This window comes from Schistocerca gregaria, chromosome 8 (genome assembly GCF_023897955.1).
Source record: "Schistocerca gregaria isolate iqSchGreg1 chromosome 8, iqSchGreg1.2, whole genome shotgun sequence".
In the NCBI taxonomy this organism is placed as follows: Eukaryota; Metazoa; Arthropoda; class Insecta; order Orthoptera; family Acrididae; genus Schistocerca; species Schistocerca gregaria.
The window spans coordinates 208,246,327-208,390,505 of NC_064927.1; the positions used below are offsets into that span (position 1 = coordinate 208,246,327).

General features: G+C 42.1%; 1 protein-coding gene across 4 annotated transcripts; it reads right to left on the bottom strand.

Annotated features, from left to right (window-relative positions):
* Positions 1-7,377: 7,377 nt before the first annotated feature.
* Positions 7,378-101,133, bottom strand: LOC126284892 (uncharacterized). 4 transcript variants are annotated; one of them, XM_049984150.1, is made up of 3 exons: positions 101,086-101,133; positions 19,707-19,819; positions 7,378-8,781 (listed from the first exon to the last, which is right to left on the bottom strand). In XM_049984150.1, exons 1-3 carry the CDS (start codon positions 101,116-101,118, stop codon positions 8,457-8,459), a joined length of 471 nt encoding a protein of 156 aa, XP_049840107.1. In that variant the 5' UTR covers positions 101,119-101,133; the 3' UTR covers positions 7,378-8,456. The 4 variants fall into 4 exon arrangements, with proteins under 4 accessions (XP_049840107.1, XP_049840105.1, XP_049840106.1 ...); XM_049984148.1 differs by lacking the exon at positions 101,086-101,133 and adding an exon at positions 76,799-76,872; XM_049984149.1 differs by lacking the exon at positions 101,086-101,133 and adding an exon at positions 35,539-35,630.
* Positions 101,134-144,179: the final 43,046 nt, after the last annotated feature.

The window sequence follows — 144,179 nt, forward strand, 5'->3', positions numbered from 1 at the left end:
ATATTTTGTGATAAACACAATCATGCCTTAGTTAAATCAAAAAATTTCCCTAGTGTTTAAAACCTTTTGTTTAGTCCATCCAGTACCTCACTGAAAAGAGAATATAGCATTTTCAGTTGTTAAACGACTTCTAAAGCTGAATTCTACATTTGATAGCAAATCGTGTGATATGAAATGATCACTTATCCTTACATACACAGCCTTTTCAATAACTTTTGCAAACACCGATGGCATAGGAATAGGTCTAAAGTTACCTACGATATCCCTTTCTTCCTTTTTATAAAGCGGTTTTACTACTGAGTACTTTAATCACTCACGAAATGACTATTCCTAACGGAAAAAATTACAAATATGGCTAAATACAGGGCTAACATGTACAGCACAGCACTTCAATATTCTGCTAGACACACCATCATAACCATGAGAGTCCTTAGTCTTTAGTGATTTAATTATTGACTCAATCTCCCTCTTGTCTGTATCACAGAGGAGTATTTCAGGCATCAATCTTAGAATGACATTTGCCAAGAAAGTTATATGATTTCCTGTAGAAACTTAATTTTTATGTAATTCACCAGAAATACTCAGAAAATGATTGTTAACTACTGTGGACCACGTATTCTTTGCCTTACTAATAACATTTTAAGCACCTTACAATACTGTTTGTAATGGGCTACTGTAGCTTGGTTGTGACTATTTCTAACATTTTGATATAATTCCCACTTTGTTCTACATGATATCCTTACCCCACCTGTCAGCCACCCGTGATGCCTGTTACTGCTAGTACCCCATTTAGAACCTTCTAATGGAAAGCAACTCTGAAAGAACATGAGAAATGTGTTAGGGAAAGCATTGTATTTATCATCTATGTTATCGGCACTATAAACATCCTACCACTCTTGTTCCTTGACAAGGTATAAAAAACTCTTGTGCCATTCAGTCTTTTACGAACAAAATGCCCATCTAGTAATGAAGAATGAATAAAAATATTTTCTATGGCTGTGGACTGTTCCCCTGCACCCTAGTTGGAAAAAATACTGTCTGCATCAGATCATTTGAATTTAGAAGATCTACCTACGTCCTTTTTCTTGCGCCATCATATACAAAATTAATATTGAAGCCACCACATATAACTAATTTCTGGCACTTCCTACAAAGTGAATCAAGAACCCTCTCTAGCTTGAACAGATACGCTCTAAAGTTAGAGTTGGGGGACCTATAAACAACAACAATTAGAAGTTTAGTTTCACTAAATTCAACTGACCTTGCACAACATTCAAATATCTGTTCAGTGCAGTGTCTTGATTTACCTATGGACTCAAATGGAATACTGTTTTTATTTTACATACACAGGCACTTCCCCAACCCACAAGGAACTCCTTCAGAAACAGCCAGCTAATTTGTATATGGTAAAGGTAGCCTCTGAATTGTCAAATTATTTAAGTGCTGCTCTGATATACCAATAATTTCAGAGTCAACATCTATAAGCAGTTCACTAACTTTATCTCTAAAACCTCTTATATTTTCATGAAATATGCTAATTCCTTCTCTACTTGGAAACATTACATCCTCTGAAGGTGAGCCCCTAGTTAGAGGGACTTCCTTCAAGCAGCTATACCTATCAGCTGACAGCCTGACACTATTCTGGCAATACTTTCAGAGAAAGGAAAGATTGATGTGATGTGATCAGGCATTTTCCTGTTCCTCAAACAAAAAGACAAGTAAAAGCATTCCCTGGATTAATACCAGTTTTTTAGTAATTTGTTCTGGACCAGCTTTTAAATACTGATGTCTTGCTGCATTTTTTGAGTAAGAATTCCACCTGGTTTTGCTCAAGTTAATGCCAAAAGATTTTGAGGCAATCAAGGGAGCCTTAGTCAGTGCAAACCTTTTGTACCATCCAGATGTGAATAAAGATTTTTGTCTAGCTGCAGATGTGTGTTAACAGAATAGGGACATTTCTACTTTAAATTTGAGATGTTGACAGAAAGCCTGCTGCTTGTGCAATAAGTTTTGCAAGCATAGTTCTCACAGCGTGTGAATGATCGTACACAGTGACAAGAGTTAGAAGCTGCTTGGGCTTTCAGGAAATTTAAATATTGCCTCTGGCGTAAATATGCCAAAGTTTTCTGTGGCCACCAAGCATTGTCATTCCTTTTAAGCATACTGGTCCCTCTCTCTTCACAAGTTTGACTTTGAAACTGCATACATAGAAGGAGAATAGAACATTGTTGCGCATACTCTTGCGCATCTTCCACTAGGTCTTAATGCATTTATAGAGATCACTGAGCAAATACCCAACTGAATCCACACAGCTCACTGAGCAAACATCTGACTTTCTCATTTTACTCATACATCAAGGCTCTTTCTATTCTGATTATTTACAGATGAATCCTCTGCAAGATGTGGGTCACTAATGGCAAATTGTAAAACCAAAACTCCCACAAAATACCCATGATAAACAAGTAAATACTACATTACAGAATTTCCAGGCATACAAACAAAATAGTAGCCTATTGTTATTTACCTATTGTGTCATCGAGTTTTGAAATTGTATATTGTTTGCTAGAAAGCAAACCCTTCAAACCAATTCTGTCTGACTGAACTACATCCTATCATTCTGACAAAGCCCTTGGAGTTAGTGTCCTTGAATACTGTGGGACCCCTACCCTAGACAAGGGTAGGTGCATAGTATGTTATTGCTTTACAGGATGTCTTCACAAAATATCTTTAGTTATACACTGCCAAGAATAAACATCAGCCACCATTAAAAGGATCTCAGAACACTACTTGCCTTGAGTTAGCAAAAGCCACTGCTCTTTCAACAGGGCAACATTTTGGATTTTACAGGTGGAAAACTTTTTTGAGGGACAAAGAAATAATGCAAATTTTAGTTCCGATTTAGATTTGAAAGCAGATTCCCTGGAAAAGATTTTTATGGAATTCAATAGGTTTATCAGGATATGCATTCCTACAAAACAGACTAAATGTGTAAAATACTTAGCTCCTTTTGAACAAAGTATGCGCATTCTTTCAAAGGTTTTACCATAACAGAACTGATGTCGTGCAAGTCTGAAGTGGATGCCTGGATTACACCCCTAGTTCGGATATCACCTGATGAAGTTCCCCAAGAGGAAAAGGTTCATCTGGAAAAAAACTCTTTGACAAAAGGCTACAACATACTTGTGAATATCAAATTTGGTAAGTTGTTCTTAGAACACAACCAAAATCAACTAAAGAAATTCAACTGTGATGTGGCAATTACTATACTCAGATCTGTAAGTGATCACCATTATTCCACATCCTGGATCTTATTTGTTTGTCAATTAAAATCCAGGATAGATGCGAGCTTCATTTCTGCACAAAGACTTAAAGAAATTTGTGCACTGATCACCGCCGGAATGAACCTGTTATTTTAAAAGCATTATATATAATCAATAATACACAAAATGCAGATCTTGTTATTTACACATTAGCCACAAGTAGAAAACCTAGGAAACTGAAAACAAAGATGCAAGGAAGGAAAGTAAACAAAATGAATGAAAAAAATTTTACTGCACCACACTGCCTACTCTATGAACCACTTACAAGATAAAGTGCCAAGAGAATTTTCATGAAGGTAAGTTTTCACCAGTAACAAATGCACCTGACATTAGAGGCGAAATGTTATTAGATTAAGAAAATAAAGCAAAAAAACGAGTCTGACTCGGGACATCTTTAATTTTCATAAGTGCATACTGTGTAGATCATTAAGACAACATAGAGTATGCATTGGAGAATGGCTAACCTATTAGGGGCCAAGCACTTTAGTTTATTTATGTGTTAGTAATACAGCATTGGGAATGATGCAAGGGCAGGTCCTCCAATGATATGGAGAATTAATTATTGAACACAGTTGTAGGAGCTGAAGTAGAACCCTATTGTTCCAATGTTTAAGTATGTGTGCGAATGTATTGAAGAGAGAAGTCAGGTGGAGTAAGGAGGCACATGTGGGTACTAACTATGAAGACTATGACAAGTAACTATGAAGACTATGACAAGTAACATTGCTCTGTTCTCTCTATTGAGTCAAATGAGATTACACACAAAGCTATATTGGTGTATCAGATGAATCAAAGGAGTATGACCTAGACATTGAGTGATGAACTACTTATTAGATTGTGTTTAACTGACTAGTAAAGAATTGAAGTGCTCAAGGAGATTAATTCTCTCACTTACACCTGGAGATACGACTACTTGCATAAAAGCATTAACGACATAGAATTTTAACATATTATACATTCTGTTACATGGAACTCAGTCTTGCATACTGAATGATAACTAGAGCATACAATGCAGAATACAATTCAAGTAGAAATTTATACAATAACTCAACAAGGAATATGAAATTAGTGACATGAAATTTAAAGAAAATAAATTATGTATATTATTGAGAAAAGGTGAAACACAAACTAAAAGAATTAGTTCAAGGCTGATGTGGCACCACCTTTAAGTAGGCACGATTTCTGAACAACTGGATAAAACTTTGTATGTAAAGATGTACATATTCTTAATATTGAATGAGGCAAGTGATAAGTAATTTTGAATGATCACATTTGTTACAGGTTGTATATGGGGACAAGGAAAAAAATTCCCGGATTTCTCCCGGATACCCGTTTAAAAAATATGCTTTTTCCCGGGCGAAAATACACTTTTTCTGTGCTAAGTGACAGTAGGTTTTCCATAGATTTTCCCTTGGAACTGTAAAACTTATCAATTCTTTGAACAGTTAACATTTTATACATTCGCGTAGAACTTCCCGGAAAAAAAAAGAAAGATGGGGCAGAGAAGTTTTGGAGAGACTTAATAAAGAAAAGGAGAGAAGTTTTGGAAAGACCTTTGAACATATACGCTGCATATTTTCGTATTACGAAAGTATAAATTCGAATTGCACCAAACACAGCGCGTTAGCTTCCGGAGTGTTGAAACCGAGGTTGCGATGTCCTTTTGTAAGCGAGTCATATCTCAAGCCACGAGATCTCGCCAGCTGACGACAGCAGCTGTTCAGAGCATAGGACATGTGTTACAGTCACCCAATAGCAAGATCACTGGTTACATAGCGTGAACACGCAAGAGGAAAAGTTAACGGTTTACATTAATGTACACAGTACCATATATCTACAAGGAAAGCTAAGCTTTCACATATAATATTAGTCTCTAAGATTAACACACGACGACAGAAGCTAAGCTTTTACATGTACTATTGATCTTTTTTTGCTTGTGTTCTTTCAGATACATTACACAAACGTGCCAGTAAATTTAAAATTATGACATAAATGTCTTGGTTCGAAATTCTTGTAAGTGGCTGGTCCTCAAACTGTTCAGTTTCGAACGCTCTGCGATTTAGATATCCATCCCACTTTCTCGCACGTAACATAATTCATCTTTTACATAGAAAGTAATGCTTTTCTAGCCACCGTTCGCAATACTATCCGGAGACTGTCAGAAATACGTTCGATTTACCAGTTGCAAGAGAGCTCCAGAAAACAGGTATTATTGTGCGTGTGCAACTGCAGTGGTGTAGGAAGCCTGTATGTTCGTGTGTATAAAGCACTAAGAGAGTTTACATTACACCATAAAAGAAACAGGGCATAAGAGGATACTCTAAAGAGCATCGGAATTTCGTAAACCATACTAAAATGCATAATTCGGCTTGAAGTGCAAATTGGCTTTTTCCAGATTCACAATGAAGTAGGTCCCATTTGATATTAGGCTTTTCAGTGTGGTTTTTTGGGATGTAAATTTTCTTGGAGCACCAGTACTCTACGATCTTATTTTTGGTTCCTTATTATGACATAATGCCATATATGGCAGAAGATGATAATGTGCACTTGAAATTCAGCGAACAGTTGGAACTAGCCAATACTGTAGAATCAAACACTTCGTTTCAAATAAAATTATTGCCTCAGCGGAAAGATTAATAAAGTCAAATTTCTTTAGCGAACTTGCAAAAATAACTTTACTGTTCTGCAAGGCGATTAATGCTTGACTGCTACTAACTTGGAAATAAAATAAAATCAGAAAACTGAAATTAGTAATAAATTTTTGCCCTCCGTAATTATGTGAATGCATTTTAATTCACTTGATAGCTCCCGGCCACAGAAATCCGTTTTGTTTCGTTTTGTTTTCATTTGACGTGGGAGCTGTACAGGAAAAGAAGCAGCGAAATCACTTAACGTAAACACGGGTCACGTGGAGGTTAACCCTCTCCCCACATTAATTCAGACAACTCTGTGTGATCTGGCAGCTAGGGCGTGGGACAAAAATTTTTCTCGTTTGCATCTGGCTGCTTGCTGCTACTACCGATACAGCTAACAGCCAAACTTCAGGTAGTGAGAGAAGGTACTGCTTATACGCAAGTTAAATGCGTATGCGCAACAGACCTGGCAATTGGTCAAATGAACCTAATGTGAACAGTTGTGACGTCATGCTCATAGCAAGCAGTTTATTGTTACGAAGAATTACAGTCTGCACCCTACGGCCTTTGACATATGTTTGCTATTTGCAGAAGCTTGTGCGTGCATGGTGTTTTGTTGCTGTAAATTGCGAATTTCCTTTGCCACTAAACTTTTATTTTTTCCTCTCATTTATATTTTATTGCTGCAGTAACATTCTCCAGTAGCAGGATATACTAACATTCTTTGTTAGAGAATCAATTCTGCTGTCAAAATTACAAAAATTTAACTGAATGCTAAAACAATGAAAAAATCCTGGGTTTATCCCAGTTTTCTCCCGGATGAAAAAATTCCCGGATTTTCCCCGGTTGTCCCGGGTCGTATACACCCTGTGTTAACAAATTCTGAGTAAAAATAAGGACACACATGTTGGAAACAATTCAATGTGAAGATATGATGAGGAGCTACATTCTTTGCTGTAGACTCAATGTGTATTTGACTTAAAATATCTCCTTGCTGTGGCGTTACCTGGAACAATAGAATACAATTGAAAGGCAATTTTTGTCTGATAATATTTATTTACAGTCTGGAATAGACATTAATATTGCTGATATTATCATTAATTAAAATTATCATTAATTAAAATTATACACAAAATAAAACAAGAAATATGAGAAAGTTGTGCGTTTCTGTGGGTGTGTTTAGAAACATCGAGAGAATGACAGTAATCTGATACCTCATTGTCGACGGGACGCTAAACACTAATCTCCTCCTCCTCCAGTAATCTGGTAGTAAAATCACACACACATTCCTAAGTCTACTCACATTGAAAAAGAATAACGCAATAGTGTCCTCAGAAAATTCACTGTAATAATATAGTTAGTTAATGTGAAAATAAATTGTTGCTGTTCAGAGCCATAGTTTTGTAAAAAATAGGAAGGAGACGTCAGTATCACAGATTTATTTTGTTCTTTAAGAGAGTACGAAAACAAGCTTATTTCAAATTATGGGTAAAACGGTTCTCATTAACCGATACATTTTATGTAGTGAAGGATTACTTCAGTAACACAGGGTAGAGGTTAGATAACTAGTAATACAAAGTAGTTAATAATAATTCAACTCTCATATCAGTTCAACACACACTTTTATACTACAATGCTTTTTTTATTTTCTAGAAAACTTTACACCAAAACTCTATGAGCTCGACATCTCACTCATTACAGCGGGATGCTGATTCTGCAATCAGCAGCTCTCACTAATATTAATGTATATACAATAAAGATTTAAACACATTGAGATTAAACTCCTGAACCATTCCTCAGTAGTGTATGAGCTCGCAAAAAACCACATTATTAACAGTTGGTGCACCAGAGATAAAGAGTAGTGTAAGTTGACAGGTGGAAAACAGGTAAGAGGATAGCAACAAACTCTTGAAAAGACTATAATACATATAATAATATAATTTGGAACATATGTTACATAACAGTTATTGAACAAGAAAGAGCAGCACAAGAAAAAAATAAAATAAGGTACTGTACAACAGATGAATGGGAAGTGACAATTCATACCCTAACTTATGGGAGTTGCAGTTTATTTCTGTAAGAGTGACATATCACAACCCAGCAAATGATAAATGAAAGGAATAGCAGCAGGCAGTTACATTATGGCTATGAAGCTGAAAATGTTACAACACTTTAGATTAAAAATAAACGCATATAGTGAGTGCCCAGTACACTACCAAACAACCAGCAAGTAGCATCTTTATAAACTGTGAAATTTACACCTGTAGTCATCCAAGTAACAACTTTAAAAAAAACCACATATACATTTATTACTACATACTCCCTCATTTTGCTTCATAGGTTTACTCTGCCGAGTGACAGTTGTGAAGAGTTTACCCACATTTAGTGAGGGCACTGCGCATGCACGTACACTCATACACTCACTCTCTCTCTCTCTCTCTCTCTCTCTCTCTCTCTCTCTCTCTCTCTCTCTCGCCCCCCCCCTCCCCCTCCATATAAATCTTTATGGTATGAAAATAGGATGGATATCACTCAATTTCAAGCGCCGACAGCAAGATGGACATTCCTTTGAACTCTTCAGAACACTTGTAATACAGTTCTGACAAAACAGATGGCCACAAAGTGTTGACATTACTTGACGACCTTGAGATGGTGAAAAGAATTCCAAATTCTCCAGGCAGATCGGGCATGCACTATTGGCCAAGCTATTCTTCTCTTCACCCTGCTTTGTTTTGTCAGTCTGGAACTCACTGTGGTGGAGACAGCACTTTTTCACATCAGTCACATTTTCTTCGGATGAAGCATTATTCCGAAACGTCGTAGGGAAACTGTAACAACAACTCCAAAATTTGAAGCAAAATTTTGATGCAAACACGTAGGATGAAATGATCATAAATTTTACAAAATTTATTACACAGATTTCAAGTAGCATTAGCGAACACAAAGAGAATGTCATGTTAACAAAAAATTCAAATTTGATAATAATTATCTTCTGCACTCAGGTGAATACACAAACTCTTATTTGATCGAGTAACTTCATTTCATCTTTCATTTGTCAAAATCTATTAACAGAGCCTATTATTTCAGTGTGGGTTCACAACTATGTTATACCCCATTGGCTGTGGCAGCAATTATGAGAAAACTTTATTTTGTGTTTAGAGCGTTTCACAGTATTGTTAGAAGCCCAAGTTTCTGTACAAAGCGATACTACGGTAACCTCTTAATATTTTACTAAAGCCACAACTTTTTCCACTGCTCCATCAAAAGGTTCAAATGATGCAGGACTTCATGGCTAAAATAAACCTATAGCTTATAAGTAAACTCTAGTATGACATGTAGCCACAAATATTTAATTATCTCAAAGAATAAAGTTAAGTAAATATATTTTTATCTCTTTGAGCGTATATGTCGACAATCCAGGTACAAGTTGAAATTCCCACACCACAGTGTCATAGCGCAGCAATAGAGCAGCCAAAACAAAATGACACAGCCCCTTTCCACTCAATGGTCTGCTCCTCTAGCAGCATGCTACGAAACTGTGGCATGTGTGTTTAAAATATGTACCAGGATGGCAGGTATGTACCTGCAAATAGAATAAAAAATTAACTATGTAATTTTCCATTACAGGTGGTGAATGGGAGTCATGCCCAGAGCCGGAGATTATTCCACAACTATCCCTTATCACTGCCCTTTATGTATTACCTATCTTCTGCCAAGAAGGTTGACTACATCTTAGACTCTATATGGATTGATTGATTATTAAAGTTAATAGGGACTAGATGGAGCGGTCATCAGCCCCTTCTTAGTTTACAAATCAAAGCCTCTAATGGATTAAGTTAGGAGATACAGGTGAACAGGCAATTTTATTACTATCATCTGAGGCACCAAACTAGGTAGAAGTATATGCAAGGAAAGACAACCGTAAGCAGCAATAAAACATAAAATGTTGTAAGGGAGGGTGACAGAAAACAAGTTGAAACCCCAGGGATAGTCCTATGGTGGGAGGTCAAGTTTTACACCCACCTGACCACCAATCCCTCAGTCACTGTAAAATCAGAGTGCTGTCTTCGCTGAATAGTAAAAATGTACAATAAGAAACAAATTATGGAAACAATGATCTGTATAAAAGCATACAGAGGTTGAAATAAGTACATGTCATGCAGGTCTACAATTCAGGGGCAGATACACAGTCAATTCAATCTTTAATCATTTCATCTTTGGTGTAAAACACAGCGAGAAGAAGAATCAAGTTAAAATATCAATAAAAAGTAATAAACTACAGTGAGGTGATGGAGATGTGTGGGTCGAAAAGGCAGGGCTCCCCTCAGGACGTAGCTTGTGGGAAGAAATTGGTTTCTGCAACCAACCTGATATGGGAAAATGACTTGAGAATTGGGAAAAGAATACTCTTGGAGAGAGTTCTCTATGTGTTCTCCATTAGAATTGATGGCGGGGGAGGGGGGGGGGGGGCTAAAGGAGCAAATATTGATAGCTGAATGCGTTCCACATGCCACTGCAAAGGGGGGGGGGGCTGTATAATAAACATTGGTCAAGTTCTGTGATCCCTTGTTCTATTAGTTTGCCTAGGTCAGATATTTTAACACCATCCCACAAAGGATTCTGGGCTTTGAAATCATCCAGCAGGAGGAAAAGCAGGGGTAGCTGATAGATCAAGTTAACTATATCTTCACATGCCAACTCCCTGTCTGGAGGGATATAGACATTTCAAAGAGCAAAATCCATATGCATACAACCACAGCTATATGGAGTGAGTGGTAGTTTATTATTAAAAATGCCTGCGAAATAGGGGTGCATGCTTCACAGAACAGAGTTTTTCTGAAAAGCAACACTTAGTACATAAAATTACAGAAGGTATCTGATACAGTAGATAATATGATAATCATCTCGCTTCAAACTGGTGGTGAAACTAACAATTACTACTCCACTGAATGCAGGGCTAATAATCCTGAATTAATTTTACACAAACTTTGATACTGCATGTGCAGACACTTATAGCAAATAGCTACTCTGCAGAGTTTGAATATCTTTGGTTGACATGGTAACAGAATCAATTGTAGTCATTGATCAACACATATTACATGATTGAACTAAATACATTTCTCTTCTAAAGATATGAATTTGCAGCCACAATTGCTAAAGTGGAACAATCCTGCATTAATTTATGTATTCAATTCTTTGGAGGTCAGCTAGGTATAATTCTTGGAACTAAGTAGCAAAATTCGATCTGAAAAACTACACTACTGTCCCAAAATGAAGGCTGCACCACAAGGTAGTTGTATAATTCCATTTGCCTTTGGATTTTTCTGATCTTCTTCCTTCTATTTATTCTCCTTATGGGTTTTATCTCTGGTTGGGAGTTTCAAGATGTACATCTGGAAGGGACACTGAACTAAATGCAATGGTGCCCATAGCCTGTTCTATTATTTACTGGCCGACATCGAACTCTGCAAGGCAGTGCTCATCTGTTGAGTAGGACAACATAGAGGTTACCTTGCATGATGGGGACGGGAGGGTTATGAGTGTGAGGACGCCATTGCAGCAGAGGATGGGGAACGGAAGTCCTTAATGCAGATATAGCGGAACAGGAGGAAGGGGATCATTTGCCCCCACAACCAGATGACTATCACGGCTTGCACTGGAGGAGATGTGAGTGGCTTTACCCTTGCATATTTGCAAAGTTTGTTGTCATTTGAATTTGATGATATTTTTTCCTGTGGTTCTAAACACAAAAGACAGTAAAAAGCTTTGCACTCCTAGGTCTTTGTCTCCTCCTTTAAAATGAGAAACTTCAAATACCAAAGGATTGCCCTCCATGGCTGGTACATATTGGCACCTGGTCTCATTCTACAGCCATCTGCTGTCTCCACAAATGGGTAATTTGTGAGTATGGAGATATGTGCCCGAAATGAAAACAATTAAAGCATCAGCTGGGCTTTTACCTCAAATTGGCATACCATTACTTTTAACTATCTGTTGGTCTTTGTTAGGTGTTGTAAATAAACTGAACACCTTGTTGTTCAAGGTTTGTACACAATTCTTTGTGTGTCAGCAATGTGAAATCATGATACAAATTAACACCCTGGAGCATGTTGATGATCTTGCTGAGATGTCATAGTGACAGGTATGTCACTGAGCTTCTTATAAGGGGGTGGGGGTGGGGGTGGGGGAGACATTGTATGGAACAACTTCATCTTTTACTAATTGATGCTAAACATTTTCATTTTCAGAAAGAACTCACCATGAGTACGGGTACAAACAAGGTAATGAGGGAAGTTTAGCACTGCCAAGGGAGGGGAAAATCTTGAACTCTTACCTTTCTGTGTTGAAACAATATATTCTCTCTGGTGAAACTGCTGGATTTCCGTGGTCATCAGTGTGAGATTCTCCCCATGGGTGCCACCTCGCTGCAGCAACAGCAACCCAGCATGGTAATCATTGTCCAAAATACCCGTGCCCCCAACTCTAAAGGTATATAATCCTTGGCATGCATAAATAGTGTCCTGGCACCAACACAGTGTTGTCAAAGGCTGTGACTACGCGGGTACCTGACAACCAAACCCCCCCCAGTCCCCACCTTCATAGAACAGATTGACACGTGTGTTGGACTGTGAGTGTCAAATGTGTTCTAATCACAAGAGATGCTTATGATATTATTGCACAATAAAATGTACAGAGTCAGAGAAAAGGTATACTCATTGAAATAGTACAGTCAGGGAGTACAATTACAGCTCAGGAAAAAAAAGGAGTATTGCAATAGCTCAGTGCCCCAGGCTCACCACACGCATACTATTAGGGTTATGAGCTCTCTAGGGGATGTTTCATATTCTTTACACTTATTTCTTCATCAGTGTGGACACAAGCCAGTGGATACATACCCAGAGCTAGAGAATTGTAACATCCAGATACACTTGTGTCTTTATTGCTGCTGTTGAGTAAAGATATCAGCTTTTGAGAATCATCATTCTTTTGCTTAACTACAACAAAATTCATTAATCACAAAATATACTATTATTATACGCCAATGAGCCAGAAGACTATGACCATTTGCTTAATAGCTTTTCCATCTTTGATCACTGATTCTCGGGTCTCAGGGATCCCACAGTTGGTTGGTAGGTTTGTGAAGATATGTGGCATTAATAACTATGCACAGGTCATGTATTTTGTGTAAATAACGGACCGCTGATTTGTGTAAGCAGCAATGGCGTCCAATAGCAACCAAGGTGTGTTCCATAGGATTTACATCAAACAAATTTGATAGCCAAGACATCAACATGAATTCAATAGAATGCTCCTCATACTGCTGTAACATAGTTCTGGTTCTGAGATATGGACAACAGGCTATTTTCCCATGTTAAAAACATGGTTTGGATGTTGTTATTTTGATTCATTATAACATTTAAATAGCAGTTAAGATCAATATTCTCACAAAATATCTGTGATTTTTATGTAAATAAAGCAAAAATATCATTAAATATCAAGATATGGTCAGATGATTGAAAATGCTCCGTTACTGACTAATGCTCTGTGCTGTCACAGACTAGGAATAAGACAAAGCTGTATGGGTGTTATACATGCCTTAAATGAAGTTACGAGGTTTTTATGTACTTTTTCTGCAAACAGTTTATTTATTTAGTGATGGAAAAAATAATAATAGCTTTTAAGTAACAGTAGAAAGGAATTGTGTGAATGCTGATAGTGGAAGTCTTGCAAAAGTTAATGCATTTATACTTCACCCATTTAGAGCCATTAAACTCACTCAAAACTAAGGAACTATAGAATTTTTGCAAATGTGTCTGTATATTATAACTAGATTGTCAACTGTCAGTTATGAGCTATATCCCAAAGCGCAATAAATTATTCTTGGCAAAACTTAGTGCAGATTTCCTGTGTTTAACACACATAGGAGAGATACTGTCTCTAGCAGACGATTGGTGGTGCAATGGGTAGTGCATGAGACTGTGGATAAACAGGACTCTTGTTTTTAAAAGTTTTGCATGAAATACAAAAATAGTGTTAGCAAGAGTTGTTTCAATTGTGGGATGTATTATATATAGCTTCACATTAGTCGTAGTCTGAGAAATGGACAACAGAGGATAAATGCATTTCCTCTGCAAACAAGCGATTCACTTTTTTGGAAGCGATCTATGGACATCATATTATAAAATTTGACTGTCTACTGGTCTAACAACTGAGCTACTCAATAATTGAGGTGTAGTTGGGTAAAACAACAATTTTCACAAAGAGTTTAATATTATTGAATGATTCTATTCTTTGTCGTAATAGTGGGAGAGCACATTTCAGAGGTAAGTTAATGTTAACTGCACAGTGAAACAAATTTTTAATTAAGTTGGTGAACTTGTGCATCAATGGGGTGGCAATTTGCCAGTACAGTGCAACCGCATTTTATGCAACTTCTCATTCTATAGAACACTCAAAAACATCTTTCCAGAAGCTTTCATAGATGTATTTGAACAGTATGGTACTACACATCATTTGTAACACATTTTCTGAAATGTAAATTCCAAACCAAGACAGCACTGTGAATTAACATTACGAAAGTAGGAGCAGCGAGCTAGTTAGTGATGTCGCAGGCATCACATGACTTGAACGAAGCATTTTAGTGGGCTTTCAAATTGCTTGGATTTCATTTTGACTTTTATAAAATATTACTGATATTCAAGGAGGAAAAAACATGTTAGGAGCATAAAATGAGGTAAATGATCATTTAAGATGATTTCCAGGAAACAGTCCAACAACCTATTATACTCCTGAAAGATGACATCGCTGTTGGGGAAGACATCAAGCGTAAAGTGATGCCGGAGGTTCGTAGCTGTCAGTGTGTCTTCAATTACTATCATAGGTCCCATGCAAGTGCAAGAGAATGTTTCCCCTAGCATAATGCTGATCCCACCAAATTGTATCCGTTGCACCCTGCACATTTTGAGCCACTGTTCAACCTCGATGACAGCGTTTCTGAAGACGATAATAGACCTAGTGTAATAGGTTTGTTTATAAATAATTATTCTGCTACCAGTCACAATTCCCTTTATTTACTTTTCACATTTCGCATTCCAGGAAACGGTACCCATTTTCAAGTGCGTTTTTTCTGTGCATTATGCCATTTCTATGTAATGTTGTCAATGTAAGAGAGTCTGCTTCATTTAGTTGATGTTACTGCAATATAGAAGTAACACGTGAGTTTTTAGTTGGTTATCAATCTTTTTATGAAGTTAATGGCGAAATTTAGAAGAATTTGTACTTCCAGTTTTCTTATGGTCCATTTGTGCACACACTAAACATCACACACATGTTGCTGTACACTTTAAACATTGAAAATATCTTACATAAACAAAACGGTTACAAAGGTGTTCCTACAAGTAGTGCACAGAGATAACATTATAGGTCTTCCACAGAGTATGATGTGCTTTTGTACAGAGGTTATTTATCTTAACAATTTGGATCATAATTCACTTATATCAATTTTACAATTGTGCTTATTTCTATGTGTTACTATTTTTATCTAAGTATACTATCAAAACATCTGAAGAAATTCACTTTAAAGTTTTTTTGTTTAATATTTTATCTTTATATTTTCCGTAATGTGAATATATCTCCAGTTTTTCTAGCAAATCCATTTTATGTCCTTAATTAGGCGGTGGAGTACACTGACATTTTACTCTATTTTTCCAAATGGGTGTGCCTGCATTATATATGTGTGTTGCTATGGCTGATAAATTTGACAGTCTCTGTGTGTGAAAGTTTCTTGTGTTTCATATATTCTTTTGTTTTATTGTTACAGCTTCTTGTGTGGGTATGTTTGAGTAAAGCTTGGTGATGTAAACATACCCATACAAGAAGCTGTAACAGTAATACAAAAGAACCTTATGAAACACAAAAAAAACTTTCACACACAGATATTGTCATATTTATGGAACTCCTTCAGCTAACCCTAAGTTACAACTACTTTACCTTTAATGGCAACATTTGTGAACAACCAGAAGGCTTATCAATCGGATCATATATATCTGGTAGTATTGCTGACATATACATAAACCACCACCTACAACAAAATTATTTAAGAGGCAAGAACCTTGCTTAAATAAAATAGAGTTTTATAGGAGACATGTAGATGACACACTGCTGTTAGTGAAAGAGGATATCAAAAGACATCACACACATTCTAAATTACTTCAATAATCTACATGAGAAAATTAAATTTACAGTGGAACATGAACAAAATAGGAGCATCAACTTTCTGGACCTAAATATTACCAAGACACAACACCACATGCACATTCAAAATTTATAGGAAAACTGCAATGACCGATACCACAATCCCTCCAAACTCATGTCACCCAAATATCCATTAACAGGCAGTATACAAGCCAATGCTACATATAACAACCAGAATACCATTGAACCAAGAAAACATGCAACAAGAAATAAACACAATGAAAAGATTGGAGTTGCCAATGTTACAATGTTTTCTTGGTTGACATAATCCTAGACAAAGTGAAACAAGACGCAAATGCAAACTGCACCACAAAAGAAAAAGAGAAAAACAAATGTATATCTAGTATCACACACATTGGCAATGTATCACAGAAGATTGCAAATATTTTCAAAAATCACAAAGTAAAAATTGGGTTTTCTACATCTAATAAGCTACAACAAAACTAATACATAATATAAAGTGTAATAATGATCCGTATTCAGACTCTGGACTGTACCAGGTAGCATGCCACAAATGCTCTATTGTCTGCCTCGGACAAACAGGCCGAAATTTCAACACCAGGTACACAGAGCACACAACAGATGCACTACATCAGCCATAGCAACACACATTATAACACAGGACACCCATTTGGAAAAATACAGCAAAATGTCAATGTACTCCACTGTCTAATTAAGGACATAAAATGGATTTGCTAGAAGAACTGGAAATATATTCACATTACAGAAAATATGAAGATAAAAATATTAAACAAAAAACTTTAAAGTGAATTTCTTGAGATGTTTTGATAGTATACTTAGATAAAAATAGTAACACACAGAAATAAGCACATTTGTAAAATTGATATAAGTGAATTATGATTCAAACTGTTAAGATAAATAACCTCTATACAAAAGCACACCATACTCTGTGAAAGACCTATAACGTTATCTCTGTGGACTACTTGTAGGAACATCTTTGTAACCATTTTGTTTATGTAAGATATTTTCTATGTTTCAAGTGTACAGCAAGTTGTGTGTGATGTTTAGTGTATGTGAGACTCTGCACAAATGGACCAAAATTCCTCTAAATTTCACTACTAACTTCACAAAAAGATCGATAACCCACTAAAAACTTGCGTGTTTCTTATATGTTGCAGTAAAGTCAACGAAATGAAGCATTGAGAACATCACATAGGAATGGCCTAATACATACAGAAAACACACTTAAAAATGGGCATCATTTCCCGAAACATGTCGCCTGAAAAGTAAATAAAGAAAATCGTGACTTACAGCAGAAGAATTATTTATTAAAAAAAACCTATTGCTTTCACAGTCGCAGGCTTTCAAACCCTTTATAATGGATCAAATCAGATGACCTAGTGTAGGAAATATGTAATTCAATTGAAGAGCCAAAAAATTTGCATTGGTTGGACGTCGAGTCCTGATGGTCCCTTGCCCACAGCAATCTTAACTGACGAAGTCGCTGTGTTAACATGTGAACATGTGGGGTGGTCTGTTGTGGAGCACCATGTTCAACTACACTCCTGGAAATGGAAAAAAGAACACATTGACACCGGTGTGTCAGACCCACCATACTTGCTCCGGACACTGCGAGAGGGCTGTACAAGCTATGATCACACGCACGGCACAGCGGACACACCAGGAACCGCGGTGTTGGCCGTCGAATGGCGCTAGCTGCGCAGCATTTGTGCACCGCCGCCGTCAGTGTCAGCCAGTTTGCCGTGGCATACGGAGCTCCATCGCGCAGTCTTTAACACTGGTAGCTTGCCGCAACAGCGCAGACGTGAACCGTATGTGCAGTTGACGGACTTTGAGCGAGGGCGTATAGTGGCCATGCGGGAGGCCGGGTGGACGTACCGCCGAATTGCTCAACACGTGGGGCGTGAGGTCTCCACAGTACATCGATGTTGTCGCCAGTGGTCGGCGGAAGGTGCACCTGCCCGTCGACTTGGGACCGGACCGCAGCGACGCACGGATGCACGCCAAGACCGTAGGATCCTACGCAGTGCCATAGGGGACCGCACCGCCACTTCCCAGCAAATTAGGGACATTGTTGCTCCTGGGATATCGGCGAGGACCATTCGCAACCGTCTCCATGAAGCTGGGCTACGGTCCCGCACACCGTTAGGCCGTCTTCCGCTCACGCCCCAACATCGTGCAGCCCACCTCCAGTGGTGTCGCGACAGGCGTGAATGGAGGGACGAATGGAGACGTGTCGTCTTCAGCGATGAGAGTCGCTTCTGCCTTGGTGCCAATGATGGTCGTATGCGTGTTTGGCGCCGTGCAGGTGAGCGCCACAAACAGGACTGCATACGACCGAGGCACATAGGGCCAACGCCCGGCATCATGGTGTGGGGAGCGATCTCCTACACTGGCCGTACACCTCTGGTGATCGTCGAGGGGACACTGAATAGTGCACGGTACATCCAAACCGTCATCGAACCCATCGTTCTACCATTCCATTTACGAAATTTCAATCACCAACTTTCTCTTCCGAACGCGAAAATATTTTGTTGAGCCCAAACTATATAGGTAGGAATGATCATCAAAATAAAATAAGAGAAATCAGAGCTCGAACAGAAACCAGTTTCAGGACTGAAGACCACAACAACAACAGCAGTGGTCGGACAAAATGCGCAGACAGCCTGATATCTTTCAGTTTCTATAAGGAGATCATTAATCAACCGATTTACGAACACTAAGTGTAGGGTACACATTTTAACTTGGTGTATTTTAAATGGCAGTGCATAGTATGCTGCTAGGGAGAGGAGTGGTGCAGAGGAAGCATGTCTTGTGTCTTGCAAGCAGTGTGTACCATCAGTGTGAGCAGTTAGCTTTCTTTTCTGAGAAGGAATTGTAGGTAGCGCTTGCAATGCCCCGGGAATTGCTTCACACAAAAACACACACACACACACACACACACACACACACACACACACCAGATGTTTCACATTCTGACTTACGCATGTGTACCATCAGTGTGAGCAGTTAGCTTTCTTTTCTGAGAAGGAATTGTAGGTAGCGCTTGCAATGCCCCGGGAATTGCTTCACACAAAAACACACACACACACACACACACACACACACACACACACACACACACCCACACACACACACACACACGCACACCAGATGTTTCACATTCTGACTTACGCAATCTATTTTATTACAGGTCTTCAGTATTTCATCATTTTTTGTAGAAACTCTATACAAATATCATGCATAGCAGTACAGATTAATAGGTATGCACCCAAGGAGGAGAAAATACTGTATATATTTCTGGAATTATAAAGCTTACAAATGCATGCCTTGCAATAGCAATGAAAGAAAAAAACAAAATGCGGTTACATCTGAAGACTTGTTAAGAATGTGGGTCAAATAGGGTCTCACACCTAACCCCACAGCATAATAAATAAATTCTAAAAGCTATTTCATCCTTTTATACAGGAAGGTTATCTCTGAACATTAAGTACCGTCTATTGTAGTGATTACTTACTTATTGATTTTTGAAGGACTGTCTGTGAGATCAATGAATGCAACTGTCTTTGGTACAGTTCTTGCCACACGTTTTGAGTGTCTGGGTGTCATAATGCCATCAGCTATAACCTTCTGCAAAAGGGAATACAAATGTAGTAAGAGCAAATACATTCTTATGAAAGCATCAGCATGGTACTTGGAAAGTAAATAAAAATGAACTATTTCAGCATTAGCTCACAGTGTAGTGGATAACCCAATTTTCTGCCTCATTCCCACACATTCAACAGCATCATATACAAAAACTAGTATTAAATTAAATTATATTCAAAACTATAGCTAGTTGATTTCACCACCAACATCTATGGCAAAGACTCTCAGACAATTTGTGATTTTTTTTTTATACTTCAAACGTATTTTTCAATTTATCAGAATAAATAGGGGAGAGAATCCAGATTCACAAGAAAGTATTTTACGAAGTCAAAGCAAGGCAATCACTGCCTGGTAACTAGTACTTTAATAACATAGTTTATTAACAAAGTTGGTAATGAGTTTCGAGGCCATGGCAGTTTGAAATCTGCCTTTTTGCATGTAATAAATGTTTGTTTATTGTTTTTTTCTGCAAATCACTGTTCTTACCCAGAGCTGTACTTTATTTTTATAATGGAGAATGAATTTTCTAGCTCCTTTACACTTATCTTCAGCTCTACAATACCTGCACTTTTTAATGCTTTTGAGTGCATTTTCTTTTTCACTGTCAATTTTCTTAATACAACAATATTATGAAAAGGATAGTTGCTGAGTCGCAGATAACTGCCTGAGACTGTAGTCATGTGTGTAAGAAGTTGCATTTGCGTAAGTGTGTGTGTGTGTGTGTGTGTGTGTGTGTGTGTGTGTGTGTGTGTGTGTGTGTGTGTATTTTTGACAATGACCTTGTTGGCTGAAAGCTTATTTTGTAACAGTCTTTTTGTTGTGCCTATCTGTGACTCAGTGTATCCGCTACACGGTGAGTAGCAACTATCGTTTTTATAATATTGTTACATCCTAGATTTTCCATTGTTTAATTTTCTTAATTTTAGGTACATTGTTTCAGAGCGGGGTTGGCCTATCACATGATCACTTCACATCACTTGAAATGTGTTTGTGAAATACATGTTTCTCCAGTTATATTATGTACACTCTCTTGAGTAGTATAAGATGTTTACTTGTGAAAGAAATAGCTGATCATTCATCACCTGTACATCAGACATTGCTGTAAAGTACTGCTCAGTAAATTATTGTACCAGATTATTATGACAAACTAATGAAAATAAACTGTGGTACAGCAATGGGCACACACATGGCACCACTCTATACCCACCTTTTCATGGACCATATAGAGGAATCCTTCCTAACCACACAGAATCCTGAACTCCTCACATGGTACACATTCACTGATGACATCTTCATGATATGGACTAGGGATCAGGACACCCTGTCCACATTTCTCCAGAACATCAACACCTCCCCTATTTGCTTAACTTGGAACTCCTCAACCCAATAAACCACCTCCCTCAATGTTGACCTCCACCTCAAAAATGGCTACGTCATTACTGCTATCCATACAAACTTACCAATCATCAGCAATACCTCCACTTGGACAGCTGCAATCCATTTAATAATAAGAAATCCCTTCCATACAGCCTAGCCGCTCATGGCTGTCACATCTTCAGTGACAAGCAATCTCTCTTGAAATATACCAAGAGACTCACCAAAACCTTCACAGACTGTAACTACCCTCCCAACCTTGTACAGAAACCGGTCTCTTGTGACTTATCTCTCCAGTTAGCCACTGCCTCCCAAAGCCCATCATTCAGTCACAGGATTTAGTACCACCCAGGACTGGAGTAACTGAATCACATTCTCCACTAGAGTTTTGACTACTACTTGTTGTACCCTGAAATGAGGAATGTTCTACCCACTATCCTCACCATCCCCCCACAGTGGTATTCCACCATCCATCGAACTGACACAATATCCTTGTCCATCTCTAGCCCACCTCTGCTCCCAAACGTTTGTCCCATGGCTCATATCCCTGAAACAGATCTAGACGCAAGACCTGTCCCATACATCCTCCCACTATTACCTATTTCAGCACTGTCACAAGCATCTCCTGCCCCCATCAAGGGCAGGACCACCTGCAAAAGCAGTCAAGTGACCTACCAGCTATGTTGCAGCCACTGTGCGACTTTCTACTATGGCATGACAACTAACAAGTTGTCTGTCCACAGGAATGGCCATCACAAAACTGTGGCTATGAGACAGCTGGACCACCCAGTTGCTAAGCACACTGCCCAACACAATATTCTTAATCTTAATGACTTCTCCACAGCCTGTGCTATGTGGTTCACTAACACGAGCTTTTCTGAATTTTGCAGGTGCGAACTCTGCCTGTAATGTATTCTATGTTCCTGTAACCCTCATGGCCTCAATCTTCAGTAATCATTGTTCTTCACCCACATATCGCATCCCCTTCCCTGTTTTCACTCTAGTACGACACAGTCTTCAATTCCAACTGCCCCCAAAGTTTCTAACTTCTCTCCTCCCCACCCCCCACCCTCCTCTGGATCTCCCAACTGCACCCAGCTGACCTACCTCTGTCTACCTTGTTCCCATATGCTCCCACAAGCAGCACTTTATCGTTCCCTGTCCCTACACTGCCATCCCCCCCCCCCCCCCCAAGCTCATCCTTATCCCCACAATCCAGACTGCTTCTCCCATCATGTACAGTTCCTCACAGCCTGGCCTTGGCAGCCATGACAGTGGTCATGGGTATGTGAGCTGTTTTGTGTGAATGTGTGTGTATGTCGTCCATTTCAGAATAAGGCCTTGTTTGTTAATTGTCTTTTTGTTGTGCCTGTCTGGGACTCAACATCTCCTCTATAAGGTGAGAAGCAATCTACCCTTTTCAAATATTGTCATTATTCCAGCCTGGATTTTCAATTTTTTAGTGAAAAAATGAAAATGTTCGAGTTAATCAATACGGACAAACTACAAGAAAACTGCAGGGTAAGTGATACAACACAGATTTGAAACTCATTGTGTTGCATAGAATTACTAAATAACATACTGTGATTCAGTATGTTTATTGGGATTTTCAAGAACTGGCTGTAAACGATTACTCCAGGGATAAACTACAACTCCTACGTACTGCTCACATCGGGATTGTGAAGATATGATTAGAATAATTACTGCAGGCACAGAGGCATTCAAACAATTATTCTTCCTGTGCTCCAAATGTGAATGGAATATGAATCAGTTCAAATTGGTAATTTTGCACCAATGGTGTGTTGGGGCGAAATGCGATTGACATTTCTGCACACGCCTGTGTTTAGCGTGTAAATGCCGGAAGTTCCATTACTGTATGTCTGTTAGTTATTGTTCAGTGTTGTATTGAGTAAAACGTTGTGTTGCACACTTTGTGAATTTCGAGATGACATAGTTAGAAGAGCAACGTGTCTGCATTAAATTTTGTGTGAAATTCAAGAAAACCTTTAGAGACGAATGAAATGATGCAGGAAACCTATGGTGATGAGTGCTTAAGCAATACTCGGTGTTATGAATGGTTCACATTGATTAAAATGGCCAGATGGAAGTTAAAGGTGATCTTCGTTCAGAGTGCCGAGTGCCCTTCAGTTTCTACTCACGTCAGGAACGACAATGACATTGTGCGTGCCAATCTAAGACTGACTATTCAAGAGATAGCAGAAGAATGTAACAGTTCAGTTGGATCATGTCATGAAATCCTAAAACAGCAGCTTAGAATGCATTATGTTGCTGCCAAGTTCGTCTGATGGTTCACGAGTCATGTGCTGCCTCATCCTCCGTCCTCTCCAGAATTTGCCCCTGGGGACGCCTTTCTTTTATTTCCAAAGTTGAAAACCCCATTGGAAGGATAAAGGTTTGCAAAGATAGACAAGACAGAAGAAAATTCACAGACTGTGCTTCACGTGATCCAGTAATAAACGTATCAAAACTACTTCTGGAAGCGGAAATTTAATAACTACTCCGAATTTTTCTTTTGTTTCCTTTACTGCTTGCTCAATATACAGATTGAATAACATTGGGGAGAGGCTACAATCTTGTCTCACTCCCTTCCCAACCACTACTTCCCTTTCATGCCCCTCGACTGTTATAACTGCCATCTGGTTTCTGTACAAATTGTAAATAGCCTTTCGCTCCCTGTATTTTACCCCTGCCACCTTCAGAATTTGAAAGAGTATTCCAGTCAACATTGTCAAAAGCTTTCTCTAAGTCTACACATGATAGCAATGTAAGTTTGCCTTTTCTTAATTTAGCTTCTGAGATAAGCCGTAGGGTCAGTATTGCATCACGTGTTCCAACATTTCTACAGAATCCAAACTTATCTTCTCCGAGGTCGGCTTCTACCAGTTTTTTCCATTTGTCTGTAAAGAATTCGTGTTAGTATTTTGCAGTGACTTATTAAACTGATAGTTTGGTAATTTTCATATCTGTCAACACCTGCTTTCTCTGGGATTGCAATTATTATATTATTCTTGAAGTCTGAGGGTATTTTGGCTGTCTCATACATTTTGCTCACCAGATGGTAAAGTTTTGTCAGGACTGGCTCTCCCAAGGCTGTCAGTAGTTCTAATGGAATGTTGTCTACTGCCAGGTCCTTGTTTCAACTTAGTTCTTTCAGTGCTCTGTCAACCTCTGCACGCAGTATCATATCTCCCATTTTATCTTCATCTACATCGTCTTCCATTTCCATAATATTGCCCTCAAGTACATCACCCTTGTATAGACCCTCTATATACTCCTTCCACCTTTCTGCGTTCCCTTCTTTGCTTAGAACTGGGATTCCATCTGAGCTCTTGATATTCATACAAGTGGTTATCTTTTCTCCAAAGGTCTCTTTAATTTTCCTGTAGGCAGTATCTATCTTACCCCTAGTGAGATAAGACTCTACATCCTTACATTTGTCCTCTCGCCATCCCTGCCTAGCCATTTTGCATGTCCTGTCGATATCATTTTTGATACGTTTGCATTCCTTTTTACCTACTTCATTTAGTGCATTTTTATATTTTCTCCTTTTATCGATTAAATTCAATATTTCTTCTGCTACCCAAGGATTTCTACTAACCCTCATCTTTTTACCTACTTGATCCTCTGCTGCCTTCTCTACTTCATCCCTCAAAGCTACCCATTTTTCTTCTACTGTATTTCTTTCTCCCATTCTTGTCCATTGTACAGAGTTTCAGGGAGAGCATAAGCGAACAACCTCTGGTTCTTTTAGTTTATCCATGTCCCATCTCCTTAAATTCCCACCTTTTTGCAGTTTCTTCAGTTTTAATCTGCAGTTCATAACCAATAGATTGTGGTCAGAGTCCACATCTGCCCCTGGAAATGTCTTACAATTTAAAACCTAGTTCCTAAATCTCTGTCTTATATAATCTATCAGTATCTCCAGGCTTCTTGCATGTATACAACCTCCTTTTATGATTCTTGAACGAAGTGTTAGCTATGATTAAGTTACGCTCTGTGCAAAATTCCACCTGGTGGCTTCCTCTCATTTCTTCCCCCCCAATCCATATTCACCTACTACGTTTCCTTCTCTTCCTTTTCCTACTATCGAATTCCAGTCATCCATGACTATTAAATTTTCATCTACCTTCACTATCTGAATAATTTCTTTTATTTCATCATACATTTCTTCAATTTCTTAGTCATCTGCAGAGCTAGTTGGCATATAAACTTGTACTACTGTAGAAGGCGCAGGCTTCATGTCTATCTTGGCCACAAAATGCGTTCACTATGCTGTTTGTAGTAGCTTACTCGCACTCCTATTTTTTTATTCATTATTAAACCTACTCCTGCATTACCCCTATTTGATTTTGTATTTATAACCCTATATTCCCCTGACCAGAAGTCTTGTTCCTCCTGCCACCGAACTTCGCCAATTCACACTATATCTAACTTTAACCTATCCATTTCCCTTTTTAAATTTTCTAACCTACCTGCCCGATTAAGGGATCTGACATCGCACGCTCCGATCTGTAGAACGCCAGTCCCCCCCCCCCCCCTTCCTGATAACGATGTTCTCTTGAGTAGTCCCCACCCGGTGATTCGGATGGGGGACTATTTTACCTCCGGAATATTTTACCCAAGAGGATGCCATCATCATTTAACCATACAGTAATGCTGCATGCCCTTTAGTGGATAGTGTTACAATGCCAGATCAGTCAATCATCCAGACTGCTGCCCCTGCAACTACTGAAAAGGCTGCTGTCCCTCTTCAGGAAGCGCACGTTTGTCTGGCCTCTCAACAGATACCCCTCTGTTGTGGTTGCACCTATGGTACGGCTATCTGTATCGTTGAGGCACGCAAGCCTCCCCACCAACGGCAAGATCTATGGTATGGGGGGTGGGGGGGGCTGTGCTATTATAGAAACATAAACATAATTGCATCATGTGATTGGCCGTAGTAGGTACATACAGTAACTATGCAATGCACATTTAAACTGTCACCTATCATCTCTGGCTAAATGGAACTATATCGTTAAGCATAGATTTTATTGTCTACCATTTTGAATGAGCTAAAGATATAATGCAAAGCCAAATAAATGAAGCAGACAAATCACACAAAAATACAGATGATCCTATCACTTTGGTACATAAATATATAAAAATAATGGAGAAGTACAAAAACTGATCAAAATATTAAAGCGAATAACACACACATTATTGGTTGAAAGAGTGTGTACGTCCTCAGCTAGATTAAATGATATCAGTTTCTTAAAATAATGAAGTTGTGCAATTAAAATATGATGTATCAAAACTAGTAAACTGCCTCCTTCGAGTTTGGTTTGATAGATATTTCTCTTTGTAAGCAAGTATTTGGCAAAATGTTTTCACCAGGCTTTACAGAATAAAACCATGTGAACAAACCTGCAACATCACCACTCAGTATATAGGGAGTAAATGATAACTTTTTGCAACATACCACAGAGGCGTAGGTATAGGGGAAGTTGAGAGGACACTTGTGGTCTATCAAATCAAGAAACAAACCTAAAATTGATTCACAATGTACTTGTGGGCAATGGTGTAGCATAATGTTCTGCCTTCATGCCATTAATATCCTTACAAAGAGTGAGAGACATGGAATAGTCCAAGCTAAGCTTTCCCATTAGCATCACAAACTGCGAATTAGCCCCTCTCATGGTGAGTGAGTCACTAAAAAGTGTGGCACCAAAATAAGTTATTCACATTCAGTGAATTAGTGGACATGCATTTGTGCTCTGTGTTTAATATTCAAGGATGATTTTAGCAAGAAAAATAAATGAGTTGCAAACAAGTACGATCTACTAAGCCAGTGGCTTAGGACTGTGAGAGGATATTCAAAATCTCAAGCAATGTGCATGCACTGCAGCTTAGGTATTTTTTGTTGGCCAATTTGAGGTTGTTTCCCAGCCTGACAAACTACAAGTGTCCCTTATCAAACCGATTGTCTTGACTTCCTCTATACCACTGTGGTACACTATAAATAGTTATTGATTATACCTTGTAGTACTGTGTCCACGGAAGGAGGACAGGTGGCAACTGGAGAAGGTAAGATCATTTTCCTCTCAGTAAAGCCTCGTGTGTTACAGTGTTCAGAAGTGCATGGACTTAGTGTCCAACACAGAAAATTCATTGGGGAGGGGGGAGATGGATTACCAAACAGGCATGACTGTCACTCTACCTCATAAATCACTGAATGGTTCAACTATGTCGTGTAACACGAATTTTAAAATTGGTTTTGAGTATAAACTCATCAGATTTCCAGGTTTAATTTCAGACAGTAAAAGACAAGTCTATAGAAGAATTCGGATTTGTAACATGTAACAAGAAAATGCAGTATTCTATGACTACAATATCAATGTCACAATTAGTATCCATCAACTAATACAAATATCTGTGTGTAACATTTTGTAGGGATATGAAGGCGAATGATCAAACATGCTCAGTCATGGATACAGCAGGTGGTAGGTAGATTTCCATTTATTGGTAGAATACTGGGGAAAGACAACCAGCTTACAAAGGAGATTGCTTACAAATCACTCATGCAGTCCATCCCAGAATACTCATAAGTGATATTGAACATAGTCAGAGAAGGGCAACATGAATGGTCACAGATCTGTTTCATCCATAGGAGTGTCTCACAGAGACAATGAAGGAACTGAACTGGCAAACTCTTGAACATAACTGTTCTCAGGAAAGCCTACCTACAAAGTTTCGAGAACTGGCTTTAAATGATGGTTCTAGCAATGTTATTAGTATTGTTTCTTACATGAATGGAATGGGAAAAACTCCAATAACTTCTGCCATGCACTTCACAGTAGTTTGGAGAGTATAAATGTCTATATAACATTTCTCTTTTCCTTATATTCCACTTTTACTTTGTTTCCCGCAGAGACTGAGAAAAAGTCACACCACTAGACGCTGTCTATCAACATGAAATAATGGCAACAGATATGGAGGGGGTGGTGATAATGGGGGGAGGAAATAGTCATAATCTATTTTATCTGTGCTTTCTTCTACCTCACTTCATTATTTGTAGGTGAAATAATAATGGGTGTATTGGTGGACACTGCCTATGTCCTCCAGGAGTAACTAAAACTAAATGGTGGAGCTGTATCCGCACAGTGTAGCACAGTGATGAACAGAACAGATAACTTCAAGAAATCAAGAACTTTATCTAGAAAGTTCAAATGAATTGAACACACATTATAAAGTAAATGTTTTCATTTAAGTACAGGCTGGTTGCTGAGTACACCATATGTTTCAACCACACAACCTGCCACATGGGTAAAATAATTTGCTCTCTGACGTGTATTCAACACACCTGTGTGTCCATAATGTGGGATATGAAGTTGTCTATGTCGACTTTATACTCTACAAACTACTATGAAGTGCATAGTACTACAGTTTCTACCCAGTCCATGTGTAGTTTAATAACCCGATAGATGATATCAATAGCAATCTCGACATGGAAAGAACAATTGCTTACATGCTTCTGTGAATGCTGTAATTAGCCTGATCTTGTCCTTCACAGGTCCTATGAGATTTCTGTCTTAGTACTTGTGTCTGAAACTTTTTAAGTGTTTGTCAGATAGCTGGTGTCTATTTTCAAGTGTTCACCTATTCACATTTTTCAGCATCTCCATGATATCTCCAGTGGGTCAAACAACAAGCATATGACCATGTGTGCTGCCCTTCTTTTTATACAGTCGACAATCCTTGGTATATGTCACATACATGTAAGCAATATTTCAGGATGTGTTGAACGAGTGTTCTGTAAGCATTCTTCTTTGTAGACTGTACACACTTTACCAGCAACCCACCACCAAACTGAAGTCTGTCACCTGCTTTACATACTATGAGGCAAAACTGATCATTCCATTTCATATCTCTACAAAATGTTATACCCAGGCATTTGTAGGAGCTGACTGATTCCAATTATGTCTCACTGTAGTCTTAAGGTACAATGTTTTTTTGCATTTTTGAAGTGCATATTTCTGAACATTTAAATCAAGTTGCCAATCTCTACACCACATTAAAATCTTATGAAGAACGGTCTGAATGTTTATGCAGACTTTTTTTTCTAATCATATTTCACTGTAGATAACTGCATAGTTACAAAAAGCCTGAAGTTAGCAATATTAGCATTATCTATCAGGTCATTAATACACAACATGAGCAGCAAGGTACCAACACACTTCTCTGGGAGCACATCTGAAGGTACTTATATATTTGTCATCAACTCACTGTCTAACGGAACATGCCACATTCTAGCTACCAATTGATTTCCAATCCGATCACAGATTTTGTTCGATACCAATTATTACTGCACTTTCATTAGTATGTGCCGATATAGTACTGAACCAAATGCTTTTCGGAAGTCAAGAAAAACTGTGTCTACAGTTATCTGCTGTGTCTCTAAAGAAAATGGTTTTATGTAAATGTATAAAATTTTCCTCAGCCTCTGCAGTTAGTTTTATCTTTATCATGCTGCCTTTCAAATAAGATTTTAATGAAACTATGAAAGGGTGCAGAAATTTTGAGATTAAAAACCCTGGTATATGTGTGAAAGTTATCACCCTCAAATTTCCCCTCCCTCAATGTCGAGTATGAATGAGTAAACTCATCAAGTTATAATATCATTCTTGTACTGATTGCATATGACATTTGTCTTAGTGTGAAATTTTATATCTGCTGCTTGTTGTGTTTGTTGGACTAAGGGCAGCAATTAGGGTGCAGCAGCCAACATTTTGACATCAGAACAAGTGCAGCAGAGAAATCTCATCGCCAACCACAGCTTCTAGGAATACGCCGAATGGAAAATTCTGTGAACCCAAATTAACAATGGAAAGGAAGAGAACATAAATCTTGAATGTATACTCAATCCCTCTCTCATTCAAAGTCTCTTGCTAACCCTCCTATGAGAGTATCTTATGAGAGATCACTTGTGTACCCAAGTTTGGGAATAAGATATTTTTTTAACACTAAATGCAAGTGTTCTGCTTTGAATAGATTTAATAAACAACTATTTTTGTGGTATATTATGCTTCATGAAATGTACGAGAGTACTTCAAGACAAACCCTGGACATAGCTGAACACAGTTTAACTAATGCAAATTCATACGACATCACTGTAGTTACGTGGTGTGGAGGGAAGGGAAGAAAAACCTGATTCTTTCCCTTATTGCTGTATCATTCGCTTTCTGGTAATGCAATTTCTATCTTTTCATTATTAGCATCAGATATAAGGATACTACTCCCCTTACTCTCCGATTAACCTGCTACATACTTTATAGACAGCCCCATTACAATTAAAGTTCATTTAGAGTTATGTTTGATTCCTAATTTACAATTTCGTCGACATTTATTTGCAGAGAAAAGGTTTCCATTTTTTCTTCCGTGACATAGGTTAACGAATTTTGAGAATTTCACTCTAGAATAAGCTGAAACATAAACAATTCCAGTATTTTTATCATAACTTTTAACAGAATATAAAAGCTATTCCTCAAATTTCTGTATCAAGAAGAAGCTGGGAACAAACTGAAATGAACACAAATCCTAGACAAAACAAAGCCTTTAGAAATATAATCAACTGTTCTCAATTGCTACCATTATGAGCCGAACCACAATGAGAAATAGGTCATGTTATGGGACGTTCTATTCAAATTACAAAATCGGTTCCTGAGAACATCATGAACACACTGTAATTAAGAACATAGTTCTTATTTCTTGGATTGTCCAACACTAATGTACCAAGCACTACAACAAGAATTTGTCTAATACATATTTGAATTGGTGATGAGATATGTAGCTCTTAAAGAAATTTTTGAGGAAATTCAGAGAACATTGGTTTTGTGTCAGCAATTATACAATGGTTGCTCTCAAGCTGCTTATCACTTAGGAATTTTATGCTACTCTAGGATAATTCTTTCTTTGAATACTTTCTTCATAAGTGATAATTTCCGTAACAATGACTGTTTAACTAAAAACAATATTGACAACATAAAAACACAATTACAAATTAATAAAGATGATGTTCCTACATCATCAGGGACTAGACAGAATTACTTAAAGGTGCATAGTAAGTGATCTTATGAGTTAGCACCAATATGAAATTGTAGTGACTGGTCTTGTGCCTCACAGGAATTGTGAGGAAACAATTTACAATGATATACAATTTCAACAGCGCAAGATGGCTGAAATCCTTCTAAAGCAAAAGTGCCTGTGTCCAATGCAAATAGTCTAGCTGTTTCTGTTACAATTTCCATTGTTGTTGTTGTTGTCGTCGTCTTCAGTCCCGAGACTGGTTTGATGCATATCTGTCCAGGTGTACTAGAACAAAATTTCTTACAATGTTGAATTCTGTCTTTCACTGTGGCAAGTTCGAGGTTTCTCGATCAACTTAGTACAGTAAAAGTAAACAAGGAGTCTACTATAGCACTCTGCTAGATGACAAAAACTGTGGAGCTTCCGCATGTCCTTAAGGAAAATGACATGCAGAAATGTTTTAAACTGTGGAAAGAACGAACATAAGCTCAGTTATACTAACTGCTCATCCACTGCTACTGAGCTGATTGATTTTAAACTTACAACAGTGTAGGGACACAGTTCAAGGTTAAGAGTGCCTTGCACTAATAAGATATGGCAAACAGTTCCTTAATGTAAACAGTCAAGTTTATTATTTATTTTACATTATATGACAATAGTAGAATATCTTCACTGATCAGTGTGTTGCAGCAACAAGGGCAAGGTAATGTAAGATGAACATTTTATGGAGGCAAATACTGCCACCGAGATCAGCCTATAAATATTCTTAATTATGCAACCCCATGATTACATGGGTATCCCCACTCATGTCGATTACATCAATACCAAGCTTCAGTTTGAAAAACTGTGCAGTCTTCATCTTGCAATAAACGGTAAATCTCTGTAAAGTAAGGAGATCAATTTTCAGTATCATAATGATCTTTCCTGCATGGCAAATTTCACAATGGAACAACCAGGTATGTATATCAATCCAGATCTGACTGTTACTAAGAAGAAAATATATGTATCTAGCTGATTGCCAATAAAAACTGGGTCATCAGCCAGCCTTATTTTTCCACAACATTTGCACCCTGTCACTCATGTGATCACCTGAGTTAATGTAGCTAGCCTACAGGGTCACTGGTCCCCACATGCAGAGGATATCACGCCAATATGGTTCCACCAGAAGGAACAGGATAGTTAGCCAAACAGATCCTTAAATGATTTAAGTAGTCCAATGAAACAGTGACTCAGCTCCAGAGGAATACTATGTACCTCTTGTTAACATGTGGGTTGGAGAGATGACCATGAATAGTCATCATCAAGAAGTTTCTAGTGTAATAGTTAGTTATAGCCTGTAAGCTGTTAATGGGTATCTATAAATTAGTTACCCCTTTAGTGAATCTCACTTTGGCACAGAAAGAAGGGAAGTACACAGGCATAAACTTTTAACAATCTTCTAATAGAAATTAGATGTGCTGTGTCTTTCAAACAAGACACAGCCAGAGCAAAAGCACCACAAGTGCAAAGATGCAAGCTGGTGCCAGTGCCAAAGACACTCGTCACTTGCACAAGGATGAAAATATTAACTTTGCCTCGGCCAGTTACTGGCTGAGTACAATCTGCTAATGACCAGACAACAATGGACAGAAGCCTACTTGGATGATAGAAGAGCAGCTCTCACCGACTTGGTTATAGATCATCTTCCAGGACTGACTTAGACATGGAACGTTGTTTAGTGAACTCTTAGAAGTGAACAGACAGTTGCTGTAAATTGCATTTGTTATGTACTTATCACTTAGCCACATACATACAGTGTTGCAGGCTTCATTACTCGACAAGTCACAAAGATTAGTTCACCTTTTTAACTCATCTGTGTGACTTTGTTACTAATTTGTTGGAGTGTTGTAGAACCTTTGCTCTCGTATCCTGTTACCCAACCTTGGGGCATAGCTGTGTAATAGGGGCAGGTAGAAATTGTGTTAGTGGTGTTCTGCACCAGAAGCCATTTCACGAACTCTCAAACTTGGTGTACCGTAACAACAATGGCAACATTCGGCCTCCACAGTAGTAGTGACGAGGTCTTTACAAATCTGGGGACGAGGGTTTACAAAAATACGTCTGCCACAGAATAGAAGTATTTTCACAAATGCAGATTACAATGATCTCTCCTCGACTACTCCTATACTATAGAGGATTCTTTTTATAAATGTAGAATATGATGACTATTTACAGGTTTTTTTTCTTAATAAGATTTCCTCTGCAGTATGCAAATACTAGATAGGGAGAAACATCTTCATTTACAACCACTTCTGCTGCCGGTTATATATTTTATTTCCATGGGATATGTATAGGGTGGCCACTTAGTCTCACCAATAGTTTTTCCCGATTGATATCCTGAATTTTGCTGAAAAAGTTATGTAATATATATGGGCAAGTTTTACTGTAAGTTTTCATGGGCACATATGATTTCTCTCTCTTCTTTTTCTGGAGTTGCCACATCATTTATTAGTGTCTGTTCAAAGTTTAGGTGGGATAAATATATAAATATTAATATAAATGAATTTACAATAATTCTGTAATACTATGTCACAACTGTTAAAAAGAAAGCCTCTGAAGCAGCCAAACTTTAACATAAATTTCTTCAGTGGCAAAACTCTGAGCCGACAAAGTACGTTGCATAATGTCATCTTCCACGACCTGATCTTGGACTAAAAGTACTACAGAGAACAGTAAATGTTTGTTAAACTGCATTATCGTACGAATAGTTTAGAAAAGCAGGTATGAAATGTATTGAATACAGCAGGGACTATGTCCTTCTGTCAGCCTTGTTGGCGTTGTTTAAAAAGTAATGTACATGAAAGTAGTCTAAACGTTAATTTGTTAGTTAATGTTTCAAAAAGCGATTTAAAATATTATTGTGCTGTAGGTAAAAGTACGTTAGGGTAAAACGATATCTACTTTTTTTAATTAACACATACGAAGATGTCCACTGTGTCCTTTTTTAAGTGCGCCGCCCCAAGGTAAAGTTCTCGCACAGCACGGTCTAGACCTGGACAAGAATATTATGGCATCAACTGCAATTTATTGCGACCCGGCATAGTATGACAGGCGCAGGCGTCACCCGTTGTTCCCTAATCCGAATCGGGGCTTTAGAACGCGGCCGCCTCACAGAATTGTCACAAGACTTTTTCACGCATTAGAAGCACATTTCCAAGTGAGGGATCTGCGCTTATTTTGCACAGATGCTGAAACTTTCCATTTACATCCACATTCTCAAGGCACTTCTGAAAACATTCCGAAGTACTTTCTTTACATAAGTAAGCCAAATTTCGTCGTGAGCACTGAATATTCACACCAAAGCAGACGCAATTTCCTTTTTTCAGAACACAGGTAAAAATAAGACATTTTACGCAAATTTTAAAACTAAACGCATTCAAGAGTAAGCATTTTGAAACACAGAGCAACAAAGGCAAACAGCCGCGCCAGATACGGACGTTAAAAACAATTCTGCTGTAGGATTTTTTCAGCCTTACTGTCAAAACGCGGCATTTCGAAACAGGACTGGAAAACCGATGACAGATTCTTGAGTACCTGAGGCAGTTTGTGTCTAAATAATCATCCAGATACTGAAACATGAATACAAAACAATATTTTAGCCATGATACGTTTCCGTCCTTAAGGTTCCGTGCTGTCTCAGGACGCCTGACAGGTTACTAGAAATGGCCTTGGGGGGTCGAAACCGATGGTAGTCCAAAATAAAAATGCAATTGATGACGTTTCTTTCAAAACCACTACAACAGCTGCGGAATCGTCATCAAGATGTTCTGAATGCTGTACAAAAATTTTACAAAACAATAGTATATTTGCAGTTTTATCAGCAGTTCTGCATGCTAAGCTTATGTCCCCTAGATATCCCATCGTTAGTGTAGGCTGCCGCCATTCCATGCCATGCCATGTCACTATGAGATGAGGTAACAAACTACATGAGAAGTTACAGCAGGAATACCCTTCGAACTGTTGTCACTGAAATGAAACATCAATAGACTTTGATAGCAAATGATGTACCATGTTTCAAATCACATGCTTTTCATACCATGATCACTGCTATCTGTGAGCAATGCTTTGTGAGACAGTAAGCAAAGCACTAAACTGAAGATAAATTAGCAAAAGAATTGAGAATCCTGGATATTTAATGCTCTTGTACAAAACATCCAAGTTCAAATAAGGACCCGTATTTTTATTTAAAAAAATTAAAAGCCTACCTTGCTTTTGTGTGAATGATAGCTACTATACATGACAATTTCTCACACTAACTTTTCACACTCACAATCATACTACGAGAATCGGTCTTGGAGCCGGAGAACTCGACGGGTTAACACGAAGATTCCCGAAGTCGGCGTGCGGACCGAAGTTGACAAGCGAGAAATCTAACAATTCAATATGCTTCTTCACCTTTCCTATGCGACTACAAAACAGACTGTTTACGAAGCATAATCTCAACTGATTTATATTAAAATGATAATACGTTTCCTTCGTCGACGAACAAAGATTCTAAACGCCCCTGTGTCTCCAATTTCGTGGAGTCACCGGAGTCACCTACGAGGGGGCTTCAAAAAGTTAAGTTACGACATGTCGTCCCATGAAGACCATTACCCAAGAGTGGCGTATTGTCGTAAGAGAGTTCATGTTGTAGGTTTCCTGAAGAATCACTTTTGATGCGGTACGGAAAACAGGTGCATCACAACGTGGGAATGAAATGTCGCGAAAACTGGAAATTTACTCCACAGCTGAAATAAGCGGGACAGTACCATTCTTGTGGGCAAAACGTCTAAATTGCACACAGATTCACCGTGAAATTCTGGCGGCGCATGGTCCAAACGTAACGTCACAACCAGCTGCAGTGACATGCCAATAACCTGACCAACGCCACACAGACTTGGGTGATGGTGATCGGTTAGGAAGCCCATCGACGTTTACGACAGACAATATCCAGGCAATCGTGCAACCGATTTACAAATATCGTAGATGCTCGGACGATAAGGGCGTTGACACAGTGGCTCAAGATTGGTCCTGTGACCAAGGAGCTGATTTCTGTTGTCGAGGAACTGAACGATTTACAACATCCCGACAATTGGTGGCTGTGCTGAAAAACAGTGTAGTGTATCTGTTACTGTGAAGTGTAGTACAGAATGCAGCAAGTTACTCAGCTTGCCATAATAATCTGTAACCTATTTTTTGAAGTTCCCTTATAGAATACCCGAAATTTCAGCGACTTTCTCTAGTGAAATCAATTTCCCTGACAGTTCCATGTTTTCTGCACAAATTGCCAGCTACAATAAACGCCTCTGCAATCTTTTGTTCAATTTAATCATTAATTATCGTAAATTTTATGGTGAATATGTTCTAGGGAATTTGGAACTACCCCAGACAAACTCATGTCATTGATTACGGATACGTCAAAGAAAATGAATAATGGCTAGCAATTCTGTTGCGAAAATATGTATCTATGTGGCAGATGTATGTGAAGGCACAACCTACGCGTGCAGAACTGTTGGCCAATCTGTATATATGATTTACGAACAGAGAAAGGAACAATTGTCGGTGAGCACATAATGTATAATATCCATCGGTACAATGCATATATCCAGATTCATTATGTGCAGTGTACACGCCATAAAGTATTTGCGAGAATGGCCAAATGCGAGGACCCGTTGGAGGTAGGTATATGTCAGAACGAGTAGATTATACACAGACTGATGTCAGAATTCTGGATCAGCGTCGCTTCTGTGAGGTTTGTGTCCCCTTACTGGGAAAAGGAAATAGTGTTTCTGAGGTTCCACGTAACAATAAACGTTTAGAGTATACTCAAGTGGTAGTTGGTCGCTTGCGGTCCATAAAAGGACAATCATCATTTGCGTCAGGAGGCTGTCTACAGGGCTCGTCCGAAAGGAACCAGAATAAATATGGTGCCACAGTGGTATGCCGATTCTGAGTCATATGCTGATGAGGGTACCGACACACAGGCCTGGAGTAAGGTATTGAGTTTTAAATGTCACTTCTGCTAAAAGCTGACCTCTGGTGGTAGCCATTTCAGATTGGCTATAAATACTAGTCCTAGAAAATATGCCTCTACTATGCTGCGTAAGGTAGGCAGTACAAATTCAACAGGTAGACCATTCTCGGTTCATACTCTGCCATTTGTAGCGCCCGCTGACGTCACCAGAGATTTAGTGCTGCGAATTACAATTCACCGTTGTCGTTTTTATAGGCGGCAACCATGATGTTTTCTAATTATTTGTCGTCCCGATCATAATCAATTACGGTATACCTTTTAGCTCTGATACATTTTAAAACTAACTACAGTTCTCCTCAGTGGATCTGAAAGTGTTACATTGTAACAATATTAAAAATAGAATGAGACTTCTCAAACTAAAAGAACGTTGCAGTGATGGCCTTCCATCCCACAGAATTGCGTACGTTTAACAATTAAAATAATTATCAGATCAACATAAATACTATTTCCACCACAGTTATGTTTCACATCATATTTGTTAGAGCAATTTGTTTAATCTGTGAATGCCAAAAAAGAGACGCAGTCCAGAGCTGATTTCTTCTTGCAGCATTCTTAACAGCCCTCCATTTCGCCTTTCTATTTAGACGTATAATCCGAAACGAAGTACTATCTTCACATTTTCTTAAATAACTTGTTAATTTTGTCGAATTGTTAACATATGACTTTCCATCACCTTTTTGGAATTTCTCCATGGAAAGTAGAGAAAATGTGCTCGAACTTTATCAATACAGTGCGCCACTGCTTAGGAAATGGATGTGCGACCTCCTTTAGAAATCATTATAATTCAGTCTTGATCTGCAATTTCTTTTGCGACAAGTTGACAACTTACTGTTTGACCTCTCAGTGAACTGACAATGTTCTTGCCTTTGAACGCAAGGCTCAGGTACCGTGTGGCACACATTCAGCGAGAAATTCTGAATGGTTAAAGTCAATATTTAGAGCCAAGTTATCTTTGCTTCTCTCTCTCCTACTATTACGGATTAAATTGGTGCCTAGTTTGATACATACCCGGCTGGAAAGAAAAATTATGTTATCTGAACTGGATTCTTAGCTACTAACATCAAGGACAATTCTCCCCAAGCAGCCAATTATCTGAGGAGACAGAAACACACTTTTCCCTGCCATTCAAAGCCTCGTCAAAGCACGAAACAAGTTGTGTGTGATAAGACGGGTAATAATCTTGATTTGAACTGGAACAAATCTGTTTAAAGCCTTGTACGAGGTACCTGTTCTTTCCTGCGACAAAATTAACGTTTATGATCAAAGAAGTTAAAACTGCTGAGGTACTTCTGGTGCTGACTGACCACAGCTTATTTGCACGAGGACGGCAGACAATACATCTGAATGGCAGAGGATATGTCTTATTGTACCAGTTATGGTTTCACACAGTTCCATTCACTTATACACTGATGAGCCAAAACACCATGACTACTGCCCACTGCGACGCAGAATGATGCGTTGTGGGCAAGTGATGCAGTAACAAAAGTACGCAAGCGAAGCAGAGAGAGATGGGGGATCTCCATAGGGAAGTATGGGCTGCAAATGGGGAACCCACTGATTGTAAGATATGCGACTTCAAGAAAGAGCAGATTATTATTACGCAAACACTGAACGAGTATCTCAAACGGCGAAGCTGGTCGAATGTTCATGTGCTACTGTCGTTACCGTCTACAGAAAGAGATAGGACAGTGACACTACCACAAGACACTGAAAAGTTGGACGTCCAAGTTCTTCATAAAACTTACAGCGTTCGGAGGCCTGTCTCCTTTGTAAAATAGGGCAGATGGTGATGTGTGGCACCTCTACCGGAAGAGCAAAATGCTGGTGCACATACCAATGTTTCGGAGCACACTTGTTGAAGATAGAGCACCTGCAGCAGTCCACCCATTGTGTTCACATGTTGACTCAACGACATTGTCAATTACTATTAAATTGGGCATGGGAACATCGAGATTCGACTGTCGATCAATGGGAACAGGTCGATGGTGGTCTCCACAAATGCTGTTATCGAGGTGAATGGCAGCTCGAAATGTGCAGCATGCCAAGAATGTAGGCTGGTGTGAGCAGTATTATGCTATGGGAGACATTCTCCAGCGCTTGCATGGGACCTGTGGTAGTAATCAAAGACACACTGGCAGTTGCACACCACCTGCATCCCTTCATGCTTGATGTCTTTCCCGACGGCAACATCATCTTTCAGCAGTATAATTGTCCATGTCTCTGAGCTAAAACTGAGCTGCAGTGGTTTAAGGAGCGTCATAAGTGAATTCTATTGAACCCAAATGTGTCGCTACTGGGCGTCACCATGTACACACATAAGCGGCCCTTTGTTTAGCGAATTACGTGACCTGTGCCTAGACATCTAATGCCGCATACCTCCACAAACCTACCAACAAACTTTCAGATCCATGATATGCAGAATCAGTGATGTATTTCCATTCCAAAGAAGGACAAACAACCTATTAAGCAGGCGGTCATAATGTTTTGGCTCATCAGTGTACAGCACGAGGAGGATGACATTTTAAATGCCTCTGCATGCACTATAATTAGTTTCCTCTTGTTTTCACAATCTCTATGGGTGCAATATGTAGGGGGCTGTAACATATTCCTAGACTCATCACTTAAAGTTGGTACTAGAAAGTTAATGAGTAGGTTTTCATGGGCAAGTTTGTGTCATCAGGCACATGCCAGTTTAGTACTTTCAGCGTCTTCATGACACTCGCTCACAGGTTGAACAAAGCAGTGACTATTCATACTGCTCTTCTCTGTATCCGTTCATCCTTTCAATACACGCGTTACTCCTTTGTGGTATAGGTCCCAGACACTCCAGCAATATTCCAGGGTGGACTCAGACAAAGGGCAGACCCCACAGAAAATCTTCAGAAATTATAAGCAAGAAAATGTCTTTTCTCTTCGGAGTACTAATTTTCATGCTACATCATACAGTTAGTGCAGTTCAGCATGTAGCAATTTTTTTCCTTCAAACAATCTAACAGGATGGTGAACACACAAGAACAAGAAAAAGTTCTCAAATCTTGCCAGGAAAAAGATAAGGTGGATATTCCCAGTTTTGACTTCCAACAAAGTCTGCCATACCCTTTACTCTCCATGAATAAAATATTATACCTCTGTCAACTATGAGACTTCAACTTTAGTATTCAGAGTGAAAAAAACAACAAAAAGTACAATGTTTATGTGGGATGAAACACATGGTCATAAGAGTGTTGAAGTTATTTTGCGTCCAAACAGGTACATAACAAGTACATCATCGCCACAAGTTGATACATTTTACTGGTTCTCTGATGGCTGTATTGGGCAGAACAAAAAATGGCAATGATTCATTACCTAACAACTTTAGTTGCTTCTGGAAGATTCAAGTACATCAGTCATTACTTTCCCACGAAAGGCCACAGCTTTCTTCCATTTGACGCCAACTTTGCAAAAATAGAAAAAATTAAAAAAAGAAAGAAAGAAAAGGTAGAAACTCCTAGAGATTAGGAAGACACTGTAGAAAATGAGGCACATTTCAATGTGGTAAGGATGACAGGTAGTGATTTCCAGGAATACTAATGACATTTAAGTCAGTATTACAAAATGTCAGTAAGGAGAGAGGTCAGAAATTTTCGAAGTATAAAATATTGAAATACACATACAAATATCCGGAAAACGTTGCAGTTGCAAAAGCAATAGGAGGAACAGGCTTCATAATATATTCCTTGATGAAAGATCCCTCCCAGCAGATCACTTTCAGCACTCTGACATTTTACACCAATACACTACCCATAAAAATCAGAAAAGCTGGAAAATCTGAAACATCTAACATAGTACTTATCACCAGAGGATGCAGCATTTTATTTATTACTCACAGGATATTCCCAACCTGAAGTGACAGTGTCGCAATCAGAAGAAGAGGAACCAACATAATGAAAGAAAAAATAGTTCTTTTTCATTGCACTAAATGTTATATACCTTATACTTCTTTAATTCCGAAGATTATGAAGTTTCAGTCATATACAGGGTGATTATATTTAAAGTTAAACTTTCAAACCGCTATTGAAATAACACCACTGGTCAGAATGACATCAAATTGCAATGGAATATTACCAGAGAAGGGGGAAAACTTATGGCAGAAGAAATAGTTACAAAATGTAGCAACAGATGGTGCTGTAAGCATCACAATTTAATAGTGGCTGACTACAAATGACAAATGAGTCATACAACAACATGCAAGGTGTTTGATGTTAAACAAACTGTACTACTCAGTGTACATGGGTGTACAGGTGGGATACTGTTAGTTATGTAAGAATGTGGCAAGGTCATATCACATCGGATGGAAAAAATCGGTTTTTAATTGTCCTGAGGCCAAAAACCGCATAAAAATCATCAATCAAAATCAAATCAGATTATTAATTTCCGTATGACTGTGGCAAAACATGTTCCATATGTTGTCCACCGTTTTCTGCAACAAATTGAAATCGAGAAACAGCACGTTTCACGACTGATCGAAGTGTTTCTGGAATCACGTTCAGAATGTGTTGTGCAATGCATGCCTCCACTGCACCTAAGTTTGCAATTGGAACACTGGACACAACATCTTGCAGCTAACCCCACAGCCAGTCACACAGATTAAGAGCAGGTGATTGGGACGGCCAGGCTGTGTGTAAATGGCAGCTGATAATTCCAGCATTTCCGAAACGGCGCTTCAGCAGCTATCTAGCTGGATTTGCAATGTTCGGAGGTGTGCCATCTTGCATAAAAATGATCCCATCCACACACCCATGCTGTTGAGAGCCGGAATGATGTGGTTGCGCAACAGACACTCATAGTGTCTAACACTGACGGTACAGGTAACAGGACCAGAAGCACCTGTCTCTTCGAAGAAATATGGCGCTATGATAGATGATGCCGTAAACCCACACCACAAAGTGACCTTTTCAGGATGAAGTGGTACTGCTGTGGATTCCATTGCCTATATTCAACAATTTTGACATATCCTGTCAGATGGAAGAGGGTTTCGTCTGTCCACAGAACCTTCCATGGCCAATCCTTGTCCACTTCTCTAAAGCAAAGGTCTCTCTTGCTGGCAGGTCTACAGGAAGCAACTCGTGCACATGGACCATTTTGAAGAAAAGGAGGATGTTTCATAGGATTTTATGCACCGTGTTCACGGGTAAGTCCAAAGTTTGGGCAATTATCCATGCACTACACGTTCGCACACCACCATTCATCTCCTCCTGCATTGCTGTGGCCACTATCACTGACTTCGAATCAATTCATTTCCTTCCTCTACCAGATTGCACACCAAAAGAACCCATATTTTTGAATTTCCGAATTATTTTCTACAGACCCATGGCAGTCATTGGACCCACGCCTTTTTTTCAAACCCCTTCAGTGCCCAGAACTTCTGCTGAGTGATGTGTGCACAGTCATCATTCTTGTAATACAGCTTTACAAGTGGAGCATGAACCTGCATTGAAATAGCCATGGCGAATGTCGCTGACAAGAAAGGAGGAAAAGCCGTGTACCAGGCATGTTTATACCAACTTCACTGGGTCGTGCTCAAAACAGGTGTTTTCATTTACGTATTCTGACACATACAGTGCCACCTATTGATCTCTTTTCACTGCTTTTTTTTTTTCCTTCCGCTATGTGTCTTCCCCCTACTCTGATAATATTCCATTGTAATTTGACATTATTCTGACCAGTGATGATATTTGTACAGCATTTTGAAAGTTCGGTTATAGTCACCTTGTATTCAATCCCATAAACCAAGTTAGGATGTAAAAAAATATAATTAAAAATAATGTTTCTTTCACCAATGTCTATCTTTTTACCATACAAGAAAAAACATTCTAAGTCCATGACTATGTGTTAATCATTTTCTCTCAAATATACACTCCAAGTGTGTGAAATTTGCAGGGAATATAAAAGTGAGCAATTCATAAGTGAAGACTAAAAATTACGCTGACAAAGCAAAACCATCTCCAGTTATAACATTTTTTGCTTCTCCTCAAATAGGTTTTCAATTGTCAAGTTCTATGAGTAATACAGCAGTGTAACACTTAGTCAAAACTGTAATATTTTGAATATGATTCCCATTTTACATATTCCTTTCATTTGAATATACGATTAAATATTACAAATTTTGTGGGAGATATTAAAAATATTATGAATGAGATTTCTTTCTCTTCTAGGAAAAATTTCCCACGCATTGAGATGGTCAATATGAAGATATGTGGGACAGAAGTGTGTGTCTCATTGTCACTGTCCACTTATATATTATTTGCTTTTAGAAATTGGTAAGGTACACGTATATTAAGACACTTTTTCGTGTTTTGCATATTACACCTTGCAAAGACAAGTTTTGATCAACAAATTAAAGAGCAATTTACCCTTTGAAGACAAAAGAGGAAAGCATTCCAGCCGGCCTCACACAATCATGGATAATGAGAGTCTTAGCAAAGAAACACACTGAATAGTTTCCAGAACAAGAAAGCCACTACTGCAGGTGTAAAAGTGTTGCCCAAAATGTAGTGTATGCCCTGCCGATACCGGAAAAAGCAAAACAATGGCTATGAATGTGGCTGTGTACCAATCTTTAGCAGGTACTCTTCTGTCCACCACTGAACCATTTTCTGTATTTTATCAATGGCAGCATTCTGTTTACAACCTGGCAGTATATAATGCAGGCAGTAATACTGGTTTCATGCAGTTTTAGCACGAAATCATTGCCAGGAGATGCGCAGCAGATACTCCTATCCATTCGGAAGTACAGGGTGTCCTACTCAAACCTCCCCGATTTCGAGGACCCAAGAGGGTAAAACCACAGTAGATATCACAATGAAAAATGCAAAATATTGTAGAGCATCTCAAAGAATTTACATTGCAGCATCAGAAGAGCAAAGTATCGTCGCCAGAGTGCAGCATGGTCGCATGAAGTGAACAACTCCACAGCAGCGCGCGGAAGCAGTAGTGTGGTTTGCAGAAACAAAATTGCCGATTACCGGGCAAAGAAATTATCATCGTTTGTATGAAAGTGATCCAGCTGATGTGAAAACAATTAAGGAATGGTATAGGAAGTTTCTGGCAACAGGAAGTGTTCTGAAACATTCTGGCGGTGCACATTACGGAGTTTCAGAAGAGACAATGGAGGAAATCAGACAAACATTTCTCACAAGCCCACAGAAGTCAATTTGTCAAGCACCTAGGCAACTAGATGTAGCTTGATCAACATTGAACCGTGCAGTTCACCAATATCTTTGTATGTGTGCTTATTACAAAGTGCACATTCTGCAACATCTGACGCTGACAACAAACCACGCTGCTGACAATTTGTTGCGGATATGCTGCAGCGTATTGATATGGGTGCCAGCATCCTGGAAATATGTTTATTCTCAGATGAGCCAAGCTTTCGTCTATCAGGAAGGATTAATAGGCATGACACAATATTTGGATTTGGAATTTGCAAAATCTACACATTGTCATTGAACACGTTTGTGATAGCCCTAAGCTAAATGTCTGGTGCGGGCTAATGCACGACAGGATTGTTGAACCGTTCTTCTTTGCGGAACAAACAGTGAATGGGTAGTGTATCTGGACATGTTGAAGCAGTTTGTGTACCCTCAGATACAAGACTTGCAACCCAACATCATTTTTCAACAAGATGGAGTCCTGCTGCAATGGTCAATGGCTGTTCGCAAGTTCCTGGATAGGAAATTTCCCAATCGTCAGATCGGGCACGGAGGACTCATTGTCTGGCCACCACGTTCACCCGACATTATGCCGCATGATTGCTTCATGTGGGATCCGTAAAGCGTGTATGTGACCAGAGTGGATGGTATTTCTATGTTGCGACATTGTGTCACCAACGTGATTGCAACAATAACAGAGGAAATGTTACTAAGAACTTGGCAATAAATTGAATAGAGACTCGATATTTTTTGTGTTAAAATGGTTCACATATAGAGGTGTATTGATGATAAATTCTTTGAGATGCTCTACGATGGGATGCATTTTTCATTGTTTTATCTACTGCGGTTTTTTTCCCATGGGTCTTTGAAATCAGGGAGGTGTGAATGGGATACCCTGTATAATCTTACACATTCCACTCCTCTTACTATGGTGAGGTTCGGAATCTAATCATATGGTCTGCCCACTGTATTTGGCAGAACAATCTGTGGATGATTTATGTTTATGAAAAATCCGATCGTAAATATTTCACAGTGAATTTGTACATTTGTCTGGCGAAACCAAATGAAGTGAAATGCTGGATGTGCAGGTACTTATTTACTGTAATTTCAGAAGGAACAGCATTAAAATTTTCAGTCACCACCTCCACCTCCTCCTGCTCCTGCTCCTCCTCCCCCCCTTCTTCTTGTTACAAAATGTGCAGAAATGCATATACTCTGTGCATCAAGAGAGCCCAAATAGTTAAGCATGAAGTTTTTCCTTGTGTAAAATTTGCTTATAGGTGCAACACTGCTCTAGCAAACTTCTGAATTTACAGTTTTCTATTATTTACATTAATTCCTATTATGAGTAATTATTTTTCATAATAAAATTACTTAAAAACATTTGGTACTATTTTTATAAAACAAAGTGGAATTCCGTTACCTGCATAGACCGCCAGGCTAAAACACTTTTCGTAAGAAGTTCTCTCTGTTAATTGCAGCAGCTGCTAACTTTAGTAATAAATTTCTCTGTGACAGCTTTTTTTCGTACATTTTTAACTGCTAAATAAATAGCAGTAACTGCATTTAATGTCTTATTTGCTAGGGCAGTGATACCCACTCTGTCAGCCATTCTTATAAGTTAATAGTTTAATCGTTTTTCTGTCATAGTAAGTCTTAGTATCATGAGATCTGCTTCACATTCACTCCAAAATGAATCTAAATCTTTGGCTACTTCACCAGAAGCAACAGATGAAATTTTCCTGAAAATAGGAGGAATTTCATCTTTGATTACATTTTAAGTACTTGCCACAAAGATAAATACTGAGATCCTGCCATTATTATTGGATGCATTTTTGTTATTTTTCCCGAATACAGTGACATTTTCAGATCACTATTCACCATAACTGAACTCAAAATAGTAGGTTTGTTATCTTTTTCTATAAGCATGAAACTGGTGGCAGATCCTGATTTTATCATAACCTAGTGGCTGCTTTTAAACACAGGACGCCTAAAAGTACACAAAATATGAAGAGTTGAAATTATATATAAATTAGTCTCTGGCTGCAAGACTAGCTTTCAATTTCTTTATTATGGTGATATCTATTTTGGGGCTTCCAGCTCCATGCTCTGATGAACTTTGATATATGCATGTAATATGTTAAACAATGGAAACTCTAGGTAGGAATATCAATAATGTAGGAAAAGACAAGTTGCCACTTACCATAAAGATGACACGTTCTGTTGCAGACAGGCAAAATTAAAAGAGACCGACATATAGCTTTTGACCACAGCCCTTATGAGCAAAAGAGAAACACACATTCATACATACAAGCAAGCACATCTCAAACACACGAGACAGCCAGTTGCAACAGCCTGGGTTAGAATGCAGCTATCATGTTGGATTAAAGCAGCAATCAGGAGGGGGTGGGGAAGGGAAAGGGACAGTAGTGTATGGGTGGAGGGAGAGGAACACTGTCTGGCGGAGCGTGCAGGGACTAGAACACCAACAGGTGCAGGGTCAGGAGGTTGTGGGGCACAGAGGTGAGGGGAAAAAAGGATAAAAAAGGAGAGGAGCAGGGAAACATGGGTGGGTGTGAAGGCAGAGGGAGGCAAACATAGAGGGAGGGAGATGATAATGGGAAGCAGATGATAGAACAGAGGGGATGGAAACTGTTGGAGGGTGTGGGAACAATATGTTACCGTAAGTTTTGAGGTCAGGATAATTATAAGAGTGGAGATAACATCCATCTGCGCAGTTCAGAAAAGCTGGTGTTGGAGGGGAGGATCCACATGGCTGTTTCGTGAAGCAGCCATTAAAATCAAGCATGCTATGCTTAGTTGCATGTTGTGCCACAGGTTGGTCTATTTTGCTCTCGGCCACAGTCTGGCAGTGACCCTTCATTGTAATGGACAGCTGGTTGGTGGTCATACCAATATAAAAAGTTGCACAATGATTGCAGCAGACAACATTGCTGCTTTCACAGGTGGCCCAGCCTCTGATGGGGATAGGATAAACTTGTGACAAAGTGCTGGGAGGTGAATTGGGCAGGTCTTGCACTTTTGTCTTCCAAAGGGACATCCTTGTGGAAAGGAGTTGGGACTGGGAATGGTATAGGAATTGACTAGGATGTTGTGGAGTTGGGTGGGTGATGGAGCACCACTTTAGGAAGGGTGGGAAGGATCTCAGGTAGGATGTCCGTCATTTCAGTGCGTTATCATAAGTAATCAAAGGCCTGGTGAAGAATGTGGTTCAGTTGTTCCAGTATGGGGTAGTACTGGGTGACAAAGGGGGTGCTCCTTTGTGGTCAGTTCTTGGGGTGGTGAGAGGATTGGTGGTGTGAGGGGGAAATGACCTGTGAGGTCTGTTCGCAGACTAGCTCTGGGTGATAGTGCATGTATTACAAGGCCTTAGTAGTTCTTGTCGCTGCAGATATGCTGCCCTGGGCAGCCAGGCTGTATGGGAGGGACATTTTAGTGTGAAAGGGATGAGAGCTGTTGAAATGAAGGTACTGTTGGTGGTTGGTGTGTTTAATGTGGACAGATGTGTGGATGGAGCCATAAGAGAGAAGGTGGCAATGTCTAGAAAGGTGGCACGATGCGTTGAGAAGGAAGCATATGAGAGAGAAAGTGTTTAAATTGTGAAGGAAAGAAGACAGAGTGTCTTGGCCCTGGGTCCATATCATGATGATGATATCAATGAATCTGAACCAGACTAAGGGTTTGGTGTTTTGGGAGGCTAGAAGGGTCTCCTCTAGATGGGCCATAAACAGGTTGGCATAGGTGAGTGCCAAGTGGATGCACACGGCTGTGCCGCAGATTTGCTTGTATACCTCCCCTTCAAAGGACAAGTAGTTATGGTTTAGAATAAAGTTAGTAAGGTGCATGATGAATGAGGTAGTGGGTCCGGAGTCTGAACAACACTGGGAAAGGTAGTGCTCAATAGTGTTAAGACTAAGGGTATGAGGGATGTTTGCCTATAGGGAGGTGACAAGTAAGGATCCAGGAGGTAAAGGAGCCAAGGAAATGGCTGATATCTTTGACGTGAGAGGCTACATTATGAAGAAGAATTGGCTGGTGGTGTTGGTCAATGAGGGTACAAATTTTATCAGTGGGGGCACAATAACCAGCAACAATGGGGCATCCAGGATTGCTGGATTTATGGATTTTGGGGTGGTGCAAAAGTGTGTGTGTGTGTGTGTGAGAGAGAGAGAGAGAGAGAGAGAGAGAGAGAGAGAGAGAGAGAGAGAGAGAGAGAGAAGCTAAGTTGGAAGTAAAGAATTCCTGGAAGGTGACCAGTGGGTGATTAGATGGGAGGGGGTTGTTGAGGGTCACAGCTGAATGGTGGTACAAACTGAAAAAGGCAGGGTTCAATGTTGGAATTAGGTTGGAGGGATTGGCAGACGAGAAGTGCTTCTATTGCAGGGATTGCAAGCAGGAGAGTAGGTCTTTGACAAATAAAGCATGGTTAAATTTAGGTATAGGGCTAGCCATGAGGTCTAAATAGGATGAACTTCTGTGTAGCTGAGGGTATTGATGAAAAGATTAACAATAGTGTTACAGAAATATTTTGGCTCTGGATTTGGTGGTGCGTTGGTAGGACGTTTGAGGCTATGTGACAAGTTGAGAAGGTAAGCTAAGGAGGGTTTAGGTGTTATGAGGAGAAAAACTAAGGGTGACAGGGGGGTTGTATAGTGGTGCCAAAGGTGGAACGGTACCCTGAGGCGGAAGCAGGATTTTGGTAGATTGGATAACTTATGGATATGGTGTCTGGACAGCAATGGATTCTTTACCTCCAACTTTAACTCCAACAACCTACCCCAGGTCCCTTCCTCAGAACACCAACCTTTCAGCAGAAGAATGAATAGCCATACAACCTCAAAACAAATCGACCTAATCACCCTACCTGCTGACAAAGGTTCCACCACTGTTGTTATGGACTGTAGTGACTACCTGGAAGACAGCCTCCACCATATATCTTATTCCTCCACTTGCAAACTCGGCCAGAGTTACTTCATCCCAGAAGTCCAACACAACCTCCAATCCCTGCTTAAAGCCTTATACCCTTCCCAGAATCTCTCACCTGAACCCATTTCCCTCCTCACCCTATGGCAACCTCCTCCCCCCCCCCCCCCCCCCACACACACCTCTTCTATATCCTCCCCAAAATCCACAAACCCAACAATCCTGGGTGCCTGAATGTGGCTGGTTATTGTGCCTCCACTGAAGGAATTCCGGCCCTCATTGAGCAACACCTTTAACCAGTTGCCCATAACCTAGACCCCAGGTCAAAAATACCAAACACTTCCTTCACTGACTCTCCATCACTGAATGACTACTCATTACTGTTGACACAACTTTCCTATTCATCAGTGTCCCTCATGCCAATGGTCTCACCCCTACTGAACACACCTTTACCCAAAGTTCTTCAGATTCCAATCTCACTGACTCATTCCTCACACACCTTACTAACTCTATCCTAAACCACAACTAATACTTTTTTGAAGGGAGGGATACAAACAAATCCGTGACACAGCCACTGACACCTGCACGACATCCTCCTAAGCCAACATGTTTATTGGTCAAGCCTCCCAAAATACCAAACCCTTAGTCTAGTTTAGGTTCATTGGTGATTGTTGGTTGTGTTTTGCTTTGGGGTGCAAAAAACAACTGGGATCATATGCACCCAAGTCAAAACTGTAGAAGAGTTAAAAAAAGGACTATACGTTAGTCCCAATTGACATTAGAGAGGACAGCTAAAACTGGGACACAGAGAAAGGGCTAAAAAGACACTATACAAAAACGGAGGTCCAAAACTAAAAATTAAATGGCCTTCGCCGTATTGCTTTGGCAGATAAAAAGTAAAACACCGTCGAAAGCCAGCGCGTCATTTGCTTAAACGGGCACTAATTCAAGTGGGGACATAAACGGTTAAAAAATGGGCACTTTGTCGGGAAGTGGTGAACAGTCAAAACTTGGGTGCCATGTGTACAAAGTGGTGAGGTAGCGCCACTTATCAGATGACGATGGCTAAAAAGTCAATGCCCAATACACAGCGGAGTTAAAATGATCTCCTCCTGGTGGGAGGCTGAGAGGAGGTGGTCCAAACCACCGAGAGAGGCTTAATAAGCGGGAGCTTATTCCCATGAAGGGACGACCATTGGCAATGCCAAAGGGACACAACCTCATGACAGACAACAACACAGGGATCACTGGAGGGAATATAGAAACTAGTGTGCTGAGGTGCGAGGACTGCAGTCTTGGTAGCAGCCTTGTTTCTGGCAGACCGACATGACCAGGAACCCACATAAACATCACAGAGGCTCACCAAGAGTGAGCAAGTTTTCCTAGTCCCGCTGCAGTAAGTGATGGGTGGTGTATAGCACACAGACTTTAACGGGCACTGAGTGAGTCTGCGCAGAGGACACAAGAGAAAATTCTGTCACCAAATGAACTCTGTGTCCTGATACAGGGCGAAGAGCTTGGCTGTAAATACTGAGCAGTGTGCTGTAAGCCAATGTTGAAAGACAAAGGCACCAATGACAGAAGCACACCCGACCCCACAGTCAATCTGAGAGCCATCAGTGTATACAAAGATACTATTCCAAAGTTCCATGCAAAGGTCATGAAACCGAAGGCGATAAAGCGAGGCTGGAGTAGAGGAAGGAATGAAGATCAAGGTTAACATTGGCTACTTCACAAAGCCAAGGTGGTGAAGGGTTCACACCCACTGGGTGGTAGGTTGCAGGTAGTCTGAAGTTAAGCCGCCGTAGCAAGTGCCAAAAGTGGACTCCAGGATGTAACAGAGAATATGGATGCACCCCATACTGGCGATCAAAGGAATCAGTGAAGAAGGAGGCATAGGATGGCTGGCCACACATGGCAGACAAACAGCATGCATACCTGCTGAGGAGAGAAAGTCACAGTGGTAGGACAGTCGTAGTTCAGCAGCTTCAGCATACAGATTCTCAACCGAAGCCAGTGTAAAAAGCGAGAGGGGCCAAACAAATGCCATGATTGTGACTAGTGTTGAGACGGCATAAGAGGGATGGACATGCAGAAACACAAAGCAAGCACCCGTAGTCGAGTTTCTAACGGACAAGAGACCAGTACAAATGGAGGAGGGTGGATTAATCGGCACCCCAGGAAGTATCCATTGAGAACACGTAGGGCACTGAGGAAATGTGTTCATTGATGATGACTTCATGATCTTGTCTCAGGGCCAAGATATCCAACTTCATTCCTTTGCAACATCAACACCACCTATCTCATATGGTTCACCCAGTGTGCCACCTTCCTAGACGTTGACCTCTTCCTCTCTAATGGCTCCATATGCACCTATGTGCACATTAAACACACTAACCAACAGCACCCGAATTTCGACAGCTGCACTCCCTTTCACAACAAAAAATCCCTCCTATACAGCCTGGCCACCCAGCGACAGGATATCTGCGGTGATAAGAACTCCTTTGCTCAGTATGCTGAGGGTCTCATCTAGGCCTTCACAGACAGGCACTACCCCAAAGACCCAGTCTGCAAACAGATCTCCCATGCCACATCCCCTCATACCCCCAATCCTCCCACCACCCCAAGAACTGACCACAAAGATGTGCCTCCTTTGTCCCACAATTCCACCACAGACAGAAAAAAACTGAACACATTCTTCACCAGTGCTTTGATTACCTATCATAATGCACTGACATGAGGGACATCCTACACATGATTCTTCCCATCCCTCCTTAAGTGGTGTTACGTCACCCACCCAACACCCACAATCCCCTATTCCATTCCTATCCCACTCCCAATTGCAATCCTTTGGTACAAGAAGGATCATATCACTGTGGAAGACCTAGGTGCAAGACCTGCCCAGTCCACCCACTCAGCACTCATATTCCAGTCCTGTCACAAATTTATCCTACCCCATGAGGAGATTGGCCATCTGTGAAATCAGCTTCGCCATCTGTGAAATCAGCAATATCATTTATCAGCTCTGCGAGCTACTTTTTGTATTGGTACAACCACGAATCAGCTGTCCACAATGAGGGCCACTGCTCAACTATGGCCAAGAGGAAAGTAGACCATCCTGTGGTACAACATGGAAGTGAGCATAATATGCTTTATTTCAATGGCTGCTTCACTACTCAAACCATCTGGATCCCTCCTCTAACACCAGCTTTTCTGAACTGTGCAGATGGAAGTTATATTTAGAACACATTCTCCACACACTTAATTATCCTGGCCTCAACCTACTGTAACATATTGTCCCCATGCCCTCAACCCAAAAGTTTCCACCCTGTCTGTCCTGTCACCTTCTGCCCATTGTTGTCTCCCAACATCTATGTTTGCCACCCCTCGCTTTGCACCTGCCCATCTTTCCCTGCTACTTTCCTTTCTTGCTCCTTTTTTATCACTTCCCTGCACCACAGCCTCCTGACACTGTGTCTGATGGCATTCTAGGCCCTGCACACACCGCCAGAGAGCGTTCCTCTCCCCCTTCAACCGTACACTGCTATCCCTTTACCTTCCCCACTCCCTCCAGATTGCTGCTTCCATTCCACGTGAAAGTTGCATTCTAGTCCGAGCTGCCAAAGTTGGTGGTCATATGTGCGTGAGGTGAGCGTACTTGTGTGTATGAATGGTGTGTTTCTCTTTTGTTGATGAAGACTGTGGCTTTGTGTAAATTGTCTTTTAATTGTTCCTGTCTGTAACTTATCATGTCTTCTTTACAGTAAGTTGCAATGTATCTTTTCCTAGATGGTTTACCCAATGTTAGGTGTATTTTGCTCATGGTCACGGCTGGTTGTCATCACTAACCAGCATAGTGTGCCAAACCCTGTATCTACGGCATCACTTAGGAAGTTGACAACAGCAGTCAGCAGCACCTCAAGAGTATTTTGCCTGTCTCATGCCATGCACACCAGTAGGAATAGTTTTTTTCATGGCTGGCTTTGCCAAGATTCTCAATTCTTAGGGAATGTCATCTGCACCAAGGTGCCTCTTTTTTTTAAAATTTTTTTTTCAATACCATCATCATCGCATACACATTATAGAGAATAAAATACATAGTTGTCAATATGCCAACTGCTACAGGTTTGAATGCTATATTGACTGTCAATCACTAACTTATTCATTAAAACTGTTGCAAGTACTTAGGTCCAATACTACCTGATTCTCTTTCAGGGCTAATATTTTCAGGAGAGGCACAGTGTTTATGTGAGGTAGGAGTATATGTTTCAGGGAACCAAGTTTTCTGATGGACAATATGCAACATTGTACAAAAACACTAAGTGTCTGATAGTAGGTCTCTCATTCCCATTAGATAGGGAAGATGATGTTTACAGATCCATATAATATTTACCGGAAGTGTATTCATGACTGATGGGAAGGAGGTTGGACCATCTTTCTTCCTTTTTCTGTTTTATTATTTTATTTTATTTTTTTTTTTTTTTTTTGGGGGGGGGGGGGGGGGGTACACCAGAAAGTTCTTATAAGGACACAAATAAAATAATTAAAAGAGTTAGACGTCTTTGGACAAGTCCGTCAAAGTAATAAAACGAAGAACACGAGCAGCTGCTCGAGTGTCATCAGCTAAAATTTCCTGTAACGTAGATGGCAGAGAGAGGACAACACGAGATTGATTAAAATGGGGACACGACAATGCACTGTCAATGCATGACCACAAGTGCACTGAGGAGTGGGGTCACTGGATAGCAGGTAGCGGAGGCTAAACCGGCAATGCCCAATCCGCAACCTGGCCAAAAGTACCCCCTCTCGCCGAGATGGGCAGGAGGAGGTTGTCCAAGGTGTTGGGAATGGTTTTATGGCCTGGAGCTTATTTTCTTGAAGTGACGACCAAGTATCCCACCATAATGACACAAGCCTCTTACAAACAACCCCACTAATGTCAGATGACGGGACCCAAAGGGAGGCTGGCCGAGGCAGGAGGACTGCAGCCTTGGCCACGGCTTCAGCAGTCTCATTCCCAGGCACTCCTACGTGGCCTGGAACCCACATAAAGCTAACAGGAGAGCCATAATCAGCGAAAGAATGGAGGGATTGCTGGATCTGTTGCACCAAGGGATGGACCGGATATGGAGCTCCAAGGCTCTGAAGAGCACTGAGTGAATCAGAGCAGAGTACACACGGAGCATGGCGGTGGTGGCGGACATACTGAACGGCCTGATTGAGAGCAAAAAGCTTGGCCATAAAGCTGGAACACTGGTCGAGGAGCCGGTGTGACGTCCCCGACGACAAAGGCACAGCCGACACCATCGTCAGTTTTGGAGCCATCAGTGTAAATAAAGGTGTTACTGGCAATTTGTGCACGAAATTCGACAAACCGTGAGCAATACACTGCATCCAGAGTACCCTCCTTTGGGAGCGAGCTGAGGTCAAGATGAATACGAACCGGAGCCTGGAGCCAAGGTGGTGTCAGGCTCTCGCCCTCTCTGAAGGTGGTAGGGAGGGCACAATCCAAGTGTCGAAGCATGCGACGAAAGCGGACTCCAGGGGGCAGCAGGGCAGACACATACAACCCATACTGGCGGTCGAGAGAATCCGCAAAGAAGGACTGATAAGAGGGATGGTCGGGCATTGACAACAGCCGGCAGGCATACCGACAAAGCAGTATTTTGCGCCGGTAGGTCAATGGTAATTCGGCAGCTTCAGCATACTGACTCTCGATGGAACTAGTATAGAATGCTCCTGTAGCAAGACGTAACGCCCGATGATCGATGGAGTTGAGACAGCGTACGAGGGATGGCCGAGCAGACAAGTCTCCCATAATCCAGCTTTGATCGGACTATGGACCAATATAAGCGAAGCAGGACAGTGCGATCTGTGCCCTAAGATGAACCACTAAGAACTAAGGACATTAAGGGAACGTGTACAACGGGCAGCCAAATAAGATACACGCCGAGACCAACAACGTTTCCTGTCCAGTGTGAGCCCTAAAAACTTCATTGTCTCCACGAATAGGAGAACAACGGGACCGAGATGTAAGGATGGTGGAAGGAATGCTTCATATCGCCAAAAGTTGATGCAAACGGTCTTCTCTTCAGAGAACCGAAAGCCATTAGCAACACTCCATGAGTATAGGCTGTCAAGACAATGCTGAAAGCAGCGGTCCAGGAGGCATGTACTCTGGGCACTGCAGTAGATCACAAAGTCATCAACGAAAAGAGAGCCTGAGACGTTAGGTGGATTGCAATACATAATTGGATTGATTGCTATGGCAAAAAGGGCAACGCTTAAAACGGAGCCCTGAGGCACTCTGTTCTCCTGGCGGAAGACGTCGGACAATGCAGAACCCACACGGACACTGAACATTCGATCTGGTAAAAATGAATCAATAAAAAGGGGCAGGTGACCACTTAGGCCCCACCTGTGCATAGTGCGGAGGATACCTCCTCTCCAACAGGTTTGGTAAGCCTTCTCCAAATCATATAACACAGCTACCGTTTGGCGCTTTCGCAAAAAGTTGTTCATGATAAACGTCGACAAGGTCACAAGGTGGTCAACAGCGGAGTGGCGTCGACGAAAGACGCATTTAACATTGGTAAGTAGCCATCGAGATTCAAGAATCCAAACCAACAGAACGTTAACCATGCGCTCCATCACCTTACAGACACAGCTTGTAAGAGAAATGGGGTGGTAACTAGAAGGAAGGTGTCGATCCTTCCCGGGTTTGGGTATGGGAACAACAACGACCCCACGCCAACGCATGGGGACCTGACCGTCGGTCCTGACACAATTATAGGTACGAAGACGAAAGCATTTGCCTGCCGGAGAAAGATGTGTCAGCATCTGAACGTGAATGGCATATGGCCCCGGAGCAGAGGACCAGGACAGTGCAAGTGCACATTCAAGTTCCCGCATAGTAAAGGGGGCATTATAATCTTCCAGATTCCGCGAATGGAAGGAAGGTCGCCGAACCTCTACTGTCTCTTTTCTGGGAAGGAAGGCAGGGTGGTAATGGGCGAAGCTTGAAACCTCTGCGAAAAAGTGGTCAAGGAGTTGGAGACATCCACAGGGTCCACAAATACCTCAGTACCTGAAGTCACGCCAGGTATCGAGGAGTGGGCCTTAATGCCCAACAGCTGGCGCAGGCCACCCCAGACGACAGAAGAGGGAGTAAAACTGTTAAAGGAGCTTGTGAAAGAGGCCCAACAAGCTTTTGTGCTGTCTTTGATGACTTGACGACATTGCCCTTGGGTTCATTTGTAATTAATACAATTCGCCAGCTTAGGATGGTTGAGAAAGGTGCGTAAAGCACATCGTCGAGCATGGATAGCATCTCTGCAAGCCTCATTCCACCAGGGGACTGAAACACGACGTGAAGAAGAGAGAGTATGAGGAATGGTACGTTGGCAGCATTGATAACAGCCATGAGGTATTCAACCTGACTGTCACAGCTGAGAAAATCTTGATCCGGAAAGGTCGCCAGGGAGGAGTAAAGTCCCCAGTCAGCTTTTGGTATGTTCCAGCTCGAGGGATGTGGAGATGGGGTGTAGTGCAGGAGACGAACAACACAGGGGAAATAGTCGCTCGAATAGGTGTCAGAAAGGATATACCACTCGAACAGACGGGCAAGAGTGGTAGAACAGATAGAGAGGTCCAAGTGGGAGTAGGTATGAGTCGAGTCCAAGAGGAAAGTCGGGGCACCAGTATTGAGGCAGACAAGATTGAGATAGTTGGAAACATCCACCAAGAGAGAGCCTCTCTGACAGGATGCAGGAGAACTCCAAAGGGGATGATGGGCATTGAAGTCGCCCAACAATAAAAACGGCGGAGGAAGCTGCGCAACCAGGTGCATCATGCCAGCCCGACTAACTGCGGATGACGATGGAGTGTAGACAGTACAAACAGAAAAAGTAAAGGCAGAAAGAGTAATACAGACAGCTATTGCTTGGAGCGGGGTGGTCAATGGGATGCGATGGTAATAGACATCATCCCGAACGAGCAACATGATCCCACCAAGAGCTGGAATACCGTCCACAGGGGGTGAGGTCAGATCGCTCAGAGGTATAGTGGGGAAAAGCAATACGGTCAGTTGGGCGTAACTTCGTTTCCTGGAGACCAATGACAAGTGGACAGTGCAGGCGGAGGAGGAGCAGCTGTAATTCCTCCCGATTAGATCAAATACCTCTTATGTTCCAATGAGACAGAGCTATCGCGAATCACAGAAAGGGGGAGCGAAATGGGTGAAGAGCTAGTCACCTCGACGGCCACGGAGGGCCAGGTTTCGAGGGAACATCGCTACAATCATCGGGAGGCGGATCCTGTTCCATCGAGTCATCGCCAGTTGCGGCCACATTCCTGGGTTGCGCAGGAGGGGCAGCATCGTCCGCCGACGACAGGCCAGCTGAACGCCGGGCAGCAAAGTGTCCCGGTGAAACTGAGGACAGCCGGGAGCAGCGACTGTCATATGGAGAATCAGACGAAACACGCCGAGATGGAGAGGGGGATAAAGACTTCTTCTTTGACGCCTTCTTGGAAGACCGATGAGTCACAGGGATGGTGGGCTGTGGTGGCTGGACTCTAAGAAAGTCCTAACGCTCGGGGTCCTTTTTGGAACACCAGACCTCGGAAGCCGGGGTCCGTAACGTTTCCCCGATGGACGCCTGAGAATAGGATTGCATCTCAGGAGGAGGAAGAGGAGGAGGAGGAGGAGGAAGGGTGGCCCCTGGGGCAGAGGGGGCAGGGGCCGCGAGGAAGGATGATTTGGGAGGCGGAGGCATAGACCCCGGATGGGGTGAGGAGGTGGATGGGGGACAGGATAGGGGCGAGGATACAACGGAAGAAATGGACACGACCAAAGCAAACTACGTTGTCAACATCACGGGACAGAGGCGGTCATATTTCTTCCTGGCCTCAGAATAAGACAGACAGTCCAAGGTTTTCCAATTCTTGTATCTACTTCTCCTTCTGATATGTGGGGCAGTTGAAAGATCTAGGCAAGTGGAGGCCAGGACAATTGACGCACCGAGGTGGTGGGGTGCATGTATGTCCCTCATGAAGAGGACGTCCACAATCGCCACAAAGGGGCTCAGCTTCACACCGCGATGACATGTGCTTGAAGCGCAAACATCGAAAGCATCGCATAGGAGGCAGGACGTAAGGTCGCACATCGCACCGGTAGCACATCACCTTTACCTTTTAAGGGAGAACATCCGGCTCGGAGGCGAGGATAAAGGCCCCAGCGTCAACGCGCCGGTCTTTGGGGCCGCACTGGACTCGCCGGACGAAATGCACGCCACGGCGCTACAGGTTGGCCCTGAGCTCATCATCAGATTGCAGCAGGAGGTCCCGATGGAAAATAATCCCCTGTGTCCTATTGAGTGCCAGATATGGGACAATGGACACTGGAATGTGCCCTAGTCGATTGCATGCCTGGAGCGCCGACGACTGTGTAGCGGAGGTGGTCTTTATGAGAATGGGCCCCGAACGCATTTTACTAAGAGCATCGATGTCTCCGAAGACAGGGTGTATACATGGACAAGGAAAAAAAAATTCCCAGATTTCCCGGTTGAAAATACACTTTGCCCCGGGTGAAAATACACTTTTTCCGTTGTAAGTGACACTATACTTTTCCTCGGCACTGTAAAACTTATCAATCCTTAGAATGTTAATGGTTTTCTACACAGACATAGAATTTGCCAGTACTTTAGAAAACGAAACCCAGGGTGAAAAAAAACACACTTTGGAACGATCTATGATGTGCAGCAACATGTACGCTGCATTTTTACGTGTTACGGAAGTATAAACTCGAATTCCATCAAACAGTGCATGTTACATTCCAAAGCAATGAAATCGAGATTGCGATGAGCTTTTGTAAGCCATTCATGGCTCATGTCACGTGATCTCGCCAGCTGATGACAGCATAAGACACATGATGTAGTCAACCAATAGCAAGATCACAATTAAGTAGTGCGAACACACAAAAAAGAAAAGTTAATGGTTTAAATTAATGTACATAGTGTTGCTACAAGAAAAACAAAGCATTCACACACGATATTGGTGTCTAATGTTTAATAAGCTGCAAGAGAAGCTAAGCTTCCACATATAATGCTGATCTTTTTGCGTGTGTTACACTTTAAGAGACATCACACAAATGCGGCAGTAAAATTTTTAATAACGACGTCAATGTCTAATCTTCTGGGCTCGAAATTCTTCTAGATGGTTGTCCTCAAAGAGTTGATTTTTAAATGAGAGTCAAACGCTCTAAGATTGAAGAAATTCATCATACATTCTCGCACATAGTTCATCTTGTGTAAAACGAAATTTACTTTGACAGTAACACTTTCCAAGCCACCATTCGCAATATTTTTCTGTGACCTGTTAGAAATTGGTTCACTTCAGAAGTTGCCAGATAACATGTGTAACTGCACCAGCAAAGTTATGATGACACAGGAAGCCTGCATCTTCGTACATGTAAAACGTTAGAAGATCTTGCATTATGTCATAAAAGAAACAAGACATCAAAGGATACTTCAAGAGCATCGGAATTTCGTGAACCATACTAAAATGCATAATTAGGCTTAAAGTGCACAATCGTTATATCCAGATTCGGATGTAAATTTTCTTGAAGACCAGTAATGTATTATTTCATGTTTGGTTCTTTATTATGGCATAATGCTATACAAGCTAGAAGATGGAAAACGTGCACTTGAAATGCAGCGAACAGTTGAAACTAGCCAACAGTGTGAAATTAAACACTTCGTTTCAAATAAATTGACTGCCTCTGCGCAAAAGATTAATAAAAGCCAAATCTCTTTAGCAAACCGAAAAAAATAACTTCACTGTTGTGCAAGGCAATTAATGTTTGACTGTCAGAAAGGTGGAAATAAAACCTGATACTAACAGCATATTTTAGCCTTCCGCAATTATGCGAACGTATTTTAATTCCTTTGGTAGCTCCCGGCCACAGAAATCCATTTTGTTTTCATTTAATGTGAGAGCAATAAACAAAGAGAAACAGAACAATCACTAAACATAAACAGAGGTCACGTGGAGACTACCCACCTCCCCACTACAACTCGGACTGCTCTGTGTATCAGCCCCAGATCTACAATATTTCCAGACCAGAGAAAGTTAGATTGTGGTGCCCAGCCACACATCTGTAGCCAGAAGCGTGAAAAGGTAGTACTCATATGCATGCTGAAGAGCCGACCCGCAACTGCTTAAATGAATTTAATGTAAACAGCTGTCACGTCACGCTCATCGGAGGCAATTTGGTGTTAGGAAACACTGCACATTCTTCCTAAAGCCTTTGACACACTTTGGTTGGCAGACACTTGTATGAGCACTGTGTTTTGTTGTTGTATATGGCGCATTTCCTTTGCGACTTAGTTTTATTTTCGTTTCCCCCCCCCCCCCCCCTCCTCTTGTTCATGCTTTGTTGCTGCAGTATTATTCTGCAGAAGCAGGATACAGTAATATCCTTCGTTAGAGTATTGGTTCTTACCAGTCAAAATGACAAAAATTTAACTGGTAACTAAAACAATGAAAAATTCCTGGAATTATAGAAAAATCCCAGGTTTTTCCGGGTTTTCTCCCGGACGAAAAAATTCCCGGGTTTTTCCCGGATCTCCCGGGTCGTATACACCCTGGAAGATATCCTCAATATACTGTGCAAAGATCATGGGCTTGGAGGTGGCGAACGTCCCCCCATCGGTCCGAGAACAGACTAAATAGCGGGGGAAGTATTTCGCCCCAAGCTGGCGGGCCTGTCCTTCCTCCCAGGGAGTGGCCAAGGGGGAAAAGGCAGAAGTACCAGAACCAGAGACAGAGACAGAGCCTTTCCTCTTAGAAGACGCGGCCGCAGAGCGAATTTATACATGTTGACGTTTCATCTGCGAAACGTCCGCCCCGATACCACCCACTCCAACCAGGGGCTCTCCCCACAGGCGCCATCCTGCCTCAGCAAGGCCCACCTGGCAGGACAACTGTTGCCGGGAGTTCTGATGCCTCAGGTAGATGAGCATCTACTCCTTGGCTTACGGGGGGGAGGTGCAGCTCAGGTATCGGCAGTACGATCCCTGTGTTGTCAGGGGGCTAAAACCTAGAGGGTACATGAAGACTCCACCACAATGGGCTGGCTACAGTGCTGGATTTCGGGTGACATGGGAAGTCCATCATGATCGTAGGTGCAGATGGGGACGCACTATGAGCGTAACGTGTGCAACCCATCAGGTGTTTAGGCCCAAATTGATGAACAGTGGGTGCAGTTACGACACCGTTACAATGATGAGTGCCAAGGTCTTAGTGCACTGAGGACCGGTGATACACCACATAAGGTGCCCTTCCTCAAAATGCTCGTACTTCTGTAGAATTTTGAAAAAAATTGAGGTCAAATCTCAATGGGGACCATCACACTGAAGGCCGAAATGGTTGAAACTCCTTTTAGTCGCCTCTTACGACAGGCAGGAATACCTCGGGCCTATTCTTACCCCAGACCCGCAGGAGGGCTTCCTGAGGGTGATAGGAAGATTGGAGATACCCAGACACCCTTTGACAGCAATGAGCAAAGTCAGGCCTGGACTTCGGGAGCTAGATTTTCTGTCCACAAAAAATGATACTGGGTGTCAACAAATGGGCTCCAACATTTGCTGGATGATTTTAAACACTAAATCGCATAAGATCTGCCTAGTGAGCTGTCACGCTCCATCAGAGGATGCTGATGAGGAAACAAAGATTTCTGCCTTGAACTAGATAATGTAGTAGACACTACAAAGACATTCAGTTCACTTAATAATGGGAAACTTCAACGCCCAAGTGGGAAGAGAAGTACAGTACCATCCAACGATTGGTCTTGATAGTGCTGAAGAAATCCTGAAAATATGGCACGCTTTGACAAGGACAAGTTGGAAGATGTAGAAGTGAGACAATGCTATCAAGATAAAATTGCAGAAAACCTCACAATATCAGAGAACCCTCCACTTTTGAAGACACATGGTTGGTGTTGAGGAATGCAGTGTTACAGGGTGCAAGAGGAGAACTTGCTTGCCTTCCAAAACACAGAAGTAAACCTTGGTTCAGTGAAGAATGTCAAGAATGTCAAGAATCTGTTGGGATGAGATCAGAGAAGAGGATACAGTGGTTAGAAAAACTCTCAGAAGGAGCAAGGATAGCCTACTATGACGTGAGGCACAACATGGACAAACTCATGAGAAAGAAGAAACAGGAACACCATCAAGGACTGTTGAAAGCAGAAGAAGCAAGATCATCTCACTCGTTTTTCCAGGCCTCGCGATTTGACAGAGGTGTCTACTGACAATGTACACTGGTTCTAATGAATGAGATGGGTGAAGTGGTACTACCAGAAGAGCAGGCAAACCTATTTAAAAACATTTTGGGAACCTATCGAAGCGGGACATTCTGTTAACGGTGAAAACGTAGACGGGAGCTCGTTTTGATAGAGTAGAGGTCCCTGAACCATCAGAGGAAAAAATCAGTGTTGCCTTAAAACTACTCAAGAACAACAAGGCCCCAGGAGGGAGGACAATCCTGGATGGATGCATTGACACGATTAATATCCACCATCTGGATAGCAAAAATAATTTCTGAAGAATGTAAGGGAGCAATTTTGTGTCCCATTTTCAAGAAGGGTGATGCTACCCAAGTATCCAACTACTGAGGAATTTCATTTCTTGAAATTAGATACAAAGTCTTTATAACTCAGCTGCTAAACCAAATGAAACCACTGGATGGAGGCATTAATTGTGGGCACATATCAACATGGGTTTGTCCCCAGATGGTCTACCATTGACCACATATTTACTTTGAGGCAGTTGATAGAAAAATTCTATGAGTTCAATCAGGAAACCAGACAAATGGAGATGGTGGGAGCAGACACAATTCTGGTATTTACTGATGATGTTGTGATCCTTGGCGACACACTAGAGAAAATGTGCTGATACTTCCCGATTCCTCCAAAATGCAAAGGAAATTGGGCTGGGGGTGGATGAGGACAAAACTAAAAATATCTTGGAGTATCACATTGTAGAGTTCTCCCTCCTTCCACTGTTGCAGATGGGAATATCTTAGAACAAGTTGAAGATTTCAAGTACCTGGGCTCAATAATAACCAACAAAAGTGAAGTGATGAAAGAAGTACATTAATGCATACAGGGTGCTAATCGTGTGTTCTTTAGTCTGAGCAGCCTTTTTAAATCTTGTCTGATGTCTCAGAAGAACAAAGTCCATCTGTACATGACACTGGTGAGGCTAGTACTTTTATACAGTTGTGAAACTTGGGTAACATTAGCAACAAGAGAAGATTCAATATGTGTGTTTGAAAGAAAGGTACTTTGGAAGATCTACAGACCCATCTACAACAACATGGAAGGTAAATAGGAAAGAAGAAAGAAAAAAGAGCTGTACCAGAGTCTTGGAAAACTACACATTGGACAAATATTGGGACAGAGGCGACTACAATGGTTTGGTCACATCTTACGAGTGGACGAATCCCTTACTGAGAGAGTCCTCCACTCTTAACCCAAGGGAAAACATCTGAGGGGACGCCCAAAAACGCGATGGAAAGATCGAGTAGTGATGATCCTTCAAGAAGTGGAACTGGCGGCCATGGAGGATGATGCTAAAGACCAAAAAAGATGGGAGTGCCATCTGCAGCAAATACCTCCTCTATTGTGAATGGCAGACAATCCTTTCATTGTGATTTGTGTGTTTGTAATGTTTTTTTCTGCTGACTGTTGTTCTGCTGTAGGCCTCAAAGGCTTGTTAAATGCAATAAATGATGATGATGATGATTTATTTTTGACCAGAGACAACAACAAAATGCATAGTTTCGACACCAGTAGTAAGGGGGTTCTGACACAGCCAGAGCTGCTGGATTTGCCTTGGACTATTTCTTTTCCCCTTTACTTCTTAATGTGTTTTTAGTCTAAGCTGAAGCGTGTTAAAGTAGTAGTCTGGAACTGAGGGGAAGCATGCAGATCTACAGACAGCAGGTTCTTTGAAGACTGCTTCACACATCATCTCATCTAGAGGCATATTTTCTTGTGAATCATTAAAGGCCACAAGACAAACTTGTTTGTACAATTTTGGAACTTTTCTTTAAGGCTTCTGTTGTCCGATCAGTTGTTGAAGCTTTATTTCAGGTCAAAGTGCGCCCCTTTTCTTTTCTTTGTATTTTGATACAGCAAGATGAGTAATCTTCATTTGGTTGGTTATTTGGTTGGTCGGCTGGCTGGCAGCAGGAGATAGTCCACCTGAAGTTCGTGATAACAGCTAGAAATTGGACTGAATTGTGATAGCATGCTGGAATGATAGTACTACAGCACTGAAAGCCGTACTGGTATCCAAGATGAAAGTAATTGGAAGGGGTAAAACTATACGTGCCAAGCCAGTCTGCCTGGCGAGCGTCCCCAAGGGCTCATTAGCATCATAGCCAGAAACAGCTCCCCCCACCAACCAATGGAAATGGCTACACATGTTCTCTCATTAGATGCAAACAATTCTAAAGATGAAACTTCCTGGCAGATTAAAACTGTGTGCCCGACCGAGACTCTAACTCGGAACCTTTGCCTTTCGCGGGCAAGTGCTCTACCAACTGAGCTACCGAAGCACGACTCACACCCGGTACTCACAGTTTCATATCAGCGCACACTCCGCTGCAGAGTGAAAATCTCATTCTGGAATTCTAAAGATAATGTTTGGCATGTAGAGGCTGGAGGAGGGTGCAAGCCACCAGGATGTGAGCTACTATCTGTGAGAATCCGCAACCACAACAGGAGGGGGGAGGGTGAGATTCATTGCATAAGATGCAACTATAGATTAATCTGGTACAGCCAACTGATTGATTGATTGAGAGGGTTTATGGGACCAAATGGCGAGGTCATCAGTCCTGCAATTTCAAAGTTACTCACAGATGAAAGAGGCTATGCTAAAATGAAAGGATCCAGTCAGGAGAGTCAAATTATAAAGTAATGAAGTTAAAACATACACAGTAAAAAGCATAGAAGTTGGGGCCAAATCCACAAACTGGAAAAAAAGAGGTGATCTTTCCATGGGGACGCAGGCATCGGGTCCCAGACCAAGAAAGCATGAGGAGAGGCTCCAACCACTACCAACCTGTCCCTGCTCCAGCATTAAAGCAAAACCACTTTCATACAGGACACTGAGGACCAGTTCAACAATCTGTGAATCATCTGCTGATATTAAAAATAAAGAATCTGGAAGACTAAGTACAGAGGGTCAACAGAAGGAGACATTCCACCAATATATGAAATACCATCAGTTTGGCTCCACAACCACATTGAAGGGGTGGTTCACTATGCAAGAGGAAACAATGGGCGAGTGTGATGTGACTAATGTGTAGATGGCATAAAATAATGGACTCCTTCCAAGAGGAGCGGAAGGAAGAGCACCAAACTGCCACAAAGAGAGATTTGATACAGACCAACATATCCGCAGCTGGAATCAGAATAGCCAAAAGGTCAGACACTTCATTCCCTGGGATGTCCACATGACTTGGGACCCAGAGTAAGACATCCGAGCAAGCAGCACGGCCAAGGGCAGAGAGAGGGTCATGGGGTGATGAGAGTAGGCTCAGTCAATGGCCTGCAGGCTACTCATTATGTTGGTACATACTAAAACACTGTGCAATGAGGCCCTGTTAAGAGCTAGCAGGTCTGCTGTAAGCACTCTACCTGATCCCAGCAATAAATGGTGTTCTAAGCCAGTAAGAGGTGTGAAAGGGTTTCCTGCCTTATCTATCACTTATAACTATCAATGTAGAAGATAACATCCTGGAACTCTTCAAGGTTGGAACATAGAAGATGCCAGAAGACCATAGGGGTGACAGAGACCTTAGGAACCTGGACTAGGTCTGTCCTAATCCATGGTCTAGGCAGCGTCCAAGGGGGGTGAGGGAGGAAATAGAAGGCACACATTCCAGTAAGCGAACATGTAGATTCCAACAGAGGGAAGTGAGACGCATTCCAACTGGCAGTCCCAAGTATGGGAAGTTATCAGGAGGGATACATCTCCAATTTGCAAAGAGGACAGGTTACACGAGATGGTAAGGAAATCAGTGAATGGAGATTGCATAAGAAACCACAATGGTGAATGGGGCCAAGTGCTTTCAGAGTGGAAGAAGCCGATGAGCCATAAACCTGACTCCATAATCTAGTCTGGACAAGACCAGAGCAGAGCATGGTAATGATGACGAGTAGCATGGCCTGCACCCCAAGATGCGTGGGCGAGGAGGTGGACAGCATTAAGCTTCCGCATGCATATAGTCTTTAGGGGGCGAATATGGGTCAGACATGTCAGCTTTTTATTGAAAATAGGGCACAAGAAACGTGACTATAGTACAACATCTAGGAGGTAGTTGGCTAAATAAAGTTCTGGGGAGGAGTGTACTATGGGTCGATGACGTAAATGCATAACATGCATTTTGGAGGGAGAAATCTGAAACCAAGGGATATGGCCCATGCAGAGGCCCACCGTATTGCGCCTTAGAGCCAGCACTCAGCAGATGCTACTGGGTGCGAGCTGCAGCAGATGCAGAAATCTGTCAACATACAATGCCAGGATAACCAAAGACCCAACAGAGATTACAAGCCCATTGTCAGCTATGAGGAAGAGTGTGACACTCAACACAGAACCCAGTGGGATACCGTTCTCCTGAATATGAGGAGTACTGTGTGAAGTACCAACTCTAACCCGGAAGAGCACGTAGGATAAAACGTCGTGAATCAAAATCAGACAGGTGCCGTGAAAGGCCCAATCATGGGGGGTAACTAAAATGTGATGGCGGCAAGCTCAGTCATATGCCTTATGTAGGTCAAAGAACACCGTGACAGGGTGCCGACATTCAGTAAAAGCGAGTCGGATGGCTGCTTCCAATCAGAGTAAATGGTCAGTTGGAAAGCGTTCTTCCCTGAAGCTATACTGATGTGGGACAAACACCACGACATTTGAGTACCCAGCATAATAGGGAACTAACCATCCTCTTGAGCAGTTTACAAAATACATTCATCAGGCTAATCAGACAGTAGGTGTCAAGAGATGTTGGGTTCTTCCCAAGCTTCCACCCTGTGAGGGGGAGGCACCCGTCATCCAAATGCGGTTGAAGACTACAAGTAGATGTTGCCTCTGGGTAATGTCCAAGTGTTGGATCATCTGGTTGTGGATGGAATCCGGGCTTGGGGCAGTGTCATGGGAAGAGGTGAGAGCCTGCAACAATTCCCATCCAGTGAAGGATTCATTATAGGGTTCAGCTTGGAGGGTGTTGAAACAGAAAGAGGGGGGAGAAGAGGGGTGCCTGCCTTGTTAACTCGGCATTTCCCCCAGATAGCAGGATAGGAAGAGGACACCGATGCTTTCACAAGTGTGTTGTGAGGTGTTCTTTAAGGACCAATGGATCAGTACACAAAGCACCTTTGAGAATAAGACCCTGGGCAATTGACTGCTGGTGGCCCAGTAGGCTATGGAGCTTGGACCAAACCTGCAAAAAAGAGGTATATATCCACAGGGAGGAAACAGTTCCCAGCATTCCTTTTTACTCTGCTCCATTAGGTAGCAAGCCTTAGCATGGAGATGCTTAAAAACGAGGAAGTTGGTCTGTGAAGGATGTTTGAATCGCTGCAGTAACCGCTGGTAGTCCTGGTTAGCAAGCTAAGTCCTTGGTAGAGTCAAAGACGAGGGGAATCTGGAGATAGGGGGACGGCAGTGCCAGCAGCATCAAGAATAGTGGCAGATACACCCTGCACGACCACATCAATGCATTCGAGAGAAAGGTGTCTAATTGCTCAGCAGACATATATAAAGACCCATTGGCCCTTCATATCACCGAAAGTCGGTGCCTATCTGCCTGGCAGCAGCAGAAGAACAACAAAATCAGCAGAAAGTTGTCATTGTCACACAGATCATCATGACGTGACCAACGTAGGGAAGCTATAAGAGCAGGGGAGGAAATAGAGAGATTGATAGCAGTAAAGGTGTCATGAGTGGCACTGTAATGGGTAGGGGAACCGTCAAAGTTTGTTATAAATTGGTCAATTAGAAGACCCCTACCTGTCAATGTGGCGCTCCCTGTTAGGGGGTGGTGTGCATTGAAGGTCTGAGGAGGAGATACAGGGGCAGGAGTTTCTGTATTAAGGTAGATAGGTTAACGTAAGGAAGTAGCCTACCTGGAGGGAGGTAGACATTGCAAACAGTGATTGCCTGAGTAGTTTGCACTCTAACCACTATTGCTTCCAGGTTGGTATGAAGGGGTCCAGTCACTAATGACATTGGTACGAACCAAAGTGCAGACTTCTCCTGATGTTATCCCGAGATCAGCACGGTTTCAACAGAATGCCCGATAACCACAAAACATTGGAGAGTGGTCACCACAGAAATGAATTTCTTCAATAGAAAGACAGAATGCAAAATAGGAGGAAACAAAGCCTTATATTTCTGGTACGTGACAGTAATAGCCATTGCAATTCCACTGGATTGTTGTGTGGCGAGAGTCCAGGTTAGATATAAAGAAGCTGAAGTGAGGTCACGTCACTCAGTCAGTGGTTGTCACCAACAAGGAGGAGCTCACATCCATAAACGAGACGTCAGACCCAGGTTGCGACATTGAAGAAACACTGCAGCACATGGAGCAACGCAGGATGTTATACTACAGGCGCGCAAATTGGACTTTGTTCAAGGAAACGCCTGTCTGGGGTTACACTGCGCCCACAAGCCTGCAGCTCATACAGAACAAAGTACTTAGAATCATTAGCAACGTTTCGCGCTACACACACACCGCGGCCCTTCACCGGGAATATCGGCTAGATACCATCATACCAGGTATTTCAAAAACTCTCTACACGACTGTACAATAACACAAGACACTCATGTAACCTGTTTATCCTTGGGTAACTACGACCACAACCATAGAGGGAAACATAATAGACCAAAGACACTATTGGCAAGAAACTAAACATATATGGTCCATAGCGCGCTAACACGACAGTACAGGCGAGCCCCTGCAACACAGCTACTACTGGTAACCCCAGATGCTCAACCCGCCGAAACACAGGCAACCGCAGGGAAACCGTACTGTACACAGCATGCAAACCAGCCCCACACACCCACTACACTGTGAGCTAATCTACGACCAGTAGCCCACTAATGTATGACGACCTTGAACTGTTACAGGGACACAGCAACTGCAGCAAGCCCTACAACAAGCTTCTGCATTGACAAAGCTAACAATGCACGATATCTCGCACTAACATAACCACACCTTGCATGCACTGTCGGAGCTAGCAAGCTGCTACTGCCCTTACTACCCGTCCTACTGTCGCAGACGTTTTTTTCCCCTTGGCGCTTTTTTTCCCCCTCTGCCCTTACAACCGCTACCCTTCAATCACTTTTGTCCACTTTCTATCTCCTGATGAACCATGTAAATGAGTAATCTTACCCAGATGCATGGCTAACATCACAGCCAGCATCATGTGACTCCTGATTCAAAAACTAACATGTTATACGGAGGTGACAGTAGCCACCACGTTGGTGTGTGCGCGTAGGGGCCCCATCCTATAAAAAAAAAAGGTTGTGAGGGGGGAGATGGCACCTCCGGGGGCGTTGTCCTGGGAGTTATGTTTCTTTGGGAGTTAGAGGAGCTGCGGTGCATTGAGGGAGAACAGACTTCTGCCAGATCCAGACCCAAAAGAGAATGGGCAATCTTTGGGCGCACAGATGGTGCATCTCACAGCCGAGTTGTGGTAGTAGGCTTCTAGCCTGAAAGATGTCAGGGGAGGGGAGGGGTGGGGGTGGGGGAAGAGAGAGGGCACTTTTTCGGGTAGGGAGAGGAAGTGGCTCCTGGAGTGGAGGGTGTGGGGAAATGTAAGGAAAGAGGAGGGGGGGGGGGGGGGGGGGTTGCGGAGAGAGGGGGCACCAAGGTTCAGGTAAGGAAGGAGGAGCAGGAGAAAATGATGTAACAGAGGTAAAAATTGAAGAAAGTGACACTGGTTGGAGTCTCATGTTTTTGACGAGCCTCAGCATAAGATATTTGGCGATCGAGGACTTGTACTCTTGGATCTTCTTTTCTCTCTTGTAAGCTAGGCAATATGGCAAACATGGAAAGTGGCAATCATGGCAACTGACACAAAAAGGTGGTGGAACACAGGGTCTTCCCTCATGGAGTGTGTGTCAAGCCACACAATGGAAAGATACGCCCAAAATGCAAGCACCAAAAGCACCTCATACGTAGTGGAATGTACAGCTTCATATCACACCTATAGCACATAACCTCAACCTTCCGTGGGAGGTTATCTCCCTCAAAAGCCAGAATGAAAGTGTCAGTCTCAGTGCAGTTATCTTTAAGACCCTCCTGCACACTTCGAACTAAATTAATGTTGCATCGCTCCAAATTAGCACAGAGTTCCTCATCAGTTTACAGGATGAGGTCCCTATGAAAAATCACTCCCTGGAGCACATTCAGACTGGTGAGGGCTAATAGACACTGGGACATCACCAAGATGATCACAAGCATGAAGAGCTGCAGACTAAGCAGCTTTGATCATCATGGAGGCCGACCACATCTTACTGGGGACTTCACTTCACCAAACTTGACCTCAATGTCCTCCAGAAAAAACAGTGACCTTGTGGAGATGAATGTGGCCCCATCCATACTGGTACATACAAGTTAGTGGGGAAAGTGTTTCATCCCAAGAGGACGAGCCTGGCTCTCCTCCCAGGTGGTAGCCAGGGAAGGGAAGGCTGCCGGGTCATACAAAGCAGCATTCAATTATCCTTTAAGATTTGAAGAGACAGCCATTTGCGAACGGGCAGATTTTTGCAGCTTGATGCACTTCATGTGCCAAGCATCCACCTTGATACCACCCACTTCAATCAATGGCTCTCCCCATGGGGTTACCCAGTCACAGTAATGGCCTCCTGGCACAGTGGCCGTTGCCAGGAATTCTGATGTTCCAGTAAGACAAGCAACCACTCCTTGGCATACACGGGGAGGGAACAGTTCAGGTATCAGCAGTGTGATCCCTGTGTTGTCAGGGGGCTCAAGCCGATGGGTACATAACAGCCCCACCACAGGAACTGGCTAGACATGCTAGTGACCTAATGGGATGGAGCAGGGCTATGGCAAGAAAGGAAGGAAGGGGGGTAGGAAGATGTGAAAGAAATCCATGCTGTAGAAGCTATGGAGAGAATTTTTCTCCAAATGGGTCACACCAAAAACAGAAAATATAGAAGGGGAGGTCAAACCCCAAGCAGGGACCTGAACGCCAAAAAGGATGAAAGAGAGCAGGCACAAGGAACAAAATTGCTAGCAATGCAGGGAACTAGGTGGATAGCCAGGTCGACATAAATCGAAGCACCAAGAGAGGGGTAGGAGAAGGCAGTGGGGAAGGACCAAACATAGGGAGGGACGAGCACTGTGAAGGAAATGGACCCAGTATAGGGAGAATGGGCTGCAACACCTCAGGACCCCATGTGTGCCACGCATGAACTTACAAAAGAACAGTGAGTGGTGTCTGTCACGGTTGCTGTACACTCTGGAAACGGTATACTTCATCTCATTGAATATACTCCTCATCGTATTTATGACTGCAGTACTCTCCAGCAAAAGTTCCTAACATGGCGCATAAGTCACACAGTTCCTTAACGAAAACGGACACGTGTTAAATAGTTGCGGTAACACTGTTACCAGTTGTCAAAGAAGAGCACAGAAAATCATGAAGATTCTGCACTCATCAATCTTTTAAACAGCAAATTGCTGGTAGAGGACATTACATAATGCTATACAATGATCTGAGATACATATATTACATATTAGTAGAAGTTATTCATTAACTGAACTGAATATACATCTAATTTCTTGTTTTAAATTGAATAGTTAAAATACAGTGCCTAATGTCAGTCTGCGTGCGCACAATATCCATATTTGCAATCCTCTATTGAGAACCATCACTCTTAAGTAACATAATTCACCACATAGATTTCATGATTATGATCCACTTCACACGTCATTTGAATGGAAGAAGAGATTTTTTTCAAAGCTGCTCACCATAACTGAAAAAATTATCAACCAGCAAGGTACAGGGTGACAATTATTGAACTAAACAACATTAATTAGTTACAAACTATGGCATGGACACACTTTATTCATCATGTAAACGTCACTACAGATATTTGGATTTAGGTAATGACACGTTTGATATGCCTGCCATCATTGGGTAACATTAGCAACAAGAGAAGATTCAATATGTGTGTTTGAAAGAAAGGTACTTTGGAAGATCTACAGACCCATCTACAACAACATGGAAGGTAAATAGGAAAGAAGAAAGAAAAAAGAGCTGTACCAGAGTCTTGGAAAACTACACATTGGACAAATATTGGGACAGAGGCGACTACAATGGTTTGGTCACATCTTACGAGTGGACGAATCCCTTACTGAGAGAGTCCTCCACTCTTAACCCAAGGGAAAACATCTGAGGGGACGCCCAAAAACGCGATGGAAAGATCGAGTAGTGATGATCCTTCAAGAAGTGGAACTGGCGGCCATGGAGGATGATGCTAAAGACCAAAAAAGATGGGAGTGCCATCTGCAGCAAATACCTCCTCTATTGTGAATGGCAGACAATCCTTTCATTGTGATTTGTGTGTTTGTAATGTTTTTTTCTGCTGACTGTTGTTCTGCTGTAGGCCTCAAAGGCTTGTTAAATGCAATAAATGATGATGATGATGATGATTTATTTTTGACCAGAGACAACAACAAAATGCATAGTTTCGACACCAGTAGTAAGGGGGTTCTGACACAGCCAGAGCTGCTGGATTTGCCTTGGACTATTTCTTTTCCCCTTTACTTCTTAATGTGTTTTTAGTCTAAGCTGAAGCGTGTTAAAGTAGTAGTCTGGAACTGAGGGGAAGCATGCAGATCTACAGACAGCAGGTTCTTTGAAGACTGCTTCACACATCATCTCATCTAGAGGCATATTTTCTTGTGAATCATTAAAGGCCACAAGACAAACTTGTTTGTACAATTTTGGAACTTTTCTTTAAGGCTTCTGTTGTCCGATCAGTTGTTGAAGCTTTATTTCAGGTCAAAGTGCGCCCCTTTTCTTTTCTTTGTATTTTGATACAGCAAGATGAGTAATCTTCATTTGGTTGGTTATTTGGTTGGTCGGCTGGCTGGCAGCAGGAGATAGTCCACCTGAAGTTCGTGATAACAGCTAGAAATTGGACTGAATTGTGATAGCATGCTGGAATGATAGTACTACAGCACTGAAAGCCGTACTGGTATCCAAGATGAAAGTAATTGGAAGGGGTAAAACTATACGTGCCAAGCCAGTCTGCCTGGCGAGCGTCCCCAAGGGCTCATTAGCATCATAGCCAGAAACAGCTCCCCCCACCAACCAATGGAAATGGCTACACATGTTCTCTCATTAGATGCAAACAATTCTAAAGATGAAACTTCCTGGCAGATTAAAACTGTGTGCCCAACCGAGACTCTAACTCGGAACCTTTGCCTTTCGCAACAAAATAACACAAAATACACAACAAAATAAATGAAAATACAACCATGGAAGAGTTATGACTACTGGTTTATATAGGAGCACTCACTACACTAAATGTACACACTAGGCAGAGATCAGAACCAACCAAAACACAGAAGAAACCCACAAAACCAGCATGGCAACACAGGCTACAGATCAGAATGGAAAAAGTGAGAAAAGACATCGGACAGCTAACACAATTTATAAGAAATGAAATATCAGACAAAAAATGAAAAAGGTTAGGTAAAATCTCACAACAAGAAGCGATAAAGCAATTAGATGAAAAGAAGCAAAAAAGTGAAAATAGAAGGAAATAAAACCAAACATTCAACACAAGCCAAAAGAAATTTTACCAGAAAATAGATAACACACACATTAAAACAGACAATCCACCAAACATAACAAACATGGAACACTTCTGGAGCAACATATGGTCAAACCCGGTACAGCATAACAGGCATGCACGGTGGATACAAGCAGAAACAGAGACATACAAGATGATACCACAAATGCCTGAAGTGATAATTTTGCAACATGAAGTCACCCAAGCAATTAATTCCAATCACAATTGGAAAGCCCTCGGAAAAGCAAAATAGCAAATTTCTGGCTAAAGAAGTTCACCTCAACACATTCACATCTAACTAAATTATTTAACAGTTACATTGCAGACCCATACACAGTCCCTGATACACTTACACAAGGAATAACTTATCTGAAACCTAAAGATCAAGCAGACACAGCAAACCCAGCAAAATATCGTCCCATAACATGCCTACCAACAATATACAAAATATTAACTTCAGTCATTACACAGAAATTAATGACACATACAACACAGAACAAAATTATAAATGAAGAACAAAAAGGCTGCTGCAAAGGAACACGAGGATGTAAAGAGCAACTGATAATAGATGCAGAGGTGACGTATCAGCTAAAACTAAACCAAGGTCGCTACACTACGCATACATTGATTACTAAAAAGTTTTTGATAGTGTACCCCACTCATGGTTACTACAAATATTGGAAATATACAAAGTAGATCCAAAATTGATACAGTTCCTAAACATAGTAATGAAAAATTGAAAAACCACCCTTCATATCCAAACAAATTCAAATAATATGACATCACAGCCAATAAAGATTAAGCGTGGAATATACCAAGGAGACTCATTAAGTCCTTTGTGGTTCTGCCTTGCTCTGAACCCACTATCCAACATGCTAAATAATACAAATTATGGATACAATATTACTGGAACATACCAACACAAAATCACACATTTGCTGTACATGGATGATCTAAAACTACTGGCAGCAACAAATCAACAACTCAACCAAGCAATGATATAAATATGGCTTTTGGAACAGACAAATATAAGAAAAATAGCATAGTCCCGGGAAAACACACTAAACAAGAAGATTACACATTGGATAACCACAGTGAATGCATAGAAGCGATGGAAAAAAACAAATGCCTATAAATATCTAGGATACAGACAAAAAATAGGAACAGATAATACAAATATTAAAGAAGAACTAAAAGAAAAATATAGAGAAAGATTAACAAAAATAATGAAAACAGAATTGACAGCAAGAAACAAGACAAAAGTTATAAATACTTATGCTATACCAATATTGACCTACTCATTTGGAGCAGTAAAATTGAGTAACACAGACCTACAAGCACTCAATACACTTACACGATCACAATGCCACAAATATAGAATACATCACATACATTCAGCAACAGAAAGATTCACATTAAGCAGAAAGGAAGGAGGAAGAGGATTTGTCGACATAAAAAACCTACATTATGGACAGGTAGACAATTTAAGAAAATTCTTTCTAGAACAAGCAGAAAGTAACAAAATACACAAAGCAATCACTAATGTAATAAATACATCGGCTCCACCATTGCAATTTCATAACCACTTCTACAACCCTTTAAATCACATAACATCAACAGATACGAAGAAAGTAAATTGAAAAAAGAAAACACTACATGGCAAGCACCCATATCATCTAACACAGCCATACATTGATCAAGACACATTCAACACATGTCTAAAAAAGGTAATATATATACAGTGAGACAATACAGGATCAAACAGTAAACACTAGATATTACAGCAAGCATATTATTAAAGATCCCAATACCACAACAGATAAATGCAGACTTTGCAAACAACAAATAGAAACAGTAGATCACATCACAAGCAGATGTACAATACTAGCAAATACAGAATACCCCAGAAGACATGACAATGTAGCAAAAATAATACATCAACAACTTGTCATACAACATAAACTAATAAAACAACATGTTCCCACATGGAAGTATGCACCACAAAATGTACTGGAGAATGATGAATACAAATTATACTGGAACAGAACCATTATAACAGATAAAACACCACCACATAACAAACCTGACATCATACTCACCAATATAAAGAAGAAATTAACACAACTAATCGAAATATCCATACCCAATACAACAAATATACAGAAGAAAACAGGAGAAAAAAATTGAAAAATTCGTCCAACTAGCTGAGGAAGTCAAGGACATGTGGCATCAAGATAAAGTTGACATTATACCAATTATACTATCAACTACAGGAGTCATACCACACAAAATCCACCAGTACATCAACACAATACAGCTACATCCAAATGTATATATACAACTACAGAAATCTGTAATTATTGATACATGTTCAATTACCCGAAAGTTCCTAAATGTAATTTAACATATACCGTACCGTCTGTACAGTTAAAAAGAAATCACGCTTGATCAAGGTCTGCGTCATTTTCCATTTTTAACCAGATATAACGTCTGAGAAAGGAAAGAATAATAATAATAATTTAAAAATAGAAAATACCAAATACATAATTTTACTTCATACAATGTGCTGGCTCCTAACTTCTGCTTGTTACATAAAAATGCTGTTGCATCTCATTGGCAAAATTCCTCCCCTCAACACAAAAATCTGACTTGCTAGATTCTTTATTTCACACTTTGTAATGTAATGTAATGTGGAATTCCACACTGTGGCATCACCCTCTCCTCTTCCATTTGTTTTCATGAACCATAAGAGAAACAGATACCATACGCCGACAGGAATAACATCAATACAAAGTCTTTTCAAAAAATTCCGGAGTATTCGTAATTTCATGCCAATGGTATGTTGGTGCAAAATGCAGATTTCATACCTGCACACACCTGTGTTTAATGTGTAACTCCCAGAACTTTAATTGTTGTATCTCTATTAGTTATTGTCCAGTGCTGAATTGAGAAGAATGTTGTGTCGCACATTTTGTGAATTTCAAGATGGCAGCGTTAGAGGGACAACACGCCCGCATTAAATTTTGCGTGAAACTCAAGAAAATGTTTTCAGAGACACACCAAATGATGCAGGAAGCCTACAGTGATGTGTGCTTAAGCCACACGAAGTGTTATGATTGGTTTGAGCGATTTAAAAATGATTGGACAGAAGTTAAAGTTGATCCTCACTCAGGACACCCTTTGACATCTACTGACAATGCTCATGTCAGGAACATGAACGAAACAGCATGTCAATTGAAGACTGACCGTTGCAGAGGTTACAGAAGAACATAAAATGTCAGTTGGATTGCATCACGAAATCCACACACAGCATCTTGGAATGCATAGTGTTGCCCAAGTTCATCCCACAGCTCACAAGTCAAGAGCAGAAAGAGCTTTGCCTCACAATCTGTGGAGAGCTTTTGGATTGTGCAAACAAGAACAAGATGTTTCTTAAGAGTCTTCACAATGGGTCAGGAAAGACTCTCCAAGACCAAAAAAAGCTTGTCAGGTCAAATACTTTCAGTATGAATCTATGCAACAGTGACAAACTGTCGATCAATGCTACTATCGAGACATGTTGTGAAGCCTGTGAGAAAATACGACTGCGGCCTGAAATGTGTCAAGACAATTCACAGCTCTTGTATCACGATAGCACACCTGCACATTCATCCCTGTTGCACAAAAAATGAAATCACTGTGCTGGCTCATCCTCCATACTCTCCAGACCTGATCCTTGCAAACTAACTTTTTTTTTTAATTTTAAAGTTGAAAACCCCATTGAAGGGACGAAGGTTTGCAACAACAGATGATATAAGACAAAATTTGCAGAGAGCTCTTTGCATGATCCAGCAAGAGGCATACCAAAGCTATCGGAAGTGGAAACAGAGCTGGGAGCAATGTACCAATTGCTAAGGAGAGTATTTTGAAGGAGACCGTGCACCATAAGCAAAAGGTAACTGGGAGAAAAGAAAAAAAAAAAAAAAAAAAAAATTGACTAAGTTACAGAATTTTTTGAACAGACCTTCTAAATAATCAGTAGACTGTTCACTGAATCTCTACAAATTAAAACTTTGTCAAAAGAGATCATTTAATAAAACTTAGGCCTCTGTTAGTGACTATCAGCTTCACTGAGAAACCATTACGTAATCCCAGTTACAGATGTTGGTCTAGACTGTCAGGAGATGTAAACACAAATTGTCTTATCAATAGTTTTAGAGCCAGCAGAGTACACGATGATAGCACCCTGATACTGCTGAAGAACTGAGAGGAACAGACACCAAGCAATCATGGGCATGACAAACTATAGGTCCATGATATAGATTGGTCCTAATTTGCAGTCTGGGTACTAACCAAGGGAGTGTGAATAGGAATACATGAGAAGTACATTCTGAAAGCGGTAGGAGATTGTCTTGGTGGACAGTCTCGAGGTGCATTTCAATTTGGAAACCAACTGAGGGTAAGCGTCTGGGAATCAACACCACCTGAATGAGAAAAGAATTTGATAAGTAAGATGATCATGACACTGTGTTGTAGTCATTGTGCCAGGACTGAAGAGGTAAGATCCCCACTTCATTGAGGAGACTGTCTATGCCAGCAGTTCTCAAACTCTTTTGGCAACATTCCCCTTTTGAAATACCTAATATATTACAGAGCCATAAAATAATCAAAACTTGGTTTATGTTCATTCTTTAACTATAATAATTTAATGAAAATCAAATAAAAATATGTACATTATATACTACTGCCTTCTACAACAATATACGCACAAGAAACACCATTATACAATACACATAATAACACTGTATTGATTCCACTGTAAACTGATAGAATTGTTTCCGTATAATGGGAGACGTGAAGTTGCTTTCTTATTTTTCACCAACTATTTAATGCCACGCTTGATAGAATAGAGTTGAAAAAGCAAATCAGTTTCAGCATCTAGTCTGATGTAGTGTTTTGTCTTTGTAGCTGCATATGCTGAGACTCACTTTTCACCAAGTACGAGGGCTATTTGGAAAGTATGGTCTGATCAGTCACAAAATGGAAACGACTGTGAAAATCAAAAATGTTTTCTTTGCAACACTTAGCTATACCTTCCAGCTACTTTTCTATACAGTCATCAATCCCACTTAGATATATGTCACAGTGTTGTACACTGGTCTGTAGCTTGTTGTCTGTGCCAAAATGCTGTCTTCATAGCCAGCGGAACATGTCAGCATAGATGAAACTTGGGGAGCCAATTACGAGCTGCATTGTGGGCAATCAAACACCTTCCAGCAAAAACTTTGCAGGAGCACCTTCATTGCCCTGCAGAGTGTGGCTAAGAACTGTCAAAGAAGGAAAGGTCTGGCAGTTATAAGGGATGTGTGACATCAAACGAGATCTCTTATCAGGCTTTCATATTTGGTGGGAGACACTATTTAGGCATCTTTTCATGCTCACTGTGCACTCAGAACTGAAAAGAGTGACTTGACATGATCACCAGAGACACTGTTTAACACATCTGTGGAAAGCTGCATTGGATTTTCATTGTGGTCTATTTTGTGCCTGATTGTACACCACTTTTTGAACAGCCTCATATATTGTTCGGAATAGGGAAAGAACAGTCGAGAACCTGTGTGCCAAGTTATGAATATGCATCATGAACTCTGCACAAAAAATCATCAAGTGGTATTGTTTTGAACAATAATTCATTTCTTTGGTTTCTGCAAGTTCGTCACAAAAGGATTCTGAGCCTATGAATTCATTGTCAGTTTTGTATTCTGCTCTTTTTCGTGGAGGCACTGGACCAATTCTTCAATCTTCTCCCACCACCACACAGAATCCAGACACTAGACAGACCCAAAACACAGTCATGAACCTTTCTTCCAGAAGCCTCAGCCCCACACAAATATCAGTCCTTTTCAAAGGCCTCACTTTTTGCCCACTCCCAAATTCAATCAGAAGTACTTGTTAAAGACCTTCTCTCCTTCTCCCGGTCCCTACAGCGAAAACACTTTCACCACCAACTCTACCAATCAGACTTAACCAAAGACCAATGCTGAACCCTGCCTCACTCAATTCACTCCTCCATCCAACTGCGATCCACCCCCACTGCCCCCAAATCGCACATTGTTAACTTTCTAGAATTTCTTAACCTTAAACCTTGCATCACCATCATTCCCCCAGTCCCTCAACATGCAAACTAACCTTACATCTGCAGAAAGAACAGCAGTCCACCATCTTAAAACTGATTCTGATCTTATAATCCTACCTGCGGATAAAGGCTCCACCACTGTCGTTTTGAACTGCAAAGATTATCTGGCAGAAGGACTGTCAGCTGTCAGATCATCCACCTACAAACCTTGCCACAGTGACCCCATTCCAGAACTCCAGCAGGACCTCCAGTCATTCCTCAAATCCTTAGGGCATTCGCAGAAACTCTCCCCGGAGGCCATCTCTCTACTCACCCGTACCTCTATCCTCATTCCCACTTTCTACATGCTTCCTAAAATCCACAAATCCAACCACCCAGGGCGCCCCAAAGTGGTGATTACTATGCCCCCACTGAGAGAATCTCAGCTCTCATAGACCAACAACTTCAACGTATCACCCGGAACCTACCCTCCAATATAAAAGATACCAACCATTTCCTCCACTGTTCCTGTCCCTTTACCACACGGTGCCCTGCTCGTCACCATTGATGCCACCTCCCTTTACACTAACATCCCTAATGCCCATGGCCTTACCGCTATTGAACACTACCTTTCCCAACATCTGACAGATTCCAGAGCAAAACCCTCCTTCCCAGTCACCATGACCAATTATATACTCATGCACAACTGCTTCTCCTTTGAAGGCATGGCCTACAAACAAATTGCTCTGGGCACCCGCATGGCACCATCCTATTTCAATCAATTCATGCGTGATCTAGAGTAATCCATCCTTAATACCTAGACTCCTAAACCCCTCATCTGGTTCAGATTCATTGATGACATCTTTGCGATTTTGATCAAGGGTGAGGACACCCTATCCACATTCCTCCAGAACCTCAACAACTCCATTTGCTTCACCTTTTCCTGCTCAACCCAAAAAGCCACCTTTCTAGATGTTGACCTCCACCTCAAAGATGGCTATAGCAGTACCACCGCCCATATCAAACCTACTAACCACCACCAATACCTCCACTTTGGCAGTTGCCACCCATTCCATACCAAGAAGTCCCTGCCATAAGGCTTAGCCACCAACGGTCGTCGCATCTGCAGTGACGAGCAGTCACTCTTGAAATATACTGAGGATCTCACTGAAGCCTTCACAAACCATAATTGTCCTCCCAACCTTGTACAAAAACAAATCTCCCATGCATTATCTTTCCACCACCTACTCCAGTCTGGTCACAAACATCACCTATCCCTTCAAAGGCAAGGCTACCTGGGAAACAGTCATGTGATCTCCAAGATAAGCTGAATCACTGTGCTGCATTCTACGTGGGCATGACAACCAACAAGCTGTCTGTTCACATGAATGTCCACCTACAAACTGTGGCCAAGAAACAAGTGGACCACCCTGTTGCTGAGCATGCTGCTGCCAAGCATGACACCCTTCATTTCAAAGACTGCTTCACAGACTGTGCCATGTGGATCCTTCCCACCACCACCACCACCACCACCACCACCACCACCACCACCACCACCACCACCACCACCTTTTATGAATTGCGCATGTGGAAACTCTTCCTGGAATACTTGCTACATTCCCATAATCCTCCTGGCCTCAACCTTCAGAAGGCATTGTCCTCTCCCATCCAGCCCCTTAACTGTTTCCATTCCAATACTACACAGCCCTCATTCCTCCATCGTACCCAGTCTTTTTACTTCTCTCCTTTTCTGCTATCCCATCCCCTCCCTCCATCTAACTTCCTGACTGCACATAGCTGCCCTACCCTCTTTCCACCTCATCCCTCCGCACTCTGCAACAACACGACACTGTCCGCTACACCTACCCTACTATCACTATCCCTCCCCCTCCCCACTCCAGCCTCCTCCTTACCCCCACCCAGTCGTCACTCCCACCTTGCACCAGTTCTGCTGCTCACAGTATGTCTTTAGTTTCCTGAGACTGCAGTCATGTGTGTGAGAGTTGAGGTTGCGTGTGCGCGTGTGTGTGTTTGCCGTCTAATTCTGACGAAGGCCTTTCTGGCCGAAAGCTATTATTTGTGACAGTCTTTTTGTTGTGCTTATATGCAACTCAGCATTTCTGGTACATGGTGAGTACCAATTTTCCTTTTCATAATACTGTTACATTCCATCCTGAATTTTCCATTATTTGATCTTCAAACATTTTATTCGATAAAATTGCTCTTACAAACACACACACTCAGCGATAAAAAGCTTTTGTTAAAAAGTTTTCTAGTTCTCACTTGCCAGCACAAGCAATCCAATATATATAACGAAACCGTTGGTGTGTTGATAGATAGACACACACACACACACACACACACACACACACACACACACACACACACACACACACACACACACACACACACACACACTTCAAGGTTTCGCAACCCACGGTGGAATTCATCAGGAAAGAGGGAAGGACGAAAGGCTATGGGTTTTAAGGGAGAGGGTAAGGAGTCATTCCAATCTCGGGAGCGAAAGACTTACCTTAGGGGAAAAAAGGACAGGTATACACGCGCGCGTGCATGCACACGTACACACAGACATATGTAAAGGCAAGAGTTTGCGTAGGTGTGCTTGTTTATGCACAAGATATAAGCTGGAACTACTTTGGCACTTTACTTTCTATTAATGATACCACTCCAGCTATTTTACTAGTCATTGCCAGTCCCTACCTGTACAAATATTGATACTGTTGTTCCGATCGAGATAGTTTATTTAAAAAACTGTAAATTGCTTAAAAAATGCCTTCTGCAATAGTGATAGTCAGCAGTGATGTGCACATAAGCAAGCCTTTTTCAAGTTAATGTTTATGTGGATATCTTAAGCATCTGCGAGATGGCCGGTTCAGTATCATCAGTCAACACATCCATTTGCAAGACGAATTTGTTATATTGAAGTCTCGATGTGAAACAGTTTCGTTTGAAAGTGGCACTGTAAAATGCTTGCTCATTTTTCACCAAACATACAATGTGTTAATTCTGCTCACAGACGAATGGAAAAACTTATAGAAGCCGACCTCAGGGAAGATCAGTTTGGATTCCGTAGAAATATTGGAATACGTGAGGCAATACTGACCCTACAACTTATCTTAGAAGAAAGATTAAGGAAAGGCAAAACTACGTTTCTAGCATTTGTAGACTTCGAGAAAACTTCTGACAGTATTGACTAGAATACTCTTTTTCAAATTATGAAGGTGGCAGGGGTGAAATACAGGGAGCAAAAGGCTATTTACAATTTTTACAGAAACCAGATGGCAGTTATAAGAGTCGAGGGACATGCAAGGGAAGCAGTGGTTGGGAAGGGAGTGAGACAGGGTTGCAACCTATCCCTGATGTTATTTAATCTGTATATTGAGCAAGCAATAAAGGAAACTAGAGAAAAATTCAGAGTAGGAACTGAAATCCACGGAGAAGAAATAAAAACTTTGAGGTTCGCCGATGACATTGTAATTCTGTCAGATACAGCAAAGGACCTGGAAGAGCAGCTGAACGGAATGGACAGTGCCTTGAAAGGAAGATATAAGATGAACATCAACAAAAGCAAAACTAGGAAAATGGAATGTACTCAAATTAAATTGGGTGATGCTGCGAGAATTTGATTAGGCAATGAGACGCTTAAAGTAGTAAAGGAGTTTTGCTATTTGGGGAGCTAAATAACTGATAATGGGCAAAGTACAGAGGATATAAAATGTAGACTGCAAATGGCAAGGAAAGCTTTTCTGAAGAAGAGAAATTTGTTAATTTCGAGTATAGATTTAAGTGTCAGGAACTCGTTTGCGAAAGTATTTGTATGGAGTGTAGCCATGTATGGAAGTGAAACATGGACGATAAATAGTTTGGACAAGAAGAGAATAGAAGCTTTCGAAATGTGGTGCTACAGAAGAATACTGAAGATTAGATGGGTAGATCACATAATTAATGAGGAGGTACTGTATAGAATTGGGGTGAAGAGGAGCTTGTGGCACAACCTGACTAGAAGAAGGTATCGGTTGGAAAGTTATGTTCTGAGACATCGAGAGATCACCAATTTAGTATTGGAGGGCAGTGTGGAGGATAAAAATTGTAGAGGGAGACCAAGAGATGAATACACTAAGTAGATTCAGAACGATGTAGGTTGCAGTAGGTACTGGGAGATGAAGCAGCTTACACAGGATAGAGTAGCATGGAGAGCTGCATCAAACCAGTCTCAGGACCGAAGACAACAACAACAACAACAACAACAACAACAACAACAACAACAACAACATGGTTTTCGTAAATTCTTGGCAATAGTGTGCTCTCCGTCTGCTTGTGCAATGTGATAGCTAATCTAATACAACCCCTCTGCCTTTTTCATTCACAGTTTGGGATGCATACTTCATAGTTTTTTTTAACGATTTTTCTTTCTTATGCACAAAATATTTTTCATTATTGCCTTTGCCCCTGAAACCATTGAGATTAAGTTGAATCTCAAAATCCCTATTGGAAATCTTTGAGGTTGATCCTGCATTTTCCAAGCAAAGCACTTTTGAGTCTATTTTATCTTTTGAAAGCAACATGTTAATTTTACTCTTCGGCAAAACAGTCTCCTTAGTAGGTCTGTTACATTTTCCAAGTGTCTTGCCTTAAAACGCAGCCTTTGGTTAGCCTTCCCCACAACATTTTCTATGTGTTCCTTCCAATTTACGTTGTTCGTAACTGAAATACCTAGGTATTTAGTTGAATTTATGGCTTTTAGATTGGACTTTAAACCAAAGTTTAACAAGTTCCTTTTAACACTCATGTGGATGACCTCACACGTTTCATTATTTAGGGTCCCCTGCCACTTTTCGCACCATTCAGATATTTTTTCTAAATCTGTTTTGCAGTTTGTTTTGATCTTTTGATGACTTTATTAGTGGATAAACCACAGTGTCATCTAACAACTGAAGACGGCTGCTTAGATTGTCAGCCCAATTGTTTACATAGATAAAGAACAGCAATGTGCCTACAACACTACCTATGGGAACTTCAGTAATCACTTCTGTTTTACTCAATGACTTTCCGTCAGTTACTACAAACTGTGACCCCTCTGATTGACAGGAAATCACAGATCCAGTCACATAACTGAGACGATATTCCATAAGCACGCAATTTCACTACGAGCCACTTGCATGGACAGTGGGTCAATAGACTGTTTTCTTCGAGGTAATTTATAATGTTCGAACACAATATATGTTCCAAAATCATGCTGCATATCGACGTTAACGATATGGGCTTGTAATTTAGTGGATTACTCCTACTACCTTTCTTGAATGTTAGTGTGATCTGTGCAACTTTCCAGTCTTTGGGTACGGATCTTTCATCGAGCGAACAGTTGTATATAATTGTTAAGTATGGAGCTAATGCATCAGCATACTACGAAAGGAACCTAACTGGTATACAGTCTGGACCAGAAGACTTGCTTTTATTAAGTGATTTAAGTTGCTTCACTACTCCGAAGACATTTACTTCTATGTTGCTCATGTTGGCAGCTGTTCTTGATTCAAATTCTGGAATATTTGCTTTGTCTTCTTTTGTGAAGGCATTTAGAAAGGCTGTGTTTAGTAACTCTGCTTTGGCAGCATTGTCTTCAATAGTATCTCCATTGCTAATGCGCAGAGAAGGCATTGATTGTTTATTGCCGCTAACATACTTCACATACAACTAGAATCTCTTTGGATTTTCTGCCAGGTTTCGTTGTGGGAACTGTAATACGCATCTCGCATTGAAATCCGCACTAAATTTCAAGCGTCTGTAAAAGACTGCCAATCTTGGGGATTTTGTGTCTGTTTAAATTTGGCATGTTTGTTTCGTTATTTCTACAACAGTGTTCTAACCCATTTTGTGTACCAAGGAGGATCAGCTCTGTCATTTGTTAATTTATTTGGCATAAATCCCTCAATTGCTGCCAATACTATTTCTTTGAATTTGAGCCACATCTGGTCTACACTTAAATTATTAATTTGGAATGAGTGGAAATTGTCTCCCAGGTAGGCGTCGAGTGAATTTTTAACTGCTTTTTTGAATAGGTATATTTTTCACTTATTTTTCAAGGATTTGAAGATTACAATATTCAATCTCGCTACGACAACCCTGTGTTCACTAATCCCTGAATCAGTTTTGATGCTCATTATTAACTCAGGATTATTTATTAAGTCTGTTCCCACAACCGATTACTATTCACGTGGGCAGATGAACTAACTGCTTGAAATAACTTTCAGAGAATGCATTTGGCACAATTTCGGATGATATTTTATGCGTACCTCTGGAATATAACATGTATTTTCGCCAACATATAGAGGGTAAATTAAAGTCACCACCAACTATTATCGTACGAGTTGGGCACATGTTTGAAATCAAACTCAAGTTTTCTTTGAACCTTTCAGCAACCGTATCAACTGAATTGGGAAGTCGGTAAAAGGATCCAATTGCTATTTTATTCCAATTGCCAACAATGACCTCTGCCCATTCTAACTCACAGGAAGTATTTACTTCAATTTCACGACAAGTTAAATTGCTTCTAACAGCAACAAACATGCCACCACCAACCATGTTTAGCCTATCCTTTCGGAACACAGTTAGGTTCTTCGCAAAAATTTCGGCTGAGCTTATATCCGGCTTTAGCCAGTTTTCAGTGCCTATAACGATTTAAGCATCAGTGCTTTCTATTAGCGCTTCGAGCTCTGGTGCTTTCACAACACAGCTACGACAATTTACAACAGTTATACCAATAGTTCTTCTATCTATGTTCTTCCTGTGTTCAGCCTGCACCCTTTGTGACTGAAGCCCTTATTGTGTTTTCCCAAGACCCTCTAACCTAAAAAAACTGCCCAGTCCACGTCACACAGCCCCTGATACCTGTGTAGCTACCTCCTGCATATAGTGGACACCTGACCTATTCAGCAGAACCCAAAACCCGACCACCCTTTGGCGCAAGAGTCGAGGAATTTGCACCCTACACCACTTGGCTCTGATACAGAGGTCTGCAATGAGTCCTGTCGACTATGCTGCAGATGGTCAACTTTGCTTTCATCTTGCAAGAAAGGCTGGCAGCCTTTACCACTTCTGTTAGTCGCTCAAAACCAGAAAGAATCTCTTCTGATCCAAAGTGACACATATCACTTGTGTCGACATGAGCAACCACTTGCAGCTGGCTGCAACCTGAGCTCTTCATGGCATCCGGAAGAACCCTTTCTACATTTGGAATGACTCCACCCGGTATGCACATGGAGTGCACATTGATTTTCTTATCCTCCTTGTCAGCCAAGTCCCTAAGGGTCCGCATAACGCACCTAACGCTGGAGCTCCCAACTACCAACAATCCCACCCTCTGTGATTGCCCGGATTTTGCAGGCTGAGTGATTTCCTCTGGAACAGGACAGGTGGCAGAATCTCGCTCAGTCACAGTGTCAGCCACAGACAGCACCTGGATCCTGTCAGACAAACTGGGGAGGCCTTACGTGCCTCCACCTGGGAAGTCTTTTACTGCCTGCTTCGCCGTGGAGCAACCTCCCACTCGACCACAGGTGAGGGGTCAGCCTCAGAGTGAGCAGTAACTGGGTTGGCCACCGGTGAGGACCAATCAGAGGACTCAGATGTGCTCAACGTCTGTTAGATCCCCACGGCCGGCCCACAACACATAAGCCCAGATTGATGGCATTTAAAGCACGGCATCAGTGGTGAGAAATACAGCTTTACAACTGCAGCCTCAAGCTGTGTAACCGAAGCCATTACAGCGTGAAGCTGAGAGCAAAGTGTCACCAACTCGGCTCACATCTGCACACAACAATCGCAGTCCCTGTCCATACTAAAGATCGTGGAAAACTAAACTATGCAGATAAATGGACTATCGGCACGTGCCGCGCAACACTACTGCAGACACTGACGAAAATGCAGGAACTGTGTCTAATAATACATAGATATTCAAAAACCTAACTACCGAAGCATTCAGGTGAAACTAAAAAATTCGCCCGATTAGGAACTTGTAATATGTCACAAAATTGGTTTACTTTCCAACACAAACGAAAACACGAGAATTGTGGCTATTAGATATCAAATTTACACGCAGAAACTCAAGAAACTAAACTATTAATACACACAGATGATATAATAAAATTCACTCCTGGTAAGAAACTCATAAATGTCACAAAAGTAGTTACTTCGCTGTTGCTGCATCTGTCTCGGTCGGCTACTACTGGCTTGTTCATATACCTGAAGACGTATGCCCAGATTGGTGGCATTTAAAGTGAGTGAGTGCAGAGAGAGAGAGTGAGTGAGTGAGTGAGTGAGTGAGTGCAGAGAGAGAGAGTGAGTGAGTGAGTGCAGAGAGAGAGAGTGAGTGAGTGAGTGCAGAGAGAGAGAGTGAGTGAGTGAGTGAGTGCAGAGAGAGAGAGTGAGTGAGTGAGTGAGTGCAGAGAGAGAGAGTGAGTGAGTGAGTGAGTGCAGAGAGAGAGAGTGAGTGAGTGAGTGAGTGCAGAGAGAGAGAGTGAGTGAGTGAGTGAGTGCAGAGAGAGAGAGTGAGTGAGTGAGTGAGTGCAGAGAGAGAGAGTGAGTGAGTGAGTGAGTGCAGAGAGAGTGAGTGAGTGAGTGAGTGAGTGAGTGCAGAGAGAGTGAGTGAGTGAGTGAGTGAGTGCAGAGAGAGTGAGTGAGTGAGTGAGTGAGTGCAGAGAGAGTGAGTGAGTGCAGAGAGAGTGAGTGAGTGCAGAGAGAGTGAGTGAGTGCAGAGAGAGTGAGTGAGTGCAGAGAGAGTGAGTGAGTGCAGAGAGAGTGAGTGAGTGCAGAGAGAGTGAGTGAGTGCAGAGAGAGTGAGTGAGTGCAGAGAGAGTGAGTGAGTGCAGAGAGAGTGAGTGAGTGCAGAGAGAGTGAGTGAGTGCAGAGAGAGTGAGTGAGTGCAGAGAGAGTGAGTGAGTGCAGAGAGAGTGAGTGAGTGCAGAGAGAGTGAGTGAGTGCAGAGAGAGTGAGTGAGTGCAGAGAGAGTGAGTGAGTGCAGAGAGAGTGAGTGAGTGCAGAGAGAGTGAGTGAGTGCAGAGAGAGTGAGTGAGTGCAGAGAGAGTGAGTGAGTGCAGAGAGAGTGAGTGAGTGCAGAGAGAGTGAGTGAGTGCAGAGAGAGTGAGTGAGTGCAGAGAGAGTGAGTGAGTGCAGAGAGAGTGAGTGAGTGCAGAGAGAGTGAGTGAGTGCAGAGAGAGTGAGTGAGTGCAGAGAGAGTGAGTGAGTGCAGAGAGAGTGAGTGAGTGCAGAGAGAGTGAGTGAGTGCAGAGAGAGTGAGTGAGTGCAGAGAGAGTGAGTGAGTGCAGAGAGAGTGAGTGAGTGCAGAGAGAGTGAGTGAGTGCAGAGAGAGTGAGTGAGTGCAGAGAGAGTGAGTGAGTGCAGAGAGAGTGAGTGAGTGCAGAGAGAGTGAGTGAGTGCAGAGAGAGTGAGTGAGTGCAGAGAGAGTGAGTGAGTGCAGAGAGAGTGAGTGAGTGCAGAGAGAGTGAGTGAGTGCAGAGAGAGTGAGTGAGTGCAGAGAGAGTGAGTGAGTGCAGAGAGAGTGAGTGAGTGCAGAGAGAGTGAGTGAGTGCAGAGAGAGTGAGTGAGTGCAGAGAGAGTGAGTGAGTGCAGAGAGAGTGAGTGAGTGCAGAGAGAGTGAGTGAGTGCAGAGAGAGTGAGTGAGTGCAGAGAGAGTGAGTGAGTGCAGAGAGAGTGAGTGAGTGCAGAGAGAGTGAGTGAGTGCAGAGAGAGTGAGTGAGTGCAGAGAGAGTGAGTGAGTGCAGAGAGAGTGAGTGAGTGCAGAGAGAGTGAGTGAGTGCAGAGAGAGTGAGTGAGTGCAGAGAGAGTGAGTGAGTGAGTGAATGAATGTGGTTAAAATGTGTAAAGTGTTAAACAACAGATAAGAGTAAATCATACATAATTACACTGACACTCTACCAATCCCACCCACAGTCATTCACACAGTCACACTATCTCACATCTCCTCAGATAAAGGAAATATGGCCAGATAGTCTAAAACTGTGGAATCAGTTACAACAGTATGAATACAAGAGGAAATCGAAAAGAATTACGAGGAATACATTGATGGCTGATCACTTAAATAAGCTAATTAAAATCTTTGGGAGCAAGTCGGACATCGCACAGAACTTTAAAAGTTGTACCACATTTGTGTCATTGTCAGTTGAAATAGGACAAGTATGCTGGAACATCAGCTACTGCCTTTTAGTCTGAATAGAAAATACAATCTACTAAAACGTGGCACACTAAGATCTGTACATCACAGGCACCACACACTGGAGGTCCTCTCATGGGAGCAAGAAACCATGCACCAAATGCATGTGAAGACGAGTGTGATCAACCTCATCCTGTCAGTGCAGTTGGATGGATGTACACCATGGCTGAGCTGTTGACTTTACTAAATGCAGGTTATTGTACGCACTTCCGACCATTCTTTTACGCACGACTCCCTACATCAACAGTGAGGTGACAGCATGCACAAGGATGGCACACTGAACTATCTAATTAATCAATATGCCTTCTTGGCTGCTACATCTGGCATTTTGTTTCCATTAAAACACACATGCCCTGGTATCTATCAGAAAGTCACCTCCCTCCCGAGCCTTTGTAGGTGGAGAGAGGAATACTTGGTCTGTTGGCTACTAGTGTTTTAGAGAGTAAGGATCCAGAACAGATGAGGAAACTCCTCCTCCTTACTGTAGGCTTTATACACTTATGGTTATGGAAAACAGTAAACACTTACACTTTCCTGAGAAATACCATTTTCACACTCAAAACTATTTGACAGCACATCACCAACTCACTACCTAAAAAAGTGTTTAGATAAGATGGACCAACTGAATTTGTAGAGATGGCTATAAAAGCCCCATGATGGAACTGTTCCAAAATATTGCGCCTCCAAATAGTGTCGTGCACCTTACAGAGTTCAAAAAATTTTGCCTTACAATGTTGTTTATGTAGGAAGGCCCACTGGACAGCTATCACTAGCACATCTAAGGTGACAGAAAGCAGGGAGGAACAACACAAACAGCACACTAGTTGAGGGGAAGGGAAAACGGGCAAACAAAGAGGTAATAGGAACATCCTTGCAGCACAAAGAGTAAAGAACAGTGGAGTGGTTGAGGGAGTGGGAAATGGCAAAAACAGGAGCACTCTAAAGACACTATGCATGTCAGGGCACCAGCACCGCCGTCGACTCTTCCCAATCTCGCAACCATATCATGATCACGACAATAGGACCACCACCAGGGGAAGGACATTCATAAAAACAAAAGGACATACATACAAACAGAAGACCAGACAAAATGTAGGGAAAAGAAGGGGGACGATGGGGGGGGGGGGGGGGGGGGGGGGGGGGGGAACACTACCATAAGCATCAGAAAGTGCCACCTCAAGATCCCACTTGCAAAACGGCATTTGTATGACTCAGAACTGTGGAATCTGAAGTCCAACTCACCACTCTCTATGGTCAGATGGTAGCAGCAGAATACTAGATCCAGGTTGGTTGGTTGATTGGTTTAAAGGAGGGGGGAAGGGACCAAACAGCGAGGTCATCAGCCCCTTGTTCCCGGTAAAATAATTACACAAGAGAAAGAAGAAAAGAAAGGAAATGTCAAGCACAATAACAGGAGAATCGAAGAACCAGAATGACAGAAGGATAACAAGCACTACAATGGACAAAACAAGACAAGAAAAGCACAGAGAGAAGCAAGAAACAGGTAGAAGGAATAAAAACAAAAGAGCAGATGACCGTGGCTAGCCGATCATTAGAATCAAAAGGTAAAGCCAGCCAGTCTGCGACACATTAAAACATCTAGCCTAATAACATTAAAGTGGAGAAGACAAAGGGACAAGGGACATGCGCAAAAACTTATATAGAATGATAAAACCCACCGTCACGTATAAAACGTAAAACTAATTTAGCCGATGAGGCATTGTCAACTAATGTTAACGGCAACGAGTCCGGTAACTGAAGAGTCCATCGCAAGACAGCCAAAGGAGGACAGCTCACCAAGATATGGGCCACTGTCAGCCAGACGCCACACCGACACAGGTGGGTCATCATGCAGCAGGAGGTAGCAGTGTGTCAGACAAGCATGGCCAGTGCGGAGCTGACAGAACCACAGAGTCCCTGCGAGAGGCCCGCGTGGAGGTCTTCCAAACTTTCATAGTCTCCTTAACGGCACACAATTTGTTGTGCATACTGAGGTTACGCCATTACGTCTCCCAAAGCCAGGAAATCTTGCAGCGTAGTACTGAATGCAGGTCAGTTGCAGTGAAGCCAATCTCCATAAGCACTTTCCACATAGTCCGTTTGGCCAGCCTGTCGGGAAGTTCATTGCCTGGGATTCCGACGTGACCTGGGGTCCAGACAAACACCACTGAATGACTGGACCATTCCAGGGCATGGATGGACTCCTGAATGTTCGTTACCAAAGGATGACAAGGGTAGCACTGGTCGATAGCTTGGGCTGCTCAAGGAGTCAGTACACAGAAGAAACGACTTTCCAGGGCATGAACTGATGTGCTCAAGAGCATGAGATATAGCCACCAGCTCGGTAGTGAAGACACTGCAGCCATCGGGCAAGGAATGCTGTTCAATATGTCCTCCATAGAGATATGCGAAGTCGACGTGATCATCAGCCATCAAGTCGTTGGTGTAAACCACTTCATGGCCTCAGTACATGTCAAGAATCGAGAGGAAGTGGCAGTAGAGAGCCGCGGGGTTAACTGAGTCCTTAGGGCCATGTGAAAGGTCCAGGCGAAGCAGTGGCCTATGTGTACACCATGGAGGTGTACGTGAATGGACCTCAAGTATAGGTGGTAAAGGCAAGGGCTCCAGTTTGGAAAGAAGGGATGGGACATGAACTGCAAATGGAAGCCCTGACCTGGGCTGCCGATGCAGAAGATGAACTGCCATGGGTGGGAAAAGGAGACTGTAATTCCGATGCACAGAGAACTACAAATGTGTGCAATGTAACTGGCCAGCAGTTGTGCACGCCTGACTTGCAATGGAGGAACTCCGGCCTCCACCAGGAAGCTGGTCACCAGACGTGTCCTAAAAGCTCCTGTTGTTAGGTGAGCACCACAGTGGTGCACTGAGTCGAGCAAACGTAATGCCGAGGGCACTGCCGAACCATAATACAAACTCCCATAGTCAAGGGGGGATTGAACAAGGGCTCCGTAGAGCTGCAGCAGCATGGAGCATCTGCACCCCAGTTGGTGTTTTGTTTTTGTTTTTGTGGTTTTAGGGCGGACAACTACTGTGGTCATTAGTGTCCAGACTAAGTTATGAATGCACTGTGAGGCACAATCTTAAAACAGCAACTAAAAAGGACAACACTATAAAAGGCACATTAACAGGCAAGGGATTAAAAGAAAACAGCATACTCAAATGTCCTTAGACAGGTTTGTCAAGTGGATAAAATGAAGAACGCAAGCAGCTGCTCCTGGTTCATCCGCTAAAATGGCATCCAGAGTACATGGCAGGCCAAGATCAATGCACAGTGTATTAAAATTCGGACAGGACGTTAAAATGTGGCGTACTGTCAGCAATTGCCCACATGGGCAGAATGGCGCTGGTGCAGCCGTCAGCAGATCGCGATGGCTGAACCGGCAGTGTCCAATTCGTAACCGGCCCAAAACGACCTCCTCCCGGCGAGAAGGGCGTGAAGAGGTCGTTCAAGCCGTGGGGAGAGGTTTCAAGGCCCGAAGCTTGTTTTCAGTAAGTGTAGCCCAATCGGCACGCCACAGCGATAAAATGCATTGACAAATGATCCTGCTAAAATCAGATGAAGGCACACAACAAGAAGCTGTTCAAGGCTGGAGGAACGCAGCCTTGGCTGCGGCATCTGCAGTTTCGTTCCCAGGGATACCGACATGGCCAGGAACCCACATAAGCAGATGACATAAGCAGAATGTTGGTGGCGGCGGATGTAAAGAACAACCTGGTAGAGGGCAAATAGCTCAGGTGTGAAGACCAAACAATGGCCATCGAACCGGTATTTGAAACTGTGTGCCCCGACAATAAAAGAACACCAGACACCGTCATTGGTCTTAAGAGCCATCTGTATAAATGAAGATTGTATTAATGAACTTCGAGCGAAGTTCGACAAACCGGGAGCGGTATACCGAAGCTGGGGTAACCTTTGGGAGCAAGCTGAGGTCAAGGTGAACGCGAACCTAAGCCTGAAGCCAAGGTGGTGTTTGGCTCTCACCCACTCGAAAGGTTGCAAGGAGTGAAAACTCAAGGCAACGAAAGCGAACTCCAGGGGGTAGCAGGGCAGATACATACCACCCGTACTGACGGTTGAGACAGTTGTCAAAAAAGGAACGATAAGACGGGTGGTCGGGCATTGACAATAGCTGTCAAGCATACCAACAAAGCAGTATATCGCACTGGTACGTCAATGGCAATTCACCGGCTTCAGCATGAAGGCTCTCGACGGGACTAGTATAGAACGCTCCGATCGCAAGACATAACTCCCAACGTTATAGAGAGTTGAGGCGGCGTAAGATGGACGGCCATGCAGAGGAGTATACAAAGCTCCCATAATCCATCTTTGAGCGGACGATTGACCGATATAGGCGAAGTAGGACGGTTCGACCCGCTCCCCACGACCTACCGCTGAGAACATGGAGGGCATTTAGAGAACGGGTACAACGGGCAGCCAAATATGACATGTGGAGACCAGCTAAGTTTCCTGTCAAATGTAAGACCTAAGAATTTTGTTGTCTCCACGAATGGGAGAGCAACAGGACCGAGATGTAAGGTCGGTGGGAGAAAAACTTTGTAGCGCCAGAAGTTAATACAGACCGTCTTCTCGGCAGAAAAACTGAAGAGATTGGCGACACTCCAGGAGTAAAGACAGTCAAGACAACACTGAAGACAGTGCTCCAGGAAACATGTACGCTGTGTGCTGCAATAGATGGTAAAATCGTCCACTAAAAGGGAGCCTGATACATCAGCTGGGAGGCAATCCATTATTGGATTGATCGCTATGATGAAAAGATCGACGCTCAAAACTGAGCCCTGAGGCACCCTATTCTCCTGGCGAAAGGCGTCTGACAGGACAGAACCCATACATACCCTGAACTGTCGATCCATTAAATGTATCCATGGTGCAGAGAATGCCCGCCTTCCATCAGGTGTCGTAAGCCGCCTCCAACTCAAAGAACACAGCCACGATCTGGCACTTCCGCAAAAAGTTATTCATAATCTAGGTCGACAAGATAATCAGATGGTCAACAGCAGAGCAGCGCCTACAAAATCCACATTGTACATTGGTAAGTAGGCGTCGAGATTTGAGCAGCCAAACCAAACTAGAGTTAACCATTCGTTCCGTCACCTTACAGACGCAGCTGGTAAGGGAAATGGGTTGATAACTGGAAGGCAAGTGCTTGTCCTTCCCCGGCTTAGGAAGCGGGACAATAATAGATTCGCGCCAGCGTGTGGGAACATGACCCTCAATCCAGATGTTATAAGTACAAAGAAGAAAACCTTTACCTGCAGGAGACAGGTTCTTCAGCATCCGAATATGAATAGAATCAGGCCCTGGAGCAGAGGACCGTGACCGGGCATGTGCATTTTCGAGTTCCCACGTGGTGAATGGGGCATTATAACTTTCATGATTCGAGGAGCGGAAGTTAGGTGGCCTTTCCTCCTCTGTTTGTTTTCGGGGGGGAGGAAGGCAGGGTGGTAATGAGTGGAGCTTGAAACCTCTGCAAAAAATCGGCCAAAGGCATTGGGAGACATCCTCAGGGGCCACAAGGACGTCATTCGCGACCGTCAAACCAGAAACTGGTGAGTGGACCTGAGTGCCAGATAGCCGGCGCAGGCTACCCCAGACAACAGGAAGAGGAGTAAAACTGTTGAAGGTGCTTGTGAAAGCAGCCCAGCTGGCTTTCATGCTTTCTTTAATAACATGACGACACTGCGGACATAATCGTTTATAACTGATACAATTCGCCATCATAGGGTGGCGTTTAAAGGTGCGTAAAGCACGTCGACGAGCACATAAAGCGCGTCTACATGCTGTGGTCCACCAGGGGACTGGTATGCAATGTGGAGAAGAAGTAGTATGAGGGATGGAATACTCAGCAGCAGTGAGAATGACTTCTGAGAGGTGTGCAATCTGACTATCGCAGCTTGCGAAGGTTTGATCCTGAAAGGTCGTCCTGAAAGAGAAGAGCTCCCAGTCTGCTTTGGAGATGTTCCAACTAGTTGAGCATGGAGAGGGGTTATGATGCAGGAGATGGATAACACAAGGGAAGTGCGTACCACTCAAACTGGCGAGCAAGTTGGGTACTACATATGGAGATGTCTAAATGGGAATAGGCGTGAGTTGTGTCCGAAAGAACAGTAGGGTCGCCAGTATTGAGGCAGACAACATTGAGGTGGTTGAAAAGGTCTGCTAACAGGGAGCCACTCAGGCAGGATGCTGGACAGCTCCAAAGGGAATGGTGGGCATTGAGGTCTCCAGTCAACAAAAATGGTGCAGGTAGCTGAGCAATAATTTGCATCATGTAATGGCAGACGACAATGGAGTGTAAACGGTACAAATGGAAAATGTAAAAGTGGGGAGAGTAATTTGGACGGCAACTGTCTGCAGGTCGGTGTGCAATGTCATGGGATCACAGTAAATATCATCCGGGACCAGAAACATAACCCCTCCATGAGTCAGAATACCCGCCACAGGGGGTAGGTCAAAACGCACAGAGGGATAGCGTGCCAAGTCAATTTGATCGCATGGCCGTAACTTCATTTCCTGGAAGGCTACGACGAGCGGACAGTGCAAGCGTAGCAGCAACTTTAAGTCCTCTCGGTTGGAGCGGATGCCACGAATATTCTAAAGAAGAAGTGCCATCGTGAGAAGAAAAAGAAAACGGAGAAGCAAGGAGGGGTCACCTCGAAGGCCGCTGAGGGCCTGGCTTCGAGCGAGCACTGCCCCGCTATCAATAGGCGGAGAGTCATCGTCCATTTGTTCATACATCTTGCTCACCAGATGGTAGAGTTTTGTTAGGCCTGGCTCTCCCAAGGCTGCCAGTAGTTCTAATGGAATGTTGTCTACTCCCAGGGCTTGTTTCAACTTAGGTCTTTCAGTGCTCTGCCAAACTCTTCACACAGTATCATATCTCCTATCTCATCTTCATCTACATTCTCTTACATTTCTATAATATTGTCCTCAAGAACATCGACTTGTATAGACCCTCTATATACTCCTTCCACATTTCTGCATTCCCTTCTTTGCATAGAACTGGGTTTCCATCAAAGTTGTTGATATTAATGCAAGTGCTTCTCCTTTCTCCAAAGGTCTTCCATTTTCCTCTAGGTAGTATCCATCTTACCCCTAGTGATATGTGCCTCTACATCCTTACAATTGTCCTCTAGCCATCGATGCTTATCCATTTTTCACTTCCTGTCGATCTCATTTTTGAGACGTTTGTATACCTTTTTACCTGCTTCATTTACTGAATTTTTATATTTTTTCCTTTCATCAATTAAATTCAATAAGGAGATGGGACCTGAATAAACTGAAAGAACCAGAGGTTGTACAGAGTTTCAGTGAGAGCATAAGGGAACAACTGACAGAAATGGGGGAAAGAAATACAGTAGAAGAAGAATGGGTAGCTTTGAGGAATGAAATAGTGAAGGCAGCAGAGTATCAAATAGGTAAAAAGATGAGGGCTAGTAGAAACCCTTGGGTAACAGAAGAAATATTGAATTTAATTGAAGGAATGAGACGGACGGTTCCACGACTTACATTTGTGGTCATTTTGGTTTTTCGCTTAATCTGGTTTCTTCCTTCCTTTGTTTGGTTCCTTTCTTTGTCCTTCTCCCTCTCTCACTGTCTTCCTTACATTTTACCTCGCCTTCTTCTCCACCCTATGGCCTCCGCCTCGGTGTTTGAGACACTTTCCTTTCTCTCCCTCTGTCCCTGTTTTTCCCCTCTTCTTCTTTGCTCCCTGTGTGTGTCTGAAGGCCGATCCACGCATTCGCATGCATAGCCAGTGACGGAGTAACGCGTAATTCTCCGCCCTGGGTAGACAAGTAAGGCAAGCACGTACCCCCTGGTAAAGGCCAAGCCCAGGGAGGGGTGATTGCCTGAGCTGACACCTTCTCACCATGCCAATTGGTCCCTCCATCCGTTTCTTGGGAGGTGTGACCTGAGGTGTAAACATTCACCTAAGGCGGGAGCACCCTCTGAGAGGGTCCCCACAAGAAAGGAGAGTGCCATCGGAGACGGTGGCAATCATGGGGGATTCCTCCGTAATGGATTTTCCTTCTTCTTCTTCTTCTTCTTCTTCTTCTTCTTCTCCTCCTCCTCCTCTCTCTCTTGACTTTTGCCCAAAAATGGAAACTTGCCAGCCCCCAGTGGCTGCCCCATAGTTCCTCGTAGTTTCTAGATCTGAGCACGGAAAGGATTCTTCATCTGTCAACCCTTTCATTATTCAGAAGGGCGTAGATGCCTTAGTAAAGTCAAGTCTTGTACCAGGATGCGTAACGGTACATTGTTGTTAGAAACTGAGAGCACCTTTCAGGCACAAAAACTGCTTCGAGCCACACTCCTGTACACGTTCCCTGTCCGGGTGGAGGCTCACTGCACTTTGAATTCGTTGCGTGGTGTGGTATATACTAGATCACTCGGCAGATTGACTGACGAGGAGATTCAGTCTTTCCTCACTGAGCTGGGCGTGATGGCTGTCCATAGGGTCATGAAAAAGGTCAACAATGACCTTGTACCGACCTGGACACTTTTCTTGACCTCTGATAGTGTTCAGCTGCCATTGTGCATCAAAGCGGTCTATGACGTTATTTCTGTTCACCCCTATGTCCCGTCACCTACGCGCTGCTACCAGTGTTCAGCGTTTTAATCACACCCCCCCCCCCCAGTCTTGCACCTAAATGCGTCACTTGTGGCAGGGACGTCCTTGAGGGTGACTGTCCACCTCCGACTCCTCCTTGTGTGAACTGTCAGGGTGCTCATGCAGTGTCCTCCTGCGACTGTTCCATCCACAAGGATGAACGCTATATACAGGAAATTCGGGTCAAAGAGAAAGTGTCCACCTCGGCTGCTCGCAAGCTATTTGCTAGTAGGAAGCCCAAGCTGCTCCCAGTGGGGAAATACAGTACTGTCCTTACCTCTCCTCCGACAGCCAGGGAGGTGTCGACGCAGACATGTGATCTGATCTTTAGCGCTATGGTCATCCGTTCGGCCAGTGCTAAGATCGCCCGATCAACGCCTCCTCTTCCTCCCGTCACCCATAAGACACAAGCACCTTCATCAGCTTCTGTCAAGGCTAAGTCCCAGAAATCAGATGCATGGGCCTCCAAGAAGGAACCCTCCCGTGAAAACTTCCTACATACCTCGAACTCCCAACCATCAACCAGTACTTCGACTAAACGACCTTCCAAGAAGGCTCATAGGAAGCAAAGTTCTCCTTCTCCGCCACTGCGCGTTTCTTCTCCTGCGCCACCGAGCGATTGCCGCCCCAGGCTGTCATCCGTTTCGCCTGGCTGCACCACAAGTGGCCGAACATCTGGCGGTTCACCGGCGGGAGAAGCTCCCCCTCCCTGCCATCTTAATAAGACGGGGACTCTGGGGAGCAGTTAAACAGCCAGGTTGCTGTGACTGCGTCGCATCCATGGGGAGAGTCCCCATCCAGAGTAGGTAGCACCACGGTGGATGACTCGTAAATGTAGTGACAAATTTTCTTCCATTTGATTGAACTTTTCAGGTAATGAGCCACCTTCAGAGGCCAAGCTGGAAGCCCCAGTAACAACCCTATTGTCCTTTGGTCCGCCTTGCACACAACTGACAAAGTGCACCCCCACCACTCCAAATTTACACACATCTCATCACTGGTCTGTAAAAGGAGGTTGTGGTGGAAGCAGGTACACTATATCATATTAAGACTGTTATGAGTGTGACTGTTACAGGAATGTTAATGAGCTTGTTACAGCAAGCAGCACCCACATCTGAGCAGCGGATGACAAACAGAACCACTTTTCATTGTTGGAACTTTCCCAAACCTGTCCTTGAGGTGTTCAACAAGGAACTTTGTACCATTACGATGTGAAACCATATGACACCCTCCCATGTCGTGTTTCAAATGCGTGAATTTCAGGCATATATCTTTGTGTCGTAATGTCAGTGCCATCTGTAGGGATTGTGAATGTCTGTTGCTGATAAATGCTCTTGTGCCCCTTCCCCTGTATGTGTCAGTTGTGAGCAGCAGCATTCCCCTTATTCACTGGACTGCACCGTCTTCCAACAAGAAAAGAAAATTCAAGAATACAAGAGTCTTGACCGACATGTCACGAGGCCAAGAAGAAATATATCTTTGTATCCTGTACATATGGCAATGACGTTGCTATGTCTGTTAGGACAACATCCTCTCTAGCAATAATAACTTTGCCATATGTGCCTTCTACATCAGGCCCTTGAGGCCGCTTGACTGCACGTGCTCCCCTGGTGTATGGGGGAGGGTGGGCTCCTGCTATCCTCCCCCCCCCCCCACACCCATTGTGGGAACATTGACTCCCCACACTTTTCATTGTTGGAACTTCCCCAAACCTGTCCAACCTCCAGGCGGAGAAGCAACACCATCCTCAGGCATCCCTCATCATGAAGGAGTCCCTCGGGCGCTCCCTTCCCAGGATTATGTCAAACTGCAACTGGACACCAGCCAATGGCTGAAGGAGCACAGGTCGCTGGTCGCAGAACTTTGAGGTCCCCCTATAGCACTGAAACTAAGGCAATCAAGTCCTCAAAAACATAGAAACCATCCAAGGAGAAGAGACTGTTGATGCTATAAGAGATGCTACTGGATTTGTACACACTATATCAACATTAGTAACAAACATGAAGCTCATAATTCTAAATGAATGAACATTAAGGGAATTCCATTTAAAAAGAGAGAGAAGAATGGTCTGCTGTGAAGCCTACAGTAGGAATTCAATCAAGCCACCACTGGGTTGCATCCAGTAGGGGAATATACATTACAAGAACAGTTCTAAACGGAACCGTTCTCCATGAAATGCAGCCTGTTACTGTGTGCAAAATGCACAGACCACAGTATACATAGAAGACTTTGTAGTGAGTCACTTCATTTCTTTTGTGTATGACATTCAGTGGTGGGTGGGACAGACAATAAGTGTGTCATGAACTGCAAGATATAATTTTATGACACCTCATTATCCTGCTAATGCTTTTCAATGGGCATCATGAAAAGATTAGCCTCCAGTTCCTATTTCCAAAAGTACTGCTCTTGTTGCATCACTGTTGTCAGTGTGAAAATTCAGCTCTGCTAAAGAAGTTCAATGAAAAACACAGACGAAAAAAACAGATGGCCTCCTTTCAAAGTGCAGAGTTGATTGTTACAGTGTAGGCAATTTTAATTCATGGAAAATCATGACAGACGACAATAATAATGTGTGAATAATATCATAAAAAGAAAAATGAGTATAAATATTCCATATATCATTTTTGTTATAAAATGTGTTTGAACCAAATCATGACTTGTTTTCCATTTACTTACAATGTTGTAAAGTAATTATTTTGATTCAGAAATACCAGCTTTGCATGATATTTACTTCAAATCAGCAATCAATTTAAATATTTAAGTGCTCATGATTTGTTGACCTCTAGAGTAGTGCTAGGTCTTCCTAAAAAATTTCTCACATTTTGTACAGAGAAGTATGGCCTACTTTGAATGTCCAGTCCCTAAGTAGAAATTTTTAGGACATTTAGGATGGGGGTTTAAATAATCAAAAAATTTTCAGATTCGTCCATCTTTACATACAAATATTTTTACAATTTACGAATTTCATGTATTAATGTCATAGCTGATAGTTAGCATTTCTCAAGACAGTTAACACCCTGTGACTATTCATATTTTCAAAACATAATTTTGAAACAAGCAAAAAGTTACAAATTTTCATAGTTTATTCCTCAAAAAGAAAAACTCATAAGTATGTATGTATGTATTAATCATGTCTCATAGTAGGGCCTACTGGGAACAAAGTATTTATTAAAAATAAATCCGTGTCACTATCACTTTTGGTTTCTTTATTACAATTTCTCAATTTTCCCTTTTGTTATATTTTCACAATTACTCTCATTTAGAGAGATCTGTAGTGTTTTAACAAATCACCAGGAAATCAAAATATTGTAGTTTTGGAGAGGTGCCATGTGGGACTTCAACATACATTCTTTTTAGAAAGTTCTGAAATAGTGGTGACACATTCACTCTTGACCTGTATAATTTGACACAAATCACCCAGAATATGCACAAGCCCTTAATAAATCAAAATAGGAAAAGTTAGTCACCATTTTGACCTTTTTATCTCTAAAATCCAACATTTTCCACAACACGAAAGTTGCAGTGCTTAAACATTTCAAAAGATCTCTAACATATCTTATAACTTTTAGTTCAGGTTCTCACCAATGAACTAAAAATTCAGAATATCATCAAATTTTTTCCACAAACACTACAAAGGAGTATAGCAGTAATCACAAGATTAAATTTCAAAGGCACATCACAACCTCCTTGTGAATCTAGGAAGTATTTTTAAACCCACTGTATTGAACCGAGTGAAAACCGGGGTAAAAGCTAAACAATTTTAACAACATAAGATTCTGGTCTCAACTAATTTCTGTAGTCAGTTGCTTTTTCAAAATTAAAATGCAACTATTAGAGTTTGTGGTCACGTAAGTCACCAATTTGAACCTCAGTGCAATTAGCCTTGCTGGCTAGACGTCCTGAATTTTTCAATCTCCAGTTTTTCCCCCTTTAAATTTTTTATACGATTTTAAAATATTATGATTTAGGATTTGTGGATTAGAAACTCATTGGGGATTATGTCAGTGTGTTTTTTTCCTGTAAACACAAACAAGTGGCAACGAGTGCAAACAGCAACATTTTCCCCCAATTCCGCAACACTGACATTTAAAAATTATATCCCACGGTCAAATTTTTAGGAATCTGTAAAAAAATAAGAGAGAGCAAAGGATGAATGATGCCATTAATCTAGTGAGGGAAGACAGAACCAGTGCTTTTGGAAGACACAACTGAGTTTACGCTTTTGGAGCGACAAAAAGGTACTTGTCCAATATTGTCTACTGCATTAACTTAAATATAAGGTTTTCTTGCCACTTCCGCTAATACACCTCATTTCTTTGGCAGTCCCATGTAACAGAATAATAGTTTTGTGTTAAAAAGTGACAAGAACCTTTAACTTCCATTACGAATTCCTAACAATGATGCTCGCAGTGAGCTAAGCATTACTCTACTTGGCGATAAACCATATACTTTGCGTCTGTAAGGACAACTACTGAATTATTACCATTTCAGTTTCTTGTTCATATAAATCCTGACGTAGACCGAAAACATGAGTTTAAACACGAATATAATGCAGGTTTCCACACTTACGGATTTTTGTGTGCCCTTTAAAATTGACTAATCTAAGAAATTAAAGTGTACCAGTAAATTAGAAATAGTTTATAAGTGCCTTCTCACAGAGAGGGGGCGAATAGGCATAAGTCACAATAAAAAATATATTATTCATTTAACAAAATCGTGGTAAAATGACAACATCAACCGTCTACATCAAACGTTCCTAAGACGTACCGTGTTCAAAACCAAACTTATATCGATGGTATGGGACTAATTTATATTATGTATCACAGAATAAAAACTCTTAGATAGCACACAACTAAAGACCACTACAACAACGTAGAAATAAAATACCAGTTACCTTTCTAACTTGAACAACTTTGAATTACAGCGCCGTACATTTAAAAACTGGTAAACAAATGATATGCTTCCAAAGATTCTCTTGTCGTCCTAGCGGCCCCCTGGACGGGCATTTATTCCTCAATATTTCTGGCTATGCAATAATTTTGAAAGGTTGTGGGGTAGGGAAAAACGTTGTGAAGTACTACTGATCAGATCAAAAACTTTTAAATGTGTTGGGTATGTGATGCATTTTGTGCTATTTTTGAGCATGTTTGTAAACACTGATTTTGAGAGACGGTTGCAAACACAAGGCAGCTTCACTTACTGCGTCGGTATGTATCAAAAGATATAGTTTCTGAACTGCTACAGCTAAATACCACTGTATGAGGCTAGTATTTGTTTATATTCTGTTCAGTAACGCTTTGTGTAGCAGAGTACATGTTGCGTTGTGTAAAAAATAATGGAGTGGACAAGAAATCAAATTTTCAAACTTGTCACATTCTGAATCAATGAGACGGAAGGGCCTCTGGAATAAGCGTCCACCAAGATCCATACTCATTAAACCAATGCGAAGTGCATGGCACAGGGTACGTCCTGCCTGTTATTGGCCATTCAGGTATGAAGGCCTGAAGAAGCACTGTGCAGACTGTAATTAATCTTTCCCTCGCGGCCCCAATGAGAGCGATACGTAGGGTGGGCGGGCGGCCAGGGGGTAGATATTCGTAGACTAATAATTTAAAGATACATCATAAGATGGCTTTCTCAGTATAGTTTAAGACTATTTTCAGGTGTGTGCCAGGTCAGTTTCTTCAGCATCTCCACGACGCTCTCACATGCGCCAGATAAATCTGTTACCATTCGTCCTGCCCTTCTCTGTATATGTTCAAATCCCCTGTTAGCCCTATTTGATTTGATTCCCACACACTTCAGCATTACTTCAGGATGGGCCGCACAGGTGTTACGAAAGCAGTCTCCATTGTGGCCTCACAGCACTTTCCTAGTATTCTTCTAGTGAAATGTAGTGTGCCATCTGCTTTATCTTAAGATAGAACCTATGTATTAGTTGCATTTCATATGCTTAAGTGCTCCCTAGAAGGTCCATAATATTGCGCAATGTTTCCTGGCGAACAATAATTTTGAATGCATAGGAGTTACATTGAAAGGTTGTGCGTCAGTAATGTTCTCATCAAAACCTTTAAAACTTATGAAATATACTGTGCTGCCCGGAAATATTGTGCCACCTGTTTACAGTTTACAAAGTGACCCAGCGAGAACAGAAGACAACGTATGTTAACATCACAACATAAACAGTCGCAATGCACTAGGATTAAAGATATATACTGAGTGTACAACTTCAAGTATACAGCAAATAGCTGTAAATTAAAAGGAAGGAAGGAAGATTGTCTTTAATGTCCCGTCGGCATCAAGGTCATTAGAGATGGAGCACAAGCTCAGATTGTGCAGAGGATTTGGAAGGAAATCAGCTGTGGCCTTTAAAAGGAACCATCCTGGCATTTGCCTGGAGCGATTTAGGGAAATCATAGAAAATCTAAGTCTGTATGTTCGAATGATTGTTTGAACAATCATCTAACAGAATTTGTGAATTAATATGGGTTGCATTAGAAATAAGCTTTAGGAATTAGAGCATTCAGCGTTTTGATATGTGTGTATCTGAGCATTGCTTAACCCAACATCAAGTAAAAATATTTTTTCCTCAAAGGTATGTTGTTGGAGTCATAACATGTAAAAACAAAGAAAGTCGGGTGGGGCATAACCTTTCTCAAAGAAGAAGTGAAATTTTCCAGAACTATTATACCTACATATTTCTCAGAATTTGATGGAGAGTTTGGTTGTGTAGAATTATAGAATGAAAATATAATTGTAGTTAGTCTTGTGAGTACATTACAGTATGGGCCAGTATTTGCAACTACCATTGATAATCAATTCATCAGATACATCTCCCTCTATAAGAGACGACCAATTAAAATGAAAGAATCTATAGTGGTACTGGCAAGATGGCAAAAGGAAGAGCACATAAGATTGTTGCTTATTGGGAGACTAGGTAATGCAAATTGGGCCTTTGTATATAATTGTCAATCAACAAAAAGGGGAGCTCAGATTGTCTTGAATAACTTTTTAAGGAAATATGCAGATTTATGGTATTCTTGTTTACCAGTAACAAAAATTAGATCTTCGACTGCACCAAAAAGCAAAAGAATGAACTGGATTTCAGAAGAACAGGTGGAAATCGGAGAAAACATGCTCATACTAAACCAGAGGCATAAGCATAGCTGCACCTCAGAGAAGGAGCTTAGCTTTGTACCATTTTTGGCATTTAAGGTTGTTGTTGTTGTGCTCTTCAGTCCAGAGACTGGTTTGATGCAGCATTCCATGCTACTCTATCCTGTGCAAGCTTCTTCATCTCCCAGTACGTACAGCAGCCTACATCCTTCTGAATCTGCTGTGTTCATCTCTTGGTCTCCCTCTACGATTTTTACCCTCCACACTGTCCTTCAATAAGAAATTGGTGATCCCTTGATGCCTCAGAACATGTCCTACCAACCGATCCCTTCTTCTAGTCAAGTTGTGCCACAAACTCCTCTTCTCCCCAATTCTACTCAATACCTCCTCATTAGTTATGTGACCTATCCATCTAATCTTCAGCATTCTTCTGTAGCACCACATTTAGAAAGCTTCTATTCTCCTCTTGTCTAAACAATTTAGCATCCACGTTTCACGTCCATACATGGCTACACTCCATACAAATACTTTCAGAAACGACATCCTGACACTTAAATCTATACTCAATGTTAACAAATTTCTCTTCTTCAGAAATGCTTTCCGTGCCATTTGCAGTCTACATTTTATATCCTCTCTACTTCGACCATTATCAGTTATTTTGCTCCCCAAATAGCAAAACTACTTTACTACTTTAAGCGTCTCATTCCCTAATCCAAGTCCCGCAGCATCACTCGATTTCATTTGACTACATTCCATTTTCCTCGTTATGTTTTTTTGATGTTCATCTTATATCTTCCTTTCAAGACACTGTCTATTGCGTTCAGCTACTCTTCCAGGTCCTTTGCTGTCTCTCACAGAATTACAATGTCATCGGCGAACGTCAAAGTTTTTATTTCTTCTCCATGGATTTTAATTCTACCTCCGAATTTTTCTATTGTTTCCTTTACTGCTTGCTCAATATACAGATTGAATAACATCGGAGATAGGCTACAACCCTGTCTCACTCCCTTCCCAACCACTGCTTCCCTTGTCAACACCTGCTTTCTTTGGGATTGGAATTATTGTATTCTTCTTGAAGTCTGAGGGTATTTTGTCTGGCTCTCCCAAGGCTGTCAGTAGTTCTAATGGAATGTTGTCTACTCCCAGGGCCATGTTTCAACTTAGGTCTTTCAGTACTCTCTCAAACTCTTCACGCAGTATCGTATCTCCTATCTCATCTTCATCTACATTCTCTTCAATTCCTATAATATTGTCCTTAAGAACATCGCCCTTGTATAGACCCTCTATATACTCCTTCCACATTTCTGCATTCCCTTCTTTGCATAGAACTGGGTTTCCTTCAAAGTTGTTGATATTCATGCAAGTGGTTCTCCTTTCTCCAAAGGTCTCTTTCATCTTCCTGTAGGCAGTATCAATCTTACCCCTATGATATGTGCCTCTACATCCTTACAATTGTCCTCTAGCCATCCCTGCTTATCCATTTTTCACTGCCTGTCGATCTCATTTTTGAGACGTTTGTATTCCTTTTTGCCTGATTCATTTACTTCATTTTTATGATTTTTCCTTTCATCAATTAAATTCAATATCTCTTCTGTTACACAAGGATTTCTATTAGACCTCGTCTTTTTACCTACTTGATCCTCTGCTACCTTCACTATTTCGTCTCTCGAAGCTACCCATTCTTTTTCCAGGGTATTTATTTCCCCAATTCTTGTCAATTGTTCCCTTATGCTCTCCCTGAAGCTCTCTACAACTTCTGGTTGTTTCAGTTTATCCAGGTCCCATCTCCTTAAACTCCCACCTTTTTGCAGTTTCTTTGGTTTTAATGTACAGTTCATAACCAATAGATTGTGGTCAGAGTCCACATCTGCCCCTGGAAATGTCTTACAATTTAAAACCTGGTTCCTAAATCTCTGTCTTACCATTATATAATCTATCTCATACCTTCTAGTATCTCCAGGATTCTTCCATGTATACAATCTTCTTTCATGATTCTTGAACCAAGTGTTAGCTATGATTAAGTTATGCTCTGTGTAAAATTCTAACAGGCGGCTTCCTCTTTCATTTCTTCTCCCCAATCCATATTCACCTACTACGTTTTCTTCTCTCCCTTTCCTACTATTGAATTCTAGTCACCCATGACTATTAAATTTTCATGTCCCTTCACTATTTGAATAATTTCTTTTATCTCATTATATATTTCATCCTAATCTCAATATAAATAATACCACTACTAACCCACTAGCAGTTATATGTGTGAAACAAACAGTGAATAAAAGTAGTGGGACATGAAGGCTATGCTGCTGATAATCCATAACGTTGGCCGTTGAGCATTCAGTGGAGCTGGTTGACAGATACATCTCAGGATATTGCCTTAAAGCCATAGGTCCTGCTGCACAAACTTCTGATCGGGCTCTGACTGATGGGCTGCTAAAAGCCAGCACATGAATTTGCCCAGAGCTCTGGTGGAGCGAACTGATGACATTTGGGATTGCACTGCCCTATATAGCTGGGGTGCAGAGGAATTGATCCTGATCCAGTCCCACACTTGTGACATGGTGGAGGAAACATTTTCCTGGCGCTTGTCCTGCCATTTCTTGTCCTTTTTTTTTATCAGCGCAGTATGGGGAGGCAACGCCTTGTAAATATGCAAACCTGTGATGCTTCAGCATCTGATGGATTACCGATACCTTTAGGTGAATGGGGGAGGGGGATACATGGCAATTGGTATTATGTGATCCTAGCCAAAACATTTGATTGTATTTCTGTTGACATTCTACTAAGCAAACACGAGATATTTGGAGTATGTGGGAGCATAGCAGCTGTGATGAGTCATAAGCAAAAGAAATCTCTATCCAGTTATTATGCACAGATATTACACCATACTATGCTATAATACTTTATTGATGCTAGCTCTTAGAAATTTTCCTGAAGTGTATTTTATTATGAATACTATAGTTTATTGACATTTGTTTATTTTATCATTGTGTAGATTATTACTACATACTGTGTTATACTTCAGTGATGAAGCCTATTTCATTGTACAATGATCAAGGGTGAATATAACTTCTTCATTCTTGATTGACAATCTCCTTAACAGTCTCTTGCACGCTACACAGCCGAAGCCACAGGTGAGGTTTGTTGTTGTTGTGAGAAAAATGAGTTCCAAGCAAGAGGAAAGAGCGTTATATATTGTAAAGTATTGAAATATATTAATCACTGCTGGCACTGTGGGATGTTATAACAGATGAGTACAAGAACAGGTCTTAAGAATCATGAACAGCCTGACTTGTTGCTCAGAAAGTACAGAGCTCTTACCCATGGAAGATATTTTTTAAGAAAATAATTACTGCAAAGTTATGAATAAAACTATACATAAATATTTATCTATGTGTATACATTACTTACCCAAAGGTAATCCTTTAGTGCATTTATTATTTCATGACATGTTTCCATAACTATGTCTCAAACACTGCAAGTATCAAAAGAATTGCCAGTAGCAAGGCATTGTAGCATTATAGATGAACACCAACTGCATCATTTGTCACTGCATATTGTTTGATAACAGGGAAATGGGTATCTGCAGAAATCTCTCTGGAGGGGGAGAAGGTTCAAGAGCAGACGCGTTTGTGTGGGGACAACCATTTCCAGTAAAGTATCATATGCTGGACCGTTAATGTAGAAAAAATTATTATAATAATTGTTTTTGTTCAGTCTCAATTGTCTCAACAAATTTCCATGAATAATCTTTGATGCTCTTTGAAACGATTTCTCATCCAGTTTTTTCTGCTTGTAAATAAGAATAGCAGTTATCACAGCAGCAGCATCTCTGTTGTTCAACATTTGGAATTACAGTATTAATGCACAACATTATTGATTATTATACATGTATACATTCCATCGTTCTTCTTAACAACACAGGCACTACAATGTCATACAAACCAATATCGCTCATCACATCTTTCATGTGACACTCAGTGTCATTCCATTTACAAACAAAATACTTTTAAAAGTGGAATTATGTATGCCCATTTGACTGAACGATCCCAGGTTAGTGTATTGCAATGTTCCATTTATCGATATGTGTTAGTTTTATCTATGTATTAACATGGACAGTGAAGCATGAAGAGTAAACAACACTCTGGCAGTGATTGAGGAGCGCTTCTGCATGGCAGTAGCAGTCAGCCTGTACAAATCTCCAGATCTCATCCAGATTTTGCACTGCAACATTGCCAAATATGAAAACATTGTTTGGCTTTACATTTCCAGGTAGCGGAATATTATTGCTGTCACTGAGCTTCTGGTACGTTATTACCTCAACACTGTGCAAAATCTCTTGCAATAGGCGATATTTTTGCCGAAATAGGGTTTTTGAAAAATATATACATGCTCAAAGTGGACTCCCTTAAGAGTTGCTAACACTATTATTACGAGCTTAATCAACCCACAACCCAAGACCCATTCGTCTTGTTGTTCCAGTTTCCAGCACCATCAGTGCAAGACCAGTTGCTTCTGATTAGACCCTTGTGATGAGGTTGTTTCATCCACTCAGTCATGGATGTAACTTCATTTAAATTGCGATGTAGGGATTTTTATAAACTCTTCCATGTAACTGGATGTGTAAAGAAATTTACATAAGATCATATTTCTGTGTTCACATCTGTAATGTTCTATCATGTGCTTCCAACTTCATCGATGTACAGAATGCATTGTAGAATATGGCTATTCTAGCAGCACCACCTTTTAGGATAGGGAAAGTTAGTTTTGTGCAGTATCCTGAGCACAAGTTACAACCAGATGCAGGCTGGATTGCAGTGAGTTATGCATACCAACAGTTGTGAAGTAGAATAGAGGCCACAGGGCTGTCAAATTGCTGAAAGAGTACGTGTAGCAGTTTTGCATGTCAAAATCACAGGCAGAAGGGGTCCACTAGCCAACATAGCGTGATATGAGTACGTGATGTGAAGCAGCGCATATGGCAAAACAGAGGTGCACAGCCGTGTATAAATAGGTATAGGTTTCTAACGGGATTTATTCAGGTGTGGCAGCTCTCCTGGATGGTGGGGCGTGTCACACCAGCAGCTACACGTAGCAGCAGATGGGGTGCCAGCATTCCAGTCCACGATGGATCGCTGATTCGACCCTCTGACGCCGACGTGAGGTCCATAGCCAGCCAGCAGCGGGCCACTCCATGGCTTGCTACCATGGGTAGGCATCCTGGCTTCCAACACACGCCAGATGCATCCCGAGGCAAGGGCCGCAAATTCGAATGTCAGACTGCGGTCGCTTGTTGTCTCCACGATCTCAGCCATGCCGGAGAGAAGTACGCAGCTGGCCAATTGCGGCTCACACTGAGCAGCGGTGAGTCAACAGGGACGCAGATCGATGAGTCGACTGCCGGCATCCTGACGACACTACAACTCCACTGGTGTACAAAGTCGACACACAGTGCGTGCACAGGTTGCTGACGCAGCCATTCTTCACCAAGCCGTTTCGCAGACAGCGAATTGGTGTCCTCAGCACTGTGGGATCCAGTGACGCAGAACGACACGAACAGGGGCACTGTAATTGGAAACAATAAATCATTTGGAAAGCTTGGACGAGTCTTAGACGGTGCCTTCTACCTCTTCCGACTACATTAGGTGTTGCTGTTACATTCAGTGGCAGAAGTTGCCACTACTCTACGTTTCTTCTGATGGGCAGAGAGTTTGGCGAGCTAACTCCCTCAGATTATTTCACAATGTCTCGTAGAACCAGTAGACATATGACAACCACTTTTTGCGATACTCTAACCCATGCTGTATTGCACAGTCAGCATTCAATAAATTCATAAAAGTAGTTCATGCAGAAGTATGCGCTCTTTGTTGTTAAACATTTTAACTGTACTAGGAAAGTCCACTACAGAGATTGTATGTTCATCCTTTATCTCCGATGGAGAGTAAATGTTTGTGTGGAACAAGTCTGAAATCTGCATTGACACACTGCTTAGTCAATGCCATTCATCCATGGATAATATTACTTTGATGTCACAAAATTGAGTGTTTTCAAATACTACCACCAGATAGAACTCTCGATTTGATATTATATCGACACTGACATGCTTACACCCACTGATGTTGAAACAGTATTTGACCAAACAGCATTATTTCCATGTTAGGTGAAAGGTGCTGGAGTAACTTTGCCTTATGTACAAGGAAACACACATTAGTTAAGCACGTTTTCTTTTTTTCTCTCATTAATCACAATCAATGTTAGTACTTACACTGCCTTACAATGTTGATATACTTCTTGACAGCCTTACCCTATAATGTTTCTCTCACAAGTGGGTGTACTATTTATTGATTACTGTAAATACATATTCGTAACCTCTACAGTAATTATTATTGTCTTTGATTGAGAAACCTGCATCTATGCTTGTGTGGCTAAGAAATTTTAGGAAGTTATTCTAGGTGGCATGCTGACATACCCCATGTGGCTGATAAGCGCCTCAGAGCCAGAGGCGGCATGCCCTGCATTTACAGTTTAAAAAACTGCATGTGTGTAGGTCATCTAGTTAGGTGACAAAAGTCATGAGGTAGCGATATACACATATATAGGTGGCAATAGTATCACATACATAGGGTATAAAAGGACAGTGGCTTGATGGAGCTGTAATTTGTAATCCGTTGATTTATGTAAACAGGTTTCTGTCGTGATTATGGCTACATGTCGGGAGTTAACATACCTTGAAAGCAGAATGGTAGTCAGTGTTAATGCACTGGACATTCTGTTTTGCAAATGTTTAGGGAATTTAATATTCTGAGTTCCACAGTGACAAGAGTGTGCCAAGAATTTCTAATTTCAGGCATTACCTATCACCACAGGCAATGCAGTGGCTGATGGCCTCCACGTAACGACGAAGAACCGCGGTGTTTTTGTAGAATATCCAGCGCTAACAGACAAGCAACAACAGCTTGAAATAACCATAGAAATTAATATGGGACATGTGTTGTGTGTTGAAATTTGGTGTTAATGAGCTATATATGGCAGCAAATGACAAGTGACTCTGGTAACACCATGACATCACCTGGAGCGCCCCTCCGGTACACGTGACCATATTAGTTGCACCCTAGAGGGCTGGAAAACTGTGGCCTGATCAAATGAGTCCCCATTTCAGGTGGTAAGAGCAGATGGCAGAGTTCGAGTGTGGCGCAGGCCCCTTGAAGTCGTGGATCCAGTTCGTCAACAAGGTACTGTGCAAGCCAGTGGTGGCTCTATAAAGATGCAGGCTGTGTTTAAATGCAATGGACTGGGTCCACTGGCCCAACTGAACCGAACACTGACTGGAACTGGTTATGTTCAGCTACTAGGAGAACATTTACAGCCTTTCAGGAACTTCATGATACCAACCAACATTGAGACTTTTATAGGTGAGTACGCCATGTACTAGGCCACAACTGTATGCAGTAGGTCTGAAGAACATTCTGGACAATTGAAACAAATGATTTGGCTACCCAGATCTCCCGACATGAAATCTGTGGAACATTTATGAGACATAATTGATAAGTCAGTTTGCAGCACTTTCACAATTTTGGATGGCTATAGGGGCAGCATGGTTCAATATTTCTGCAGGGGACTTCCAACAACTTGTTGAATACATGTCATATCGAGCTAATGCAGTATGGCATGACATGGCATTAGGAGATATCCTGTGACTTTTGTCATTTCAGTGTTTTATTTATAATATTTCTCCTGATAGGCATGAAGCCAGTGCAATCCACAAAATTATACACATTTATTTAAGCAATAATTATTTATTATTACATAATTTCTTACAATATCCTCGTTATAGCAAGATGCTTCAATCACACCCTCAGCTCTGCAAATGGAACTTGCCTGCATATCGTTATAAGTGCACCCATCATGTCATGCTATGAAAAAAAATACAGAAACCTAAATGCTTAGCAGTGTGAAGTGGAAATAGCAGAATTTTTTTCCAAATATTTACAGCTGACATGTTCATCAATCATCATCATTTCCAAGATGCGCTGTGTGAGCTATTTCTAAAAACCAACAATCTGTTGCTGCTACTGTGAACACTACCACTAACTCTGTAATAGCACAAAAGGAAATTAATCCTAAATATAAAGTCATACAAACTGAGTAACAATTACAGATAGCTGAATTCTTAGAGCAGTTGCTTATTCTTCTTTTGTGGTGCAAGACTGGATAGGCTTTTTGGCCCTTTCAGACCTGAATTTTTTTCTGGAGGAAGAAAAATTTTTCTTTATGTGGTAATGTTCTTAGGTGATTTTTTCAATCACTTCAAATGCAGGATTTATACAACACTATATACGCATTTCAAGTGAAATATACTTTGTACACTTGGCTTCATTTTATGGACTAAAATCACTAATTATTAAATATTCTCTATTGTAATAAAAATGATCATTCAATAATTAGCATGCAAAATAACAGTAATAATATTCAATTATACAGTGATATATAGTGAACCAACCACAACTGCGTGTTCTGGTGGTCAGGAGGTATTCTCATAATGATACCCAACAGTTCGATTGCACTTGCACTTGACGAAAATGTTGAACATTCACGAATGTGTGCTTCAGGTTTCCATTCGGGAAAAATAATTCTGTTGCAGCTAAGACACAGTAAAAGCTATGCAAGTAATTATAGCCAGAGGGTATGAAAGGTTTATAAATGGTATATAGTTCCAACATGTGCAGCACATTTTGTTTATGGCCAAAGACATGTAATGCATCTTCTTGCCTTTCTGTGGCATAGGCGCGATTTGCTGAATAATACACATTCGCCGGCCGCTGGTGGCCGAGCGGTTCTGGCGCTACAGTCTGGAACCGCGCGACCGCTACGGTCGCAGGTTCGAATCCTGCCTCGGGCATGGATGTGTGTGATGTCCTTAGGTTAGTTAGGTTTAAGTAGTTCTAAGTTCTAGGGGACTTATGACCTTAGCAGTTGAGTCCCATAGTGCTCAGAGCCATTTGAACCAATACACATTCTATATATAGTCTAATGCTCCTCCATTATCATTCCCTTCCACTCTTGGTGTAGAAAATTGTCTCTACATTTCTCCTACAGTTGATTACAACAAATAGACTTGTCAGATTTTTCCTTGCTCAATGCAAAGGTCTCATTAATTGAACAGATGATGTACTGATGGCGAATAAATCATCGAAACGCTGATTGTGTACATGACTGCAATATGTGGAATCTGTCGAAGAAGAACACCAAGCCATCTGCTCTCCCACCACCGTGAAAGATGAGTTTAAATGTAGAGGTCATCAATCACCTTTTCACAGCTGTTTGGAAACGCTGTACAATGCAGTAAAACTCTTCCAGTCTCCATATGTTGTGATAGTCTTCTATTTAAAAATCATCCTGTGCGGTGCCTAGTTTTCTGTGAGAGCCAATAAATCGCTATGTGTTAATGTCAGCTTAGAACCTGGCACAGACCTTGAAGTTGCGGTGGAAAAAAAAGTAGGGTGGTGTACAAAGCTATAGTAATACATTTCTTAGACGTGTTGCAGCAGAAAAAAACAACGTATCAAACAAGACAAATGCTTCAAATGGCTCTGAGCACAATGGGACTTAACATCTGAGGTCATCAGTCCCCTAGAACTTAGAATTACTCAAACCGAACTAACCTAAGGACATCACACACATCCATGCCCGATGCAGGATTGAACCTGCGACCGTAGCAGTCACGCGGTTCTGGACTGAAGTGCCTAGAACCGCTGGGCCAACACGACCAGCCCAAGCAAGACAGGGACACCCTCCCCTGCCTCTGACAGTCTGTGGGGTATGGTCCTTATACAGTACAGGTGATGAAACTTTACACTGGTCTGTGCAGGTGACTTCGATTACTGAGTGGAGCAATAGGAGCAATACCTGTATACCTAATAAGATCGCCACATGTGCTCGATGCCAGTATGGAGATTGTATTTCTTTTCGATATACAGTATATACAGTAGTTACAATTTTCAACAACAGATGGCGCTACAAGTGATGTGAAAGATATAGAAGACAACGCAGTCTGTGGGTGCGCCATTCTGTACGTCGTCTTTCTGCTGTAAGCGTGTGCTGTTCACAACGTGCAAGTGTGCTGTGGACAACATGGTTTATTCCTTAGAACACAGGATTTTTCTGGTGTTGGAATTCCACCGCCTAGAACACAGTGCTGTTGCAACAAGACGAAGTTTTCAACGGAGGTTTAATGTAACCAAAGGATCGAAAAGCGGTACAATAAAGGATCTGTTTGAAAAATTTCAACAGACTGGGAACGTGACGGATGAACGTGCTGGAAAGGTAGGGCGACCGCGTACGGCAACCACAGAGGGCAACGCGCAGCTAGTGCAGCAGGTGATCCAACAGCGGCTTCGGGTTTCCGTTCGCCGTGTTGCAGCTGCGGTCCAAATGACGCCAACGTCCACGTATCGTCTCATGCACCAGAGTTTACACCTCTATCCATACAAAATTCAAACGCGGCAACCCCTCAGCGCCGCTACCATTTCTGCACAAGAGACATTCGCTAACGATATAGTGCACAGGATTGATGACGGCGATATGCATGTGGGCAGCATTTTGTTTACTGAGGAAGCTTATTTTTACCTTGACGGCTTCGTCAATAAGCAGGACTGGCGCATATGGGGAACCGAAAAGCCCCATGTTGCAGTCCCATCGTCCCTGCATCCTCAAAAAGTACTGGTCTGGGCCGCCATTTCTTCCAAAGGAATCATTGGCCCATTTTTCAGATCCGAAACGATTACTGCATCACGCTAGCTGGACATTCTTCGTGAATTTGTGGCGGTACAAACTGCCTTAGACGACACTGCGAACACCTCGTGGTTTATGCAAGATGGTGCCCGGCACCATCGCACGGCCGACGTCTTTAATTTCCTGAATGAATATTTCGATGATCGTGTGATTGCTTTGGGCTATCCGAAACATACAGGAGGCGGCGTGGATTGGCCTCCCTATTCGCCAGACATGAACCCCTGTGACTTCTTTCTGTGGGGACACGTGAAAGACCAGGTGTACCGCCAGAATCCAGAAACAATTGAACAGCTGAAGCAGTACATCTCATCTGCATGTGAAGCCATTCCGCCAGACACGTTGTCAAAGGTTTCGGGTAATTTCATTCAGAGACTGCGCCATATTATTGCTACGCATGGTGGATATGTGGAAAATATATATAGAGTTTCCCAGACCGCAGCGCCATCTGTTGTTGACAATTGTAACTACTGTAATTTCGAAAGTTTGTCTGCCTGAAAATGTACTGTTGTCCCAAGCATATTGCAACAAATGGTGTATTTCTATCTCTGCTCGTTTCAAATATACCGGTCATTTTTTCAACACCCTATATATATATATATATATATATATATATATATATATATATATATATATATATATATATATATATATCCGAAGACATGAACGTGATGATATCTTATCGAGTTCTCTACTGGATGACTTTAGTGGAGTTTTTATAGTTCATAGCTTTTTATTCTCTGTTTGATAGTACAAAATAACGATGATAGAGAGATGTTTGGATGACAGACTTGAATGCACCATGAGGAATGCAAATATCCTTCAGACTGCAGTACCTGTCTGTAGCTTGGAGACGAACTGCAATGCAGTAACAAAATCCTCGTCCTTCTTCCAGTTCCCATACTTTTTCTAAGACTACCTCGTGCCCAGGAGAGAGCTTCGTTTTGATGCTGGTATTACACATCGTACATAGTTGGCAGAGCAACGACAATGTACTCCCATTTCCACCGAGTGGTCAAAAAAGACGGTCCAGCCGTATTAACTCAGCCTACCATGTTTCTCCACAAGCAGCAGAAGGTTCTAGATGCAGTGTATTCCGACTTCTACTTACTTCTGACTTACATTGGGACGACCACATGCACGAAGCTGCAGGGGTGGCGGGGCAGAAACTGAGGAACAGTTACAAGATGCATAGAGACTGTCTAGAACGACATAGGAGTTTTACTGTAGTAGAAAGGCTCGAAAAAGATGACTCGTTTCGAGGTATCAGAGTACCATGAATGTGATTCACTTGTGACTGTAATCATTAAAAGACATCTGTTGCAGACAGCATTTCTTCTAGAAAGCGTAACACTATAGATCTCAATCTGGCATTGGATTTTTAAAAAAGTGATTCGTCACATAGCACACCAGCTACTTTATGTAATCATTATCAATCAACTATCGTCTACAATCCAGTGGATATATCGTAGAACCTCTGCATGGCATCGAGATAGAACGTGTTACAAATACTTGGAAAATATCTAGCGGAAGCACGAGGCAGTTGCAAATACCGGCTTTATACCATGTTCCTTAGCCGAACCACTTTCTAAAGTAGGTGTGTCGTGCACCCACACCTTCAGTCTGTTAATACCTCCCCACGATCACCGTCTGTATTGAATGTCGCTGTATTTCAGTGGAAAATCAGTTCACTCGGAAGCAATACCGTATCTCGATTTATGGTTCAAATGGCTCTGAGCACTATGGGACTCAACATCTGAGGTCATCAGTGCCCTAGAACTTAGAACTACTTAAATCTAACTAACCTAAGGATATTACACACATCCACGCCCGAGGCAGGATTCTAACCTGCGACCGTAGCGGTCACGCGGTTCCAGACTGAAGCGCCTAGAATCTCGATTTATAAAGCTTGTATAGTTTTTAACACGGTTATCGTTAGCGATACTTGTGTCCGCCTGTAAAACCTTGACCACTTGTGACTTAACATAGTCGCTGAAAATCGTGTTTTTAACATATGGACATATGGTGGCTTGTAAGACGATTACCTCCCTCTCCCTGAGACACACTGCTACCACTCTCAAGAAAAACAAATGAGACATGTCCAACCATCGCATATTGTCGCTCAGTATTGTTTGGTGTCACCAGCATTCTGTTATTGGCGAAGTATTATACTTATTAGGGAATTTGTGATAGATTCTCTGTGATCAGTGGGCTTATAAAGCACCATATTTCTGTGTTCCGACATGTTCAAAGAAAATGACCTGTCGTATGGAAGGTATGGATTTGACGTAGAAAATTACAATAGCAGTAAGGGGAATGAAAATTTTGTACGTGGAAAATTATGTCCAGTCATAAGAAAGCTACAGATTTTTATATTTCCAGAGCCACCGTCGCCAGGAGGGGGTATTTTCCCGTGTTGAATGTCATCAGGTTGAGGCTGCAGTCGTATTATTTAATTGTAAGTACAGTGATAAAATGTATGTGGCTAGCTTGCTAGGGTGATTCTGCCTGGCGTGCGGGAGCGCGGATGGTGGCTGTAGTCTGTGGCCAGAACAACTGACATTTCCAGCTTGTGGCGGGAGCTGTCTGGGTTGGAGCTGACCTAACTGTGTCGCCCTCTTGGCTCCATACTCCGTATGCGTTGGCCAACCTTCATAATCGAATGCGTTCTCTCTGGAAATTTGAGAAGATTCAATATAGGCGTGTGTTTGCGCTGGACAATTATTCCCTCCCATGTAAATTGTCTGGTTGACTGCTTCTGCTTGGTATTTCCCATCTTTATTTGGTTGAGAGAACATCGGTTGTGGTATGTGTTGTGTGCATCTAGATGGTAAAAGACATGTGAAACATATGTTTGCTGGTTCTCTAGACATGAGAAAACCCTTAGCTAATTTTGTAAAGTACAAGGATTATTTGAAATCTTTTATATCATTGACATCGGTATTCATTAAAAAATATGGATGGAACTACCAGTTACCTCTACTTTTTCGAGTTTTCAAATAAGGATCTTCGCTGATGAGATAAGTTTGTAGTTACTCAGTGGTTTGCAGCACATTCCACCTCGTTGCACTTTGCTAAAATTTCGGGTTTCTAGAGATATAATTTCTGTTTGGGTTTCTAGAGATATAATTTCGGAACTATCTTCGGAACTATACTGTGCATGAGATCGGTAGCAAACTGCTATGTGCTCGATATCGAGAACTATTGCATAAATGGTATGATATTCTGGTAAAGCATGTGAAAATACATATGCTTTTGTAATTCCAGAGTCAGGAAATGGGTGTAGAAAGCACTGTCGCAAGCAAGCAAGCAATCTGCTTATGGCCAGAAACAGTAACAGGGAAACCAGTCCGGCCTTTGTACACCTGTTGAGAGAGTGACCTCTGTCTGTGAAGGGTGCTCTGATCGCACATCGGGCCAGCGTGTGTGTTGGGGCAGTTGACTCGTGACCGTTGGTGGCAGTGGATGACCGTCTGACCTCACGGGAATTATCTAGTGCCACAACTATATGTAAATTGCATGTGCTTATGTTTCTTTGAGGTCTGTCTGTTTTCTTGGTATATGTACGAGAATCTGGTGGTCGACAGCTATAAGCAGGATGCAGAAGTGATGATTTTCTATGTTGCAGGATATGAATAGTGTTTACTAAGACCTAAGTCGAACCAAGATCTCGGAAGTAGACAACATTCCATTAGAACTACTGACAGCCTTGGGAGAGCCAGTCCTGACAAAACTCTACTATCTGGTGAACAAGATGTATGAGACAGGCGAAATTCCTTCAGACTTCAAGAAGAATATAATGATTGAAATCCCAAAGAAAGCAGGTGTTGACAGATGTGAAAATTACCGAACTATCAGTCTAATAAGTCACAACTGCAAAATACTAACGCGAATTCTTTACAGACGAATGGAAAAACTGGTAGAAGCCGACCTCGGCGAAGATCAGTTTGGATTCTGTAGAAATGTTGGAACACGTGAGGCAATACTGACCCTACCACTTATCTTAGAAGAAAGATTAAGGAAAGGCAAACCTACGTTTATAGCATTTGTAGACTTAGAGAAAGCTTTTGACAATGTTGATTGGAATACTCTCTTTCAAATTCTGAAGGTGTCAGGGGTAAAATACAGGGAGCGAAAGGCTATTTACAATTTGTACAGAAACCAGATGGCAGTTATAAGAGTCGAGGGACATGAAAGGGAAGTAGTGGTTGGGAAGGGTATGAGACAGGGTTGTAGCCCCTACCCGATGTTATTCAATCTGTATATTGAGCAAGCAGTAAAGGAAACAAAAGAAAAGTTCGGAGTAGGTATTACAATCCATGGAGAAAGAATAAAAACTTTGAGGTTCGCCGATGACACTGTAATTCTGTCATAGACGGCAAAGGACTTGGAAGAGCAGTTAAACGGAATGGACAGTGTCTTGAAAGGTGGGTATAAGATTAACATCTGCAAAAGCAAAACGAGGATATTGGAATGTAGTCGAATTAAGTCGGGTGATGCTGAGGGAATTAGATTGAGACACTTAAAGTAGTAAAGGAGTTTTGCTATTTGGGGAGCAAAATAACTGATGATGATCGAAGTAGAGAGGATATAAAATGTAGACTGGCAATGGCAAGGAAAGAGTTTCTGAAGAAGAGAAATTTATTAACATCGACTATAGATTTAAGTGTCAGGATGTCGTTTCTGAAAGAATTTGTATGGAGTGTAGCCGTGTATGGAAGTGAAACATAGACGATAAATAGTTTGGACAAGAAGAGAATAGAAGCTTTCGAAATGTGGTGCTACAGAAGAATGCTGAAGGTTAGATGGGTGGATCACATAACTAATGAGGAGGTACTGAATAGAATTGGGGAAGAAGAGGACTTTGTGGCACAACTTGACTAGAAGAAGGGAACGGTTTGTAGGATATGTTCTGAGGCATCAAGGGATCAACAGTTTAGTATTGGAGGGCAGCGTGGAGGGTAAAAATCGTAGGGGGAGACCAAGAGATGAATACACTAAGCAGGTTAAGAAGGATGTAGGCTGCAGTAGGTACTGGGAGGTGAAGAAGCTTGCACAGGATAGAGCAGTATAGAGAGCTGCATCAAACCAATCTCAGGACTGAAGACCACAACAACAACAACACATTGAGAGAGTACGTTTTGATATAGCGGGGTAGGAGATTGGATTCACACTGAAATGGTAAAGTTTTCATGATCTGCAGACCACTTTTGCAGCGTTTAACTGTCACTGCAGTATGACTGCTGCATGTTTTTTTTTTCGATCTGTACAAAATAGTTTTGCCGCTGAAAGTCTCATCTGCAGGAAATGGCGGACAGTGCTCTCATACTAGTAGCAGGAGCGGTTTGGCGTGTAAATTCAGTAAGGGCCACTCAGAACGCTCCATTCACAGTACGTCCCTTGTGTGTGGCATAGGGGCCTCTACAGACTGTTTCGAAGGGAAGGTATCTATGGAACATTCTGAGAGACACTTGATGTCTTCTTTGTTTGAGTATTCAGAGACAAGTCCTAGCAGACTTTTCTCCTCTGGCGGGATGCTGTCCCTCATCCACCATTGTGGCTTTAGAACATCTCCAGACCATCAGCAGTATAACATAGAAAATTCCGGCTGTATTTCTCGTCTGTAGAACAGTGCTTCTAATTCTGTTTGTGTAATTGTTCTGATTTTCCGGTCTGCACTTGGATACCAATGTGTGCTTTAAGAAGAGAGGAAAATAACGTCACTTACTCCAGCAGCAGCAGATATAAAACTAAGCCCACTCCCTGTTTCAGAAAAGTAATGAACACCACAGCAGCTGTGGGACTCTGAAATGTTTCTCTCTCTCTCTCTCTCTCTCTCTCTCTCTCTCTCTCTCTCTCCGGCAGTGCCTTCAAACAAGCAGGTAAAACTCTAAAAGTGGTGAGCGTAATGTTTAGATTTTCAGAGATATTTATTTCGACTTCCAAATATCGTCATTTTGGCATGAAAAATTAGATATTACAGCTGATACCGTGTTTGGGATCTGTTTCCCACAGTGAGATTTCACAAGGGTGCAGTGATCTTTTTTGAGTCCATGTTCAAGAGTAGCAGAGATCTTTTTGGTAAGTGTGTATTTAGAGACATATTCAGATGGATTTAGTAACTCCTGAAGCAAACCTTGCACAACGACAAGGGTGTTTCCCACAAAAGCGTGTGAAGTGTCTCTGGGATGGTTTCACAAGTGTGTCGCGATCTTTTTAGAGTCTGTGTTCAAGTATGACGGTGGTGGTATTTCTCATTCAAAGTCTAATTGTCTAAATACTCTTGCGTCATCTACAAAGCTCTCTCTCTCTCTCTCTCTCTTTGTGCAGTGGTACATTTAGTTCCTGCGACATCTTCATGTTATGGATGTAACAATATTCCACAAGACCAGATGTAATAACTCCCAAAGCAGTTCGTCTTCAATGACAAAGAGTATCCATATCCCAGGGATGGGAGGGAGGAAAGCTGCAGGTATTTCCAACGTGACAGGAAAAGTACGTGGCCACTTCTGTGGCTATCGCGTGGCTGTGTCGAAAGCCTACGTGTGGCCTCTGGGGAGAGGGAGCACGTGCACCTGGGTGAACGTCTTGCCTCTTGCACTTTGGAAGACTGACTGGACTTTTAACGAATGACCTAGACTTACAACACACATGTTTATCAGTATGAGTTGCGAAGTGTAACTTAGCCCCATCCTGCTGCATCTTCATTATTTAATGAAACGTATTCGTCTTCACGAAATGACATTGCTATCAACACATTACTCAGATGCATTATTACAGCTGATATATCCATTTAACTACTCCTTCTCCAGCGCAGACATCATCTGTCGAACACAGTAAACTATTACATCTCTTCTCCCAGTCCAGTAGGTAGTCACAGTCTGAGTCCTTTTCCCGCCATTTCTCCCAGGCCGCCATTTTGGATTATGTCATGGGAGGGGAGAGGGGGAGGACTGACAGTGCTCTCTGGTGGTGGTGGTGTGTACTAGGACAGTCGGACTCTGGATCTCATGGCGAACACACTGGACAGAGCCACTATATAAGACAACTAAAATTGTTTAAATAGACAATACATACTTACGTCCACCCTATCTGGCAGCCCAGCACAAACTGAAGTCTTTTCCCGCCAATTTCCAGATGGAGAAGGGGATCCCTGCACACAGAATAAAGACTTACATCTGTCCTATCCAGCAGCCCAGCACATATTGTATCCTTTTCCTACCAATTTCCAGGTGGGCGAGGGGGGAGAATGGGGACAGAGGAGGGGGTTAGGTTAGTGGAGTTAGCCCAATTGACCTATTTTCCGCCAAAATTTGAACTTCCCTCCTTGACGTCAATGCGAAATTGCTACATCTATGGCCGCCATGTTGGATCCGCCATCTTGAATAATTTTGGCAACAGTGCTGACTGGGGTTACACTATCTGCTACTCACACACGCAGCACACATCTTTAGAGCTGTCTCTACTGCCTTCACTGTTCCACTGCATTCAAAGTAAATCAAATGTCATCATTGTGAGACTCTTTCCTGGCAATCCTTTTCACATATGACTTCAGCAGTTTGGTCCCATAGGAACTTATCACAAATTTTTTAATCCTTTTTCTAACTCTCAATCAATCCTCCTCATAAGCTTTAAATACGCAAAAATCAACATGTCTTTGCAAGAACAGTGCCAGAACCTTAAACAAAAACGACGACTGATAAATACATTTACAGCAAGTAAACAAAAACACCGTGATCTTATGCACCAACACACTTTTTTGAGGTAAAATTTGTCCACAGTGATAGATCACATAATTCAAATTTCGTCACGAGCAATGGTCACAGCGCTGTTGTTACTGCATAGTGTCCAGATGATTTATCTAAGATATTTGCTGATGAAAAATAAATTATAATAATAAATCATTTTCTGCTTGCCAGCTGTGTGCAAAAACAAGTGCTGTAGATCATAAGCGTAAGGCGCGAATTGTCGCGATTTTCCATCCAATACAGACAACAGTAGTAGATCCCAAAGTATTAGTATAAGACGCGACGAAATGGCCTATATGGATGAAGAAATTAAAATTCTAATGATCAGTTGCCAAAACATAAACAACAAAGTGCCAAGCTTTGAAACAACCATAGCAAGCAGTGGTGATCATATAATAATAGGCACAGAAAGCTAGCTAAACACCGAAAGGATAGTCCAAGCGAAAATGGAAATGATGCATTCGTAGCCTTAGGCAAAAAACTCAAGTCAATCAATGTAGAAACTGGAGCTGCATACGAGATTGTTTGGGCAAGACTCAGTAAAAAGAATGCATGTAGACTTCTAATTGGGTAATTCTATCGACCACCAGACTCAATCTCTGTTGCAGACGAACACTTTGGAGAAAACCTCAGATCACTGGTACAATGTTCCCCAATCATACCATGACTTTAGTCATCCAATAACCGGAGACAAGACATCTTTGAAACACTACTAAATCCTACTCTGGAAACACCCAGAGCAAATAGACCAGAAGGTTACTCATGCTATAAATATATATCAGAGTTAGGCCTAACATCAATACAAGGTTGTTAAAGCTTTCGTGGCCACTTGTTGACAAACTGCCTATTGGCTTCTGTCTCGGTTTCTTAGGCCGACGTTCATCTAATGGTTTTTCTGACGTTTCGCCAGCACGAGTGGCTGGCATTGTCAAAGTTTCACCCTCCATTGCCGGTGGTGAACTGGAGTTTCAACAAGAAAGAGGAAAGTCTTAAGGTAAACGGATCCTGGCTTCCCGTACTGCAGTGGACGACCGTCGCAGGTAGCAAGAGGAGAACCGCACCGGAAATGACCGCGGAGAAGCCCTCGGACGGTGGCGCGCCAGGTACATATACACTCCTGGAAATTGAAATAAGAACACCGTGAATTCATTGTCCCAGGAAGGGGAAACTTTATTGACACATTCCTGGGTCAGATACATCACATGATCACACTGACAGAACCACAGGCACATAGACACAGGCAACAGAGCATGCACAATGTCAGCACTAGTACAGTGTATATCCACCTTTCGCAGCAATGCAGGCTGCTATTCTCCCATGGAGACGATCGTAGAGATGCTGGATGTAGTCCTGTGGAACGGCTTGCCATTCCATTTCCACCTGGCGCCTCAGTTGGACCAGCGTTCGTGCTGGACGTGCAGACCGCGTGAGACGACGCTTCATCCAGTCCCAAACATGCTCAATGGGGGACAGATCCGGACATCTTGCTGGCCAGGGTAGTTGACTTACACCTTCTAGAGCACGTTGGGTGGCACGGGATACATGCGGACGTGCATTGTCCTGTTGGAACAGCAAGTTCCCTTGCCGGTCTAGGAATGGTAGAACGATGGGTTCGATGACGGTTTGGATGTACCGTGCACTATTCAGTGTCCCCTCGACCATCACCAGAGGTGTACGGCCAGTGTAGGAGATCGCTCCCCACACCATGATGCCGGGTGTTGGCCCTGTGTGCCTTGGTCGTATGCAGTCCTGATTGTGGCGCTCACCTGCACGGCGCCAAACACGCATACGACCATCATTGGCACCAAGGCAGAAGCGACTCTCATCGCTGAAGACGACACGTCTCCATTCGCCCCTCCATTCACGCCTCTCTCGACACCACTGGAGGCGGGCTGCTCGATGTTGGGGCGTGAGAGGAAGACGGCGTAACGGTGTGCGGGACCGTAGCCCAGCTTCATGGAGACGGTTGCGAATGGTCCTCGCCGATACCCCAGGAGCAACAGTGTCCCTAATTTGCTGGGAAGTGGCGGTGCGGTCCCCTACGGCACTGCGTAGGATCCTGCGGTCTTGGCGTGCATCCGTGCGTCGCTGCTGTCCGGTCCTAGGTCGACGGGCACGTGCACCTTCCTCCAACCATTGGCGACAACATCGATGTACTGTGGAGACCTCACGCCCCACGTGTTGGGCAATTCGGCGGTACGTCCACCCGGCCTCCCGCATGCCCGCTATACGCCCTCGCTCAAAGTCCGTCAACTGCACATACGGTTCACGTCCACGCTGTCGCAGCATGCTACCAGTGTTAAAGACTGCGATGGAGCTCCGTATGCCACGGCAAACTGGCTGACGGCGGCGGTGTACAAATGCTGCGCATCTAGCGCCATTCGACGGCCAACACCGCGGTTCCTGTTGTGTCCGCTGTGCCGTGCGTGTGATCATTGCTTGTACAGCCCTCTCGCAGTGTCCGGAGCTAGTATGGTGGGTCTGACACACCGGTGTCAATGTGTTTTTTTTTCCATTTCCAGGAGTGTAGTCTGCGGCCGCGAGCTCGGCTCCAGTTCATCACCGGCAATGGGGGGTGAAGCTTTGACAATGCCAGCCACTCGTGCTGGCGAAACGTCAGAAAAATCATTAGATGAACGTCGGCCGAAGAACCCGAGACAGAAGCCAATAGGCAGTTTGTCATCAATAGAAGGACCTGACCACTTTGAAACTGGTATGTGCACTTGACGCAGTTGCGACAATAGTGATTACCAAAGTTCAAAAGGCAACAAAAAGGAATGGGAAGATTTATACATTCAGTAAGTTAGATACAGGTAATTATGTCATGTCTGAAAGTGGAATTCAAAACAAGTATAAAGGAATAGTTGTCCATTCTGCAGATGGCTATGTACCTAGCAGAACGCTTTATGATGAGAGGGATTCTTTATGGTATGTGGTATGTGATGACCTTTCAAAAATCAGAATAACCACATTTTACAGTGCAAGACATGCAGAAAGAGAGTCAATGGGATTCTGAAGGTACTGGTAGGGACGTGGAGCCATGCTGATTCCAGTGCTGTGGCCAGCTGCACTAGGTTTCTCATTTGAGCGTCCATGGTGCGAACAGTCCAATCATGGTGATCCCACAGATTCTCAGTTGGGTTTCAATCCGGGGCGTTTGGTGGTCATGGGAGTACAGTAAAGTCATGATGGTGGTCTTTGAATCAGGCACGTACCCCGTGAACTATGTGCTCGTTGCATTGTCCTGCTGGTAGATGCAATTCTACCAAGAAAAAAAAAGCAAAGCACTCCGTCTTCAGGTAACAAGTGGCCCATCAGGACCATCCGACCATTTCACAATTACTTCTTTGGGTTCCTCATTAGATATCAGAGACCAGATATCTTCTATCTTAGGATTATCACCTAAATTTTTGACAGCCCTTGTTATATTCTATATGTCGTCTTAAGTCATCACGAGAAACTCGTCTAGGTTTAGTTGGTTGCTTCGATTCCCAACAAAATTCATTTTTGTTTTTGTAAACAAAAAGAACTGACATATCGTTATATGCTGGTACCTGTGTAGGAAAAGTCAATGCCTGCAACGAAATCTTGTTCATCAGAGGAAGACCTGGAGGGGGCTTTTTCTGGAGAAAAGGATCACAATCGGAACTGCCAGAAAGTAAAACCTCTACATGTATATCCACTCCTTCTACTTTTTCCCTCATCCTTGCAAGTCTCTCAACAAAATTTGGATCATCCACTCTCAATACTCCTGCTTGTCTTCTTTTTCTTGATGTAGATGGAAGCTGCTCCATTTTCCCAACTGTGAAATATATTACAAAAATGCTTGGACTTGTAACTTAACAGAATGTCGAAAAGAAAAAGCGATTAGCTTCGTGTAGTTCTACTGGCCAGAAGTAAAAGAATAGGTTTTGGAAATACGTGTGTAATAGCCATGCAACAAAAATTGCGTTAATGTAAATATGTCTCACAGACGCTGTGGTATTTGAGAAAACAGCAGTTCACGTATAACCATCACCATCAACAACCAATCACACCACAAGACTGACAAAGAAATTGTTTGGAGCTACAGGGCATTCCCACCAATGGCGCAAACACTGTTGCCAGTCTAACAAAATAAAAATGCTTGCGTGTCCCTCAGACACATATTTCCTTTTTAAAAGTTAATTTAAATGCTTTTGCGTCTTCAAACGCCGCTCGCTTTCGTTTGCTATGTTGCTGGACTTCTGAACAGGATTCCATTTCATTGTTAACTGTCACATTACTTATATATATGTGTTTTTCGTCAAATAGGAAACAATCGTGCAATCATTCGTTGTTGTCTAGGCGTGTGAAGACAGTTCTGGTAACGGACTTAGTTGCCTTGTGCTTGTATGGACCCATGCATCATTTACGAAGTTGTAAAAACTCTATGGTAATCAGTGCCCGTACTTACTATGAGGCCGAAAAAGAACTCGCGCCGGCAGTTCCGTATCACAAACAGTAAAGTGCCCATATTTCGGGAGTTGCCTAATTCTGGGCAGCTGAATATCTTCCTTGCTTGGTTCTGCACTCTGTAGCTCTCTGTGGCAACCAATAGCAAAAGTCATTGTGATATGCTATTATTTGTTTTGCGCTGTACTGTTAATGATTCATGCTCCACACCCTCAGCTGAGGAAGCGGATAGGAGGGGCGTGTGGTCAGCACACCGCTCTCCCGGTCGTTATGATGGTTTTCTTTGACCGGAGCCGCTACTATTCGGTCGAGTAGCTCCTCAATTGGCATCACGAGGCTGAGTGCACCCCAAAAAATGCCAACAGCTCATGGCGGCCTGGATGGTCACCCATCCAAGTGCCGGCCACACCCGACAGTGCTTCGGTGATCTCACGGGAACCGGTGTTTCCACCGCGGCAAGGCCGTTGCCCGTACCAAGAAAAAAGAAACTGCATATATGGTGGACATGAGGTACAAGGATACATGCATACTTGTGTTGATCCATTGTGCCTTCCAGAATGATGATATCACCCAGGGAATACAACGGAAACATTCCCCAGAACTCGGCATTCCATCCTCCTGCCTGGACCCTTCCGACGAAATGTACAGGGTGTTTACTTTCAGACGTTTCACGCCCTACACGCTCCGTCGAAGCATAAAACGTGATTTGTCTGAAAAGATCACCAGTCACTTCTCATTGGACGTCTAGTTGCGGGATTGGCAAGCAAATTCCAGGTTTTATCGTCGATGAAGAGGAGTCAGTACGGGTGCATGAACCAGACGCCTGCTGCGGAGGCCCATACGTAAGCAACGTTTGCTGAACAATTGTTGAGGAGGCGCTGTTGTTAGCCCCTTGGTTCATCTGTGCAATCAGTTGCTTAACAGTTGCACGTCTGTTCGCCCTTACACACCTCTGCAGCCGCTGTTATGGATGGCCTGTGGTGCATCACAGTTGACTCGGCGCCATTTTTGGATAATGCCGTCGTCGCATGCATGGTATACTTAAACCACAGCGGCACGCAAATAGTTTACAAACTTTGCTTATCGAAAATGTTTCCGCGCCTGAGCCGAAAGTCAATTATCATGTTCTTTTGGACGTCAGATAAATCGCTTCATTTCCACATTGCCACAACAACTGCATTGCTATAACGTACTTTATGTAGCCATATGAGTTTTATAATTAATTTTAGCCCATGAGGAGTAAACTGTCACTGTTACGTGCTATAGTAATTTTAAACATCTAGCACAATACAGACACGAGAAAAAGTAAGAATTGTAATTTTACATGGTTTACTCATAATAATTTCATGTTACTACTTTGTTACTACACAACATAAATATTACAAAAAATGTCGTCAAAACTGTAAACTTCAGGTGCAGCTCATGGAGGATACCATGCACAAAACCGATGTGTACTGTTGTAATGTCTCTTGCAGCGGTCTCTCCGCGATATTTTCAGAAATATTATAAATTATATAGCTCAGTACATATCTCGAAATATCTCTTCTTACCTTACCGATTCCTAGACTTCAATATACGATGATTATCAATGCAAAGTAGTTTCAAGCCCTATTATTCCTTGGAGCGTCCAGTTACTCCATGGAATAACTTCTCTGCTATCTGTTTTCTCTTATGAAAAGAATGAGGCAATGCTTGCCGATTAGCCGTGAAAGAAGGAGGATGTATATGTATGTATTGCTGAGCTAGTCGCCATCTTGATGAGATTCTGTATGAGAAGGAATGTACTACATGAACTAAACTAAAGTAAGTGTGTTCGCGTATTATTTAACTGATTATTATTGGCAGTGTCTGCTTAATACGCTGTGTTGCACGGGATAAGTGGGGAACGTCTGATTTACACTGGACGAACCTGCCGTTTTGTATGCTCAAGATATCCAGTTACTTCAAATAAATAGGCTAACACGGTCTTACCAGCAGATCTCCGGTTTTCCCCATGTGATCACCGAAAGTTAATAATTATTACAAATGTTTTCAGGAGATCGACTGACAATTTTCGTCGCACCGTGACTTCGAAATTGCTTCACTGCCTTATGGAATATAAGTTAAGCTCAATTTAATCAGGATAGAACAGTATTGAGCTGTGTGAATGTCATAAGCCTGCTTTGTGAATGAAAATTCCCTTAACATACGCTGTTTTTTACTATCCTGATCAGTGAAGCTAAATCAGGCCGGTGTGAGAGAGTTTTTTAAATTTTTTAGATCCCACAAAAAAATAATTAAACTGTGATACCAACATATAATTTTACGACAGTAATGGCTGAACTGTGTAAGCATTCACTTGAGCACAAACAACTGCTACAATTCCGCACTGGTAGGTAATGTTAACATTAAAAGACAACGATGTGATGGATTTATAAATTTTGTAAATCACATTGTAATATATACTCTTGTATTTGTTTTAGCATTGATAATGACCTGACACAGGTCGAAATCTGATATGCGTTGTGACTATAAATGTGAAACGTCCCCTTAGAACAATTGCACACGACTGTGCTTAAACTGACACACAATATCTTTAGCGCAACGCAATCTGACTTCCAAAAATCCCTACGAAAGAATGGCCCTGACTAGCATTAACCTATACGTTTCACAAATTACTTACCTCACAAAAATCTTCGTTACTCAAGCTACTGCAATACAGCGAGCGCCACTACTGCCAGCTAAATAAAAGATTCAAACTACTGAAGGCACTAACTACTGATAGGCATAGTTAGCAATTGAAAGATTTTAATACAGAACAAACAATGTATTTACCTTAATAGTCATAATATATATATCAGTTCGTGACACCAATTCTTACAAATTTCAAAACTCCGCCATCTCTCTGCCCACGTCCATCACTGCTGGCGGCTCACCTCCAACTGCGCAACGCTACGCGCTGTTAGCATCCAGCTGCCGCTGCCCAACACTACAATGGCAGACAACAATGCAAACCAGCCACAGACTGCGCACAGCACAGCCAGTGTTGTTTTCATACAGAGCGCTACGTGGCGTTACCAATAAGAAAATGTAAACAGCCTACTTACAAATGTAATATTAAAACAACTTAATCCTACGACTGATTGCTGCTCTATCTAACCCAACAACTGCATTGTTTTTCCGTGTCCCCCAATTTGCTTCATATACTCTCCACTGCTAGTGCCGCCTGTGACTGGTTAATTATTGGACGCTGACGTAGAACATAGGCGGCGGTCACATTAATGTGACTGGACCATGCAGAAACTTCTTTGATATACCGAGCACTGCAACTACGTATAAAACAAAGAATAAGCCTATCTACAAAGACATGCTGAATAAAACGCATTTGGCTATCAAGAGGACAGAGAGGACAATGCGTCAGGTGTTTAATGACTACCATAGCAGAATCTTATCGAAAGAACTCTCAAAAGCCCAAAGAAATTCTGGTAATGAAAACAATCTAGCTATTGTAGACTCATGGTTGACGCAGCAAGTAAAAATATGGATTTCAGAGCAAAATCAGAAATGCTGAAGTCCGTTTTCAAATGTTCATTTACTAACGAAGATACAGAAAAACTGTCCTGTGAAGGCTACACCACACACTAATATCGGTGTTTCGGCTTGGGTCGATACCCAGTACCTCAGAATCACTCTTAATCTGTAAATGTACTATTTCATGTATTCCATATGCACTGTTGCAACAATAAATCTTGAGTAAATTGGAAACCTCTAAAAGAGTGTACGATTTTCTTTCTGGTATTGTGTAACATCAGTGAGATACAATTGATGCCGGCCAAGTGGCCGAGCGGTTGTAGGCGCTACAGTCTGGAACCGCACGACCGCTACGGTCGCAGGTTCGAATCCTGCCTCGGGCATGGATGTGTGTGATGTCCTTAGGTTAGTTAGGTTTAAGTAGTTCTAAGTTCTAGGGGACTGATGACCTCAGCAGTTAAGTCCCATAGTGCTCAGAGCCATTTGAACCATTTTTGAACACAATTGATATTCGTCTACTCTTGCGACCACCTGGATTTAAGAATTTACACGAAACGGAATGCTTACATAGGCTCAGTCGTAGGTAAGGCAGACGGAGACTGTTCATTGTCAGAATACTGGGAAAATGCAGTGCGTCTCATATTAGAAAATAGTTCTTGTATGGGAGGCCCATATCAACTATAGAGGTTGGACAAAAATACGGAAACACCTTGAAAATGCATGTTCGAACAGAAATGCAGATGTTAGCCAACGCTGCACTTTGTCCTGTTCTATTTGACCACGATCGTCACCTGTGCAATGTCCTCGCATGTTGCAAGTGTCAGTCTTGGTCAGACCGGTGTTCCGTATAGTTATGTTGGAACTGAGTGAATTCCATCGTTGGCAAATTGTTGGTGCTTGCATAGTGGCTGATTCCGTAATCTAAGTATGACAAATGTTTGGTGTCTTGAAGAGGCGCCATATCGAAGACTGACAGCGCATACAGGGAAAGCGCGAGTACGTCACCCACTATGTCAGAAGATGGACGGAAGTGTATGTTCTTTGATCGTAACAGACGAACATTGTGATCGAAAATAAGAGAACCATAGCTGCAAGACTCGCCGCAGAACTGAATGTCTCACTCACGAACCATATCAATACCAACACAACATGAGAGAAATTGCTTAAGTTGCGAACTGCAGGGCCAGCTGGAACTACAAAGTCACTCATCAATGATAAAATGCCTGTAGCAGCAAAACAAGGAGTCGAAGCAAAAAATGTGGACTATGGAACAATAGAAGAACGTTATTTGTCCATATGAGTCTTGTTTCATACTGTTTCCAACTTTTGTCCGAGTTTAGGTTCCAAGAATTAAACATGGTTGGGATTGGGTGATGATTTGGCCAGCCATGTCCCAATATTCAATGGGCACCATGCTCAGTCTGCAAGATCGCATTATTGACAAGGAATATGTGACCATGAGGTGACCATGTGATTCATCCCATGGTACAATGTTTGTTTCCAATGGTGCCGCCGTGTTCCAAGACGACAGGGCCACTGTTCACACAGCTCATATCTTCCAGGACTGGGATGAATTGTCGCAACCCTCCTGGCCACTACAGTTACCATATCTGAATATAATACAGCCTTTGCGGTCTATTTTAGAGAGAAGGGTGTGATATCGCTGGCCACTACAGTTACCATATCTGAATATACACTCCTGGAAATGGAAAAAAAACACATTGACACCGGTGTGTCAGACCCACCATACTTGCTCCGGACACTGCGAGAGGACTGTACAAGCAATGATCACACGCACGGCACAGCGGACACAACAGGAACCGCGGTGTTGGCCGTCGAATGGCGCTAGCTGCGCAGCATTTGTGCACCGCCGCCGTCAGTGTCAGCCAGTTTGCCGTGGCATACGGAGCTCCATCGCAGTCTTTAACACTGGTAGCATGCTGCGACAGCGTGGACGTGAACCGTATGTGCAGTTGACGGACTTTGAGCGAGGGCGTATAGTGGGCATGCGGGAGGCCGGGTGGACGTACCGCCGAATTGCCCAACACGTGGGGCGTGAGGTCTCCACAGTACATCGATGTTGTCGCCAGTGGTCGGCGGAAGGTGTACGTGCCCGTCGACCTGGGACCGGACCGCAGCGACGCACGGATGCACGCCAAGACCGCAGGATCCTACGCAGTGCCGTAGGGGACCGCACCACCACTTCCCAGCAAATTAGGGACACTGTTGCTCCTGGGGTATCGGCGAGGACCATTCGCCTGTGGTTCTGTCTCCATGAAGCTGGGCTACGGTCCCGCACACCGTTAGGCCGTCTTCCGCTCACGCCCCAACATCGAGCAGCCCGCCTCCAGTGGCGTCGAGAGAGGCGTGAATGGAGGGACGAATGGAGACATGTCGTCTTCAGCGATGAGAGTGGCTTCTGCCTTGGTGCCAATGATGGTCGTATGCGTGTTTGGCGCCGTGCAGGTGAGCGCCACAATCAGGACTGCATACGACCGAGGCACACAGGGCCAACACGTGGCATCATGGTGTGGGGAGCGATCTCCTACACTGGCCGTACACCTCTGGTGATGGTCGAGGGGACACTGAATAGTGCACGGTACATCCAAACCGTCATCGAACCCATCGTTCTACCATTCCTAGACCGGCAAGGGAACTTGCTGTTCCAACAGGACAATGCACGTCCGCATGTATCCCGTGCCACCCAACGTGCTCTAGAAGGTGTAAGTCAACTACCCTGGCCAGCAAGATGTCCGGATCTGTCCCCCATTGAGCATGTTTGGGACTGGATGAAGCGTCGTCTCACGCGGTCTGCACGTCCAGCACGAACGCTGGTCCAACTGAGGCGCCAGGTGGAAATGGCATGGCAAGCCGTTCCACAGGACTACATCCAGCATCTCTACGATCGTCTCCATGGGAGTATAGCAGCCTGCATTGCTGCGAAAGGTGGATATACACTGTACTAGTGCCGACATTGTGCATGCTCTGTTGCCTGTGTCTATGTGCCTGTGGTTCTGTCAGTGTGATCATGTGATGTATCTGACCCCAGGAATGTGTCAATAAAGTTTCCCCTTCCTGGGACAATGAATTCACGGTGTTCTTATTTCAATTTCCAGGAGTGTAATACAGCCTTTGCGGTCTATTTTAGAGAGAACGGTGTGATATCGCTATCCACCTTCATCATAGTTATCTAAACTTGTCATTATTTTGAAGGAAGAACGGTAGCAATTCTATTGAAAACCGTACGAGATATGTGTCTATCCACACCAAGACGACTGAAGGTGTTTTGAATGACAGCCTACATCGTATTAGGCATGGCAATGTGTAATGGCTTGGGGTTTCCATACTTATGCCCACCCCCTTTGCGACCAACAGGAGACATCGAACGTCTACAGGTGTCACAGAATTGTTGAAGAACGTGAACTGACAGACACCTGATGATAGATGCCATTTCTGTCACGAAAGGCCACTTAAAAATTATCTAGAACCAGTATTAAATGAGGACTGTAGAGCTATTCTTCATTCCCTTGTGTATAGTCGCCATAGAGACAATGAACATAAGATTGGACTAATTACAACTCGCACAGAAGCTATTAAGCAGTCATTAATCCCGCACTCCATACGCGACAGGAAAGGGAAGGATCTTTAAAATGGTATCATGCAAAGTATCTTTTGCCACGCACTTCATGATGGTTTGAATAGTAGGTTACGTTGTTAATGTCCGCTAATTATTAGTATGACATTAAAATGCCCAATATGATGTCACCTTTATGCAGATTTCTACGTGATATGGAAGAAATGGAAATGATGTATCTCTCCCTAAGTGCCAGCACTCCTCTGCTGACAAGAGCTCTCAAGTTCGTGGCATTTATACTTGGGAATGGTGTAGTCATACCAAAAGAATAACTTTCAGGGTTTACCCGCTAGGATCGTGTGAAAATCTAGACATACATCTACATGATTAATCTGTCATTCACAATTAAGTACCTGACTGAGGGTTCGTCGAATCACCATCAAGCTATTTCTGTACCGTTCCACTCTCGAACAGCACTCGGGAAAAACGAACACTTAAAGCTTCCTGTGCGAGCTCTGATTTCTCTTACTTTATTATGATGATCATTCCTTCCTACGTAGGTGGCGCCAACAAAATATTTTCATTTCCTGAGAAAAATTCGGTGATTAGAATTTCATGCGAAGATCCTGCCGCAATGAAATCGCCTTTGTTTTGATGATTGCCACCCAAATTCGCGTATCATATCCATGGCACTCTTTCCCCCTGTTTCGCGATGATAAAAAACGGACTACCCTTCTCTGAATTTTTCTGATGTCCTCTGTCAATCCTATCTGATTCGCATCCCCCACCGCACAGCAATAGAACTATTCCAGAGGAGGATGGACAAGCGTAGTGTAATCACTAATCAGTCTCTTTAGTAGCCCTGTTGCATTTTATAAGTGTTCTGCTAACAAATCCCAGTGTTTCGTTTGCTTTTCCCCCAGCATTATCTGTGTGATCGTTCTAATCTATGTTATTCTTAACTGTAAACTCTAAATATTTAGCTGATTTATCGATTAACCGAAATATAGAGGATTCCGTTTAGTACTCATTTGCACGACTTCAAACGTTTCATTACTTGGAGGCAATTGTCACTTGTCGTTCCATACAGATATGTTGTATAAATTGTCTGTGATCATCTTATGACTTTACAAAATCGTGGATGTAGATCAAGAACAGCAGACGGCCATATATTACTTCTGTTTTACTCGATGAGTTTCCATCAACTAAAGAGAGTGCTTACAATACGCTTGACTGCCTCTCTTCTGAGGGTCGTTGTGCGTTGTAGGATCCGTGTCAGACAGGATTGATGAAGGACATCGGAAAAGTTCAGAGAAGGGCAGCTCGTTTTGTATTATCGCGAAATGGGTGAGAGAGTGCCACGGATATGATATGTGAATTGTGGTGGCAATCATTAAAACAAAGACGTTTTCGTTGCGGCAGGATTTTCTCATGACATTCCAGTCACCCATTTCCTCCTCAGAGATTGCAAATACTTTGTTGGCGCCCACCTACATGGGGCTGGAACGATCATCACAATAAAAGAGACATCAGAGCTCGCACGGAAGATACAAGCCTTCGTTCTCCTGCGCGCTGTTCGAGAATGGAACGGAAAAGAAATAGCTTGAAGGTAGTTCAGGCGCTTCAGTCTGGAATCGCGCGGCCGCTACGGTAGCAGGTTCGAATCCTGCCTCGGGCATGGATGTGCGTGACGTCCTTAGTTAGGTTTAAGTAGTTCTAAGTTTTAGGGGACTGATGACCTCAGATGTTTAGTCCCATAGTGCTCAGAGCCATTTGAATCATCTGAAGGTAGTTCGATGAACCCTCTGGCATGCACTTAGTTCTGAATTGCTAAGTAGTCACGTAGATGTAGATGGCCAACGAAAGACAATCAACTGCTTTATTGGGTGAGCTTTTCTTAGTGTGTACGGGTAGCAAATGGGGACCAACAAAGTGGTTGGCATTGATTGAGGTTCAACATCGAAGTGTTGGTTGGAGGTGGGTTGGCCTTGGGACCCCTCCTAGTGGGAACACTGGGACGAATGTTCGTTGTTTTAATAATGATTTTACCGTGTTTGTTGAATGAGTGAACATTTATTGTACATGTTTCCCACATACGTAATCATAAATATATATGATATAGTCTACAGTCGCAATTCTTTTTTTTACCAGAGGTCTATGAGAAAAATAAAAAATTGTGTCTGAAGACTAGAATATACATATTTTCTGGTATTTATTGTGTTTAAAAACACTGGTGTAAGGACTGGAATTAGGAGAGAGCATTAAAGCTGATAAGAGTTGTTCCATGAACTCGAATGTTAATGCAACCCTACAAACTGCGATTAAAAAAGAAGTTGAAAACACAGATACTTCAAGGGAACGAAGTCAGCTGTTAGAAAATAATGTGTACGATGTGAAAAATAAAATGAAGTCTTTATTGATATCTTTTCGCCGTGAACGACATTGAGATACAAGCAAAACTGGGAATCGTGCTGATTAAGTCTGCAAATGAACATGGTTCTCTTTTAGCAGTGTGAGCTTCCTGCGGGATAAATAAACAAAAAATCTGTGAACACAGATGTTATTTTACTTTTTTGATATTTTGTTTCAGTGATATTATTATCATTTCTCTAATGGAAAATAATGTTATAACATGTAAAACGCGGTTTTGACCTCAATAGAAAACACAGACAATTTAAAATTACATTACTTTTTTATAGTTGTAAAAAAAAAAAAGAGAGTCACATTAATAGCAAAACTTGTTCAGATTCACGATGCATTTAATTCTGAATGAACACTTCAAATACACAGCAAAGTTATACCTTTCTTCACTCACAAGGTGATTTTTCTGTAGCGCTTACAGCGAGGTGGGGTCTCTGGAAGGGTCCTCTGTTTAACATAAGATTTAAGCCTTGAATCATCTGAAATTTTTGAGTTGTATAACAATTCCAGAATGAGATTTTCACTCCGCAGCGGAGTGTGCGCTGATATGAAACTCCCCGGCAGATTAAAACTGTGTGCCGGACCGAGACTCGAACTCGGGACTTTTGCCTTTCGATGCAAGTGCTCTACCAACTGAGCTACCCAAGCACGACTCAGGCCCCGTCCTCACAGCTTTACTTCTGCCAGTGTCTCGTCTCCTACCTTCCAAACTTTACAGAAGGTAGAGCACTTGCTCGCGAAAGGCAAAGGTCCCGAGTTCGATTCTCGGTCCGGCACACAGTTTTAATCTGCCAGGAAGTTTGGTATAACAATTATTTAAGAGTTCTTTAAATACCCCATTTTGATTTTATTGCACTATATAAGCCTGCAGTATTATACTTTTATTCACATACTTTTTCGCATTTTTAATAGTACACAAAATTTTACATTCTGAAAAATCCATCTAACTTTGGATCGTTAAAAGAAACGCGTTTCTGCGAAACATAACGAACAGTACCGAAGAAAATAGGTACTTTGCTCAAGAGGTACGGTCAACGAGAACCCCCCCCCCCCCCTTACCCTCCGACAGGTGTAAACTACAAACAAAACAAAATAGATGGTGAGCCAACCGACAGCAAAACACTGTAGTATTAGGCATTTTAGGAGGGTAGGGGGAGTTTGGAATCTTCGAGAGCCACTGTCGGCAGTTTTTTTTTTGTGTGGCTTTTGTTGCATCTTCCAAGCGTTCTGCCAACAAAACGCAGTCTTTGGTTCGCCTTCCCCTCAGCATTATGTGCGTGATCGTTTTTATCGGTTCGTATGTGACACCATGCGCTACGTAATATGTTCCGAAACGCCGCTCATAAAAACGCTATTCTTCCCGCGCTCATACCTCGGTTCCGTTGGCGATACAAAAGTAGGATCGAGTGTTTTGGAAAGCCCTTGGGCTAGGGACCATTTTTATAGCCATCAGAAGAATCGTTTTAGCGTCACTATCGTACAGTACAGGATCAAAGTGTGAATATTACACATATCCCCCACACAAGTGGAGCAACTCGGTTGGTTCTTTTTGATTTGATGTGGTTTTCCGTGTGCCTTAAGGAACTTGTGGAGGCATCATTAATTAGTGGCTGGTTCCTTAGAAAACGCAAAAAAAGTATTACTTAAAGTTTTTTGGTATCAAAACCAAGCCGCGGATTTTAAGGCGCCTAAGCACAAGAAAAACGGGTGAAATTTTTAGGTTATATTCCTAAGATTTCGATCTCGAACAAACTTGAAAATTTTCTTGATATCTGTTCTTGATATCTTTATCCGAGATACGGAGCTTCGAATTTACCCTTCTTCTGCATGCAAGGCACGCACGTAAAATCCTGTATGGCTGCAGTAATCTGCTCAAATTTTGACGTTAAATTTTCTACACGTTTATCTGGAAGTGGCATCTTTCCATTTTCAAAAATATTTATTAGCTCAAAAGAGGTTCCATAGAAAATTCCAAGAACAGCGTTTTTTTTTTTTTCGTTTCAAAACTGAGCCAAGAAATCCAAGACGGCTATGTACAGCAAATGGCTGAAATTTTTGCAATATATTCCTAAAACTCCGAGCTCGAGAAACTTTGAATTTTTTTATATCTTTATCCATTCCCGAAATGTAGAGATGTACACTTAAAATGCACGCGTAAAATCAGGTGTGATACAAAAATGTAGTTTATAAAGTGACGCGGCACTAAGAAATGTGATGTAATTGCGGTTTTTTTTATTACCAGAAGGGTTCTGGGAACCCCATGGTATAGTATTGAAACACAAGTAAAATTCTTATTCACATAAAACCCGGTCGAGTACGCAAGTGAAAGAGTGAGAGAGCGTTTACGTATTTAAGATAAATGCCATCCCTCAATAATTTCCTTCCTTCACATGTCCTCTGTGCTACCACAGATGACATGTCACTGATCTCATTTAACTAAGACTGCAGGACACTTGAGGTGCCTAGTTCCTCCCACCGCCCTGTATAAATAATTAAATTATGAATTGGTTTGTTTAAATGGGACGTCACTCGCTTTTTATTAACAGAGTATGAGAAACTGCACTGTTATAGTCCACTTTAAGAATAACAAGAACTTTCCGTTCTTTACACTACGGAAAATCAACAAAATAATGAACGGCATGCTTGCTAATTAGTATCAAACTAGTTCTCAATTATATCTTCAAAACACCAGAGACTTCTAATTAAGTTCTTTACCAATACCGACTAAGGCAAACGGCATGTCTGTCTTCCGAGACTGCAGATCGAGCTACATACTTACAAACTAAAGATTGGTGAGTAAGTCTTCACTGACACCGACCGCAGCAGACAACGTCTGTCTTCCGAGGCTGTCGATGGAGCTGTAATCTTGCAGCCGAATCACCTCACCCTCCACCCAAGAAAGGCGCCACTCGAACATCTCCGAAGAGGGTTCGCCTGCTTTTTCGTTTAGCAATTCTGTATTATTATGCTGGCAATTAACACTTTTGAAATAGTAGGATCACAGCCTGCTGTTCAGAGACATTTTTATATGAAAGGCAAGTAAGTCACTGTTTGGTCTTTGTAGTATTAATAACAGAAATTTATCATTTTGGTACGTTATTTCCGAATACAACGCCGAATCGAGGAAAAGGGCCACAAATTAGGCGGTATTTCTCAGGATACACGTATCGAATAAGCTATCTGTTACTGGTATCACACACCACATTACGTGATCTTCCCACTGTTGCCTTCTTAGCTGCCCTAGGAAGAACTTATAACTGAACATGATGGCTGTAAAGCCAGAAGTATTACGCGAGGTGTAAAATTATTTTCGTGTAATTTTAATCACATCAGTCAACTATCAAAATTTTACTGACCGGTAAAGTTCTTGTCATATGACTGACATGCCCTGCTGTGGCGGGGAGAAAAGAGGGAACCGGCGGAGAAATGCTCATATCGGAGCAAAAAATAGGTTACATATACCATATACATTTGACTGGTTACTAAGACCTACAGGAGGTATTACTGGAGGAGAAAGACGTAGTCACCCGTGCTGATCTGGTAATATCAGTAACGATAGCAGACGTAATAATTAAAGGTATTCTGGATAGTGGTAGTAACATAACGGCCATTTCGGAACATGCTTTCCGGCGTTGTTCGGAGCAACGAAATTGGCCGACGCTTGCCATCACCAAGAACGAATTAAGGGAGAAATAGCCGGAAAAGTGACCGAGCCCAATCTTTAGGCCTGGACTAAGTTTGAGTGTCAAGGACACGGTCTGGAGAGTAATTTTATAGTGATACCAAACCTGGTCATAGATATAATTATTGGTATGAATTTCCTCAAGAAATATCAGGAGGTACTCGACCTAGGAAGAGGCGAGGTCCGTTTGAACAAGTGAAGGAGGTCCATATCCTCTTCGATGAGAACGCGCTACGAGCTCAAATACCGGCAGAAAGTCTCAAGCTTTGTTACACCCTTGACGACCAGAGACTGTCCCATAAGGTGGGAGACAATTATAGCGACAACCACAGACGAAAAGAAGGCGAACTAATGCAGAAAATTGAGGAGACAATTGAAACAAATGTGGATTCCGTTCAGATAGAACAGGAAGAGCTCAGTGAGATGTTAATGGCAAACACAGCTGTTTTCTCGCCGAAATCTGGGACTATAAAGAACTTTTGCTGCAAGTTCAATGTATAAGTGTGAGTCAAATGGAAACCTTAAATATTTTTTTAAATATTATTTACTGTGCAGAAGTGGTACAAAGCTGTATCACTTTTCAACATAATCTCCTCCACACTCAATGCAAGTCCTCCAGCGCTTACGAAGTGCATAAATTCCTTTACAAAAAAATTCTTTTGATAGTACACACAACCACTCATGCACCACGTGGCGTACCTCTTCATCAGAACGTAACTTTTTCCCTCCCATTGCATCTTTGGATGGTCCAAACATATGGAAATTACTTGGTGGTGAGGAATGGCGCCATTCCTTGGCCGCTCTCTTCGTTTCCGGTTGGTGGAAGTGAACCCAGGCTTCGTCCCCAGTAACGATTCTTGCAAAGAAGCCATTACCTTCTCGTTTAAAGCGCCGAAGAAGTTCTTCGCAAGCATAGACACGTCGTTCTCTCATTTGAGGAGTCAGCTGCCGTGGCACCCATCTGGCAGACACTTTGTAAAAGTGGAGCACATCATGCACAATGTGGTGCGCCGACCCATGACTAGTCTGTAAACATGCCGTAATGTCATTCAGTGTCACTCGGCGGTTTTCCTTCACTATGGCTTCAACTGCTGCAATGTTCTGTGGAGCCACAACTCGTTGTGCCTGACCTGGACAAGGAGCATCTTCCACTGAAGTCACACCATTTCCCAACATCCTACTCTATTCATAGACTTGCTGGTGTGACAAACATGAATCACCATACTGAACCTTCATTCGTCATTCAATAGGTTTCACACCTCCACTATGCAAAATCCGAATAACAGAACGCTGTTCTTCCCTGGTGCAATTCGCAAGTGGGGCGACCATCTTTACACTGATATTGCGAAGGTTTGTATGCATCTGAACTATGCTGCCACCTACAGGCCATTGCGTATCCTGTTTGTAGCACGCTTACCAACTTACAGGATAACGGCGCGAAATTTCGATTTGTTATTACAAATTTAAGGTTTTCATTTGACTCGCCCTTGTAGAAGAGCATACACAATTCTTTGTGCCTCCTTACCCTGTAAGTAG

What these genes read in the sequence shown, in the direction of transcription:
- LOC126284892 (XM_049984147.1), bottom strand. Translation starts at nt 34,911, where the DNA reads ATGTTTCAGTATCTGGATGATTATTTAGACACAAACTGCCTCAGGTAC. An exon ending in CGAAATGCCGCGTTTTGACA is followed by an intron (nt 19,820 to 34,809) that starts GTAAGGCTGAAA and finishes TCCCTTTTGCAG; the next exon opens with AAGGTTATAGCTGATGGCAT. An exon ending in AGTCCTTCAAAAATCAATAA is followed by an intron (nt 8,782 to 19,706) that starts GTAAGTAATCAC and finishes TTGTTGTTACAG; the next exon opens with TTTCCCTACGACGTTTCGGA.